Below are 142,944 nucleotides of genomic sequence, written 5' to 3' on the forward strand. Positions count from 1 at the left end.
GAGTAAAATATTTGTTTACTTTTTCTTTTGTCATAAAATTTCCAAACAATAAAATGCACAAATCTTAAGTATATATTGAGTTTTGATAAATGCATATATCTGTAACTCAAACTGCTGTCAAGATACAGAATATTGCCATTGCCATCATGCCCCTCCCCATTTACTCCCTATCTCATTACCTAAGAGACAACCACTGTTAGGATTATTTTCCATAATAGATTAGATTTTACTGTTCTTGAACCTTATATAAATAGCCTTACTCTTTTGTGTGAGGCCTTTTTCCACTCAGCATAATGTTTTTGAGAGTCAGTCATCCACATTGTTGTGGAAATCAGCGATTCATTCCTTTTTTTCCTGCTGAATAATATTCCCTTGTGTGAATATACCACAGTTTGTTTATATAGTCTCTGATGGATATCTGAGCTGTTTCCAGTTTTGGGGTATTATGAATAAAGCTGCTATGAAAGTTCTTATACAAGTCTTTTTGTGGTCAGATGTATTGATTTTTCTTGAGTAAGCATTAATGTCATAGGGTAGGTGCATACTTATTTTACAGGAAATGGTTCAGATCTTTTTTCAAAGAGGTTGTAGCTTTTTACATTGACCAACAATGAAGGTTCTGATTTTCTCACATCCTCACCAACATTTGGTATTATCAGTCTTTTTAATTATCAGTCCTTTTACATTCTAATGAGTGTATAGTGCTATCTCATTTTGCTGTTAATTTGCTTATCTCTGATGACTAATGACATTGAGCACCTTTTTATGTGCTTCTTGGTCATTACCATTAGCTTGTATTCTTTTGTAAAGTGTCTGTTTAAACCTTCTGGATTTAGATCTATCAGTTATTATTTGTTTTTTGGATTCTCAGTTTTTTATTCTCTCCTTTCCCTTTTTCTGCCTTCTTCTGGTTTATTTAAATGTTTTTAGAATTTTACTTAATTTTTTTCTCTGCCTCTTTGCATTTTTATTTATGCCTCTTTGAATTATTAATTTAGTGTTTTCTCTAGGGATTACAGTATACAGTCAACTTTTCATATTCTACCTCGTATAACATGTGCTGTGGTCTCAATATTTGCATTCCCCCAAAATTCATATGGTGAAATCTCAATGCCCAATGTGATAATATTAGGATATGGGGCCTCTAGGAGGTGCTTATGTCATGAGGCTGAAGCCCTCATGAATGGGATTACTGTTGTTTTAAAAGAGACTGCACAGAGGGCCCTCACCCCTTCCACCATGTGAGGACACAGTAAGAAGTAGGAAGTCTGCAACCTGAAAGGGGGTCTTCACCAGAACCTTACCACCTGTTACCCTGATTTTGGACTTTCAGCCTATAGAACTGTGAGCAATAAATTACTGCTGTTGGGGCTTCCCTGGTGGCGCGGTGATTAAGAATCTGCCTGCCAATGCAGGGGACATGGGTTTGAGCCCTGGTCCAGGAAGATCCCACATGCCACGGAGCAACTAAGCCTATGCGGCACAACTACTGAGCCTGCGCTAGCTAGCCTGCACTCTAGAGCCTGCAAGCCACAACTACTGAGCCCACGTGCTGCAACTACTGAAGCCCGCACACCTAGAGCCCGTGCTCTGCAACATGAGAAGCCAACACAATGAGAAGCCCGCGCACTGCAATGAAGAGTAGCCCCCACTTGCCGCAACTAGAGAAAGCCCACATGCAGCAAAGAAGACCCAACACAGTCAAAAAATAAATAAATAAAAAGAAAATAAAAAAATTACTGCTGTTTATAAACCAACCAGTCTATGTTGTTTTTGTTAAAGCAGCCTAAACAGATTAAGACAACATGTGCAAATTCTGCAACCATGTGGGTTCGTTTAGAGCTCCTGCCTTTCTTTATGCAGTAGTTGTCATATGTATTACATCTACTTACATTATAAACCCCATAAAAAAGCCTATAATTTTTGTTTTAAGCAGTTACATGTGTTTTAAAGAAATCAATAGAAAAATAATCTTTACTTACTCAGTTATTTACCATTTCTTAAAGTTCTTCATTTCTTCATGAGTATTAAAGTTTCTAGCTGGAATCATCAGCCTGAAAAACTTTCTTTAGCATTTCTTGTAATACTAGTGTGCTAGCAGTTAATTCTTAGTTTTCTTTTATTTGAAAATGTCTTTATTTTGCTTTCATTCTGAAAGGATATTTTCACTAGACATAGAATTTGGGGTTAATAGTTTTATGTATTTGTTTGATGTTGTACCACTGTCTCCTGGTCTCCATAGTTTCTAATGAGAAGTTAGTATATTTGCAAATTGTTGTTCTCCTATTTGTAATGTGTCTTTTTTTTTCCCATGGCCACTAAGATTTTGCCTTTATCTTTGGATTTCAGCAATTTGACTATGATATGAAAGACATTCTTTGTATTTATCCTAATTTGGGTTTCTGAGCTTCTGGAAATAGAAACTTTTTCTTCTGGCAGATGCTATGTCTTTTCCCATATTTGAGAAAATTTTGGCCATTATTTCTTAAAATTATTTTTTCCTCTTTCTCTCTCTCCTCCTGGGATTCCAATTATATGTGATGTTTTCCCACAGGCTCCTAAAGCTCTCATTTTTTGTCCAAAAATTTTCTCTCTGGCCTTATGATTGGAAAATTTTTATTGGTCTATGTTCCAGCTGACTGACTCTTCATTCTTCTGTTAGGTCCATCCATCTGCCTCCTTAGCACAGTTGGCAGTGCGCCAGGCTCATAATCTACTATTAAGTCCATCCAGTTAATTTTTTGTTTTAGCTATTTTATTTTCCATCCTAGAATTCCCATTTTGTTCTTTTTTTAAAATTATGCTTATTAAGACATTATTCAATACAGTAAATTCATGACTTTTGGCAGAGATATACATTTGTTTAACCACTACCACAATCAAGACATGCATACTTGCATCATCCCCCAAAGTTCTCTTGTGCCATTTTGCAGTAAGCCTCCACTCCTACCCTTTAGCCTCCGTCAACCATTATCTGTTTTTTGTCCCTTTATCATTGTCTTTTACAGAATGCCACATCAGTGGAATCATACATGTATTTTGTTTCTGTTTTCTTTCACTTAACATGATGTTTATGAGAGTCATCCATTTTGTTACATGTAAACTGCTGAGTAGTTTCCCATGTTTTGGATGTACTTGTTTATGCATTCACTAATGATATACAGTTGGGTTCTTTCCAGTTTTTAGCAATTATGAATAGAATTTCCTCAATGATTCTCATATACAGGAAGGGGATTATTGGGTCATTTGGCAATTATGTTTAACTTTGTAAGAAACATCCACACCAGCAATGTATGAGAGGTCATGTTGCTCCACATTCTCACTAGAACTTGGTACTGACCATTTTTATTTTAAATTCTAGCCACTCTAATAGATGTGTAGTAGTACCTGAATGTGGTTTTAACCTGTATTTCCCTGATGAATAGTGATGCTGAGCATCTTATAATGTGCATATTTGCCATTAGTATCTCTTTGGTGGGGTATCTGTCAAATCTTTCTTTGCCCATTTAAAAAAAGTGGGTTGCTTGTTTTATTAAGTCATGAGAGTTCTTTAAATATTCTGAATATGAATGTTTAGTCATATAGGTATTTTGAAAGTAATTTTTTTCCAGTCTGTGTCTTGTCTTTTCACTTTCTTAACTGTTGACATTTATTAACAGTGACTTTTGGAGGGTAGAAGTTTTTAATTTTATGAAATATAATTTATAAAATTTTTCTTAATTTATATTATGATTCTTGCTTTTTGTGCTCCATTTGATTCTTTTTAATACTATTTCTCTGCTGAGAGTTTTCTGTGTTTTCACTAATTACAAGAATACTTTCCTTTATCTCGTTCAGCATAGTTATAATAACTGCTTTAAAGTCCTTGTATCCTAATCTTCAAATCTGGGCTACGTCAGAGTTAGCCTCTATTGGTTTATTTTTCTTAGAATGTGTCATGCCTTTTTTTTTTTTTTTGATATGGCACAGAACATAGATGTGATGGTTATATCTTGGAGATTCTGAATTCTGTTTTATTCTTCAAAAAAATGCTGATATTTTTGTATTGTCAGGCAATTACTTGTTTGAACTGAAACTGAAAACTCTGTCTCTTGAGCAGCAGCTCAAATCTCAATTCTGTTCTTTTTTCCTTGACAGGATTACTTGCAGTCCTCCTTGTATTTGCATGGTTAAGGATTCAGCTAGAGATCATTTCATTTTATATGCAGAATTTAGCATGCTTCTCTTAGGCTCTCTAGAGGACCCTCTGTACCCCCTTACTTTCCAGCAGCTGTGGTTGCCCCAAACTCTGTCCTCTGCTCCTAGACAGAAAGACTGACTTTTCTCTTAGTTTTGGCCTCTGCATAACAATAACTGCAGAGTTTTCTTATTCTAAAAGTCATAACATTTTTAAACACCCCATGTCAGTCCAAGTTTTTACTCCTCTGCAGAGTCTACCTGCTTTTGTTCACTGTTCAAATCCTTTGGGTAATTGTTTTTTGTACTTTTCCCCTATATCTATAGTTATTTGTGAAAGAGTTGGTTGTTTAGCAGTTTATTCAGCTATAGGAGAAGCAGAAATCCTGTTGTCATAATTTTTTTAAAAGTTTGAATCATGATCCAAATAAAATCTACATGTTGTATTTGGTTTTATGTCTTTTAGGTCTCATCTATTGATTATCCCTTTACTACTAATTTTCCCCTTTCAATTATTTGTTGAAGAAATCAGGGTTTCTTGTAGAGTTTCTACAAGGCTAGGTCGTACTGACTGTATCTCTGTGCTATAATTTATCATGTTTCTCTGTTCTCTGTATTTCCTAAAAAATCAGATCTAGAGATTAACTAGATTCAAATTCAAAAAGAACTTTTTGTTTTTTTGCTAGATAACTTCATAGTTGGGTGTGAATATCTATTAGGAGTTAATCTCATCTTCTTGTTTTGTAAATAAAGGGTTTGGCCCTTCAGATACTGTGGTCAATCATTTCCAAATTCTGTCAGTAGTCAGTGGTTTTCAAATTCTATGTTCTAGAAGAATTAAAATTCCTGCAGTCTCTATGAAGATAAATCATGACCTCTCTTCTTCTATGTCAATTCAGCTTGGCATTTACCTGTTTTATGTATTGGAGTTCACTGTGACATTTCATTTGAAGAAATATTCAAAAAGCTTGAAAACAGTGGATAAACTATTAACCAAATTTTCATTATATTATGTAATATTTAGAAATATTTATTTCCTTTCTTCCTTATTTTCATTCCTTCCTTTCTTCTTTCATTTATTCTTTTTTTCAAAAAAATTCTGAGTACCTATCATGTGGCAGGTACTGACTCAGTCACCGGAAATATACTAGGGAACAAACAGATAAAACCACCCTGCTGCCTTCATGGAGCTCACATTCTAGTATGGAGAGACAGACAATAAATAATAACATAACAAATAAATATATACTTGTAGCTGATAATGGCTATGAAATTAAAAAGGCAAGGCAAAGGGACCAGGAGAGCTTGAGGAGGAGCTGCAATTTTTGGAGGGGTAGCCACCTAGCTGATAAGGTGAATTTGAGCAAGAAATGAAGGAGAAGAGGGGGTAAGTCAGGCACATATGAAGGAAGAACATAAAAGCAGAGAAATCAGCCTGAGTTAGGAGTGTGCCTCGTGTCTTTGAGGAGCAGCAAAGAAGCCAGTGTGGCTAGAGGTAAGTAAAGGTATGAAAGGGAGAGGGTGAGGATGTCAATGAGGATTATGTAGGGCCATGAAGACTATTGTGGGAACTTTGGCTTTAGTATGAAAGAAATTGGAAGCCAATAAAGGTTTTGAGCAGAGTGACATGATCTGACTTATATTTTAACAGGAATATTCCAGTTGCTTCTTTGAGGATAGATGGTGAAGATTTATGGGTAAAATTGGGGCCATGAGTTAGGAGGCTATTGCAGTAATGCAGGTGAGAGATGATGGTAGTGTAGAAAAGGGTAATGGAGGGATAAGAACTAGTTTAATTACGGACATATTTTGAAGGTAAAGCCAATAAGATTTGGATTTGTAAAAGCAACACATCTGGGCATTCTTGGTCACAAGCAATAGAAACCAATTCTAACTATCTTGAAGGAAAAAAGGATTTAATTTATTCTGCAAATTCACAGAATCAGTATGAGGGTCAGCCTTGGGAATTGGGAGGAGCTAGAGAGCTCCAGAGGTGTAGTCAGTGGAAATACCATCAAAGATTACTGGACTCAAAGAAGCTGGTCTGCACACTGTTGATGCTATTAGAATGTATCAATATATGATCCTTAACCCTTCCCATATCTTTAGCACATGCTAAAAATTCAAAATCCTTTGAAAGAGCAGATGATGACTGAGCTTTAAGCATGGGAAGAGGATGTGGCTCCACTCAGATCTATGGTAATAGATGAACATTACCTTGCACTAAAACCATATTCAATGAGGGATTTCTCAAAAGGGAAATCAGACTATTATTAGGAAGGAATGGTTAAATGTCAACAGCCAGGAAAGCAACAACTGTCCACTAAAATGCTCACGATAGAAAATTTGAAAAGTACCAAAACAAAAAAGGAAAGGAGAAGGGGAAATAATGCAAATGCAATGGTCAAGATAGAGACACTAAGAACATTTTGTGTATTTCATTAATGTAAATTTTTTTCTAGGCATAGGATTTATATATAGTTGCATTATATACTTGAATATCACTTTCAACAGTATATCTCACCTTTAAAATACCTTCCCCAATGCATTTCTATTTACATGTAATTTTTCCTTCATTATTAAACCCACAGTTAATCTGCTTATGCTAAACCCTCATGCCAACTGAGGTCAAATATCCTCCATTTTTTGAGGACCTGGGCTCTATTTTTATTTCAATTGCATTAGCAATTCCATTTTTCCATTCATTTGAATAGCAGCAACAAAATATTGCTAAATACAATCAAAGTATTCAAATTGTTGTCATAGTAAATATCAGTACTACTCTACAAAGATGGAGTTACTGTCAAAACTAAACTGAAGACAAAATCACTTTGGGATAACTTTGATGTTTACAAGTCAGTTGACAGTGTGGAAGAGGCAATTTATAAGTATCAGTGTATAATGTATGAAAGTGTAGGTTGTAGGAAAACTGAATTTTTGATATGGATAATTGCCTATGTTCATAAACACTGGCAAGTTTTATCCAATCAGTTTAGTACTACTAGCATTAACACTCTTCCACTCATAACTGGAATAGGCGTGGTATAAAAAGCATTCAATTCTTGGGTAATTTACTCAACTGTCAATAAAAGATGTAAATTATTTTATCTTTTTGTAACTTTATTAATTTTAGAAATATACCACTTAATTTTTCCTGAAAAATTGTCATAAATAATGGGTTAGATAAAAGTAAAAATAATAGAAATCTTTTTTAGGGGAGTTCCCTGGTGGCCTAGTGGTTAGGACTATGGACTTTCACTGCTGTGGCCCGGATTCAGTCCCTGGTTGGGGAGCTGAGGTCCCAGAAGCTGCACAGAATAGCCAGAAAAAACAAAAACAGAAAAAAAAAAAGAAAACTTTTTAAATAACTTTAGAAAGGACATCACTGATATTATAATAAAAATAAGTTCATTTAATCATTAATTCATTTACTTGTTATTTCAACAAATATTTCATTGAGTGACTTCACTGTGGTCAGAATGGTAAACAAAAAGACATTTTCCCTTTCAAGTAGCTTAGATAGTGGAGAGAGACATTAATCCAATAATCACATCTTTGATAAGTACCACAAAAGAGATACTCATGGTGCTGGGGGCTGTATAATGGGGATTCTGATGGTATGGGTAGTTAGCAAAGATCTTCTGAGGAGTAGTAAGTGAGCAAATGTTAAAAGGATTAGGAGTTGTCTCTTAGGTTAAAAGAATGGGGATCAAAGGAATTGGTAGAGAGAAGAGCAGATGCAAAAATCCTTGAGAAGGAAGGCAGGTATAGAACTCAAGAGAAAGAAAGTGAACATGGTGTAAGATGAAGCTGGAAATGAGTAGAGGTCAGGCCATGGAGGCCTAGTAGTATTGAAGGGTTTTAAGGAGGTAGTGATATGATGAGTTTGGATTTGCATAATGTCACTCTAAATGCAAACTTGAGAATTAATAAGAAGAAGGCAATATGGATTCTGAAGATCAATTACAATGTTATTCATGCAACAACTTTTGAGAACATCTTACATGCCAGGAACTGTTGCTAGGTACTGGAGATAGATACATTGGTGAACAAGACCAACAAGGCTCTTATGGGACTGAAAGCATCTTTTTTTTAATTTAAATATTTTTTTATTTTTGGCCATGCCAGGTGGCATGCAGGATCTTAGTTCCCCAACCAGGGATGGAATCCACGCCCCCTGCATTGGACTGCCAGGGAAGTCCCTGAAAGCATCTTAATGTCCTCAAAAGTAAAATATATAAGCAGTATGAATAAAGATATTGGTACTTTTATAAGTTTAATGTAAAATATAAATATTAGTATCTTTAATTTAATAGACAAAATAGATTAATAGAAATAAAATTTTTGATCTTGGTTTTTCCATTAACCAGTTACCTGACCTTGGTAAAGGAATATAAGCTCTATGTTGCGGGCCTTGGTAAAATTCATTTGTAAAATAAAGAATGAGACTAGTGAACTGAGATTTTTTTTTCCACATCTAAAATTTTGCTAATCAAATTACATAATCTGAAAAATGGCCTCACCATATTTGGAAACCTCTTGCTCCATCAAGGAACGGTAATTCTATTTGTCCAAGTGAAACTTTAAGTGGTAAATTTGTATAGTATTGCAAATCTATGTCAAGTGATTTACAGCCTAATGATTCATATGAATAAAGCAATGTCATATCCTAATTACTGACTGTTGAGGTATGTAAAATAGCTTCTTCTGGCTCACAGTGATTATAATTTCTAAAGCTTGTTTCACAGGCAGAGATGACAGGTTAGAAGATGCTATATTATAACCAACTTGGAAATACAACATTTTAATTGGAAAATGTTAATAATTCCAAGAAAGTACAGAATTCCATGGCTACTCATTAAAGATTTTGAAACAAAAATCTTAAGTGATAAATTCTTAGAGGGACTGAATCTTTGTAACTGTACCTAGTGTGGCTTTATACATAGCTATGTATTTCACAAATGCTTTGAGGTGGTAAGGATAGTGACAGAGGAGAAAAACAATTACATGAGTTCTGTGTGCCATTACAATGTTAATATTTAGTTACAGTAAAACATTTAATTCTATGATGAAATAGTTAAATTTACTATAAAGTAGATGGTATTATTGGTCGATGACATTTCATACTTAAAAATAAAACCTAGGACTTCCCTCCTTGGTGGTGCAGTGGTTAAGAATCCACCTGCCCATGCAGGGGACATGGGTTCAAGCCCTGGTCCAGGAGGGTCCCACATGCCACGAAGCAACTAAGCCTGTGCACCACAACTACTGAGCCTCTGCTCTAGAGCCAGCGAGCCACAACTACTGAGCCCATATGCCACAACTACTGAAGCCCACGCACGTAGAGCCTGTGCTCTGCAACAAGAGAAGCCACCACAATGAGAAGCCCATGCACCGCAAAGAAAAGTAGCCCTCACTCGCCACAACCAGAGGAAACCTGTGTGCAGCAATGAAGACCCAATGCAGACAAAAATAAGTAAATAAATTTATTTAAAAAAAGAGAAAGAAATGTTCCTTTAAAAAATAAAAGTAAAAAGTAAAACCTAGAAATTATATTTCATCACAACTTTAGGTAATAAAAGCAAAATCCACCACAACAAATATTGCCCATTTATTGCAAAAATTTAATAGTCTTTTCAGATATACTAATTCTTATTAGCAGATTAGAACAAACTACAAAAGTGTAAGAAATCTTCTTCATTCTGATATGAAGAGTGATGGCATGGGCAGTGTGCATACTTGTGAATGCAGGTGGGTATAGGGTGGAAAAAGATATTCCATAACCCCAAACTAACTTTTTAACTCCCCATTCTCTGCTGCCCTGAAGGAGTACATATGGAAAACGAAGATGGAGATGGAAAGGGAGGGCGTAAGGAAAGAAAGGAACTATAAATAAAGAGGAGGGAATAAACTGGAAGAGGAACAAGTGTTAAGATGAGAGTCAGGAAAGATGGTCCAGCGTGTCACTCAATTCAGAGATGGAGGTGGGGAAGTTGATCCTCCAAAGGAAGAATCTCAGTAGTTCTATCTTCCACATTTCATTTCCCCACCTCAGAAATTATCGTATTGTTTGATGAAAATATGTCACGTACTTTAATATACTAAGTACTTTAGTTCAATTCCTTTAGTATTTTTTGTTGAAAACTGTTCATTCAGCATCTTAGGAGTTGAGAATGACACGTAAGAATTTTTTAAATGGTTTATTCTTTCAAGGAACTTCTCATTTTGATTTATCTATCTATCTATTTATCCTGTACTGTAAACAGTTTTGTCCCCTTGACATATGAATTCAATAACTACATTTCCAGTGAAGGCAACTGAAGGAAGAGGCTTGCATTTAGCATAAAGAATCTTGGCTGGACTTGCCTTGGAAGGGGACAGAAGCCTGGCCAAGGGCAGCAGCAAGAAGGCCGTATCTTGTAGACAAGAGGAGACATCTTGAGCATTGCAGGCTTTCCCTTAAAAGAGAAGAGAGATTAGGTTTGGTATAGAAGGACTGTCCTCTCTCTGGTAGGAAAAAGAATGCAGTGGAGGTCTTCACTGCACCAAGCTTGGTCTGGTGGGCGGTGGGATTTGTGGCTGGGGATGGGTGGGGCAAAGGGAACAGAAACACTGCTGCCATTAGCTCCTGTGGTCAGGGGTGAGAAGGCGGTGTAGAGGACCATCAGTCCCATCAGGCAAGTATAGGGCCTCAGCTGAGGTAACAGTAGAGGTAATAGTAGCAGCAGCCACAGCAGCAAAGTAGTAGTAATATTAACAGCTAACATCTACTGAATGTTTATTAGATGCTAGAGTACGTTTTAATTATATATATTAACTTTTAATCCTCACAACAGTACTCTGAGGTAAGTACTATCATGCCCTTTTATAAAGACTCAAACTGAGGCATAGAGAGGTTAAATTATTTGCTTGAGGTTACTTGCCTTGGAAATGGAAAAGGATGTCACATGGTTAGGAAATGTTAGAAGAGTGTATTGCCCGTTTATTTGTTAGTCAAACGGCCATATAACCCTTAAAAGGAATCAAGTATAGCTTTTGTTAGGCTAGCATACAATTTGTGTGGTGATACCGTGTAGGCAATCAATAGATTTGGGTGCAAAGCCTAACAGGGAGCAATGCACAGAAGAAACAGGTTGCTTTCTTCACTAGCTTAATATATTCTCAGTGAGGAGACCTTTTGGAATGCTGGGCACACCCTAGTTTAAGTATGCAAGCACATTCCAAAGTGAAATTTCAATTACTGTTTTTCTTTGCTTTCTCCCTAACGGTTATCATGGCATTAAATGAAGGGCAGACTGTAAATATTCTTCAATTATCAACAGGGAAACCAATAATTACCAGACTGGTTCACTCATTTTGTGGAATGCATTACAAACTTTTCAGGCATTCTAAGGTGGCCTGACAAAGTTAGGAAAAATTCCAAATCCTGACGACCTGTTTGAGACGTTCAGGAGTACAAGTTCTCCTCCTCTTGTTGAAATTTAAGGTTTCAGCAGCGGATTCTCCTTTCTCCCTTTGTTTAAACCAGCGATTAGGTGGGAACTATGCAAAACTCACCTTCTGGAGGCGTCTTTTTAAGAGGTTGTGTGACAGGATATTATATTTAGAAAACGAAGAAAATAAAAGATTTTCATGATAGCAATCGTAATTATAGGAAAACCGATAAATTCTTGGCTAGACTTCAGAGGAAAGCAGCAAAAGACCTCGGGGAAGGGGGGGAGGGGCGGGTGCAGCAGCTAACAATTTACTTTGGCTCCAGGAGAGTCTAGAATCTCTTGACATATTTTTTCATTTGTTCGAATGCAAGCTTATATTTTTTTTAAAAAGGCTTAGAAACACTAAGAATTTATTCTAGTCACCCGTGCGATTCCCTAGACCAGAGCACAGTGCTTTACATACGTCAGGATTTAAATAAGAGGCTGCTGATTTGAAGTCCATCTGGAGAGACTCCGAGTTCCCGTGTCCTGGGCCCCGCCGCGCCAACACAAACACCAAATCCCAAACCCCTTAACCCAACTTTAAATTCCTAAAGCTCAGGCAGAAAAATCTTACAGCTCACAGGAAGCACTGGGGAAAAATTCATCTGTCAAGGCACTGATTACGTTTAAAGGATTTGGTGGCGGGGGAAAAAAAAAAAGCCAAAGGGACGGAGAATCCTCTCAAACCTTCCTTAGGAAATGGGATGTTTACTGAGTAAACAAACGGTAATCACAGACACACCTGCTACTCCCACAGAAGCCCAGGAGCCATTACTACCACCTCCTGGTCACATCCGGGCACTTCTCTACAAATTCGGGACGTTCTGACGTCGGAGCCGTTGGGTTTATTTGAAACACACGCACAACCAATCGGTTGGCACCTGCGGGGAGGTGGGCGGAGAGCAGCGGCCAATCACCGCCCCTCTGCGGGTAACTTTTTGAATTGGCTGCGGCCGCCGGCGGCGAGGAATGGCGGTAAAAGTGAGAAGGGTCGGTTCTTGAAAAGGTGGAACTTCCAGGGCGTCTTTTGAGAGTGGTGAGGCTCTGTGGGTGCGGGTGGCGGAGGTGGGAGTGGGCCGGCGTCCCTGGAGCAGTGGGCCGCTCTGCTTGTGTCCCACGGCCCCGCCCCGGTGACCGCGAATTCCGGAGCTCTCAGCCTTGGCTTCCCGGCTCTGGGAACCACACCGCCGCGTTCCCAGCAGCGGGGCCGGGATGCGGAGTGGGAGCCCGAGGTCCGCCTGGCTGCTGTGCGTCGTCACCGCTCACCTGGTTGAGTATTTCTTCCGACAGAGTTTCTGGGCAAAGTGGGGAGTTGTCGGGAAGGGGGTCTTGGCAAACCGCAGTGGGCTCTGCGGCTCTGGGGGCCGGCAGCTGCGCCCTTTGGGGGCTTATCTCAGATTACTTAGTGGTTTCACCCTTGGATTCTTCTTGGCGTCTTCTCTTTAGTTTTTAGTATTTAAGGTAAAACGCCAGCTCGTTCCGGCGCCCCACCACGCGTACAGTGCAGCCTCTGGAATCAGACCGGATTTGAACCCTTGTTTTGCCACTAACACTCTGATCTGGGGGGAATTAATCTCTCCGCTCTAGGTTTCTTTACCTGTAAGAGGAATATGATAATAGTACCTGCCTCTTAGGATTGTTGCAAAGATTAAGTGAATACAAGTAAAAGGTTTAGAACAATGTCTAAACGTTTAGAATAATGCCGCATATTAAGCGTTAAATAAATATTGTTAGTCACAGTGTTATGTAATGTTAACAATGTTATTGTAACACCACCAACATATCCAGGAAGGCATTCAGCTCCTCCACCCTGAAAGATGATTGCCTACAAAAATAAGTAAGAGGAAACATGTTTAAATGACAAATTTTATCTTTGTGATGAAAAAAAGGCATGAGTTGTATTTAGTTAGAAGCTCCTTGAGTATGTTCTCAGATGAGAAGTAATCTGTATGGGTTTATGAACACTGATCCTTTTGTGTTTGTTATAAAAGCTTACAGAATACATAAATGTGAAAAAGTGATTAGTGTATTTCAGTTTGTAATCAGACTGTTGATATGTGATGGGTTTAGCATGCAGCTTTTTTCTGAATTTTAAAACTGTTTTGGCAGTAAATTGATCACATACAGTGTCATCAGTCAATTTTAATTTTTAATCACCTACCTTTTTTTTTTTTTGGCTGCGTGAGATCTTAGTTGTGGCATGCAGGATATTCGTTGCCCTGTGCAGGATCTTCGCTGGGGCCACATGGGATCTTTAGTTGCGGCATGCGAACTTTTAGCTGCAACATGGGATCTAGGTCCCTGACCAGGGATCGAACCTGGGCCCTCTGCATTGGGAGCGCAGAGTCTTAGCCCCTGGACCACCAGGGAAGTCCCAATCACCTACCTGTTTTGATGGTCTTTAAGCAGAGAGGCATAGGTGAAAAATGTAAACTCATGGTGTTTTTGATTTATTAAAGTCTTCCTCCTCCTACATTCCTTAAGGCAGGTTAATTATCTCTTGGTTTTTCTTTTTAACATTCTTTTAAGGGGACTTTAAATGAAAGCCTGTTTAGATAGAGCCTTTCTTTTTCACTGGAAACATTTAAGTGTGAGACTTAACAAAAAAATAAGGGCTGGATAGAATTTATCATTGATTCTAAGTAAAGGCTCTTATTAACAACTATTGGAGCACTCCCTTGGAGAGCCTTAGAATAATGATTGCCGTGGATGTTTGGTAAGACAATGAGAAATGTCCACATTGTGAGTATATATGAGAATGAATAATCGTCACTCATTTAGAGACATCATCTATTCAGTTTTTATCACAATTGGATTTGAGCTATACTATTATTTCTTTTCCTGATGTAGAAGCTGAGGCTTAACCTACTAAGTGCAGAGCTGAGACAGGAAGCTGAGTTGCTTGTCTTTGAAGTGTGCACCTAATAATTGGGCTTAGGTCTGTTGTTATTAGTATGTACATATTCACACTATTTGACATCACCATGCCGAAATGATGCTAATGATACCTGAAACTATTACTTTGCTAAAAATCTGATGGAAGTTATTTGTATATTTTATTATTCTGAAAAAGTAGGCAAGAGATCAAGCATAGACCTCCAGATAAGATTGGGCTTCCTCTATATATTTGCCCAATATTCTGGAAATTTACTTCAAGATAATAAACTTACGTAAAAACCCCAATTTAAATTGATGAAGATCTATTCAACATTTTCTTTATTCCCTGCTTGCTTAACTTTTCAACTCTTTAAGTCCTGGAAATTTAAAAACAGATTTTCTTTCATAGTCCAGAGTCTTATTGACACGTGTTAATTGTCTCTTGAAACTTTTGGACATTTGTAAAGTAATATAAAAGTACAGGTAAGGGAGCAGTCCAGTTACACATGAGAGGTTTGGAGAAATCTACAGAGGATAAGTCAAGAGTGGTGGGTCAGGGGTTGAAAGACATGATAGGAGGAGAATTGAGCACTATTAAATACAAGTAGGTGTGGAGTAAATTGTGATCTATATTTGAAAAATGCTGGGAAATGCTTTGTGGCTGCAGCATACAGTCGATGTGGACTGGGGGAAATACAGGAGATGAGGCTAAATAGGTAGGCTAGGACTAAAGTGTAAAGTGGATGGTGAATTTGAACTTGATCGTATAGGGAGCAGTGCTCATGGAAGTTCTAAGTAGCGAAATAATATGGTCACATTTGTTGTTAGGAGAATACCCTGGAAACCATGTGGAAAGTGACCTCTGAAGAAACTGGTGATAAAGTTGTTTGGAACTGCATTTGACCAAGTGGCCACTGTGGCATTGGCCACAAAAAGGGGGGCTGGGTCCCAGAGATACAGAGATGCTTTGGGGCAGGGCAAATGAGGCAGATGAAAGAGTATGGCTGGATCGTGTTTTTGACTGGAATTATTTGGGGGGTGGTGGTATTATAAATGAATACAGGAAGAGAAATAGTTTGGTTGAGGGCAAAGGTATGGAGTGGGGAGGTAGCATAGTATTTATGAGTACCTTTGTGAGTACTTTTTGACTGTCAGGTAATATCTTAGTACTTTTGGTACATTGTTATTTTTACTGTATCCCTGTGAGTCAGTTATTAGTATATTTTACAGAAGAGCAAACTGAGGCTCAGAGAAGTTGAGTGACTTTGTTTGGTTCAGTATTTAAAAAAAAAAGGTAGTGATACTTTTTATAAGTTCTAGGTATAATGCTTGATTTTGCCCAGTAATTGTTAGTTTCATGTAATTTTATTCATATTTTGTTTTTTTCAGACATTGCAGAAGAGTACAAATAATGGCTGAAAATAGTGCATTAACATCCACTACTGGGAGTACAAGCTTGGCAGACTCTTCCATTTTTGATTCTAAAGTTACCGAAACTTCTAAGGAAAACTTATTTATTGGATCTACTTCATATGTCGAAGGTAAACATGTTATCTGCTTTAAAATATCAAATCACTATTTTAATCCTAAACTTACTGACTAGTGACTTTCTTATGATTTAACTGTAATACTGTTAAGCTAGGCTACAGGTATTCAGTAAAAATTTGTTAACAGAAACTCTTTACACTAGATTTTTTATTATTTTTTGGATAATGCTTCCCAACTTTGAAGGTGAAAGCATCTTGTTGGATATCGCTTTTTCCGTACGTGAGGGCAGTCTACCTGCAACATTGTTAGCTAGAATATGGTCAGTTATGACTGGTCAGGAGAAGAGCCACTTCTTGCTTTTTCACTATATAAATGGATCTTTCCTAAAGTTGCATGTGCTGTTGAAGAGGATGACTGTGCAAGTAGGCGAATGCTTTCTTTGGTTAGGAGGAGTGCTGATGTTTGAATACTTTGCTACAATACAATATATTTCTCTTCTTCTAAAATGATACATGATCAAAGTTTTAAAATAAGCTGGGAATTAAGTCATTTTAATTTCAGGGAATGTTATGATCTCAAACATGGAAAACATTCCAGATATAGCCAAAAAAGGGGTTAGGAACTACTGATTTTGATGTTAGTGAATAAAAATGTTTTACTTAAACATTTTTAATTTTAATAGAAGAAATGCCTCAGATTGAAACAAGAATAATACTGGTTCAAGAAGCTGGAAAACAAGAAGAACTTATAAAAGCCTTAAAGGTATGGGAATTTAATTTTTAGGGTTTTTTTTTATATTTTTCTTCCATCCGTGTATAAATAAATGTATAGTTTTCTTAACCTCATACTTAAGTCTCTTTTCCACAGACTATTAAAATAATGGAAGTCCCTGTTATAAAGATAAAAGAAAGTTGTCCTGGAAAAACGGATGAAAAATTAATAAAAAGTATTGTTAATATGGTAGGTCAAGCATTTCATTGCATGTGGCATGCTGCACTTCCTTTGATTGTATTTGTAGAGTCCACTTATGGTGATTGGACCTAAATTAGGCACAAGTTATACCCTGAGCACTCTGAAGCTAGATTAATAGAAACTGTTACATTTATTTTAAAATTTGGGTGTTTCTGAAACCCCAAAATATAATGTTTCATAAATAATGAAATCCTTATAAAGTAATTTGGCATTGTTAGATTTAAATGACATTACATTTATGTATTTATGAAGATGACACTTTAAACTCTTCAGCTTCTTTTTTCTCAATAATTTTGTATTTATTCTAAATTCTTGCTTTATTTCCAGAATTACAAATCACAATAATTGACAGTCATCAGGGAATTTACCTCAGCATGTGAAATATATCTAACTCTCTATACCAGTTATACTAGATTGTGAGGGCCTCCATGTCAAAATACCACAGACTGGGCAACTTAAACAACAGAAATTTATTTTCTCACTTTCCTGGAGGTTAAAAGTCCAAGATCAAGGTGTCAGCAGGTTTGATTTCTCTTGAGGCCTCCTTGGCTTGTAGATGGCTGCCACCTTCTTGATATATCTTCACACAGCCTTCTGTGCATGCACATCTCTGCTATCTCTTTCATGTGTCCAAATTTCCCCCTCTTATAAGGACACCAAGCCACCACTAATCCAATCTGACTAGGATCCACCCTTATGACTTCATTTAACCTTAATTACATGTTGAAAGGCCATATCTCCATATAGTCACATTCTGAGGTATAGGGGGTTAGGACTTCAGCATGAGTTTTGGATATACACAATTCAGCCCTTCACGTCAGCCTAGCAAATAAATCCCAAATAATTTACTGACCCATTTGAATTTTCTTTTAAATGGTTCTGTTCTTTAAAAACAGGAGTCATATAGATACCGAAATATCTTCATTCTTTTTCATAGATCTACAGTATAAAGTGTTAAACACTAACTTGCCTTTTTATATCCTGTGTTTGCCATGCTGCAACTGCCTACATATTTCATATCTTTCTCTTACTTCCCTTGTAGATAATGAAGTGATTAACTGCATCCTTTTTGTAGATGTTGCATGTCATAGTATTTTTTCTATTTTTCTGAAAACAATTTGTGCAGGAAGACCTATATGCGTGGCATCATTTTCTTGATCAGAATAAAGAGCAGTAGTGGATATCTTTCTAATGCATCTTACTATCAAAATAACGTGTACTTAAAAAATTCATCGTCTTTATTTTATATGCATACTAGATGCTTTATAATGACTACCAAGTCATGTCAGAAACTTATGCCTTTATAATCTTCAAAATTTAAGATCTTCATATGGATGGAGATATGTTTATATAAAAACATAAGTAAAGAAATATGATTGTTCACTATTAAGTATAATGCTTATTGTATGATGTAAAACTTCTACAAATATGAAGATTAAAATATTGAGTTGATTTTTAGGTCTTATATTTAGAGAGACACATGAATTAATTTTATAATATTTTATTTCTAATAACTCTGTGAAAAAAATCAAGGAAATTAAAGTGCCATTTGTAAAGATGGAATCAGTTGAAGAATTTAAAAGTTTGGATTCTCCAGAATTTGAAAATGTATTCATAGTCATGGATTTCCAGGATTCTGTCTTTAATGAGTTATACAAGACTGACTGTAGAGTTATTGGACCACCAGTTGTATTAAACTGTGCACAAAAAGGAGAGGTAAGAAAGAATATATGCTTATTATAACTTCTCAAGGTTAAATTTTTATTAAAGAATTTTTATGCAGAAAAATTTCATTAATTGTTGAGATTATGAATATTTAGGATAGGAATAGTAGTGGCTACTCTAATATAGTCCTTTAATTCTAAACAATATTATTTACATATATTTAGTCTCAATACCTGCAGTATCTTGGGAAGTAGTAGTTTGCTTAAACTTGAGTTCTAAAGATGTGTACATATACATAAACTTTAATTTTCCTCCACATAGAACTGGTACCACAGTTCCATTTTTATCAGTTTCTGCATGATTTAAAATTAGGGAAATTACTTTAGCTATTTATTTATTCATTCATTCATTTATTTATGGCTGTGTTGGGTCTTTGTTGCCACGTGCAGGCTTCCTCTATTTGCGGCAAGAGGGGGCTACTCTTTGTTGCGGCGCGCAGGCTTCTCATTGTAGTGGCTCCTCTTGTTGCGGAGCACAGGCTCTAGGTGCACGGGCTTCAGTAGTTGTGGCACGTGGGCTCAGTAGTTGTGGCTCGCCAGCTCTAGAGCACAGGCTCAGTAGTTGTGGTGCACGGGCTTAGTTGCTCTGCAGCATGTGGGATCTTCCCGGACCAGGGCTTGAACCCATGTCCCCTGCATTGGCAGGCGGATTCTTAACCACTGCGCCACTAGGGAAGTCCTACTTTAGCTTTTTGTTTTTATTTTATTTTATTTATTTATTATTTTTTTTTGCGGTATATGGGCCTCTCACTGTTGTGGCCTCTCCCGTTGCGGAGCACAGGCTCCAGACGCACAGGCCCAACGGCCATGGCTCACGGGCCCAGCCGCTCCGCGGCATGTGGGATTTTCCCAGACCGGGGCACGAACCCGTGTCCCCTGCATCGGCAGGCGGACTCTCAACCACTGCGCCACCAGGGAAGCCCAGCTTTTTGTTTTTAAACAGCATTTTAGTGTAAGAGTTGTAGTAGAGTTAATACCTATTCTTTGGTTTTTATTGCTCTGTTTTGGCATTCTTAAGCTTGCCTTAACTTTAAATTGCTTGGGTCTTTGTGCTTCTTTTGTTATAGATACTAGTAATGAGCACATGATAATCTTTAATTCTCTGTTTTGATTCAGAAGTGTTGCTTTCAGAAACCACAAACTTTTTAAAGGCCAAAATTATGGAAAATAACATTCCTGCATAATAGTGGGAATTAAATTTTTAACCATTCTCTTTCATGTATAGATAGATAGATAAAACCATTTGTTAAATTATTTACTATCTCCATTTTTTAGCTCAAAAATTGGAATCATATTTGGTTCAAGTGTGTGTATTATTAGTATTTATTAGAAAATATTTTTGACCTCCTTTAATTTGAAGCATTTACAGTAGCGTATGGAAATCTTTCCTTATAATACTTCATCTGTGTCAAAGTACATTTTGGAAATAAAGGTTTGGGTATGAATATTTATGTTTTATTTGCCAGTAGTAAAGTGTGTTTAGGTGATATGTATCAAACACGATATGGGAATCATGGGAAATTTTTATTGTGAAACTGGGTTTTTGCTATTTGTTGCATATTGAAAGATGGAAGTATATCTTTGGATTGGGAAAGTTAATTGGCAAGAGAGGGAAATACGTTTAGCTTGAGAAAGATGTGTTCTATTTTTACTGTAAAGAAGCTCACAGATTTAAAATTGTTGTATCCTTCAGCCTTTGCCATTTTCATGTCGCCCACTCTATTGTACAAGCATGATGAATCTAGTACTATGTTTTACTGGATTCAGGAAGAAAGAAGAACTAGTAAGTATTTTAAAACATTCTATTCAAAGAATATTTTTTCTAGCAAAATAAATTTAAATTAGCTTTTCTTTTTTTGATTGTTATATCATGGTTTTATTTTTAAAATATTGAAGGAGAAAGTACTATGAATATACTAGGTCTTAAACTTTGTGAAGAAATACTCTGAAGAGCCTTGTAAAGAAACAAATATTTCATCTAGGATAGCTGGTATGTGAATTAGAAAAATTTCATGGCTATCTAATCTGTTTAAACTGTCTTTTTGTTAAGTATCACATCAGCCACATTTGAAGTTTTTGTTTACGCATTGAGATTTTTTGTTCTGCAGGTCCAGCCTTAAAGCATTCTCATTGCTCTAGAGAATTCATAGAAACTTCTTTCTTTGATCCATAAAATTTTTTATGTTGGAGCTAATGGGGTATTACTCTAATTTTGTGGGAAGGATCTTGGTGTGATGGCAACCTGGTTTTAAAAAAATAATGTACCGGGACACACAGTTTTTCCAGGCATGAGCCCGATGTGTCCCCCTTTGCTTGGCAAAGCAATAATGCTATTTTCTACTTCACCCCCCTCCAAAAAGTAATATATTTACTTTTTTACTTGTGTGAAAGCCAGTTGTTAATTAACTTAGTTTTGTGTGATCATCTTTACTAGCTTATCTCTGTATAATTTTGCCTGTGCCAATAAGGCAAATGAACCTTTAATTTTTTTGACATAAAATTTATCTTTATAAAAATTCTCATATGTACCTTATAAATAGAAAGTATTCAGTAAATGCTAAATGCATTATAAACATAGTTTACATTTTGTTCAAATTAATCATAAAGTCAATGTTTACATTTTCTTTTGAGGTCAGATTGGTGACATTGGTTCATCACATGGGTGGAGTTATTCGAAAAGACTTTAATTCAAAAGTTACACATTTGGTGGCAAATTGTACACAAGGAGAAAAATTCAGGGTATGTAAACTTTGGTATTTTTGTATATTTCAATATAGCACTGTTTGAGGATGGATTTAATAATAGTGTTCTTATCCTGTCTATTTCCCCCATAATTTATTGAGGATCAGAAATTCAATTTTTGCTATATGTACATTTAGTAAAAATTTTAAATCATAGGAGTGTGGCCCCTGAGGTTTGAAGGAGGCAGTGGAACTTGAGTTAGGTCTTGAAAGATGATTGGGATTGTGGAGGTTGGTAGGTGGATAACAGTTTAGGCAGATGAATAATATTAGCAAAGATTACTATGAGCAGTGGTGAATAAGGAGGTCAGAAGGTGATGAGGGCAGATATCTCTCTCTTATCTAAGAGCAGAATTTTGTTCTTATAAAATGGTTCCAAGATTTAACTTGTGAAAATTATAAAAGAACAGGAGAAAATACTTTTATTGGGATTAAAGTTTTAGTTTAAGATTGCACTTGAATACGTTAGGAAGAGTTTATCACTTTGTTCCCACCCTCCATCAGTGTATTTATGGTAGCAAATGGTAATTTTAGGGTATTGTTGAATTCCTGGGAGGTATACTTACAATTCATATCTAAGGTTTTAGTGACTTAATGAGAAATTTTCTCTTACTGCTGTCTTGGGGGTTAGTACTTCCAAGGAGGTAAACACAAAGAGAAATAGAAATGTAATAAAGATGAACTTAATTAACTTCACAGATGTATTTTTTTAAAATACAGTGAAACAGTTTGGACATCATGGAACTTCTTTCAAAGTTATTTTAACCTAAATTGTATGATGGAAAGATAGTTTTTTCTGTTAATTTTTCTTTATATTTTGTTACAAAGCAGATGAACAATGATCTAAGACTGTGCAAAATGTATGTATATAATTGCTTATAACTTGCATGAATGCAGTTATTTAAGGTAAAAATTCACCATATAATTAATGATAAACATGTTTATGTTTTTAGATAGCTGTGAGCCTGGGTACTCCAATTATGAAACCAGAATGGATATATAAAGCTTGGGAAAGGCGGAATGAACAGTAAGTGTTTAGAAATTCAGTAGTTAATTATGTGAATCAGTCACGTTGTGTCATGAAGATAAACCCACGTGCCCAAAATTCATAGATTAGTATATAAAAAATTAATTCAGTCTTTGTGAAGCTTAGGGAATAAAGTCTAGGAGGAGCAAAGTTTTGTTTATAAAAAATTGAAAATGGCAAGACATCTATGATATCTTTGAACTTCACTTTGTGAAATAATTTAATAACCATTAAGAACATTCTAAAATTATCAGGTAATAGCTTAATGCATCTGGATGTTTGGGTTGTGCCGTATTTTTTCTTATTTTCTGTTTGTCTGGTTACATTTTAAGTGGTGATTGCATTTCGTAACCTTGTTAAGCTTTACAATCTCGTAATTCCTTGCTATTGTACTTCATTATTACTTAAGATTTTATGAAACTATAGAACTCCTGGAATGCATATAAAATTTCATGTACAGAGCAGAGATTTGCATCTTGTAAAGATTACCCGTGATTAAACTTTGTGAGATGTTACTTCTGGGATGACTGAGGACACGTCAATTTTTTTTTTAACTGACATTTTTATGAACATTTCAGGACCAAATGTAAAATATTTTCAGTAAATAGGTTATGCTAAAACCTTGAAAATTACCGTAGATTTATAAATTAATCTGCCTGACTTATTGAATTTCAGCTAAGCTGGCTTTAGAAGAGTGTGTTTTGTTTTTAGGGATTTCTGTGCATCATTTGATGAATTTAGAAATGAATTTAAAGTTCCTCCATTTCAAGATTGCATTTTAAGTTTCCTGGGATTTTCAGATGAAGAGAAAACCAATATGGAAGAAATGACTGAAATGCAAGGTAGAATTTAGCATAATTTAGAAGTTATATGTATTTTATTCCTTACTCCTGTTGATCACTTCCTGGTGAATATGCCTCTTTAAAAATTTGGGCCTGGGGCTAAATAGTTGGGCTTATGTATGCTTGTATGCTTTTCTCTTTAGGAGGAAACTATTTACCTGTTGGAGATGAAAGATGCACTCACCTTATAGTTGAAGAGAATATAGTAAAAGAACTTCCATTTGAACCTTCAAAGAAACTTTATGTTGTCAAGCAAGAGGCAAGTAATTCTAGAATGAGATTGATTTTTAAAAAACATTGGTAATATTGATAGCTTATCTGATGAGATAAATTCTTAATTAAAATGTTCTTTCCCCTAGTGGTTCTGGGGAAGCATTCAGATGGATGCCCGAGCTGGAGAAACTATGTATTTATATGAAAAGGTATGCTTTTTGTCCCTTTTGTCATTTGTTCTGTGAACTTGATTGTATAAAGATGACACTTTTTTTATCCCAAAAGAGCATAGTATAATTAGCACACAGGTCATCTTTTTTTGGTCATATTTAGGGGTTTCAGGATAATTATAAACAGTTGGATATTGAGTAATAGTCTATGTAGACTTAATGTATTGGATCTTATTTTAATCTAATACATTTCATTCTGTGCAAATTCTTGATAATACCATTATGAACAGTAACATCCCTATCTTCAAAAACTTAGAACCTTAAAGGAAAGAGAGATGTGCAGACAGTTATAGTGCTGAGTGAAATGTGCTATAATGGAGTAATGTATGTATTTTAACTAGCTTCACTCTGAGAGACTCAGGCACGATTGAAAGAGCAAATAAATATTGAGCCAGCTTCCTAGGCTAGCCTGGTAAGGACATTCGTGTGAAATAGCAGGTGGGAGAGGGTATGAAAACTTGAAAATACATTAAAATAGCAAGTAGTTTAGTATGACTTTGGAAAAGAGTGTGGGAAAGAAGGCCAACAGATAAAGCTGACTAGATAGGCAGAATCAAGTTTTTAATATGTTAAAGGGTTTGGATTTGTCCTGTAAGTATTGGAATCACTGAAGAATATTAAGGGGAGAGATGGCATTTTAAAAATTACTGTAGTAGAAGGAATATAGGCAAGGAAAAATCCAGCCTTCTTGCTGGATCTTGGTGAAAAGTAGTGTCATTCACCAAAATGTGACATAAAGGTATAGAAGCAGGCTTTAAGGAAAATTTACTTCAGTTCGAGATTTAATAATTTTGAATGGAATATTTGAAAGTGAAGATGTGGATTTATTGTGTTTCTATAGAATCTGAATATGTACTCTGTTGTGTTCTCTTTGGACTCTTTTATTCTCAATGTAAGGTTCCTGACATAAAGTTTAAAAAATATGCCTTAGATTTCAGAAGAGAACTCCTAAAATCAAGTGGTATTCGACAAATATTGGAGAGCACTATGTACAAGCACCGTGCTAAATGCCAGAGATATGGTGAATGAAATATGAATGGTCTCTGTCTTCCTGGAGTTTATGGCCTAATAGGGAGTAGACAATAAAGAAGCTTACAGACGAATATGTAATAGTAATAGTGCTATGGAGAAAAAGCATTAGGTGTTAAGGGTTAGATAATTACAATTGTCCTTTGATTATTATGTTTCATGAAGCTTCTGAATTACATGGAAGAGTATATAGATGTACAGTTGTTGTGCAAAATCCCGATTTTGTCAGACTCGTAAATATATTTTTCTTTTGTTCCTGTCTCAGTAAAGAACCACGGAAGTAAAATTGAGCTTTTGTGCTTTTGATTGCAGGCTAATACACCTGAGCTCAAGAAATCAGTATCACTACTTTCTCTAAGTACCCCAAACAGCAATCGCAAAAGACGTCGTTTAAAAGAGACACTTGCTCAGCTTTCAAGAGAGACAGACATGTCACCTTTCCCTCCCCGTAAGCGCCCGTCAGCTGAACATTCCCTTTCTATAGGGTCACTCCTAGATATCTCCAACACACCAGAATCTAGCATTAACTACGGAGGTAATTCACATTTTAAAAAATTGATCTTTAAATTTAGTGGAATAGAATAATTATTAGAATATAGATAAATCCCTACTACAGTGAATATGAAAGGCTCTTTGTTTTACATTAATTAATTAATTTATTTTTGGCAGCGTTGGGTCTTCGTTGCTGCACGTGGGCTTTCTCTAGTTGCAAGTAGAGGCTACTCTTCGTTTCGGTGTGCGGGCTTCTCCTTGCAGTGGCTTCTCTTGTTGCGGAGCAGGGGCTCTAGGCACGCGGGCTTCAGTAGTTGTGGCACGTGGGCTCAATAGTTGTGGCTCTCGGGCTCTAGAGCGCAGACTCAGTAGTTGTGGCGCACAGGCTTAGTTGCTCCACGGCATGTGGGATCTTCCCGGACCAGGGCTCGAACCTGTCTCCCCTGCATTGGCAGGCGGATTCTTAACCACTGAGCCACCAGGGAAGTCCCAGAAAGGCTCTGTTTTTAATGACCTTTGTTCTATCTGAGGAGAAGAGGCACATGAAAATGCTTACATTTAATAGTTGCTTGCTATATACTAACTGTTTATGTGTTTTGTGTATTTATAAGATAGGTTTTATTGTCCCTGTTTTACAGATGACTAGATTGAGGTTAGAGAAGTAAAACTTGTCTGGGGTCACACAGCTAGAAAGTGATAGAACTGTTCAAAGAGCAGGTTCTTAACACACAGGAACCATAGAAGATGTCACATAGATTATGGAGAAAATAGGTATAGTGAAGTCAGAGGAAGGTGAATTTACTTTGTTCTCAGCTGATACAGGAAGCCACCTATAATTAGCTCTTCTCCCTTCATCTTCAGTTTTTCCCCTGTTTTTTTTAGTCTGCACACAAATTTGTTGTGTTTTCTAATATATGAAACAATCAAAACCTTCCCTGGTCTCTGTAATACTTTCCACTTACTATCCCATTTCCCTCTTCCCTTTCATATAGGTACTCTTGAAGGAATCACCTTGATCCATTGTCTCATTTCCTTGCTTTTTATTTTCCTCTCAATTCATTCCAATTGAATTTCATTCATTCCAGTTGCTCTTGCTGGGGGTGCTGACAGTTTTTGTGTAATCAGCAGCATTCAACACATTAGCAGCTACTCCTTCCTGGACACATTTTTTAAGTTTGGCTTCTGCATATCACTCGTTTCACATTCTCCTTGACCTAACTTCTCTAACTCTAAATGTGGAATATTATTCCTGAGTCGTTTCTTCTCCATTGAATTCTTCCTAAATGATATCATTTAATTCCATGGCTTTTCTATATGCTGTTGACTCCCAAATTTGAGGTTTTCCCTGTCCAACTATATATTTGACACCTCCTTGTTCATGTCTAATACACATCCTAAACTTAACATAATCAAATTAGAGCTCTTGATTCTCTCTGCCACTCCAACTCTGTTCCTTTGTTACCCTTCCTTTATCAACGTTTTCTGTAAAAATGGTCTCTCTTAGACAATTGCAGTGGTCCCCAAGGTGGTCTCCCTGTACTCATTTTTGCCTTTCTACATGCAGACTAAGCAGTCTCTAAAAACGTATAAATTAGTTCATGCCATTCCTCTGCATGAAATCATTCAATGACTTTGTATTACCGTAGCTTTCAGGTTCCTGTGTAATCTTCACCTACTTCTAACCTCATGTGCTCTTGTCCTCCACTAAGCCTCTCTGGGTGTCAGTCATAATATCTTTATTATTCTTCAGATTTTTCTACTACAACCATACCTCAGGAACTTTATATTTGCTCTCCCTGTCTTAAAGAAATCTTATCGGGGTTCTCTTTAAAGTTAAGTCTCTGTCCCACCACTCCTTCCTACCAACCCGTTACCTGGTTGTTGTCTTCAGTAGTAGTTATCACTGTTAGAAATTGTTTGTTTACTGCTTTATTTTACTTGCTTTACCAGAATGTAAGCTGGAAGAGAACAAGAACCTTGTCTAGCTTCTCTGCTTTATTCCCAGTGCCTAGTAGAGAGTAGGTACTCACTAAATATTCATGGAAGGAATTGAAAGTCAATTTAAGGTAGGCCCAGAAAACTGAGGTGGATTTGAGATTATAGGAGGAGCAAGAATACAGGTAACAGCGTACAAAATGAGTTTTTAGGGAATAGTGAATAGGTCAGTTTGCTTGGAGGATGGAGGAGTAAGAGTCAAATTAGAAAGGTTAATTGGGGCCTAATATTAGAGAACTTTGAAATGAGACTGACATGTCTGATCTGTATATTGTCATCAGCAAGGAACTTTAGAAACTTGAGCAGCAGAGTGATTCATTGAGTAAGTAATTTGTAGTGGATTATTCTGAAGCATGATTAGAAGTAGGGCAGTTTAGAGATAGCCTGACCATGAAGTAATCTCTAGAGACTTGGGCCACAAGGTAATAAGGCCCTAAACCAGGGTTGATGATGTTTGGAAAGAAAAGTGAAAAGCACTGGGGAAATATTGATAGAATGGAGTGATAGGGAGGAAGAGGAGAAGATGGCAAAGTATTAAATGGAAGAAATTCCACCTTAGCAAAAATAGAAAGTTTATATTTTGGAGGAAGGATTGTAGTTTGAGAGAAAATCCAGGTTAAATTGAGGTGGAAATGTCCAGTAGGCATTTGGAAAAGCTGAACCAGGTGCTTGGGTGGGGGATTATGATTAGATATGTAGATCTAAGAATTTACTGGTTCTATGATCATGGTGGACATAATGGGCATGAGATGGTAAGATATGAACATAAAGGACTGAAGTTTGAATATGAAGTTGAGGGGACAGAAGAAAATGAACCACTAAAGAAAACAGACATGACAACTGTTATATATTAGGTATTCTGAATAATAGAATACCCAGTTTGTAGATCGCTGCTTAGACACAATAATTAAATTAGATCAGTGTATGTCATTTTTTTCCCCCTAAAGTATACCGTAATGGCAAAGGCTCCTGGGTCTGGTGAGTGTAGTCCAAAATAATAAATGGCAAGTGGGAAATTCTTTGAAGCCTGTGCTTTTGTTTTTTGTTTTTTTTAAACATTCAGAACTCCACAGTATGCATGATTGTTTAAATTAATGCTTATGATTATTTATCATTGAGTAAATTTGATATGCTGGGACTATATATTGTCTTCTTTCATGTCATTCTATTATGTGTTACACATTCCTTTTCCTATTGAGAAACTTGCTTTTAGGAGATTCTGTATATAATGTTTAAGTATTCTAACCATATTGATAGTAAGAAAATATATTTTAAGCTTTTATGAAATTTCATTAAAATTTTTTTCTTGAGGTACATATAAAATATACTAATGCATCCTCCCTCCAATTTGGGTTAGACTGAATGTCTTATGTTAAGATACTTTAACAGAGAATTTAGTTAATGTTGTTGGGGGGGTTTTTTTTTTTTTTTTTTTAAAGGGAGTCTTTCTCCATATATATATGAAAAGTTTTCCATCATTGTGACTGTGTAATCGTAACAACCTTTTCCTCCTTTTTTAACTTAAATATCTTTATATATTGCTGTAAAGATTCCTGTACTCAGATTTCCTAAATGGAAATATTCTGCCATATTTGCTTTAGTATTCATTCATTCATTCTCTCTCTCTCTCTTTTTTTTACATGCACGTGTATTTTTTATATCTGTGCTGTTTTGAGAGTAAGTTGGAGATATGATGTGCCTCTACCTCTAAATACTTAATTGTGTATTTCCCAAAATACAGGAATATTTCTTACATAAGTACAGTATAAGTATTGTAATTAGGAAATTAACATTTAATACTATGATCTACTCTATAGACTTTCAGATTTTACCAGTTATTCCACTAATGTCCTAATGTGCTTGTAAGCAAAAGAAAAAAGTTTTTTCTGGCTTAGGATCCAATCCACGATCACAGGTTGTTGAGTTATCTTTCTCTAGTCTCTTCTTATCTGGAACAGTTCTTTTTTTTAATCAATCTTTGTTTTTAATGACCTCGATATTTTTGAAGAGTATATGACCATTATTTTTTTCTGGCCTTATTGTAGGAGGAAATTCTACTTTAATGAAAATGTGTATGGTGGTATATTTGTAAGAGTAGATATCGTTCCCTTTTTTCCTGTTAAATTTGTACAGTGTTTGGTACTTACATCTGACTTCCATTTTAAATCTTTCCTCCTTTTTACCTTTTAGAAACACCAAAGTCTTGTACTAAGTCATCTAAAAATTCTACTCCAGTTCCTTCAAAGCAGTCAGCCAGGTGGCAAGTTGCAAGAGAGCTCTATCAGACTGAAAGTAATTACGTAAATATATTGGCCACAATTATTCAGGTAAGAGTTTGGAAAAATGATCTCTGTTCCAGTGTTTATAAGTAAAAAAATCTAAGTGGTATTATTTTTTATAAGAAAATTATATAGCATAGAATTTGAACATAGATATTAAAAATGAAAATGTATGACAAAAACTGCTCTTAGGGAAATGGCATAACTGTAAGAGTAGCGTTTTATTCATGCAGAAATAGCATTTTTTTAAAAATAGTGACTTTAAAGAGAGAAGGATCCTCAGTAGACAATCTTAGAGGGGACTGAGTTTAACTCAGAATTTAGCAGCTTCCATGTCAAGATACTGCATTTATATTTGGAAGTGGTAGCTTTTTCTGATAATGTGTATTCTAGAGTCACTGCTTTATTTAGTACTGTATATATATGGAAAAGCAATTAGCAATGAAGCATAACAATATGGTTGTCAGTAATTTTTTTTAGTAATCCTTTACTGTGTCGAGTTTTCTTAAATTACGCAGTGGTCAAATGTTCACTCATTACTTACTAATATTAAAATGTACTATGGGGGCTTCCCTGGTGGCGCAGTGGTTGAGAGTCCGCCTGCCGATGCAGGGGACACTGGTTCGTGCCCCGGTCCGGGAAGATCCCACATGCCGCCGAGCGGCTGGGCCCGTGAGCCATGGCCACTGGGCCTGAGCGTCCGGAGCCTGTGCTCCGCAACAGGAGAGGCCACAACAGTGAGAGGCCCGCGTAACGCAAAAAAAAAAAAAAAATGTACTATGAAGTTATTTCTGAAGAAAAACAATTCTAATGAATCCTTGTAGGTTGAGATTGAAGAAGATATTAGGGAATAAATCAAAATTCAAGGTTCTGAAAGACACAATAACAGGACATTATTTTGGAATCTGTAGAAAGAAGGAATAACTTTGTTTGTGGTAATGAAGGAAATAGTTTGCCAGGAAAATAAGGTTGATACCACCAAGCTTGACTTTGAATAGAAAAATGATAGGGAGTTTCTGATTTGGGTTTAATTTTTAACTGATCTCTATTTGAAATCTTAATATGTCTCGTTAAGGTCGAATATAATGGCCTTTAGTTGCTTGTACCATTGATAAAATGCATGAATAAGAAATGAAAAGGCTTCTTTCTTGGTATTCACAGAGAGATTATTCTTCACAGTTAATTTTTTTAGCAGTAGTCAGGGTTTTATGAGGCCCTCTGCCATATTAAACTTCACTTGTTGTAAGTCAGCTCTGCTCTTATGCCTCAAGGGAAGTCATCCTAGATGAGTTTCTTGTTGAAGTTTTTATAGTCAGCCAAAATGTGGTTGAGTAGCAGAAAGTCCCTTTGGCATAAACTGTTCATGTACTTTGGTAGCATTTATTACCTAGAAATATAAATCCTTTCAGCCCGTGGTAAAGGCACTGGAGTTTCGGAATTTTAATTTGCATATCAGTTAAATCCACTACAACTTCTTTTTTAAAAGCACTTGTAATTATTACACTGTAGACAGACTTTCATACCACTGTGCTTAGTATAAACTCACCTAAGTTTACTTAAAAGATTGTGGTCTAAATTCATGATAGTGTTCTTTTTAAGCTTTTTTTTTTTTTTAGTTTGGATTTGGAATAGCTTAATTTTAACTTAGCCCCCAAATTAAATGACTATCCAGAAGCATGTTGATGTATGCCAAATAATACTTAGGTACCTATTAATATAAAGTTTTGTGACAAGTGTTAAAGAGGGTTCCTGTTTTAAAGTAACTTAGACTGGAAGAGGAGTTAAAACATACACATCTATTACAATACCAAGTGGAAGGTTATGAACTTCATGAGGGAGGTTTAGTTAAGGTATTTGGAGATTTGTATGTTGAGAATTTTGCTCCTCTTCCAGCTTAGGGAAGGTTTGGTCTGGAATTTTCAATGGTTGAACATTGGGAAAAGTATCATAAAGAAGATACAAATTGAAGTGAGTTTTAAAGCATAATTATGATTGGTGCACGCAAAGAGTATGGTAGGAAGTGTATTTGAGATTATTCCAACAGTACAAACGACTGAAGATATGTATCATTCAAGGTGTTACAGAGTAGTCTAGGGGGATTAGAGTTGAGGGTGGGTTAAGGGGACTGGGATAGTGGTTGGAGTATGGATACAGTGAGAGTTAAGACTGCTTATGCCAGACTGGAGAAGGCCTTTGTACAGTGTGTCACGTGTAATTATAGAAGAATTTTTGATGGGAGGGGGGATGATATCACTTGACTTGTATTTTAGAAGGGAACTTGGTTCACTTTGAAGGAGGTATTGAAGAAGGGGAAATTGTGGAGGCAAGGAGATCAACTTGGAGGTTATTTTGGCAGTCTTGGTTAGAGATTTTGAGAACCTGAACTTCTTAGGATAGTATCAGTGAGAATGAAAAGAAGATAGATTTGAGAAATATTGGAAAGGTAGAATCAATAGTTTTTTGGCTAACTAATTTTATATGAGGGATTAAAACAAGCACAGTAGAACTGTTTTAAGGTATTGTGTCTTAAGAATACTGAGAGGGCCTCCCTGGTGGCGCAAGTGGTTGAGAGTCCGCCTGCCGATGCAGGGGATACGGGTTCGTGCCCCGGTCTGGGAGGATCCCATATGCCGCGGAGCGGCTGGGCCCGTGAGCCATGGCCGCTGAGCCTGCGCGTCCGGAGCCTGTGCTCCGCAACGGGGGAGGCCACAACAGTGAGAGGCCTGCATACCGCAAAAAAAAAAAAAAAAAAGAATACTGAGAAGTTTTAATGAATCTTGATGTATTTTGGTGTCTGAATATTTTTGTTTAGGAATTTTAATTAAATGTTGACTAGATGTTTCTTTCCCCTCTCTCAGCGATAACTGTAATCTGGAATTTTGTGCTTATCATTTTCCTTATAGATCTATCACATGTGTAGAAAATCAAATGTATATATTTTTTAGTGAATTGCTTTTTGCACTTGATAGAAATGTTCTTGAAACACATCTGTGTCACTGCATGTAGCAGTAATTCATTTTCCTGTATGAATATTTCAGCTTTTTTAACTTTTATTTTTAATAGACATTGAAATTTGTTTTAGTGTTTCATTGCTGACATTGAAATTTGTTTTAGTGTTTCGTTGCTGTTTGTTTTTACTATTACTAGTAGTGCTGCTGTGAATATTCTTATTCATGGCTCCTTGAGAACATATTCTGGGCAAAAACCTGGAATTTCTGGATCATTGGTTAAACACACTTTTAATTTTACTGCAAGTTGTTAGTATGTTGGAAACTAGGTTTTGTCTCCTGTTCCCACTGAGGCTTTTATAGGTGAAGCTTAACTTTCATCAGTTTAGGCAAATGTCTTTGGGGCAAAAGGTGATTTAGTATTCAACTTTCTACTTTCACTTAGATTTTGGCCTCCGAAGGTACCTCACTTTCTTGTCAGCTTATCGCTGTATTTAGAAAGAGGTTTTTCTTCAGTATTTTGTTTTCAGCAGGTAGCTTTCACCATACTTACAGAAGTGGAAAGCCTGAATATATATATAGATTTTTTTTAAGGGGGGGATAAACCGTTGTAGAATTGTAGTCATTCTTAAAAATAGGAACAGTTCATAATCTTAATGAAGTTTCTTAATATTTAGAATGTACTTTCTTCCCCCCTTCCTTCCTTCAATCCCCTCCTGCCCTTTGTGCTGTTGTCATTCATTTTACTTCCACATATGCTAAGAACACAATAATACATTATTATTTTTACTTTGAATAGTCAATGAACATTTTAAAATTCAAGTCAAATTTTATTAATTATATAGTAAAATTAACTCTTTCTTTGATGTACATTTCCATGAATTTTAACACATGTGAAAATTTGTTTAACCACCACTACAATCAGGATACAGAATATTTCCATCCCCCAAAAAACTCCTGGTACTGTTCCTTTATGTCACACCCTTTTCTCCTTCCACCTCCTGGTAGCCACTGATCTCTTCTCCATTTTTATAATTTTGTGGTTTTTGAAAATGTCATAAAATGGAATCATAATACAGTAGTCCCCAACCTTTTTGGCACCAGGGGCTGGTTTTGTGGAAGACAGTTATTCCACGTATGGTGGGAGTGCGGGGGATGGTTTCGGGATGATTCAAGGACATTACCTTATTGTGCACTTTATTTCTATTATTATTACATTATAATATATAGTGAAAAAATTAAACAACTCACCATAATGCAGAATCAGTGGGAGCCCTTAGCTTGTTTTTTTTTTTTTTCCTGAGCTTGTTTTCACTTGCCACTCCTGATAGGGGTTTTTTTTGTTTTTGTTTTTGTTTTTTTGCGGTACGCGGGCCTCTCACTGTTGTGGCCTCTCCCATTGCGGAGCACAGGCTCCGAACGCGCAGGCTCAGCGGCCATGGCTCACGGGCCCAGCCGCTCTGCGGCATGTGGGATCTTCCCGGACCGGGGCACGAACCCGTGTCCCCTGCATCGGCAGGCAGACTCTCAACCACTGCGCCACCAGGGAAGCCACCTGATAGGGTTTTGATGAGTCTGCAAGCAATTGACTTGTTATGGTCTCTGTGCAGTCACATCTCTCTGCTAATGATGATGTCTATTTGCAGCTGCTCCCCAGTGCTAGCATCACTGCCTCAGCTCCACCTTAGATCAACATGGTTATAAACAGGTCTTCTAGCTTCACATCCAGTCTTTTCCCCCTAAACCAAGTTTTTTTTGCTAACATTTAAAAACACTTAGTACTTACATTAAGTGTATGACTGCTTATTGCTTTGTTCCTTACTTACTTGAATAAAAAAGTAGAAATTACTGTGAATCCTACTAACAATTTTAATGATTTATAGAACTGTGATAAACTTTTATTAGATTCTAATGTAACGTTTTATTTTATGTTATTTTATTTTATTTTATTTATCTTTTAAAAATTTATTTATTCATTTTTGGCTGTGTTGGGTCTTCGTTTCTGTGCGAGGGCTTTCTCTAGTTGCGGCAAGCAGGGGCCACTCTTCATCGTGGTGCGTGGGCCTCACTATCGTGGCCTCTCTTGTTGCGGAGCACAGGCTCCAGACACGCAGGCTCAGTAGTTGTGGCTTACGGGCCTAGTTGCTCCGCGGCATGTGGGATCTTCCCAGAGCAGGGCTCGACCCGTGTCCCCTGCATTGGCAGGCAGATTCTCAACCACTGCGCCACCAGGGAAGCCCTAATGTAACATTTTATTATAAGACTGTATATATACATAGAGATGAATAAATAAACAGGATAAAACAGACTAGAAAGTGTTATGAGAAAAGGTCTCAAATTTAGGGAGAAGTTTTTTTTTTCCAACTTTTTTTTCTTTTCCATTAACATCATAGCTCTCCTTTATCACTGTCTATATGTAGATTTTTAATTTTTTTTTTCTTTTTCCACAATCTACCTAAACTAATCTTTTTTACCTTTTAGTTATTTCAAGTGCCATTGGAAGAGGAAGGACAACGAGGTGGGCCTATCCTTGCACCAGAAGAGATTAAGACTATTTTTGGTAGTATTCCAGATATCTTTGATGTACACACTAAGATAAAGGTAAATTTGTATGTGTTAGTGTGGTAATAATTCTTTTTACATTGTGTATATTTACTACGATTTTTCAGGTAATTCTGACTAGCTAAATAAGTTTTGTATTTAAAATTTCTTAATCCATCATTTATTCCTTTGAATCATTTGTCCCTTTGCTCCAGTGCCTTATTAATATTTGCTGTTTGCCTGTTTTTTGATTTTGATTAATTTGAAAATAAGGAATTTAGACCTTATGAAGTCTTTTCTATAGAGACATGTGTTTGCTAGTACTATTTTTCTTATTTTCCTGCTGTTGTTCATCTTAAGTTGTGTGTTTTTGTTTTGCTTTGGTTTGTTTGGAAAACTGTGAAGTTGGAAGGAACTCGAGATCATTTCTTTCATTTCTCTATCTGTATGGTCAGATAAATGCGAAAACCGTGTAAGACAATGCTATCCTCTTTTTAATGATTTTCCCTTGATGAAGGGTCCATGAATTCCAGGTATCAATCTCTCATAGTAATGTAATTTGGGGGCAGGTTTAGCTGAACTCTTAAAAGTAGTTTAGCATTATTTCCTCTCAGTTTTCCTATGTGATGCCTGAGCAAAATTTATCAGTTTTCCTCTCAAAACAACCCATATTAATGTTTATTCCAGCTTTGTGCAGTGGCAATATCATAGCCAATGAGGTTTATCTGAGGTGTGCTGTTATTGCTAATTGAAAACTTTTCCCTAAATGTTTATTCTATATTACAATAAAAAGATCAATCTGAATTACAGAATGTTTTCAAACAAATACATTAACTTACTTTTGATTTTACTGCATGTTGTGGACAAAAATATAAAAGATCTATAAGTTAATAAAAATGCAATTTATCAAGTGCTTTTATTTTGTATTTTATCAAAACCCTTGACCACATTTTACTTATTTCTAGATTTACAAGTAATTTTGAAGGAGTCTTTCTTTTCTTAAAAAGCTAGAGAATCTCAGGCTAGTTTCTCCTTATTTCCAGTTAGGATTCTGAATATTTGAAGAGTAAAATTTTCTTGGAATGGTTTTTTTTCTTTCTTTTTTTTTTTTCATAAGAAACACTGAGAGGCATAAAGGTAGAGTGGAAAGGCAAGCAGGTTTTCATCTTGGTGTTTTACTCCTGATTTGTGGATCACTTTGTGTTAGTCATTTAGCCAGTCTGGGTGTGCAAGTTCCCATACAGTATAAAATGTTACATACTTTTTATGTGTGTAGGATCATAATCTCAATTCAGCAAATCATGTTCTCTGATTGACTGGATCTTTTTTTTAAAAAAAAAAATTTCTTTTTTACTAGATGAAAGAGTCTTTAAATTCTGTAGTGCTTTACAGTTTTCAAAAGTTTCATATACATAATTTCATATAATCCCATAATAACCCTCTTTTTCCACACTACCCTTATATTGCCCTCCTCGCTTCCATCTTCCCACCAGTAACCACTAGTTTGTTCTCTATATCTGTGAGTCTGCTTTTTTGTTTGATTCAGTAGTGAGTCACTGGAGCTTTGAAAACGAGGGTCACCCTTTAGTTTTCTAATGTGTAACAATTTTTTAAGCTTTTATAAACTTGGATTACCAGTATTTCAACTAGTAGTTGTTTTTTAGCTTATTTCAGGTTTGTCATATGTTTAAAATTTTAAAGCCTATGTTTTTTTCTACAGTGATGGCAATGTATGCTGTCAAACATTTATTTGTAAAATAAAGGAGAAAAGGAAAAAGGAGTAGAAAAAACCTATAATCCCATAACCCAAATACTCCTAAAATTTTGTTGTATTTTCTTTCTGTTTTTTTATGCATAACATTTTTTTCTTCCTTTGAATGTAGCCCACCATTTATCAAGTATTGTCACATCTATTGAACATTACCAAGAAGTTGATATTATAATTGTCCACATTTTACAGATGTGAAACTGCTACATACAGAGATTAAATAATTTTTCTAAAGTCAGTCATATAATAAATGCTGGACACTGAATTTGAACCCTTTTTTGTCCAACTGTTCTCCTAAACCTTAATGTTGTCTTGCCCCCCCTTCTAATGAGATAAAATTGACATATAACATTGTATTAGTTTTAGGTGTACAACATAATGGATTGATATATGTATGTATTCCAAAATGGTCACCACAATAAGTTTAGTTAACATCTGCCACCACACATAGTTTTTTTTTTTCTTCCTTTGTGATAAGAACTTTTAAGATCTACTCTCTTAGCAACTTTCAGATATACAAAACAGTATTGTTAACTACAGTCACCATGCTCTACATTACAGCCTAAGGACTTATTTTTGTTATAACTGGAAGTTTGCACCTTTTGACCACCTTTACGCATTTCACCCACCCTCCTCCCCCTGCCTCTGGCAGCTACCAATCTGTTCTCTGTATCTATGAGGTTTTTTTTTTTAAAGATTCCACATGTAAGTGAGATCATATAGTATTTGTTTTCTCTGACTTATCTCACGTAGCATAATGCCCTCAAGGTCCATCCATGTTGTCACAGATGGCAGGATAACCTTCTTTTCATGGCTGAATAATATTTCATTGTATATACCACATTTTCTTTATCCATTAATTCATTTATGGACACTTAGTTTCTTTCCATGTCCTGACTATTACTAATGCAGTATTGCTTCTTGATTATCATGCTGTAGATTTATTCTTTTAATATGTAAATGAATAAACCGTGTAAATGTGGCTTAAGTTTATACAGTTTTTCATATCATCTTACTGGTATGGTATTCCTGAGAAGCACTGGTATCTGTATCTTATAGCATTGCATAGTGGTTTCAGATATGGACTGTGGAATAAAGTAGATTTTGGTTTGAAGTAAGGTAACTTTAATTGCTTCAGTTTTCTTATCTGTAAAATGGGGATAGTATATCTGAATCATGGGTGGTTGTGAAATTTTTATTCTCAGTTTTTACATTTTTATAAGTCACTATAAGCATAGTGCCTAACACTGAGCATTCAATAAATAACAATAGCAAATCATATTACCAATAAACTAAATTCAGAAGGCAAGTAAACTAATGTTTAGATGTTTTGTGAAGGACTAAAATCATTTTTTACCCACTGTGTTTACAACCACTGTCTGGTACTTGGATTTCTATCAGTAAATATTTGCTGAACATTGGTCATGCTACTTTTAAATGTCCAAATCAGGACTGGAACTTAGTGTATCTTGTCATCCTAGATATCATGTGGATACCTTTAGCCTTATTCTTAATTTGCCTCCAACTTTTAGCATGCTAATATTTAGATTAATATGAGATTTTTTTTTTTTTCTCTCAACCACTGCCCCACCAGGGAAGCCCTAAGTTGAGAATTCTTGAGATTGTTATGAACACCTCTTTTCCTCTTTGTGAATTTTTCCTTTTCAGGGCTAGTCACCATTGGTCCTTGATGTGCAAATGACTGCTTTTGTATGGAACTATGATGAAACAAAAGAGAAAGGAAAGGGTTGGAGGGAAAATGTTTTCTTTCTGTGTTTATGCTTTGTTATTTGTTAATTTAGTGTAAGTCCTAAGGTACCTTGTACTTGTTTCAGGAACAGGTGTGTACTGGGAAATCTGCTAATTTGGTGTATTGTGAGCTAAGCAACAGAGAAACCCATCTTGTATAAAAATAGATGGTAACAGGACAGAAGAAATATTAGCGAGGAAGAAGAGAAGGAAGGAGCTTAGCTTTCTTAATCCCATCTGCTTAAAAAACTTCCTCTACTTTTGCAATACGCTTTGGGAACTATGCTCTATGTCTTAGAACTATAGAGTTCTTCTTTCTTATGGCCAGGAGGTAACTTTGGGAGCATCCGATGGAGAATTGTGTAATGGACAAGGAGGAGACATGTCCCAGGGTCTGTCCGAAACTGAGTCAAGCATATTCCTACAGAAACATTGTAAGAAATGGTGGCATTCTCTTTGGAGCTCGCCTGCCCACCTGACTCCCCGTTTCTGATGGGGAGAACTGTGGTATAGATCAAGTAGAATGACATAGAATCAGGAGTCAGACAAACCTAAGTATGAATACTGGTTCACAACTGTGTGATTTGGGACAAATTAATGTCTCTAAGCCTTAGTTTCTTTACTTAGTCCCTGAGCTAACAGTTGATTAGGGCAGAGATCTTTATTTAATCAACAAGCACGAGGATTTAAAGGTTAACCAGAAACAGTAGACTATTTTTTGAATCCCCTAGGGATTATTTTGCTTTCTGGTAACAATATTCTTATATAAGTATATGCAGCCATCCTGTAATTTTTACACTTTAAAAATGTACCACTAGATTATATTGGCAGAGCTATAAGTTTTTTTTTTTTTTTTTGCATCACAGTTTTCCAAATATCTCCCTTATTTATATTAAATACATAGGAAAATATAGTTAATAATAGCTTATTGATCACTACTATAGGGTTAGGGTTAGGGTTTCTTCTAAGTGCTATACAAGTATTAACTAATTTAATCCTTCATGAGATAGGAGTCATTACTGTCCTCATTTTTCATAATAGAAAATTGAGGCACTTTAAGGTTAAGTAATTTGCCTAACAGCACAAAACTAACAGGCTCTAGAACCAGTATTTAAAACTAACTAGTCAGTGCCAGAATTCACTACATTATATTGTTCCAAGATTAGTCTTATTTATAATCTTTTTCTTTTGTTTCTTTCAAGTGCAGTTTTAAACAGTTAAATCTTAGTTCTTGACTCTGTGAGCTGTTAAATTATTCTTGCTTGAGTTCATCTTTTTGCTATTGGAAGTAAATTTTTTCCCTTTTGGCTTTTCTGAATCTGCAGAATATAGGGTAGTGGTTCTTAAATTATTTGGTCTCAGGGTCCCTTTTCATTCCTAAAAATGACTGAGGAACTTATGTTTATATGTTTTTTTTTTTTTTTTTTTTTTTGCGGTACGCGGGCCTCTCACTGTTGTGGCCTCTCCTGTTGTGGAGCACAGGCTCCGGACACGCAGGCTCAGCGGCCATGGCTCATAGGCCCAGCCGCTCCGCGGCATGTGGGATCTTCCTGGACCGGGGCACAAACCTGTGTCCCCTGCATCGGCAGGTGGACTCTCAACCACTGCGCCACCAGGGAAGCCCTATATGGGTTTTATCTATTGGTATTAACTGTTTTTGAAATTAAAACAAAAATTTAATAGTATTTTTAAAGATGCCTCAGTTTTTTTTTAACAGCTTTATTGAGGTACATTTTACATCTTTAAATTCAACCTTTTTAAAATATATGATTCGGGCCTCCCTGGTGGCGCAAGTGGTTGAGAGTCCGCCTGCCGATGCAGGGGATACGGGTTCGTGCCCCGGTCTGGGAGGATCCCATATGCCGCGGAGCGGCTGGGCCCGTGAGCCATGGCCGCTGAGCCTGCGCGGCCGGAGCCTGCGCGGCCGGAGCCTGTGCTCCGCAACGGGGGAGGCCACAACAGTGAGAGGCCCGCATACCGCAAAAAAAATAAATAAATAAATAAATAAATAATAATAAAAATAAAATATATGATTCATTGATTTTAATAACTTCACCAAGTCATGCAACCACCACCATAAATCCATTTTAGAGCATTTCACCTTCCCCATTAAGATCCTTCATACCCATTTGTAGTTAAACTCCATTCCTAGCCCCTGGTCCAGGCAACCACTAATCTACTTTATTATGAATTTGCCTTTTCTAGACACTTCATATAAATGTGAATATATCATATGTGGTGTCTTATGTCTGGCTTCTTTCACTTAGCATATTTTTGAATTTCATCTATGATTTAGTATGTTAGTAGTTTGTTCCTTTGTGTGGCCGGATAATAGTCTATTAATACGGCCATCCTACATTTCTTTATCCGTTCACCAACTGATGGAAATTTAGCTTGTTTTCAGTTTTTGGCTGTTATGAATAATGTTGATATGAACATTATGTGCAAATCTTCGTTTGGGCATGCTTTCATTCTCTTCCATAGATACTTAGGAGTAGTAGAATTGTTAGGTCATATTGGTAGTCTTATATTTAAAATTTTTGAGAAACTGCCAGGTTTTTACATAATTTTATATTCTCACCAGTAATCTGTAAGAGTTCAGATTTCTACACATTCTTTCCAATACTTATCCTTTTTCTTTTATAGCCATTCTGGGATGTGAAGTGATTTTGATTTACATTTCCCTAATGATTAATGATGTTGAGCATCTTTTCATGTGCTTGTTAGCCATTCATACATTACCTTTGTGAAATGTGTGCTTAGATCTGGTGCCTATTTTTTGGTTGGGTTGTTTGTTGCCTTACTGAGTTGTAAGAGTTCTCTGTAAACTATAGATACAAGTCCTTTATCAGCCATGTGTTTTGCAGATATTTCCTCCCAGCCTGTCGTTGCTTGTCATTTCATTTATTTAGTGGTGTCTTTTGAAATACCAAAATTTTTAATTTTGATGAAGTCCTATTTATCCATTTTTTAAAATGTAATGTGCTTTTGGTGTCATATCTGAGAAATTTTTTCCTAACCCAAGGTTTTGAACATTTTCTCCTATATTTTCTTCTAGAGGTTGTATTGTTTTAGCTCTTACAATTAGGTCTAGAACCAATCTTGAGTTCATTTTTGGCTGAGATGAGGGTTTAAGTTCATCTTTTTTGTGTGTGGATATCCAATTTTAAAAACGTACATTAATTTAAAGTAATAATGACTCATTATATGATAGCATAAATAACATGTTCTTTTTGAAAAATAACTAATTTCCAAAACAGAAATAGTGAGGAGTGATGTTTATGTTTTTTTTTTCTGTCTGGCTTAATAGAAGACTATTTCTCCTGCCTACTTCTTAATTCATTCTGTTGCAGTATCACACATCATATGTATATAGCCTCTAGAAAACTCTGTTGTATCCTTATGAGAGAATTAGAATAAAAAAGTCAAATAATGCCTTAGTATTGTAATAAAAATAGTTTAATCTCATGGATCCCACTAAAAAAGTGTGTTTGGGGGGGTCTGCATATAACACTTTGAAAAGCTCTTGTATAAGTTTATTGATTAATTTCTACTTTAAAGTCACTTGTAGGATTTCAGTTAGGGCGTGTCATTTCTTGGTATCTCATTTTATCATCTGATTTGTGCTTTATTTTATTATCCTAGAAAGCTTTTAAGTATCTTCTAAATTTTTGCAAATATGTAGTATTTTAGGATGATGATTGAGAAATTTTATAGGCCAGGGATTAGCAAACTATAGTCAGTGGACCAAATCCAGCCAATTTAGGATTTTGGTAAAGTTTTGCTTGTTTTGGTAAGGAAAGTTTTATTGATACACAGCAACACACAATCATTTATGTATTATCTATGGCTCCTTCCACTCTACAAGGACAGAGTTGAGGATGTGTGACAAAAACCATGTGGCCTGCAAGCCTTAAAATACTTACCTTCTGGCCCTTTAAGTAAAATTTGCTGACCCCGTTATAGATTACAGTTTCTAATGGCTGATGTTTCAGCAGCAAGATCAAAAGTAGTTTTCTATAATTAATTAATTCTATAATTAATCACACCATCAGCTTTATAGTTAATAATTAGAAAAGATACTGAACTACCACATCATACTGGGAAGTTAGACTTAGTCTTTTTTTTTTTAAATAAATTTATTTATTTTTATTTATTTGTTTTTGCCTGCGTTGGGTCTTTGCTGCCGTGCATGGGCTTTTTCCTAGTTGCAGCAAGTGGGGGCTACTCTTCGTTGCGGTGCACGGGCTTCTCATTGAGGTGGCTTCTCTTGTTGCAGAGCATGGGCCCTAGGTGCGTGGGCTTCAGTAGTTGTGGTGCGCGGGCTCAGTAGTTGTGGCCCACGGGCTTAGTTGCTCCACGGTATGTGGGATCTTCCCGGACTAGGGCTTGAACCCTTGTCCCCTGTATTGGCAGGTGGATTCTTAACCACTGTGCCGCCCAGGGAAGTCCCTAGACTTAAGTCTTATTGACTTGACATTCTTTATATTTTCTTAATTATTTTTCAAAGGATATTTTCCCCGTAGTCAAAAAGTTAATTTCTTGTTGAGGAGAAAGAATGTTATTAATTGTTATACACATCAAATTAAGGTACATTGTAAAGTGCATCTTTCAAATGAATATCTTAAATATAAAAAGATGTTAAAGGGATTGTCAAAATCAATCTCCTTGTCCCGTTTTGTGTTTTTTCAGGATGATCTTGAAGACCTTATTGTTAATTGGGATGAGAGCAAAAGTATTGGTGATATCTTTCTTAAATATGTAAGTATTTTATTTCCTTTTTAAGTTTTCAGATTAAAGTATCATCTCAACAAGGACTGGCAGGGAATGAAAGTTACCTGTTTAAATGTGAGAGCTTTTTAAACACTTTGACATAGTTGTGTTTGTAAAATATATTGGAAGTGTTCTTGTCTTCTGAAACATGCCTTCTATATATACAGTCTAACACTTTCTTGATAGCTCAAGGTCATCATTAGGAATACTAATTGTTGTATTGTGCTACAAACATTTTACTGTATATCATGTTATTTGCCTCTTATAAATAGCCACAGATTAATGATTTTTTTGAAATTTTCAGTAATCGAGTTTTAGTCATTTCTTTCCTTAGTTGATAGCAGTTTTTATTGTCTTTGTGTCTGCATAAAAGTTTCTAATGAACTGTTTCTTCTCCAAGATAAGAACAACATAGTTTATCAAATAAAGTATATTAATTTTGGATGAGATGCTGTGAATAGGATTTATAAATTTCTTTCAGTCTCTTTGGATATGATTTATAAGTTTCACTGCCTTGGATTCTTGCCCATTTACTTTTGTTTTCCGAGGTCTCCTAACTAATCTTTACCCTATATCCCTTAGATTTTTTTTTCTCGTTGGTTGAGAATTCCAACTATGCAAATTATTGTCCCATATCTTTTTGATACCTGTTAGTCTCAATTAGTCAAGACATTTTCCTTTTTTTAATTTTCATTTTACCTAAAAATTACCCAGTACAGTTGGTCTTTTAATGGTGGTTTGGATCCTTCAGTAGATAATAGCATGTTCTTGGATTCTGCATAGATCAACTATAATTACTATATTCTGAACTTATAGAAGTTTTAAAACTTTGTCATGTTTATATCAATACTATAAGCTTTAATATACTTATTTTTCTTTTTGAGTCTTTATTTGCTTTTCAGGCTTTAGGCTCTGGGTACCTATTGATGTATTTTGTTTAGCAGTTAACTCAGTAGTTAGTGAAAAGTTTATAAAATAAATTCCTGTATTTAACTTGAGAAGAAACTTATTTTAAACTTTTATTTTGGGTCCAGTATGTCAGATTTTGACTATTGATTATTCAACTTTAAGTTTCATTGACTAAGGGTAACATCCATTACCAATTAATGTGTTTTTTTTTTTTAATTGTTGCTAGTCAAAAGATTTGGTAAAAACGTACCCTCCCTTTGTGAACTTCTTTGAAATGAGCAAGGAAACAATTATTAAATGTGAAAAACAGAAACCAAGATTTCATGCTTTTCTGAAGGTAATGTGCATTTCTTTCAAATAAAAATCTAAGGAGTTCATTAAAATTATATTTTTAGTAAAAATGTATCCATGTAAGAACACCTGAATGTTATCTGTTAACTTTAGCTTTACCTGAGAGTGGCAGTGATGTTTGGCTTCACAAGTTTTGACATGCTACAAGCAGGATCCAAGAGGCAACTGAATGAATATGAATGTTGTCTGTGTTCTTTTTTTTTTTTTAATTTATGCATGTTTTAGTTCTCAAACACCTAAAAATTTTCCAGTGAGTTTTGTTTTGCTTTTAATGATTTTTTTTCTTACCAGTGCCTTACTTTGTTTATCCAAATGGTATCAGCATAATTAATATTTTAAATTTGTTTTTTTTCTTTTGAATGGTGTAGATGTAAGAGAAACTCAAATGAAATGTATAAGAGTGCTTAGAGAACTCACTCTCTGTTTAAGGTGTTAGTCCTTGGCTTGCCAGGAGGCCATTTCAGGCCTTGGGGGATTATTTAGCCACAGTAATCTGCCAGAGAACAACTGCCACCCTACTTCTCCTGTTAGTTCTTATCAGGGCACAAATGATAAAAGTGTAATCTAATAAATGTAATGTCTAATCTTTGCAGAAAACCTTTTAAATAATTATTGAATAAATTAATTCCTTTCAGATAAACCAAGCTAAACCAGAATGTGGGCGGCAAAGCCTTGTTGAACTTCTCATCCGACCAGTACAGAGGTTACCCAGTGTTGCATTACTTTTAAATGGTACTTGTCTGATCTGTTTCCAGACAACTTTGGATGCTTCTATGGAATTGTTTTGTTCTAAAAAATTTGAAAATTTTCTCATTTTCAAAATGCTCTTAGGTTTCAGCTTTAAAGCTTATATCTTTTACATAGGAAATATCTTTATGGATAATCTGAATAATCACTGGTGCTACAAAAATTCACTCTGGCCTAAAATGCTTTATTTGTTGTGATGTCAATTATATTGACTGATATTGTACTTTTTGTCTCTCTACTAAAAGTCTTCTTATATTTCACGGTGCATGACTAATTTCACAATTAGTTTACATCCACATGAAATTCACCCACAAAATCACAAGATCAGAGATGATTAATACATCTCAAGTTATTTAGTCTTTTTCTGAATCTTAGTATAAGTTCTTTATGCTTCATCTTATGCTTTTTTTCCTTACATTATGCAGAACACTCTTGAAACATACATCCGTTTATTCTAAAACTTAAACTATAGATATCAATGAAAGGGATTTTTATAGCAGAGTTAATTTTTATGAATAAATATGAATAAATTATGCCTGCAAGAAAAGAAAGGCATATTTATATGCTTTTATATTACCTGACTAAAGTAGTGAATAGTTATAGGACAGTCAATTTTTATATTTTTTAAATTTAAGTATGAAAATTAAATTACAAATAGGAATAAGTATAATAAAGCATTTTGGTCCCCAAACCTTAACTACAATAGTGTGTGTAACAAATAAGGAGGCTAAGTTTGTGACTGTTTAATCTATTTTCTTTAAAGTATATTGGTTAAACTATGAGTTTTGGTTGTAACTACAAAAATTGATCATTTTTATTCTCTTTGAGGTTATCTAATGTAGTTTAGAATTACTAACATATAAGATGATTTCCCCAGTCTTTAAAAGCTATCCTGTTTTACAGATTATAAGAAGAATATATGAACACATGAACTTTTAACTTTACAAAGCAGGGTATTTTTTTAATTTATCTTCATTATTGTTTCATTAAGTACTTATAGGAATCCCATCAAATGTTGTCATGACTAAAATGAACTTGATTTCTAAGCCTTTCTTCTATCATTCCACTTAAAAGATTAGGTGGGCCTGGTATTAGGGAACAAACAGTTAGATGGAACATTATAAGCAACTTGGATAAGAAGAGTCAAAGTGTAAGCATCTCATGAACCTACAAACTAAACAAAACCATCTCTTGAGGACACCAACTGCTCTCTGTGATGGAGCCATGGACCCCGCTATGAAATATAGCATATATAACGATTTCTTAGCTAATTGAGAATCATGTGTTTTCCTTCAGCACTATGGAGAGAGTTTGAAGAATCTAGGAGTCCTCAAGCTTTACTAGAAGGGAATTGAAATAGTGTAAGAAAATCTGTTACATATTCTGGAAATTTAGTCAGTGAAAAAACATGGAAACTTTATTACATTTAAGAAGAGAGCTCTTAAAAGGGAACATTACATAAAACATTTTTTAAAGTAAAAGATATTATTTTTAAAAAATTAATCAACCTGTATCTATCAAAGTGGACAGCGTTTTTAAGTCATAGTTGGAAAACCACTGAATTTTTTTTAATCACAGAGAAAACATTTTATCATTACAGATCTTAAGAAGCATACAGCTGAAGAAAATCCTGACAAAAGCACTCTAGAAAAAGCTATTGGATCACTAAAGGAAGTAATGACGTAAGTACATTATTTCAATTTTTTATTGCTCCTTAGATTTAGAATGGAATTGGTAGAACAATTAGAATCATAAATGGTGAGGAAAATATCAATAGCAAAATTCTGTAATAGTATCTAAATTATTTTATAGTAGCGTAGTCACACATTAAAATGTTAGAAGTATTATTAAGCATACAATAATTAATTAAAAACATATTTCTGAAGGTATTGAACTATTATGCAGAGAGTAACAATGGTTTAGAAATTTGAAAATGTTATAAATACACTAGTAGACATTTTCTTCATATACCTCCAGTCTTAGCTTGTTTTTGTCTTCATATTCTTATAAACTACCCAAATGGAAATTGGGAATTTGACCATGATGAAAAGAAGTTTATAATACTTTTTTCACATTAGCTTTGACTTTTTGTTTCTTACTTTGAATTCTATGGAATTAAATTGATATAGTTTGTTGGAGATGTATTAGAAGTATAAACTCAAAGAAATTTACTAGGGAACTTGATTGTTAAACTTAAGCTGTTTACTGTAGGTTTAGCTTGGAGACATAGCACTGATCAGAAATGATATTTTCCTGACTAATACTATCAGAATTGAAAACTCTGTTGCTGTTAATTGTTTTGCTTCATGAAGGGCGAGGGCATTTCACTTCTTTGAGCTTTACATATAAGCATATTCAATAGATTTAAATGATTTCTGAGATTCCATGAGGTGCTTCTATGGGAAATAGCATTTCTTAAAAATACTTGCAAAGGAGCTCCTAGAGAGAAACATTACTATCTCTAGTGAAAGGATCCAGCAGTAGTATAATGCTCAAATTAATGAATACCAGCTTCTGTTGCTGCTGAAAGCATTATGCATATTTTGGCTTTTGCTTATGTTTATATATTATATGTTAATCAGCCAGCCTTCATGCTTTTGCTTTGTTATTTTGGGATCAGGGTAATAGTGTTTTTCAACACTTTGTGGTTTAACGTACTCACACATTATTTACCTTGATCCTTTCTACAAACTACGAATTAAGCAGTGAGTGTTAACGTATTTTCATAAAAGAAAAAAGCTTTTAGTTTTGTTGATTTTTTTCTATTATTTTTATATTCTCTATTGCATTCATTTTCACTCTGATCTTTATGATTTCCTTTTTTCCTGCTTGCTTTAGATTTAGCTTGCTCTTTTTTCCTCCCCAGTGTCTTACAGTAGAAGGTTAGGATACTGATTTGAGATCATTTTTTTAATTGTACACTTTTTTTTTCACTTCTTTAAATTTATTTATTTATTTATTATTGGCTGCACTGGGTCTTCGTTGTTGTCTTCATTGCTGTGCGGTGCACGGGCTTTCTCTAGTTGCAGTGAGCGTGGGCTACTCTTCATTGCGGTGCGCAGGCTTCTCATTGTGGTGGCTTCTCCTGTTGTGGAGCACAGGCTCTAGACATGCAGGCTTCAGCAGTCGCGGCACGTGGGCTCTAGAGCACAGGCTCAGAAGTTGTGGCGCACAGGCTTAGTTGCTCCGCGGCATGTGGGATCTTCCTGGACCAGGGCTCAAACCCGTGTCCCCTGCATTGGCAGGCAGATTCTCAACCACTGCGCCACCAGGGAAGCCCCTAATTGTACACTTTTATAGCTATAAATTTCCCTTTAAGCATTGCTTTAGTCATATTCCATAAATTTTGTGTTTTTGTTTTTGTTTATCTGAAAGTATTTTCTAATTTCCCTTGTGATTACTTCTTGACCCATTGGTTGTGTAGGAGTGTTTTGTCTAAATCCCACATGTTTGTGAATTTTCAAAGTTTCCTTTGTTATCAATTTCTGATTTTACTTCATTGTTTATGGAAAATATACTTTGTATTATTTCAGTCCTTTCAAACTTTTTGAGGCCTATTTTATGGCTTAACCTGGAGGACGTTCCATGTACACTTGAGGAGAATGTATTGTGCTCTTTTTCATCATTTTACTTTCGGTCTATTTATGTCTTGGTATGTAAAGTGTATCTTTTGTATACAGGATATAATTGGCCTTGCATTGTTTCCTGAATCGCAGGAATTGACTTCCAGTGACTTGAGAACCCTATTTCTTTATACTTTAATGGTTTTTACTTTTTTAGTTGTTTCAGGCAGAGTATATGTTTTTCCTCCTTATTCCATCTTGTCCACTAGTCTTAATTTTTATTTCAGTGAAATGATTAGCATATGACTTAGGAATGATTTGCATAAAACCTTACCTGAACTTACAGTTAGATTATGATAACCTGAAGTTTATACCAGTGTAACGTATTTTAGGAAGTGTGTAGTGAGTATAGTTTAAAAAAAAGACAATATAGTAAGGACTAAAGCAAAATATACTTCTCTGAAGGGTTGTATGAAAATTTTTTTAATGTAGTGGGATACTTTTAGGGAATATTTTAACTGATACAGGTATCAAAATTAAGATAGACTCACAAGGAAGGATTTTTGTTTGTGACACGAGATGTATGTATATACAGTTTTTATAGTCTGTTCTAAAAGTAACCTTATTAATTTTTCAGCCATATTAATGAGGATAAGAGAAAGACAGAAGCTCAAAAGCAAATTTTCGATGTTGTTTATGAAGTAGATGGATGTCCAGTAGGTATTCATTTTCAATGATTGTCAACTTATTTTCTCTTTCTTGTTAATAGTTGACCCTTGAACAACTGGGAGTTAAGGGCACCAGCCCCACCAGTGCAGTAGGAAATCTGCATATAACTTTATAGTTGGCCCTTTGTTTCTGTGGTTCTGTATTCATGGATTCAACCAACCATGGATCGTGTAGTACTGTAGTACTTATTTATTGAAAAAAAAAAACTGTGTATAAGTGGACCAACACAGTTCAAACCTGTGTTGTTAAAGGCTCACCTGTATTTAGATTCTGCAGTTATAATATAAACAGAATCTCAACACAACTTTCTTTTAAATTATAACTTTTAAAAATTATTTGATATAAAGTAATCTCTTTTATTAATGTTTTCAATCTATTCAGGCTAATCTTTTATCTTCTCACCGAAGCTTAGTTCAGCGAGTTGAAACAATTTCTCTAGGTGAGCACCCCTGTGACAGAGGAGAACAAGTAACCCTCTTCCTCTTCAATGACTGCCTAGAGGTAAAGTCATCCTTAATACAGTATAATAACACTGCTGTTTTGTGTGACTTCACTGAATGTTTAAAACCAAACTTTGATTTAATTACAGTAACTTTAGTTAAGTGATTAAAGTAAATAAGCTTAAAGTAAAGTGAACTTAATCACATTTTTTTGATGAGACTGGTTGTTGACTTAATACTATTAATTGAATGCTTTTAGGAGAAGGCCTAATATTAAGAAATGTGATGATTTTTCATGACTTCAGATCCAAGTCACAATGAAAATTTAGTTTATTTCCATGCAAATAAATGCTTAGGTGAAGAATTTTAGGAACTTCTTATATCTATGTATAGTTCTTCAAGATTTACAAAATAATTATGAGTTCTTTTTGAAATTTAAGTAGATTTTTCCAGCAAAGAAATCAGTATTTTGTTGAAGAAGGAGATAACTTGATTATTTAATACAATGAATTTATAATCCCCTGATTTCTTCCTTAAGTCTACAGGTTTTAGAGTGAGTTAATGGTCAGTTTGTCAGATGTGGTGCAATGATTCTAATTCTAAAATTCTTATCTATCCAAGTTAAAATTTTTCCCCATATTACTCCTACAGGCAGATTGAATTATATTTATGTGCTTTTTCAACCCCTTTCTTTCATTCTTTTATTCGTGTATTTTTAATCAACTCAACAGTCTAATTGGGGGATATAAAGGAATGTATTTTCCTTCATCTCAGAAGATAGAACACATTCTATCTTCTAATGATAAAGTCATTAACCAGGAGACTCATTTGACATTTGTGTTATTGGGTAACTTTTTGTTCCATTCATTGAAGTGATTTGATGAGTTGCCTTTTTCTTTAAAATTTATACTTCTTCCTTTTATTCCTTTCTACTTCACTTCTTATCTAGTGCTACCCTCTTGTATCATGCACATTAGTTTTTTTTTTAACATTTTTATTGGAGTATAATTGATTTACAATGGTGTGTTAGTTTCTGCTTTATAACAAAATGAATCAGCTATACGTATACATATATCCCGATATCTTCTCCCGCTTGCGTCTCCCTCCCACCATCCCTATCCCACCCCACTAGGTGGTCACAAAGCACCAAACTGATCTCCCTATGCTATGTGGCTTCTTCCCACTAGCTATCTGTTCTACATTTGGTAGTGTATATATGTCCATGTCAGTCTCTCACTTCGTCCCAGCTTACCCTTCCCCCTCCCCGTGTCCTCAGGTCCATTCTCTACGTCTGCCTCTTTATTCCTGTCCTGCCCCTAGGTTCTTCAGAACCTTTTTTTTTTTTTTTTTTTTTTGGTATTCCATATATATGTGTTACCATATGGTATTTGTTTTTCTCTTTCTGACTTAACTTCACTCTGTATGACAGACTCTAGGTCCATCCACCTCACTACAAATTACTCAGTTTTGTTTCTTCTTATGGCTGAGTGATATTCCATTGTATATATGTGCCACATCTTCTTTATCCATTCATCTGTTGTTGGACAGACACTTAGGTTGCTTCCACGTCCTGGCTATTATAAATAGAGCTGAAATGAACATTGTGATACATGACTCTTTGTTTTTTGGGTTTTTTTTTAATTTTTCAATTTTATTTTATTTATTTTTTTATACAGCAGGTTCTTATTAGTTATCCATTTTATACATATTAGTGTGTATATGTCAATCCCAATCTCCCAATTCATCACACCACCACTCTCCCCCTTGGTGTCCATAATGTTTGTTCTCTACATTTGTGTCTTTATTTCTGTCCTGCAAACTGGTTCATCTGTACCATTTTTCTAGGCTCCACATATATGCATTAATATACAATATTTTTCTCTTTCTGACTTACTTCATTCTGTATGACAGTCTCTAGATCCATCCACGTCTCTACAAATGACCCAATTTTGTTCCTTTTTATGACTGAGTAATATTCCATTGTATATATGTACCACATCTTCTTCATCCATTCACCTGTCAATGCACATTTGTGTGTATTGAAGAATCCTTGCATTCCTGGTATAAACCCCACTTGATCATGGTGTATGATCCTTTTAATGTGCTGTTGGATTCTGTTTGCTAGTGTTTTGTTGAGGACTTTTGCATCTGTGTTCATCAGTGATATTGGCCTGTAGTTTTCTTTCTTTGTGACATCCTTGTCTGGTTTTGGTATCAAGGTGATGGTGGCCTCGTAGAATGAGTTTAGGAGTGTTCCTCCCTCTGCTATATTTTGGAAGAGTTTGAGAAGGATAGGTGTTCGCTCTTCTCTAAATGTTTGATAGAATTCACCTGTGAAGCCATCTGATCCTGGGCTTTTGTTTGTTGGAATATTTTTTTTTTTTGCTGTATGCGGGCCTCTCACTGTTGTGGCCTCTCCCGTTGCGGAGCACAGGCTCCGGACGCGCAGGCCCAACGGCCATGGCTCACGGGCCCAACCGCTCCACGGCACATGGGATCTTCCCAGACCGGGGCACGAACCCATGTCCCCTGCATCGGCAGGCGGACTCTCAACCACTGCGCCACCAGGGAAGCCCTGTTGGAATATTTTTAATCATAGTTTCAAATGCAGTGCTCGTGATTGGTCTGTTCATATTTTCTGTTTCTTCCTGATTCAGTCTCGGAAGTGCACAACCTTCCATTTCTAAGAATTTGTCCATTTCTTCCAGGTTGTCCATTTTATTGGAATATGGTTGCTTGCAGTAATCTCTCATAATCCTTTGTGTTTTCTGCATTGTCAGTTGTTTTTCCTATTTCATTTCTAATTCTATTGATTTGAGTCTTCTCCCTTTTTTTTCTTGATGAGTCTGGCTAATGGTTTATCAATTTGGTTTATTTTCTCAAAGAACCAGCTTTTAGTTTTATTGATCTTTGCTTTGTTTCCTTCATTTATTTTTCATTTATTTCTGATCTGATCTTTATGATTTCTTTCCTTCTGCTAACTTTGGGGTTTTTTTGTTCTTCTTTCTCTAATTGCTTTAAGTGTAAGGTTAGGTTGTTTATTTGAGATGTTTCTTGAGATAGGATTGTATTGCTATAAAGTTCCCTCTTAGAACTGCTTCTGCTGCATCCCATGGGTTTTGGGTCGTCGTGTCTCCATTGTCATTTGTTTCTAGGTATTTTTTCATTTCCTCTTTGATTTCTTCAATGATCTCTTGGTTCTTTACTAGTGTACTGTTTAGCCTCCATGTGTTTGTATTTTTTACAGAATTTTTTCCTGTAATTGATATCTAGTCTGATAGAGTTGTGGTTGGAAAAGATATTTGATACAATTTCCATTTTCTTAAATTTACCAAGGCTTGATTTGTGACCCAAGATATGATCTCTCCTGGGGAATGTTCTATAAGCACTTGAGAAGAAAGTGTATTCTGTTGTTTTGGATGGAATGTCCTATAAATATCAATTAAGTCCATCTTATTTAATGTGTCATTTAAAGCTTGTGTTTCCTTATTTATTTTCATTTTGGATGATCTGTCCATTGGTGAAAGTGGTGTGTTAAAGTCCCCTACTATGAATTTGTTACTGTCGACTTCTCCTTTTATGGCTGTTAGCACTTGCCTTATGTGCTCCTATGTTGGATGCATAAGTATTTACAATTGTTATATCTTCTTGGATTGATCCCTTGATCATTATGTAGTGTCCATCTTTGTCTCTTGTAATAGTCTTTGTTTTAAAGTCTATTTTGACTGATAGGAGAATTGCTACTCCCGCTTTCTTTTGATTTCCTTTTGCATGGAATATCTTTTTCCATCCCCTCACTTTCAGTCTGTATGTGTCCCTAGGTCTGGAGTGGGTCTCTTGTAGATAGCATATGTACGGGTCTTGTTTTTGTATCCATTCACCCAGTTTGTGTCTTTTGGTTGGAACACTTAATCCATTTACATTTAAGGTCGTTATCGATATGTATGCTCCTATTCCCATTTTCTTAATTGTTTTGGGTTTGTTATTGTAGGTCTTTTCCTTCTTTTGTTTTTCCTGCCTAGAGAAGTTCCTTTAGCATTTGTTGTAAAGCTGGTTTGGTAGTGCTGAACTCTCTCAGCTTTTGCTTGTCTGTAAAGGTTTTAATTTCTCCATCAATCTGAATGAGATCCTTGCTGGGTAGAGTAATCTTGGTTGCAGGTTTTTCTCCTTCATCACTATTAAATATGTCCTGCCAGTCCCTTCTGGCTTGCAGAGTTTCTGCTGAAAGATCAGCTGTTAACCTGATGGGGATTCCTTTGTGTGTTATTTGTTGTTTTTCCCTTGCTGCTTTTAATATTTTTTCTTTGTATTTTATTTTTAGTAGTTTGATTAATTTGTGTCTTGGCGTGTTTCTTCTTGGATTTATCCTGTATGGGACTCTCTTTGCTTCCTGGATTTGATTGACTATTTCCTTTCCCATATTAAGGAAGTTTTCAACTATAATCTCTTCAAATATTTTCTCAGTCACTTTCTTTTTCTCTTCTTCTTCTGAGACCCCTATAATTCGAATGTTGGTGTGTTTAATGTTGTCCCAGAGGTCTCTGAGACTATCCTCAGTTCTTTTCATTCTTTTTTTCTTTATTCTGCTCTGTGGTAGTTATTTCCACTATTTTATCTTCCAGGTCACTTATCCGTTCTTCTTTCTCAGTTATTCTGCTATTGATTCCTCCTAGAGAATTTTTAATTTCATTTATCGTGCTGTTCATCATTGTTTGTTTGCTCTTTAGTTCTTCTAGTTCCGTGTTAAACACTTCTTGTATTTCCTCCATTCTATTTCCAAGATTTTGGATCATCTTTACTATCATTACTCTGAATTCTTTTTCAGGTACACTGCCTATTTCCTCTTTATTTGTTTGGTCTCTTGGGTTTTTACCTTGCTCCTTCATCTGCTGTGTGTTTCTCTGTCTTCTCATTTTTCTTAACTTACTGTGTTTGGGGTTTCCTTTTTGCAGGCTGCAGGTTCGTAGTTCCCATTGTTTTTGGTGTCTGCACCCAGTGGCTAAGGTTGGTTCAGTGGGTTGTGTAGGCTTCCTGGTGGAGGGGACTGGTGCCTGTGTTCTGGTGGATGAGGCTGGATCTTGTCTTTCTGGTGGACATGACCGCATCCGGTGGTGTGTTTTGTGGTGTCTGTGACCTTATGATTTTCGGCAGCCTCTCTGCTCATGGGTAAGGTTGTGTTCCTGTCTTGCTGGTTGTTTGGCATAGGGTGTCCAGCCCTGTAGCTTGCTGGTCGTTGAGTGGAGCTGGGTCTTAGTGTTGAGATGGAGATCTCTGGGAGAGCTTTCGCTGTTTGATGTTACGTGGAGTCGGCAGTTCTCTGGTAGACCAGCGTCCTGAACTTGGCTCTCCCACTTCAGAGGCACAAGCCTGACACCAAGCTGGAGCACCAAGACCCTGTTAGCCACATGGCTCAGAAGAAAAGGGAGAAAAAAAGACATAAAGAAAGAAGGAAAAATAAATAAAATTAAGTTATTAAAATAAAAAATAAAACCTTATTAAAAATTAAAAGAATAAGAAGTAATTTAAAAAAGAAAAGAAAGAAAGAAGAGAGCAACCAAAGCAAAAAACAAATCCACCAATGATAACAAGCGCCAAAAACTATACTAAAAAAAAAAAGCAGACAGACAGAGCCTTAGGACAAATGGTAAAAGCAACGCTGTACAGACAGAATCACACAAAGAAGCACACACATACACATTCACAAAAAGAGGAAAAGGGGGGAAATATCTATATATTAAAAAAAAAAAAATAGGAAGAGAGCAACCAAAGCAATAAACAAATCTACCAATGATAATAAACTCTAAATACTAAACTAAGATAAACATAAGACCAGACAGAAATGAGATGCAGAAAGCAAACCCCAAGTCTACAGTTGCTCCCGAAGTCCACCTCCTCAATTTGGGATGATTCGTTGTCTATTCAGGTATTCCACAGATGCAGGGTACATCAAGTTGACTGTGGAGATTTCATCTGCTGCTCCTGAAGCTGCTGGGAGAGATTTCCTTTCTCTTCTTTGTTCCCACAGCTCCTGGGGTTCAGCTTTGGATTTGGCCCCAACTCTGCGTGTAGGTCGCCTGAGCGCATCTGTTCCCACCCAGACAGGATGGGGTTAAAGGAGAAGCTGATTAGGGGGCTCTGGCTCACTCAGGCAGGGGGGAGGGAGGGGTACGGAATGTGGGGCGAGCCTGTGGCGGCAGAGGCCCACGTGACGTTGCAACAGCCTGAGGTGCGCCATGTGTTCTGGGGAAGTTGTCCCTGGATCATGGGACCCTGACAGTGGCAGGCTGCACAGGCTCCCGGGAGGGGAGGTGTGAGTCGTGTCCTGTACTTGCACACAGGCTTCTTGGTGGCTGCAGCAGCAGCCTTAGCATCTCATGCCCGTCTCTGGTGTCCACGCTGATAGCCGCGGCTTGCACCCGTCTCTGGAGCTCATTTAGGCGGTGCTCTGAATCCCCTCTCCTCGTGCACCCCAAAACAATGATCTCTTGCCTCTTCGGCAGCCCCAGACTTTTTCCCGCACTCCCTCCCGGCTAGCTGTGGCGCACTAGCCCCTTCAGGCTGTGTTCACGCCGCCAACCCCAGACCTCTCCCCTGACCGAAGCCCGAGCCTCAGCTCCCAGCCCCCGCCCACTCCGGCACGTGAGCGGGCAAGCCTCTTGGGCTGGTGAGGGCTTGTCGGCACCGATCCTCTGTGTGGGAATCTCTCCACTTTGCCCTCTGCACCCCTGTTGCTGCGCTCTCCTCCGTGCCTCCGAAGCTCCCCCCGCTCCGCCACCCGCAGTCTCCGCCCGCGAAGGGGCTTCCTAGTGTGTGGAAACTTTTCCTCCTTCACAGCTCCTTCCCATTGGTGCAGGTCCCGTCCCTATTCTTTTGTCTCTGTTTTTTCTTTTTTCTTTTACCCTACCCAGGTACGTGGGGAGTTTCTTGCCTTTTGGGAAGTCTGAGGTCTTCTGCCAGCATTCAGTGGGTGTTCTGTAGGAGTTGTTCCACATGCGGATGTATTTCTGGTGTATTTGTGGGGCGGAAGATGATCTCCGTGTGTTGCTCCTCCGCCATCTTGAAGGTCTATTGCACATTAGTTTTTAAAGTATAAATACAAGGGAATCTTAGAGAACAAGCCAAGTACAGTTACAGGTGCAGTAAAATCTCACCAAAAATTTACTTGTGTTAAAGAGTTTTGTTGTTGTGAGGTTAGTGAAATATGGTATTTTCATTTGGTCAGTACTGTCACAAAACACAAAATTAAAGGCAGTGAAAATACTGTACACAATTGACCTTACCCTGAACTGAGAAAGTTGTAAAAAACCATGAGGCAGATAATTCTGAACTACTTGTCTCCCCCGTAATGAGAGCTTTAGCCTGCTCTGCTTTTGAGAACAGGGACTAGGTAGAGTCAATATTTGATCATATTTTATTTGAATCTGAAGTATCATGCTCACTGAGTACCATGTAGCTGCTTAGTAGTTCTGTTTGTTTGCTTGTATTAAAGCTTTTGTAAGTTTTCCTGTTCGTAGGTCAGCTGGCTCCATTCATCTAATAGGTTAGGTTATCTGTACTTCCTTTGCTAATCCATTCTGGTCTTTATCCTCTTAATCCTTAGATAGTTGAGGCTTACTTTAAATTTTTTTGTATTACATCCCCTTCAATTTTTGTGAAGTCTTCTACAACTGGCTCATTGACTTACCTTCCATTTTAATTCCTGCCATTGGTCATTCCTTGTAGCCTCCAAGTCTGTTATCTGATACCCTGGCTTCTCACTTCCTTCATCTTCCTGAATTCAGTGACTTTTTGTTCTACTCTCTCTTAGTCTCCATGTCAGAATCACATTAACTGTAACATTTCTATTTCTAACATTAAATTTGAACTCCAAATTTATAATTTGGACTTTTAGATTTATAAACTCTTATTCTTTAGCTTGTTTGTTTAAAAGAAAAACAGAACTTGGAGCAAATTTGGAATGAAGAGAGTGGTAAAAGTTAGAAGCATTTAAAATAGATAAGATCTAAACTGACTTCACTTAAACATGACAGGTGATGTATCTGTATTTTCAGTTTTTACCTTGATGGACTAACATTTGTATCATCAATATTAGAACTTGTCATTGTTTTTCCTTTTTAAAAATGAACCTTAAAATTATTTATTTTGCTCAGCTAAATTAAAAGTATATTCAAATATTACAGTGGAAATAATTATTTAAAGAATCTGCTTTTTTCATATATTAATGTAAATGGGCTTTTAATATTTGATATGGATCATAAATCTGTGTCATATTTCTGCATCAATGTGAGTATGATACTGACTGCGTTTTGATCTTTTCTCATTAGCCAACACAAGCTATCAACAGTACATTTTTCAGCCTTACCTTGTCGTATTCATGATGATGACCAGTCAATCTCAATTCATTAAGTAGCTTAATCTAAATCATTTTGTGTTAATATCTTTCAGTTGATGATTATAACCCCCAAAGAAATGTTCTTTTAAAAAGGCAAAATAATATACTAGGATTTCATGGAAATGAAAACAATAAATTTAAAGACCTTATAAAATTCACAGAACTCAAATACATCATGAGTCACAGGGTCCTTTCTGATTTTGCTCCTGTCTTCTCCAGCATTACTTTACCTATGTCTTCCTTTGCATGAGTTCCCAGTTTAGGTAAAGTTATATCTTAACATAGCACCTTGACTTTATAATTTGTATCAATTTTTAATGTATTATTTAGTTACTTTAATTTTCCTATTTTTCAATAGTATGTAGGTATCATGAGAGCCAGAACCATTTCTGTATTATTCACTCCTTTATCCTCAGTGCCTTGCAAAGCATCTGAGATAATTGTGTATTTTGCACTTACACTGAAATCAATTATCTTTTGAACCCAAGGCAGCAATCCCAGAGCAACTATTCCCCTTTCCGAATTCAAGGCCTTTTACTGAAGGTTCCTTCATCCTTTGATCCTGTTACTTCTCACAGTGCTTCTAAGTTCTTTCACACCTTTGGGATCTTTTCCATATATCCTGTTTTCCTGACTTTTGAGCTCTTCACATATAAACATGAGCATTTCTGCTACATAGTTACATGTATGAATTTGTCACATAGTAACTATGCTTCTTATCAGATAGTAATTTTGGAATGACTGGTAGTTAAATAAGCTGCATATAGATTTATGTGATTAGTACCATTTTACTTCGAAGCATTTGGTGTTTGTTTTTATGTTACTGACGATGACTTTTTTTTTTTCTATAATCAGATAGCAAGAAAACGACATAAGGTTATTGGCACTTTTAGGAGTCCTCATGGCCAGACCCGACCCCCAGCTTCTCTTAAGCATATTCATCTAATGCCTCTTTCTCAGATTAAGAAGGTGCTAGACATACGAGAGACAGAAGGTATGGTCATTGGATAAACTATTGGCTAGATAAAAATAGTTTATATTCATTGAAAGTTTGATTCCCTTATATATATTTTTTAAACTGGTAAATTATCTTTAAATATTGTTGGTTAGTTCTGGCAAAGTAATTGTTCTTATACTTCAACTACATCTCTAGGAACTGGGAGATTTTTAATTTTTTTTCAAATGAAAATACTATCTCAATCTGAAGGATATATTCATCTCTTAAGGGACAGAGAGCTTTTAAGTGGTTACATATCAAAATAGTGCCCATTCCCACACCAAAACTTATTTTTATTCCTTCAGAATCCAAAGGCAATTGTAGTCTGTTACTTGTGCCCCACAGCTTATAACCTTCCCTGTTGCCAATGGCTGTATTGTTAGGGATACACTTAGGATATGACCAGGAATAGATGTGCATGAGTAAGTACACACAAAGTAACTATGGTAGACTCAACATGGGCTCAAATGTGTATTAAGGAAAGCTTTTACTCTATACTTTGGGAGTGTTAGAGAGGATTCTTTGAAGGCCTGAAATTGGGAAAAATTTATACCTACTGACGCAGTATTAATTTTTAAAATAGTACCTAGTGATGTGCATGCCTGGCAATATTTTGCTTGTTTAGGTATATAGTTTTACAGTGTAAAACTGGTTCCATTATTGATCCCATCCTCAAATGATGGAAAGCTTTTAATTTATGAGAAACAGTTAAAAAAAACTTGAATGGCAACTTATATTGCTATCTTTACTCAGTTGTCAAATTCTGGATTTATTAAAGGTTACATAGAACATTTACTTAAATGATCTCTATATTTTTGGATTATAATTATGGAAGACTTCATTGTTTAAAATAGGTTCTGTTTTAGCATCTTGGTCATAAAACATTTTTTAACAATTTTAATATTTGAGTATTTTATTTATTTGAACTTGATTTAAATAGGTTGAATTATTGAATTCTTACAATGTCACTTTATTTTAAAACTTAAATTCTAGAATTCTAAGAAATGATATAATCTAATTTTTAAAAACTCCATCAAAGAAAATATTGTGTCATGGAAAATACTGCTTACTTAACAATATCATTGTTGGTTCCTCACATGGTACATACTATTATAATTCTTTCCAGTGTTTCAACTTAATATGATGCTATTCTTTGTCCAGTTAAAAACAGAGGGGAGGGCTTCCCTGGTGGCGCAGTGGTTGAGAGTCCGCCTGCCGATGCAGGGGACACAGGTTCGTGCCCCAGTCCGGGAAGATCCCTCATGCTGTGGAGCGGCTAGGCCCGTGAGCCATGGCCGCTGAGCCTGCGCATCCGGAGCCTGTGCTCTGCACCGGGAGAGGCCGCAACAGTGAGAGGCCCGTGTAACGCAAAGAAAAAAAAAAAAAAAAAAAAAAGAGGGGACAGAAAAGGTAGAGAAGAGATAATTTTTTGGAATTTCATTGCTCTGAGGGAGCTTAACTTGTGTTAAGTCTGTCATTTTCCAAGGAGTAACATTTAATGTTTGTGATTATTCTGGAACCCTAGATTGCCATAATGCTTTTGCCTTGCTTGTAAGGCCACCTACAGAGCAGGCAAATGTGCTGCTCAGTTTCCAGATGACATCAGAGGAACTTCCAAAAGAAAACTGGCTAAAGATGCTATGTCGACATGTAGCCAACACCATTTGTAAAGCAGATGCTGTAAGTTCTTAAACCACTATTATAATGAAAGTTTAAACTCCATGGTAATGTACAGACTAAACGAGTACGTTTCTAATGACTTGTTAATTATGAATGAAGGAGAGTTTGTGTTGTGTTTATTGAGGAAAACTGATTTAAAAGTTGTTTTGGAGGAAATTTTTAAAAATATAGACGCATGAAACATTTCTTTGAGTCCCTAGCTTACAGACAGGGCCTTATATATAAGGCCTCATAGCCTTACAGCTCCTGTGACTCTGCTTTAGTGAAGGTTTTGGGACTTATAATGTATTTTCATTAGTGCTCTTTGACTTGGCTATCTGTGAGAGAGTGTTTTGTTCTGTTGTTCTTTTATCTTATTGAGAGCAATAGGTGAGTTGAAGCAAGTGGCTTTCCCTGTCAGGCAAGTTGCCAATGCAGTTTTCTTAGTCCACTCTCTTAAAATCAAATGCCATTATGAATATATAATCATTTTTATCCTGTACAGATTAAAGTGAAGATATATGAGAAAATCAAATTATTGAAGTTAAATGACTCACCAGAAATCAGGTAGCTTGTAGTAGATCTTGGATGAAATCTAGGTCCATTAAAAGATAGATTTCTTCATTATATATGGGAGAGACATGTGATAGATATAGATCCTTTCATCTTTGCACAAATGACATAGATGGAGGAGAATGTATAGACAGATAACCTTTTTCAGTATAGTACTTGGACATTTCCTGTGGGAATAAAACATTCAGTTTATTATAGTTAAATCTGATCTTCAAAGACATTGAGGTATAATTATTATTGCTTATAAAGTAAATACTTTATTAAAAGTATTTACCTAACTGTTTAGAAAAATTAACAGACTTTTAAATTTTATGTTTTTTAATTGAAGTATAGTTGATTTACAGCGTTGTGTTAGTTTCTGGTGTACAGCAAAGTGATTCAGTTATACATATATATATATACACATACTCTTTTTCATTATGGTTTATTATAGAATACTGAATATAGTTCCCTGTGCTATACAGTAGGACCTTGTTGTTTATCCATTGTATATATAGTAGTTTGTATCTGCTAATCCCAAACTCCTAATTTATCCCCCTCCCACCCCTGTTCCCCTTTGGTAACCATAAGTTTTTACATTTTCTATGTCTGTGAGTCTGTTTCTTTTTCATAAATAAGTTCATTTATGTCATATTTTAGATTCCACATATAAGTGATATATGGTATTTGTCTTTCTCTTTGTGATTTACTTCATTTAGTATGATAATCTCTAGGTCCATCCATATTGCTGCATGGCATACTTTCATTCTTTTTCATGGCTGAGGGGTAGTCAGTCCATTTTTTTAAACTTTTTCTTCTTTTTAAATTAATTAATTATTTATTTTTGGCTGCATTGGGTCTTTGCTGCTGCGCACGGGCTTTTTTCCTAGTTGTGGCGAGTGGGGGCTACTCTTTGTTGCTGTGCACAGGCTTCTCATTGTGGTGGCTTCTCGTTGCAGAGCACGGGCTCTAGGCACGTGGGCTTCAATAGTTGTGGCTTGCCACCAGAGAAGTCCCTATTCCATTTTGTATATATACCACATCTTCTTTATCCATTCATCTGTCAGTGGACATTTAGGTTGCTTCCATGTCTCAGCAGTTGTAAATTGTGCTGCTGTGGACATTGGGGTGCATGTATCTTTTTGAATTATAGTTTTCTCTGGATATATGCCCTGGAGTGGGATTCCTAGGTCATACGACAACTCTATTTTTAGTTTTTTTAAGGAACCTCCATGCTGTTTTCATAGTGGCTGCACCAGTTTACATTCCAACCAGCAGTGTAGGAGGGTTCCCTTTTTCTCCACACTCTCTCTGGGATTTGTTATTTTTAGACTTTTTAATGATGGCCATTTTGACTGGTGTGAGGGGTACCTCATTATAGGTTTGATTTTCATTTCTCTAATAATTAGTGATGTTGACCATCTTTCCATGTGCCTCTTGGCCATCTGTGTGTCTTCTTTGGAGAAATGTTTATTTAGGTCTTCTGCCCAGTTATTGATTGGGTTTTTTTCTTGTTATAGAGTTGTATGAACTATTTGTATATTTTGCAAGTTAATCCCTTGTTGATTGAATCGTTTGCAGATATTTTCTCCCCTTCTGTAGCTTGTCTTTTCTTTATATGGTTTCCTTCCTGTGCAAAAGCTTATAAATTTGATTAGGTCCAATTTGTTTATTTTTGCCTTTATTTCTATTGCCTTGGGAGACTGACCTAAGAAAACATTGGTACAATTTATGTCAGAATGTTCTGCCTATGTTCTCTCCTAGGAGTTGTATGGTGTCGCATCTTATATTTAAGTCTTTACCATTTTGAGGTTATTTTTATGTATGGCGTGAGGGTGTGTTCTTACTTCATTGATTTACATGCAGTTGTCCAGCTTTCCCAGCACCAGTTGCTGAAGACAATGTCTTTTCTCCATTGTATATTCTTGCCTCCTTTGTCAAAGATTAATTGACTGTAGGTATGTTGGTTTATTTCTGGGCTCTCTATTCTGTTCCATTGATCCATATGTCTGTTTGGGGGCCAGTACAACACTGTTTTGATTACTGTAGCTTTGTAGTATTCTCTGAAGTCTGAGAGGGTTATGCCTCCAGCCTTGTTATTTTTCCTCAGGATTGCTTTGGTAATTCTGTTTTTTTTATGGTTCCATATAAATATGAGGACTGTTTGTTTTAGTTCTGTGAAAAATGTCATGAGTAACTTGATAGGGATTGCATTAAATCTGTAGATTGCTTTGTATAGTATGGCCGTTTTAACAATATTAATTCTTCCAATCAAGAGCATGATTTCATTTCTTTGAATCATCTTCAGTTTCCTTTAACAATTTTCTAGCATTCTCAGCATATAAATCTTTCACCTTCTTGGTCAGGTTTATTCCTAAATATTTTGTGTGTGTGATGTGGTTTTAAAAGGGATTTTTTTTTTTAACTTTCTGATATTTCATTGTTAGTGTAAAGAAATACAACAGATTTCTGTTTGTTAATCTTGTATCATTACCTTGCTGAATTGATCAGTTCTGATAGTTTTTGTGTGGAGTCTATAGGGTTTTCTGTATTTAGTGTCATGTCATCTGCATGAAATGACAATTTTGCCTCTTTTCCAATTTTGATATCTTTTATTCCTTTTTCTTGTCCATTGCTGTGGCTCGGACTTCTAATCCTATATTGAATAGAAGTGGTGAGAGTGGGCACCCTTGTCTTGTTCCAGATTTTAGTGGGGAGGCTTTCAGCTTTTCACCATTGAGTATTATCTTGGCTGGGGGTTTGTCAAAACAGCTTTTATTATGTTGCGATATGTTCCCTCTATACCCGCTTTGGTAAGAGTTTTTATCATGAATGGACATTGAATTTTATCAGATGCTTTTCCTGCATCTATTGAGATGATCATGTGTTTTTTGTCTTTTCTTTTGTTGATATGGTGTTATCACACTGATTGATATTTATATGTTGAACCATCTTTTTGACTCTGGGATGAATCCAACTTGATTGTGGTATATGATCTTGTTTTTATGTGTTGTTGGATTTGGTTTGCTAATATTTTGTTGAGAATTTTTGCATTTATATTCATCAAAGATATTGGCCTTTAATTTTCTTTTTTGGTACTGTTTTGGTATCAGGGTGATGGTGCTTTCTAGAATGCCTTTGGGAGTGTTCCCTTTTTAATCTTTTGGTGGAAGAGTTTGGGGAGGGTTTTTATAAGTTCTTTGTATGCTTGGTAGAATTCCCCAGTGAAGCCATCTGGTCCTGACTTCAGTTTGCAGGGAGTTTTTTCATTACATATTGTATTTCATTTCTAGGTGAATGGTTTGTTCAAGTTTTCTTTCTTCTTCATTCAGTTTTGGTGGGTTGTATGTTTCTAGAAAATTGTACATTTTTTCTAGGTTGTTGAATTTGTTGGCATATAATTGTTCATAGTATTGTCTTACGGTTTTTTTAATTTCTGTGGTACTGGTTGTTATTTCTCCTGTTTCATTTCTTATTTTGTTTATTTGGGTCCTCTGTTCTTGATGAGCCTGAAGAGAGGTTTGTTGATTTTGTTTACCATTTCAAAGAACCAGCTCTTTTCTTTATAAGAACTTCTTTTGCTGCATGCCATAGATTTTGTATGGTTGTTTTTATGTCATGTTTCAAGGTATCTTCTGATTTCCTCTTTGATTGCATCATCAACCCATTGGTTTTTGTAGCATGTTTTTTAGTCTCCATGTAATCATTTTTTTCTCATTTCTCTTTTTTTTTTTTTTTTTTTTTTTTTTTTTTGCGGTATGCGGGCCTCTCACTGTTGTGGCCTCCCCCGTTGCGGAGCACAGGCTCCGGACGCGCAGGCTCCGGACGCGCAGGCTCAGCGGCCATGGCTCACGGGCCCAGCCGCTCCGCGGCATATGGGATCCTCCCAGACCGGGGCACGAACCCGTATCCCCTGCATCGGCAGGCGGACTCTCAACCACTTGCGCCACCAGGGAGGCCCTCTCATTTCTCTTTTTGTGGTTGATTTCTAGTTTTTCACGCCTTTGTGGTCAGAAAAGATGCTTGAAATAATTTCTATCCTCTTAAATTTGTTCAGGCTTGTTTTTTGTCCTAGTATATGGTTCGTCCTAGAAATTATTCCATGTGCACTTAAAAAGAATGTGTATTCTGTTTTTTTTGGATGTAATGTCCTGAAAATATCAATTAAGTCTAACTGTTCTATTGTATCATTTAGTATCTCTGTTGCCTTACTGATTTTTGTATCTGGAAGATCTGTCCATTGGTGTGAGTGAGGTGTTAAAGTCTCTTACTATTGTATCCCTGTCAGTTTCTCCCTTTATGTCTGTCACCATTTGCTTTTTGTATTTAGGTGCTCCTATATTGCATATGTTAACAAGTGTTATGTTAATGAGTGTAATATCCTCTTCTTGTATTGACCCTTTTATCATTATAGAGTATCCTTTTTTATCTTTATTACGTTAGTTTTAGAGTCTGTTTTGTCTGATAGGAGTATTGCTAGACCCACTTTCTTGTCATTTCTGTTTGCATGAAATATCTTTTTCCATCTTATCACTTTCAATCTATGTGTGTCCTTCGCCCTAAAGTGGGTCCCTTGTAGGCAGCATATTGTAAGCTCCTGTTTTTTTATTCAGTCTTCCACTCTATGTCTTTTTATTAGAGAATTCAGTCCATTGACATTTTAGGTAATTATTGATAGATGTATATTTATTGCCATTTTAAATCTTGTTTTCCAGTTGATTTTGTATTTCTTCTTCATTCCTTTCTTTTTGTTTTTCATTTTGTAGTTTGATGGTTTTCTTTTGTATTACACTTTTGTGCTGTTCTTTTTGGTTTTTGTGAATCTGTTGTATATTTTTCATACTCTCTTCCCCCACATTTTATGATTTTGATGTCCTCTTTTACATCTTCATGTTTATTCTTTTGGTGTTCATTGTAGTTATCATCGCTTTCACAAAAATTTATTTTTTTAATCTGTATACTGGCTTGTTTAAGTGATTTACTCTCCAATTGAGATATTTCTCTTTTCTCTAGATTCTTGCTTCTTTTCTATTTAGAGAAGACCTTTCAATACTCCTATTAGGGTAGGTTTAATATTGCTGTATTCTTAGTTTTTGCTTGTCTGAGAAATTCTTTATCTCTCCTTCTATCCTAAGTGATAATCTTGCTGGGTAGAGTATCCTGGGTTGCAGCTTCTTCCCTTTCAAGACTTTGAATATATCTTGCCACTCCCTTCTGGTCTTCAATGTTTCTGTAGATAAATCAGCTGATAGCCTTATGCGGTTTCCCTTGTAATTAACGCTTTGTTTTTCTCTTGCTGCCTTTAGAATCCTCTTTATATCTTTTAACTTTTGCCATTTTAATTATAATATGTCTTGATGTAGGTCTGTTTGGGTTCATCTTGTTTGGGGCCCTCTGTGCTTTCCTGTACCTGGGTATCTGTTTCCTTCTTTATATTTGGGAAGTTATCAGCCATAATTTCTTCAATTTTTTTTTTTTTTTTTTTTGTGGTACACGGACCTCTCACTGTTGTGGCCTCTCCCGTTGCGGAGTACAGGCTCTGGACACACAGGCTCAGCGGCCATGGCTCACGAGCCTAGCTGCTCCGCGGCATGTGGGATCTTCCCAGACCAGGGCACAAACCCGTGTCCCCTGCATTGGCAGGCGGACTCTCAACCACTGTGCCACCAGGGAAGCCCCAAATAAATTTTTGATCCCCTTTTCTCTTTGTTTTCCTTCTGGGATCCCTATTATGCATAGATCTGGATACTTTATATTATCCCATAGGTCTCGTTTATTGCTTTCCTTTTTTTTTTTCATTTGTGTTTCTGTCTACTGTTCTGATTGGGTGATTTCCATTATTCTATCTTCCAGATCACTTATTAGTTCTTTTGCATTATCCAGTTTGCTGTTGATTGCCTCGAGCTCAGCTTCTGTTTTGGCAAATGAGTTTTCTAATTTAATTAACTCCTTTTTATAGTTTTTAGTTCTTTTTTACAGTAATGTGCATTTCTATTGATAGACTTGCTTAATTACTTCAGTATTTTCATTACCTCCTTTTTGGACTCGGGATCTGCTAGACTGCAGATGTCTGTTTCATTGTTCTTTCAGGGGAATTCTCTTGGTCTTTTAATTGGGAGTGTTTCCTCTGCTTCATTTTACTTCTATTTCTCTGACTCTGTGAATTAAGGAGAAATAGTTATCTGCTCTGGTCTTGAAGGGCTGTTTTTTGTGTTTCCCTGTGTAGCGCTTGTGAGTGTAATATTTTTGTGCAAGGGCTGTTTTTATTATGGATGTCTGCCACATTTTTCTTTAGTGTGTGTTAGCCGTTATCCCCTTGATAAGGGGTATGATCGTTACTGTGATGACCAGAGCCTGCACTGATGTTGAGAGTGGCCTCCTCTTTGCTCTTTGGTTGTCCCAGCTCTGTCAGGGGCAGGGTCTGTTCCCCAGTTGTTGGAGTAGATGCCACCAGCTCTGTTTCTGGACTGGTGTGAGGTAGGTGGGGCTTGAATGCCCCTGCTGGGAGAGGAGCCCCTGATTATTCCTCTGCAGAAGCTGTCTACTGGGAAGTCGCTCTGTGGTTTTGCCTGTTACCTGTCTTGTTGGCCCACCAACGTATACTGTCTTTGGCACTGCCCTCAGTCCCACCTCAACCATGGGAATTCAGGCAGTAAGCTTGGGTCTCCCTCAGGTGCTGTGCTCACAAAGCCACTAGCATAGATCTTTTGACGTGGAACCACTGACTTCAAGCACTGGTATGCCATGGTCGCGCACCTGGACTGGGTCGAGCACCTGGACCCACCGTAGGAGCTACTGAGTCAGCCCAGACCCCGGCCCCGCCTCTGTGTGTGAGTGCCAGCAGAGCCTGCTATCGCCAGACCTGCCCCAGCCATAGGAGCGCCAATAATCTACTCTGATGTCCTGCAGGCACTGGGTTTACAAAGCTGTCTCAGGTGCACAAATCCGCATACCTCAGCTGCTAGAACACTCAGATTTCAACCCTGCTTCTGAAGTTGTGCAGCCGCTGGCCATAGGCTAGGGTTTCAGCCCTGCCTCCATGTGTGGGCAGCTCACCCAAGCTTGTTCGCTCCCAAAACATAGAGGCAGAGCCTCACCCTCTGTGAGTACACTGAGAATGAGGCTGCTGTTCCAGGCCCCGCCCCTCCCTTCGAGCTTGCAGGTTAACAATGGGGCATCAGTGACAGATCTGGGATCCTTCTTGCGCATGCCCCCGTTTGCAGCTGTGGACCACACTCCAGCCCCTTCAGGCTGTCTCCATGCAGCCAATCCCAGTCTTCTCAGGTCTGTCCTCTGAAGCCCAAGTTTTAGCACTCAGCCCCTGTGTGTACCAGCAGATGTGGGTCCTAGGCTGGGGATTGCAGTGAGATGGCCAGGGCCTTCTGTGCAGGTCTCTCTGTGTTCTTCTTGTTGCACACTGGCTGCAGCACTCTCCTCCAAGCTTCTGAAGCTCCCTTTCTTTCCCCACTGATCTCCCCTGCTGGTAAAGCGGCTTCCCAGGGTGAGGGAACCTTTCCTCTTTCATAGCACCCTCCCAGGGGCACAGATCCCATCCCAATTCCTGTTTTCTTTCTTTTACCCTGCCCTGTTAAGTGGTGATCTTTCTTGCATTTTGGTTTTATGAGATCTTCTGCTGGCATTCAGCAGGTATACTGTAAGAATTATTCCACATGTAGATGTATTTGTGGTATATTTGTGGGAGGAGGTGAGTTCCACTTCATTCTATTCCACCACCTCCTCTGGTCCTTGATTTGTTTGTTTTTAAAAAATTTCTGTGGGCCAAGAATATGTTGTTATAAATAAAGGATTGTTGCACAAAAAAGTTCATGGAAGGAAATACAGTGCTACTGCGTACAACAGAGTGCTGACGAGAAAAGAGATGCAGACAGCTTTTTGTAAAGCCAAAAAACTGCTCATTATAAGGAAGAATTTTTTCTCATAGTTCTAGATATCCATATATAAAATGGATTTCTGCAGTATAGTGATTTCCTATTATAGAGGTTACTCCTGCATTTATCACAATGTCTGACTACATGGCTTATGCAGTCCTTTCTAAATTCATAACTATGATTCTGAAATGTATACGGTTAATGGAAAATTTTCCTTAAAATAAAATCTATTGAATTACTAGCCACAGGATGGCTAATAATTCTAGAACTGAAATATAAACAGTTAATGAAGGTATTTCATAAAGTAAAATTAACCACAAGATGGCAGCAAACATTTAACTATATCCTGATTTATACTGTGTTAAACCACAAAATTCTTCCCAGTTGTGAAATTTTGTTAATAAGAAATGTTTGTAAATTCAGATATTAGGCAACTTCAGTTGAGCTCTTTCCTACATTTCAAATATTATGCATAGTAAATTTTTTAAAAGCCCTGAGTCAGTGTCTTATCATTTGAGAACTTTTGCCATGTTGAAGAGAAAATATTTCTATACTCACACACAGACACACACACACACTGTAAAAAATATAAAAATCTGATTCCTTGAATCAGTTTTTGTTCTTGTTATATACTTTTTGAGGCCTTAAATAAATTTCAGAGTAGAAATTATGTCAAACACATCAGAAATCTTGAGTAACTTCATTTAAATATGCTCCCTATGTGTGCATATAAGTTCTTAAAGGTTTGATTTTAGGAACAGTTGTGTATTTTTATTTTGTTTATTTTAAAATAAAAATATTAATTTTTGACCAGGAGAATCTTATTTACACTGCTGATCCAGAATCCTTTGAAGTAAGTACGAAAGATATGGACAGTACATTGAGTAGAGCATCTAGAGCAATAAAAAAGACTTCAAAAAAGGTGAGTCTTAGTGAAATTATTATTCAGCATATCTCCAAAATGTATTTTTCAGAGTATATTAAAATAGTATTGCCATAGATATCAGGTAGTGTATAAAATAAAGCTGTTATTGGTTCTAGGAAATGGCCTACAGAGATAATAGTTTAGCTCAGTGAATTCTTTGGCACAGTAATTATAACAACTTGTTATCCTTCCCATTATAGTTACTATGATACTTCTGATGGTGTTTTAGGTATAGATATGTGTGCATTCATGTTAGAAATTGCCTCACATACTTTTCAGCAAAGGGCACACAGTAGAGTCAGGAAACCTGGGATCTATTCCTTACCATAAGTGTGTTTCAGACTTCTAATGATGAAGATAGCTTTGCTACTTACCTTACAGTATTGAAGTTGTTGAGGACTACACAAGAATGTTGGTAACAGGGTTTTTTAAAAGTAGAACTAGACTTTTAATTTTACAGGTAAAATTTTGCAACTGTAGTCTACTTGCTAGGTTAATAAGTTTTTTGGTTGTTGTTTTCCTTGCCTTTGAGGGGAGGCTTTATACTTTAATCATCATTGTATCTCTGCATTTAACATATATGATGTATAGTAGATAAACATGTTAACAATGATTTCAAATAAACTCCTACACTTTTTCAATTAAAGAAATTGAGGTTTAAGTGACTTTGGATCAAAGATCTCACAACTAAATTGTAGCAGAATCAGATAACACCCAGGTTTCTTATCTCATGCCAAATTTTCCCTCCCACTTTCTCCTGCTGGACTAGTGCCCTATGAAACCAAGATGGAGTAATCTACAATGTATTACATTTTCTCACTGCTTTGTCCAAAGAGATTCTAATTTTGCTATATACTTTTTATAGAAAAACTTCTGGTGTGAATTTGGCTTTGTTTACATATTATTATTCTAATCAGTTAGATTTGTCTAGGTTTTTTAATTAATTGTAATTTAACTCTAGGTTACAAGAGCATTCTCTTTCTCCAAAACTCCAAAAAGAGCTCTACGAAGGGCTCTTATGACATCCCAAAGTTCAGTGGAGGGAAGAAGTCCTTCTAGCAATGATAAGCATGTAATGAGTCGTCTGTCTAGCACATCATCATTAGCAGTAAGTGATTTTGGTTTAATGGGCTAAATGACTCCAAATTTATGAAGTTGGTGTGGAATTTGTTAACTTTTTAAGGATGGAAATATTAATATCTCCATCAATTTTTTGGATATATCTAAGCATCTGACCTCTTTACTGGGTTAGGTAACAGAAAACCTCACTTAATGAACTAGAGACTTACTTAATGTGTAGTTTGATATGAAATTTTATTGGGATTGAGATGTAGATCTCTAAGAAAGAAACATGTTTCAATCTGGCCTATCACTTACTGATGTAAATAGTGATAGTTCTATTTATAGATTGGCTCCAGTAATATAGCAGAGACTGAGTTTTATTTCTTTCATTATTTCTGTGATGAATATATAATCTCTGAAGCTATGAATATCAAAGGATGATATGGGTTCTAAATTCATGTATATATTTTTAAATGTTTCCTGAGCAATCCAAATTCCCAACAGTGTCAGAATTTCAGTCATTTAAGTAATATTAAGGGCATTTCTAACATTTATTACTGTCACTAAATAGTGATGTATCTGTCCTTTGTAAAAATTATTAACCTTACCTACTAAGGTTTAAGAAAAACAAGTGACTGTCACTTCTTAGCTGTATGTCCTTCAGCAAGTTTCCTATTCTCTCTTATCTCCATTTTTGCAGATGAGAGAAAAGAGGTTAATAGTACTTACCTATGGTGTTATTGTAGAGAGTAAATACACACACACACACACTCACGTATAATGTGATTTTGTACTCAAAAGCAGTTTGAGTAGTGGTTAAGAGCGTGAACTCTGGAACTCTCATGTTCAAATCCAGGTTCTGCTATTTGCTAGCTGTGTGACTTTTGTCAGCTTATTAGAGATCTTCCTGTTTCAATTTCACTGTCTGTAGAATGAATCTAAAGTAGTAGTTGTAAGGATTAAATAAGTTAATATACACAAAGTGCACAAAGGGAGTGCTTTGGTGTTTTATAAATGGTTACCTTTAATTGTTAAAGTTTATACAGAAAAGGCACATAATGCTTAATAACTTATTTTTTTATAAAGCTAGTTAAGTCATTAGTTAATATACATCAAAGGTTACAGCTAATATGAGTATGTTTATACAGAACTTTTAATCAAGATTAACCTTCCAGTGAGAGAGAAGGTGTACTTAGTTGATGATATAAATTTTTACAAAGAAATTTGATTAATGAAAAATATATTGAAATTGACAAAATTTAGCATTCATTTACTAAAATCGGATTGTAAGCTTTCTGAAGGCCAAAGTACTATCCCTTGTTTATTTCCTGCATTTATAGTAACTATTATAAACATTATTGCTTTTCAAATGAAGATAATTGGATTTTATAGAAGAATTTTGGAAAATTAATATATATTATTTATGGTTTTGTCAATTTTATGTAGACAACATAAATAAGAAGTACCTAAAATATCTTTAAGACATTCATGTCCTCTTCTCAATTGCCTATTTCTGTTCTAACAGATTACCCATTCTGTTTCCACAAGCACTATAATTGGATTTACTAAGCATGGTTATGTTCAGTGCTCAAACTCTACTGGTGGGCGCTCTCAAAACTCCTGGTTTCGATCTATACGTCATTCTGCCTCACGAGCTAGTTTTTCAGAGATGCTAGAAGGAAATACTGAGTTTTCAAATTTCAAAAAAAGTTCTATCCAAGTCATCTTTGACATTTGTGAAGAATTAGGAGATATGCCAACCAGTAATGGAAACAAGCCTCGTGAAGTTTAATGTGAGCTTATTAGCTATTTGAAGTTTGCATTTGTGAAAAAAGAAAGTATTTTTCTCCACTGAATTACTTATTAGGTGGGTGGGGACTTTTGAATTCACAACTTTGTAACTGCTTTGAATTCACAACATAGGTTTAATAGAGTTTCTTTGCTTATTGGCACATAAAGATATGTTTGCAAGATAATTTACTCATAAGTCCAGAAAAAATCAGTCCCATTAGAGATTTTCTTTTTTATGAAAATGATTATTTAAAAAATAGTAGTAATTGTCCTGTGAAGTGGATTTATATTACAGATCTGATTCTTAATCTTAGATTTATGACATTTATGTAAAGTTTATGCTTTTAATATGGCAAATCGTAAAGGTTTTACCTGAGGGAAATGTAAACTATTATACTATGTACTTAAATCATTGCTTTGCTATCACTTGAATGGTAATACTTTACCAACCTAGCTATTTAAACACTTCATTTTATTTACTACCTAGTTGATGAGAACTTATAGCTAGCTACCTTGCTGGCTCTAAGTTTAGTTACAGTTAGCCATTAATATCTGCTAAAATAAAACAGTACATTTATAATTTGTTTTGATTTACACCCCCTCTTGAGTGTTTGGTATTCATGTCTATGTTTCTTTGTTTTTAAAAATCTGATGATATTTAACTTTGACATTCAAACAATAAGTTTAGACAGCTTAGTATATTAATAATCTCTATTATCAGAAGCACTGCTGTTTTGCTCAATTTTTATATGGAGCAAAATCATACAAACACATACAGACATATAAATATGGGTTGCATACATAATATAAAAACTCTTTCGGAGTTTTTGACTTTTAATTTAGAAAATTATTTCCCATGAAGTAATTTTACTCCTCTTAATTCTGCTTTATGATTAAGTTAAGAAGAAACCACTAGGGTTTGTCTTTTTAACCTCAAAACTTATCTTCTAATTTATAATTTAAAAAAACCTGAAACACTAAGCATATATCTGTTTCAACTGAGTTCATATGTAGTAAACTAGTCCATCCATTTGTTTCTTGTTTTCAGAATACTAAAATAGTTTTGATTATGTGTTCTCCCCACCCTTCCCCTAATTTTAAGTTTCTGTTTATTTAAAGAGTTTAGATTTTTCAGATGTCTTAATTGTTATGATAATTTGTAAAATGTAAAAATGACATGTCTGATACTAAACTGTATATTACAATTTTTAAAAGAAAAAACTTTAAGTACAAAATATTTTGTCTTTACAGGGCATCCCATCTCCTTCCCTTGTCAGCCTTCCTTCCTTCTTTGAAAGGAGAAGTCATACTTTAAGTAGATCTACAACTCATTTGATATGAAGCTTAAAAAAGTCTTAATTTGTAGAAACTTTTAAACAACCTCATATTCAGATAAGAAACTGACTTAAATGGTACTTGTCGTTAGCACTTGTTGAATGCTGGAAAGAAGGTAACACTAAACTATGCCATCTTATTTTCTTCTTGAAAGAGTAAGGTAACCTCTTACAGTTTTTGAGTTAATTCATGTAAAAAATTATATTGATTTTGATGTAATTTTTCTCTTTGTTGAATCCAATTGAAGACCAATCATTTAAGTTATTCATGATATTAGTAACTTTGCCACGTGATACAGTAAATAATTTTATTGGCTGACGCCAGATACTGCTGTGAATCTCTTTGTATAGTGTCCATGAATGAATTTTTGGAAATAAATATCTGTGTATCTCAATTTGTTCAGAAATTAATTGATACCACAGTACTTACTAGATAAAAACCTGCATAGATCTCTGAATAGTGGGTTCTTGGTCCACATGTGCTATTTAAAGTAGTTATTTAACTGCTCCTTTTGCAGTTTATTTTATAAAGATACAGTATGTGGATTTTAAAAGATTTGCCACTATTAACAAGAATAACAGTTAAAGGAGATGGTTTTCAAAATATGCTTGCAAATTGAGATAAGGGCAGAAAGATTAGAAAATAATGTATATTTTGCACAAACATGATACTGGTGTATACTTGTAGCTGTTTAAGGGACAATATACTTATGATGATTTTAGCCACTAGCAAATCTTGATTTAGTTTGATAGTGTGTGGAATTTTATTTTGAAGGATAAGACCATGGGAGAATTGTGGTAAAGATTGTTTATATTCTTTATGAAATAATTCTAAAGTTGGCTAACCTGCTGTAAAATACATAGATATGTGTATGGTCAAATTTTTATCATGGCCTCATAATTAAGTGTAAAACTGAAATACATTTATTTGCTTTTGTAAAATATTTTTCAAACCCTGATGTTATCTTTCACAGTAGTCTTTTTTTTTTAAGTCAGTAATACAAATTAATCAAGTTCCTATGAATAAATGCATTTTTATTTCCTACCTGTTTAGGGAGTACTGCAAATGTTTAATTGTCACTTAACAATTTTCAGTTATCAGTTATAATAGTTTAACTGACTATATAGATTTTTTTTCTGTGCCACATATGTACCACTTTTAAATAGTAAATGATCCTTTATTGCTATATTTTAAAAGCAGTTGTATTAGGAAGAACTTTGTAAATAAATACTTAAAACTCAAGTATATTTTATGTTTCATGTTTTAAACAGTTCTTTCAGACAAATTTTCATAGGCCAGTATGAATGCTTATATCAACCTTTGCTCTGTTGTGTATTTGCTTGCATATTTATAACTTATTCCTCCCTCTATTAGTATTTGTAAGCATTATGTATACTGGGCAGTGTGTAAGTTAGGAGTCTTTAATCTGGAATCTACTTTGCAGAATGGAGGTAGTGAATCCTATGATAGTGTATATAAAAGTTTGTGTTTATGTGCATGTATGCATTTTTTCTGGCAGAAAATACACAACTTATCATTGTATTGGGATGGAGGGAGCTATGGTTACCTCCAAAGATGTGGGTTTTCCAGGGAGAGGAAGTGATGTGAGAAAAGGCATGAAGTTGGAAATGTATTGGATGTTCACTGGCAAAGTGTAGCAGGTAGTTAATTTTAACTTCAAAGGGAGCTTTAAAGTCAATGTTGGGAGGTACTATTACCCAGGAGTGTGGATGCAGGAAGGTGTGAGCAAATTGGAACTCATTACTGCAACAGAATACCACAATTCTCAGAGACATATTTCTAGAAAAATGTAACTTATTAATACTATAGGAAGAAATAGAACACGTATAAATGTTCCTATAAACACTATAGAAATGGAATCCACATTTAAAATTATTCCTAGAAAAAAATCACCAGACCCAGATGGCTTCACTGGATAATGCTATTCAATATTTAATGAAGAATTAATACCAATCTTATACAAATACTTAAAGAGAATAGAGAAACTTCCCATCTCATTTTATGAGTTCTGGATAACTTTGGGCATTTTAAGAAATGTTAATCCTATTTGTGAAAATACATGCAATATTTCAAAATGTTAACAAATGAAATATTGTAATACATAAGAAGAATAGTATATCATAACCAAGTTGGGTTTATGCCAGGCACACAAGGTTATTCTAATTTTAGATAATTTATCAGTATATTTTCCTAATAGGTTAAGGGAGAAAAATTATATTACCTCTATAGTTGCAGGGAAAACATCCGATAAATTTGTCTCTTGTGATCAGACTTTTTGCAGATTAAGAGTAGAATGGAACATCCTTAAACTGATAAAAGATTATCTGCCAAACAAACTGTAATAAACATCATACTTAATGATGAAACCTTGGCAACATATTCTTTGTGATTAGAAAGGAGAGGGGTGCCTACTTCACCTTTAATCAACATTTTGATGTAGTCCCTCCCAGTGCAGTATTGTAAGAAAAAGAAATGGTATAAAAATTAGAAAGGAAAAACCAATACTGCTGTTATTCACAGATGATATGATTGTGTAGATAGGAAATCCTAAAGAATCTACAGATAAGTTACTAAATTAAATTCTGATACAAAATCAGTATACAAATATGAATTATATTAACACCAGCCACAAACAGGTTGAAAATGCTTTTTCTTAAAAGATACCTGTTAAAATAGCATAAAAACCACTGAAGTACTTAAGAATAAATCTAATAAAAGATGTACAAGATCTTACAGAGAAGACCATGGGACTTTATTTACGTTAATTAAAGACCTTAATAGAGATATTATACCATAGTCATGGATTGGTTACTTTACTTTTGAAAAATGTTTCCCCCAAATTGAATTATAGATTCAAACAAAGCCAGTCAAAATACAAAGTGTGTGTGTTTGTGTGTGTGTAAAATGACAAATTGTTTTAAAAATTTATACGGAAATAGAAGAGTTATGAATAACCACTCAGTTGAGGAAGCTTTATTAGAAACAAGGTTTATTATAAAGTCGTAGCAATCAAGACGTTGAGGTGTTGGAAGTTTTGGTGTACTGAACACAGATTAATGGATTATAATTGAAAATACATAAACAGACAAAAGTAGCACTTTAAAACATTGGGGAAAAGACAGTCTGTTCAATAAATGGTGCAGGGCTTCCCTGGTGGCGCAGTGGTTGAGAGTCCGCCTGCCGATGCAGGGGACACAGGTTCGTGCCCCAGTCTGGGAGGATCCCACATGCCGCGGAGCGGCTGGGCCCGTGAGCTATGGCTGCTGAGCCTGTGCGTCCGGAGCCTGTGCTCCGCAACGGGAGAGGCCACAACAGTGAGAGGCCCACGTACAGCAAAAAATAAAAAAAAAATAAAAAAAAATAAATGGTGCAGAGAAAAATGGGTATCTTTATTAAAAAAAGAAGAGAAGGAAATTAATTTCTTCACATGCTATACAAAAATGAATTTTAAGGGAATTGTAGACCTAAATATGAAAGGTAAAACTATAAAGATTTTACTAGGTAATATAGGAGAGTATCTTTAATCTGTTGGGTTGGAAAAGAGTATTTAAACATGTTACTTTGTTTAAGCTAATTATAGTGGGAAAGACTGATAAATCTACATTAAAATTAAGAACTTCTAGTCTTGAAAAGACATCATTAAGAGAGTAAAAGTCACAGAGTAGATGTTTGCAATTTATGCAACTGACAAATGACTCATATCCAGAATATGTAAATAACTTAAATCTGAAAAATCAGACATCTCTATAGAAAAAAAGACATTTTACAGGTGAGAAACCCAAATGGCTAATAAGTTTATTAAGAAATGTTCCTCATTCATAATGCAGAAAATGCAAGTAAGATACCATTGCACATGTGCCATATTTGCTTAGTTAGTACAAATGGGAAGCAGAGAAGTCTCTTCCACTGCTTGTAGGAGTGTAAATTGTATAATCATTTTACAAAACGCTTGGGCATTAAGCAGTAGGTTTAAGATATGCACACCTTAAAACCAAACAGTTGTAATCCCAGATATTTATTTCAGGAAAAATAGGCACATGAATACCAGAATCCATGTACAAAAGAATGTTCATAGCTACATTATACATAATAGCCTGAAAATGAAAAATCAGAAATTTATATCAACATTATAATGGATGAATATACTGTATTATAGTCATGCATTGAATGAACTCCTGAACATGCAATTACCTGGATAAATCTTGAGAGTATTGAGTGAAAGAAAGCAGATATAAAAACTTTTTTAGGGCCTCCCTGGTGGCGCAGTGGTTGAGAGTCCGCCTGCCGATGCAGGGGATACGGGTTCGTGCCCCGGTCTGGGAGGATCCCATATGCCGCGGAGCGGCTGGGCCCGTGAGCCATGGCCGCTGGGCCTGCGCATCCGGAGCCTGTGCTCTGCAACGGGAGAGGCCACAACAGTGAGAGGCCCACATACCGCAAAAAGAAAAAAAAAAAAAAACTTTTTTAAATTCTATTTATATAAAGTTTAAAAATTGACAAAGTGATACTTTATTGTGTAAGGTTGTAGAGTTATCTGGTAAAAGTTTAAAGGCAAACAAGAAAATTGTTACTCTAAAAGCCAACATAATATAACCTCCATGGGGGAAAATGAGGAAGGGGCACATGGGAACTTAGGTACTCTGGCAGCATTCTATTTCTTAACCTTTATGTTATACACTTGTTCACTTCATAGTAATTTATTGTTTTATTTAGCTTTTTAAGAAGACCAATAACGTTGACAAACATCTTTCAAGGTTGAGAGAGCAAATATAAAATGTTAGATATGATACAGTACACTGACACATGCATATTATATTATGAACAACTTTCTGCCAGTCAAATTGCAGACTTAGTTGAAATTGATAAATTCTGAAGAAAATACAAAAATAAATGACTCAGTAAGAAAAAAAAGTCCTGGTTGGTTCTATAATTATTAAAGAATAGATTCCAAAGTTAAAATTCTTTCTTACAAAGAAAATGCTTGGCCTAGATAGTTTCAGGGTAAGTACACCCCAAATTCAAGAAACAGATTGAAGAGAGAACATTTTCCATTTATTTATTTTTTAATATTTATTTACCTATTTGTTTTTGTCTGCGTCGGGTCTTAGTTGTGGCACGCGGGGTTTTTCATTCTGGCACACAGACTCTTCGTTGCAGCGTGTGGGCTTCTCTCCAGTTGTGATGAGCGTACGGGCTCAGTAGATGCGGTACACGGGCTCTCTAGTTGTAGTGCGGGCTTAGTTGCTGCGTGGCATGTGTAATCACAGTTCCCTGACCAGGGATCGAACCCACGTCCCCAGCATTGTAAGGTGGATTCTTAACCACTTGGACCACCAGGGAAATCCCAATATTTTCCATTTTCTAATGAGTTTTTAACATAACCTTGATATCAGAACAAAGAGAAAAGGAAAGGAAAATTATAGTCTAACCTCATTTAAGACTATCAATGGAAAAATTCTAAAATTGCTAATACTCTATTAACAATGTGAATTCAGCATTGCATAAAAAAGATTATGTGTCATTACTAACTTGAGTTTATCTCTGGAATGCAAGGTTGCTTTAACAATGCAAAATCAATTTTTAAATACAAAATGTAATTCATCACATTAACAGATAAAGGGGAAAATCATAGGATCATCTCAATAATAAATAAAAAACATCTGAAAAACTTAATGCATAAAAAAGCACTTCCTTAAGGTACTAAAGGACTTTCACCAAGAAAAACTACAGCACACATCTTACTTAATGATGAAACTTTAAAAGCATTTCCTTCAAGATCAGAATACAAGGATGTCATTATATTGGAGGTCCTAGCTAGTGCACTGACAATAAAAAAAAAAAAGAAGAAAGGTCTAAGAATTCAAGAGGAGGGACTTCTCTGGTGGTGCAGTGGATAAGACTCCACGCTCCCAATGCATGGGGCCCAGGTTTGATCCCTTGTCAGGGAACTAGATCCCACATGCATGCCGCAACCAGGAGTTCGCATGCCACAACTAAGTAGCCCTGGAGCCGCAACTAAGGAACCCATCTGCTGCAACAAAAGGAGCCCATATGGGGCAACTAAGACCTGGTGCAACCAAATAAGTAAATAAATATTAAAAATAATAATAAAGAGAATTCAAGAGGAAAAAATATATTCTTATTCACAGGGGAGTTATTGTCTGCATAGGCCCATCTTCCCTCCCCACCTCCACAAAGAATATGCAGATGCATTGGTAGAATTAATAAGAGTTTAGTAAGGTTCTGGAAACAAGTAAAAATTTTATTTCTATGTACCATCAAAAATCAAAAGCTATAGTAAAAAAATAAAAAGGTAATTTGCAAGAGTTTTATGCAGAAAATTAAAACTTTATTAGAAGTCATTAATCTAACAGTACAGAGTATATTCTTAGATAGAAATTCCCCAAATTGATTGTCCATCCTCCATAAGAATTTTTAATTTATTAAACTGGCTAATTCTAAAATAGACTGGTAGAGCAAATAGCCAATAAAGTTAAGATACTTGTGAGGAGGCACAAGGTGAGAGCATTTGATTTACTAAATACCAAGACTTATAAACGAAATGGTATTTGGTGCAAGGATAGGTAAATTGACGTGTTGATGAATTGATTTATTGCACAGAAGTCAGTTTGTCATTACGTAGTAAAGTTGTACATGACCAAACCTATATCCATTCTTAGGGAAGCCATTGCACACGTGTGTCTCCTGGTGTACAGGTGTGAGAATGCCTACAGCAGCATTGCTTATAGTATTCCCAAATTGGAAACAACCCAATGTCAACAGTAGAATGGATATGTAAATTATAGGATAGTCATACAATTTAATGACATACAGTGATGACATGAATGCATTTTATCTACGTCCAATAACAATTTCAGGAACATACTGAGTGAAAAAGCAAGTCAGAAAAATAGATACAGCATTATTCTGTCTATATAAAGTTCAAAAACAATATAAACTTCAAAAACAAGGACAGTTATTTAGGGATAGATAGCTGGTAACATTTTAAAGAAAAGCAAGGGCATAATAACTAGCACAAAATTCTGGATAACAGTTACCTCTTGGGAGGGTGGGTTTAGGGAGAGAGATGTGATCAGAGAGGAGCACAAAGGGAGACTCTAAGGTACTGGTAACTTAATACGGCATGGTGTATACATGGGCGTTTATTTTGTTATTCTCATAATATTCATTTTAAATTTTAAGTTGTATTATATATTTCACAATAGAAGTTTTTAAAGAGGAAAAAAAATCCTCAAAATAGCAATAGAGGGAAATCATCTAAATGTAATACTTTGTAAGAGCTGACAGCAAATATCATGTTACATGAAATACACATACCATTGCATTAAATTAGAAAAGATAGATTTACCCTCCCCCACAACTGTTTGTTCGGTTTTTAAAGCTTTAGCTAATTCAAAATGCAAAAAATTTAAGTGATTGGTATACATCATAAAAAAGAATAGGGAAATTATTAATGATGTGGCTGTATACTCCAAAGACTTCCCTAAAAATCTTAGAATTAATATTTGGCTGGTTACATGATAGGTAATACAGAAATCAAAAGCTTTTCCTCAAGTTGGCAATATCCAGTTAGCATCTGAAGCAACAGATAAATTCTCCTTACAATAGTGACAGACTTTATAAAATCCCTTGGAATAAATTTAATAAGAAAGGAACAGACCCTGTGTAAATACAGACCCTTATTAAATAAAGGGCATAAAGCAATCTTGAATGATCATAGAGACTTCTTTTTCCTAGATGTGAATACCTAATATTTAAAATAAGTCTAAATTAATATCTAAATTCACTGCATTTCCATTTAGAATCTTGTTTATAAATTTTTTATTGAGATATTGGCATATAATGTTATATTAGTTTCAGTTATAAATATGATTCAATATTTGTATATACTGCAAGATGATCACTACAATATGTCTAGTTAACATTCATCACCACACATTGTTACCCATTTGTTTTGTGATAAGAACTTTTAAGATCTAGTCTGTTAGCAACTTTCAAATATACAATACAGTATTACTAATTACAGTCACCAAGCCGTACATTACATCCCCATGACTTATTTAATACTGGAAGTTTGTACCTTTTGACCCATTTTGCCCACCCTCCACCCCACACTCCCCACCTCTGGCAACCACCAGTCTGTTCTCTATGTCCATGAACTCATGTTTTGGGGGTGTTTGTGTGTTGTGGTTTTTGTGTTTTTTTTAAGATTCCACATGTAAGTGAGATCATAAAGTATTTGTCTTTGTGTGACTTATTAAGTTAGCATAATGCCCTTAAGTAGTTCCCTCCATGTTGTCAGAAATGGCAAGATTTCCTTTTTTAAATAAAATGGCTGAATAATATTCCATTTTGTGTGTGTGTGTTTGTGTCACTTTTTTTTTTTTTTGTGGTACGCGGGCCTCTCACCGCTGCGGCCTCTCCCGTAGCAGAGCACGGGCTCCGGACATGCAGGCTCAGCGCCCACGGCATGCGGGATCCTCCCAGACCGGGGCACGAACCCGTGTCCCCTGCATCGGCAGGCGGACTCCCAACCACTGCGCCACCAGGGAAGCCCTGTGTCACATTTTTTAATCCATTCATCTAATCACTGGACACTTGTTTCCATGTCTTGGCTTTTGTAAATAATGCTGCAATGAACATGGGGGTCACACATCTTTTCAAGTTAGTGTTTTCTCTGTCTTTGGGTAAATACCCAGAATGGATCATATGTAGTTCTATATGTTTAATTTTTTGAGGAATCTTCATGCTGTTTTCCACAACAGCAGCCCCAATTTACATTTCCAACAACAGTGTACAAGCATTCCCTTTTCCACAACCTCACCAGCTCTTCTTTTATCTTTCTGATAATAGCCATACTAACAGGTATGAGGTGGTATTTCATTGTGGTTTAGATTTGCAATTCCCTGATGATTAGTGATATTGAGCACCTTTTCATGTTGCCTGTTGGCCATCTGTATGTCTAAAAATGTCTAGTCAGATCTTCTGCCCATTTTTAAATTGGATTTTTTTTTTTTGGCTCTTGAGTTGAATGAGTTCTTTATATATTTGGATATTAGCCCCTTATCATATATATGATTGCAAATATTTTCTCCCATTCAGTAGTTTGCCTTTTCATTTTGTTGTTAGTTTCTTTTGCCGTGCAGAAGCCTTTGAATTTAATGTAGTCCCACTTGTTTTTTTTATTTTTGTTTTTATTTTTGTTTGCTTTTTTTTTTTTTTTGGAATAGTAAAAAATGATTCTAATACTAATGTCTGTAGAGGAGAGTAGACATCTGAGACTAGCCAAAATTCTTTTGCAAGTTCGGGAGGACTTGCCTCCAAAGTTTCTATAATTAAACCCACTTAGTACTGGAATGGTATAGACAACTAGATTAGATAAATAATATAGAAGATCCAGAAAAAAAAAGATCAGAATATATATGACAAACTAATAAATGATAAGAGTGTCATTTCAGTTTGGATGTAAAGGATGGTTTATGAATATACTGGCATAATGGGGTGTTTGGAAGAAAACAAAGTTACATTTATAGCTTATATCATTTTGAAAATAAGTTCCATTTTTTAATATAAAAGCAATAAAATATAGGAAAATATCATAACCTCCGTGTGGGGAAAAGAAACAAGACAAAAACGTCAAGATAGACATGTTTTACTTCATAAAGATAAGTTGTTTGTATGTGGTGAAACATTACATATACAAGTCTACCTTGGAGATATTGCAAATTTGGTTCCAGACCACTGCAATAAACTGAGTATTGAAATAAGGCAAGTCACATAAATTTTTTGGTTTCCCAGTGTGTGTAAAAGTTGGTTTACACTATACTGTAGTCTGTTAAGTGTGCAATAGCATTATGTCTGAAACAAAAAGACAATGTATATACCTTAGTTAAATAATACTTTATTGCTAAAAAATGCTAACCATCATCTGAGCCTTCAGCGAATCTTTGTGCTGGAGGAGAGTCTTGCCTCGAGTTGATGGCTGCTGACTGATACAGGGTGTTGTTTGCTGAGGGCTGGGGTAGCTGGCAGTTTCTTAAAATAAGACAACAATGAAGTTTGCCCCTTCGATCGACTCTTTAAGGAACGATTTCTCTGCAGCATGCAATGTTTTTTGATGGCATTTTACTTCAGAAGTTTCAAAATTGGAGTCAGTCTTCTCAAACCCTGTGCTGCTTTATCAACTAAGTTAGTGTAAATCCTCTGTTGTCATTTCAACAGTCTTCACAGCATCTTTACCAGGAGTAGAGTCCATCACAAAAAAACACTTCTCTTTGCTCATCCATGAGAAGCAACTCTTCATCCGTTAAAGTTTTATCATGAGATTGCAGCAATTCAGTCACATCTTATGGTTCCCCTTCTAATTCTACTTCTCTTGCTTTTTCTACTACATCTGCAGTTATTTCCTCCACTGAAGTCTTAAACCCCTTAAAGTCATCCATGAGGGTTGGAGTCAGCTTTTTCCAAACTCCTGTTAACTTTGCTATTTTGTCCTCTTCCCATGACTAATGAATGTTCTTAATGGCATCTAGAATGGTGAATCCTTTCCAGAGGTTTTCAACTGACTTTGCCCAGATCCATCAGAGGAATCACTATGGCAACTATAGCCTTACAAAATGTATTTCTTAAATAATAAGACTTGAAAGTCAAAATTACTCCTTGATCCATGGGCTGCAGAATGGATGTTGTGTTAGCAGGCATGAAAACATCATTCATCTCATTGTACATCTCCATCAGAGCTCTTGGGTGATGAGGTGCATTGTCAATGAGCAGTCATATTTTGAAAGAAATCTTTTTTTTCTGAGGAGCAGGTCTCAGTAAACCATGTTGTAAACAGATATGCTGTCATCAAGGCTTTGTTGTTCCATTTATAGAGCACAGGCAGAGTTGATTCAGCATAATTCTTAAGGGCTCTAGGATTCTTGGAATGGTAAATGAGCACTGCCTTCAACTTAAAGTCATCAGGTGTATTAGCCCCTAACAAGAGAGTCAGCCTGTCCTTTGATGCTTGGAAGCCAGACATTGACTTCTCTAGCTATGAAAGTCCTAGATGGCATCTTCCAATATAAGGTTGTTTTATCTACATTGAAAATCTGTTGTTTAGTGGAGCCACCTTCATTAATTATCTAGATCTTCTGAACAACTTGCTGCAGCTTCTACATCAGTACTTGCTGCTTCACCTTGCACTTCTATGTTGTGGAGATGACTTCTTTCCTTAAACCTCATTAACCAACCTCTGCTAGTTTCAGACTGTTCTTCAGCTTCCTTACTTATCTCAGCCGTCACAGAATTGAAGAGAGTTAGGGCCCAGCTCTGGATTAGGCTTTGGCTTAGGGTAATGTTGCAGCTGGTTTGATGTAATATCCAGACCATTAAAGCTTTCTCCATATCAGCAATGAGGCTGTTTCGCTTTCTTATCATTTTTCACTGGAGTAGCCCTTTTAATTTCTGTCAAGAACTTTTGCTTTGCCTTAGGGTAATGTTGCAGCTGGTTTGATGTAATATCCAGACCATTAAAGCTTTCTCCATATCAGCAATGAGGCTGTTTCGCTTTCTTATCATTTTTCACTGGAGTAGCCCTTTTAATTTCTGTCAAGAACTTTTCCTTTGCATTCACAGCTTTACTGTTTGGCTCAAGAGGCCTAGCTTTTGGCCTATTGGAGTTTTTGACATGCCTTCCTCACTTACCTTACTCATGTCTAGCTTTTGATTTAAGTGAGAGACATGCAACTCTTCCTTTCACTTGAATACTTAGAGGCTTAGGGTTATTAACTGGCCTAATGTCAATATTCTTGTGTTTCAGGGAATAATGGCCTGAGGAGAGGGAGAGAGGTGGGAGAACAGCTGTTCAGTGCAGCAGTCTGAACTCATACAACATTTATAGACTAGTTCACTATGAACATGGACTGTGGTGCCCCAAAACAATTACAGTAGTAACATCGAAGATCACTGATCACAGATCAGCATAACAAATATAATAATAATAATGAGAATGTTTGAAATGTTGCAAGAATTACCAAAATGTGACACAGAGACACAAACTGAGCAAATGCTGCTGGAAAAATGGCAACAATAGACTTGCTGGATGCAAGGTTGTCACAACCATTCAATTTGTAAAAACTGCAGTGTCTGCGAAGCGCAGTAAAGCCAAGTGTAATATAACAAGGTAGGTCTGTATTAAAACTAATGAGGGGAATAGAGTCAAGATGGTGTACTAGGAGGACGTGGAATTCGCATCTCCTCACAACTAGGGCACCTACCAGGCACTGGTGGGGGACCACGGACTCCTAAGGGGACAGGAGGAACCCTCAGCGACCAGGTAGGACATGGGGCATGGGGGGAGTGAAGGGAGAGGAGAACTGGAGGCAGGACGGGACTGGTGCCCCTGAGGGGTGGCTGGGGGAGGGGAAGGGATCCCACGCCCAAAGGGGGAAATTGGGGAACCACTGGGAGGGCAGAGGGTCAAAAGGGAGCGTGGCCAAGATTCCCCTGCCCACTTGGGCCCCCAGGAACCTGCTGAGATGCTGTGCCTGATCCTCTGCCCACCTAGGCCCCCTCCAGCTGAGCGGGTCCTGAGGGAGTGGGAGGGAGGGAAGGGGGAGCAAAAGTAAAGGCTGGACTAGGGGACCGGCACCCCTGAGGGGTGGCTGGGGGAGGGGAGGAGTTCCTACACCCAGCGGGACCCACCCACGGTTAGGGGTCCAGCGGCAATGGGGAGACTCTAGGAGAGATGGGAAGGGGCACGAGGGAATGGAAGAGAACAGGGCCAGTGCCTTCCCTGTCCACTTAGGCACCGGGGAGTCTGTTGGGCTCCCGGGCCTAAACCTCTGCCCTCGGAGCCTCCTTCCTGCTGTGCAGAACCCAAGCCCCACCCCTACACCCCCACCCAGGGCCCCACCTCTACCCTCGGAGACCCCCTCCAATGCTCTGGGCCTAAATCCCACCCACACGCCCTCACTCAGGGCTCTACCTCCAAACTCCACAACTCCACACTCCAGAGGCCCTCCTTCCACATGCTACCTCTCCTTTCCAGGCACGTCCTAAGCAGAGGCCCCACCCCACGCTCAAGCGCCACCAGCCCCCCAACCTAGGTCCCGCCCCACCCTAAACCCTGCCCTGCCTAAGTTCCACCTCTGCCTAAACTCCGCCCCCATAGCCAAGGCTTTTTTTTTTTTCCTCTTTTAGATGGGGTTCTGTTTTACCTTGTTGATTCATTGTTGTTGAGTCTTTTATATTTTTATTTTTCCTAATCTTTTATATTTCTAATTTTATTCTTTATACTTTGTTAGTGATCACTCCTTTTGGCTTGTTCCACTCCCCTTTTTCTCTTTTCTTTTTTCTGTTGTGGTTTTAATTTGCCTTGTTGCAGTTGTTTCAATTATACTTTTATTTTTCCTAATACATATATTTTTTCTTTTTTCTTTTTTTTAACATCTTTATTAGAGTATAATTGCTTTACAATGGTGTGTTAGTTTCTGCTTTATAACAAAGTGAATCAGTTATACATATACATATGTCCCCACATCTCCTCCTTTCCTAATATATTTTTTATATTTCTAATTTTACTTTGTTTTTTATTCTTTGATATTGTACTTCTCCTTTTTTTTTCTTTCTTTCTTCCTTTTTTTTTTAACTGCCCCACAAACCTTGCAGGATCTTAGTTCCCAGGCCAGAGGTCGGGCCCGAGTTCCTGTGGTGCGAGCTCCGAATCTAAACCGCTGGACCAACAGAGAACCTCAGACCACAGGGAATATCAATTAGAGTGAGGCCTCCCAGAGGTCCTCAGCACCAAGACCCAGCTCTATCCAACTGCCTGCAAACTCCAGTGCTGCACGCCTCAGGCCAAACAACCAGTAAGACTGGAATACAGCACCACCCATCAAAAAAAAAAAAAAAAAAAATGAAACGACAAAAAAAATGTTACAGACAAAGGAGCAAGGTAAAAACCTACAAGACCAAATAAATGAAGATGCAATAGGCAACCTACCTAAAAAAGAACTCATAGTAATGATAGTAAAGATGATCCAAAATCTCAGAAACAGAATGGGGAAAATACAAGAAACATTTAACAAGGACTAGAAGAACTAAAGAGCAAACAAACAACAATGAACAACACAACTACTGAAATTAAAAATACTCTAGAAGGAATCAATAACAGAACAACTAAGGTAGAAGAATGGATAAGTGAGCTGGAAGATAAAATGGTGGAAATAACTGCCAAGGAGCAGAATACAGAAAAAGAATGAAAAGAATTGAGGATAGTCTCAGAGACCTCTGGGACAACATTAAACGCACCAACAGTCAAATTGTAGGGGTCCCAGAAGAAGAAGAGCAAAAGAAAGGGTCTGAGAAAATAAGAGATTATAGTCAAAAACTTCCCTAACAGGGGAAAGGAAATAATCAAGTCCAGAAAGCACAGAGAGTCCCATACAGGATAAACCCAAAGAGAAACACGCTGAGACACATATTAATCAAACTATCAAATATTAAATACGAAGAAAAAATATTAAAAGCAAGGGAAAAGCAACAAATAGCATACAAGGGGATCCCCATAAGGTTAACAGCTGATCTTTCAGCAGAAACTCTGCAAGCCAGAAGGGAGTGGTAGGACATATTTAAAGTGATGAAAGGGAAAAACCTACAACCAAGATTACTCTACCCAGCAAGGATCTCATTCAGATTCGATGGAGAAATTAAAACCTTTACAGAGAGGCAAAAGTTAAGAGAATTCATCACCACCAAACCAGCTTTACAACAAATGCTAAAGGAACTTCTCTAGGCTGGAAAAACAAGAGAAGGAAAAGACCTACAAAAATAAACCCAAAACAATTAAGAAAATGGTAATAGGAACATACATATCAATAATTACTTTAAATGGATTAAATGATCCAACCAAAAAACATAGACTGGCTGAATGGATACAAAAACAAGACCCGTACATATGCTGTCTACAAGAGACCCACTCCGACCTAGGGACACATACAGACAAACTGAGGGGATGGAAAAAGATATTCCATGCAAGAGGAAATCAAAAGAAAGCTGGAGGGGCTTCCCTGGTGGCACAGTGGTTAAGAATCTGCCTGCCAATGCAGGGGGTACGGGTCCAAGCCCTGGTCTGGGAAGATCCCACATGCACAGAGCAACTAAGCCACAACTACTGACCCTGCATTCTAGAGCCTGCGAGCCACAACAACTGAAGCCCGCGCACATAGAGCCCCGTGCTCCGCAACAAGAGAAGCCACCGCAATGAGAAGCCCACGCACCACAACAAAGAGTAGCCCCCACTCGCTGCAACTAGAGAAAGCCTGCACAGAGCAACGTAGACCCAATGCAGCCCAAACTAAATAAACTTATTTAAAAAAAAAAAAGCTGGAGTAGCAATTCTCATAGCAGACAAAATAGACTTTAAAATAAAGCCTGTTAAAAGAGACAAAGAAGGACACTACATAATGATCCAAGGGATCAATCCAAGAAGAAGATACAACAGTTGTAAGTGTTTATGCTCTGACATAGGAGCACCCCAATACATAAGACAAATGCTAACAGCCATAAAAAGGGAAATTGACATTAACACAATAATAGTTGGGGACTTTAACACCCCACAATCACCAATGAACAGATCATCCAAAATGAAAATAAATAAGGAAACACAGCTTTTTGTTTTTTTTAATTTTTTTCTTTTTTTGTTTATTTTATTTATTTATTTTTGGCTACATTGGGTCTTCGTTGCTGTGCACAGGCTTTCTCTAGTTGCAATGTATGGGGGCTACTTTTCATTGCATTGCGCAGGCTTCTCACTGCAGTGGCTTCTCTTGTTGCAGAGCGTGGGATCTAGGTGTGTGGGCCTCAGTAGTTGTGGCACGTGGGCTCTAGAACGCAGGCTCAGTAGTTGTGGTGCATGGGCTTAGTTACTCTATGGCATGTGGGATCTTCCCAGACCAGGGATCAAACATGTGTCCCCTGCATTGGCAGGTGGATTCTTAACCACTGCACCACTAGGGAAGCATGGAAAACAAGCTTTAAATGACACATTAAACAAGATGGACTTAATTGATATTTATAGGACATTCCATCCAAAAACGGGAGAATACACTTTCTTTTCAAGTGCTCATGGAACATTCTCCCGGATAGATCACACCTTGGGTCACAAATCAAGCCTTGGTAAATTTAAGAAAATTGAAATCATATCAAGTATCTTTTCCAAGCACAACACCTTAACACTAGATATCAATTACAGGAAAAAAACTGTAAAACATACAAACACATGGAGGCTAAACAATATGCTACTAAATAACCAAGAGACCACTAAAGAAATAAAAAAATACCTAGAAACAAATGACAGTGAAAACACAACGACCCAAAACCTATGGGATGCAGCAAAAGCAGTTCTAAGATGGAACTTTATATCAATACAATCCTACCTCAAGAAACAAGAAGCATCTCAAATAAACAACCTAAACTTACACCTAAAGCAATTAGAGAAAGAAGAACAAAAAATACTCAAAGTGAGCAGAAGGAAAGAAATCATAAAGATCAGATCAGAAATAAATGAAAAAGAAATGGAAACAATAGCAAAGATCAATAAAACTAAAAGCTGGTTCTTTGAGAAGATAAACAAAATTGATAAACCATTAGCCAGACTCATCAAGAAAAAAAGGGAGAAGACTGAAATCAACAGAATTAGAAATGAAAAGGAAGTAACAACTGACACTGCAGAAATACAAAGGATTGTGAGAGATTACTACAAGCAACTATATGCCAATAAAATGGACAACCTGGAAGAAATGGACAAATTCTTAGAAAAGCGCAACCTCCCGAGACTGAACCAGGAAGAAATAGAAAATATAAACAGACCAATCACAAGCACTGAAATTGAAACGGTGATTAAAAATCCTCCAACAAACAAAAGCCCAGGACCAGATGGCTTCACAGGCAAATTCTATCAAACATTTAGAGAAGACCTAACACCTATCCTTCTCAAACTCTTCCAAAATATATCAGAGGGAGGAGCACTCCCAAACTCATTCTACAAGGTCACCATCACCCAGATACAAAACCAGACAAATACGTCACACAAAAAAACTACAGGCCAATATCGCTGATGAATATAGATGTGAAAATCCTCAACAAAGTACTAGCAAACAGAATAAAACAGCACATTAAAAGGATCATATACCATGATCAAGTGGTGTTTATCCAGGAACGCAAGGATCCTTCAATATATGCAAATCAATCAATGTGGTACACCATATTAAGAAATTGAAGGATAAAAACCATATGATAATAGATGCAGAAAAAGCTTTTTTTTTTTTTTGCGGTATGCAGGCCTCTCAGTGTTGTGGCCTCTCCCATTGCAGAGCACAGGCTCCGGATACGCAGGCTCAGCGGCCATGGCTCACGGGCCCATCCGCTCCACGGCATGTGGGATCTTCCCGGACCGGGGCACGAACCCGTGTCCCTGCATTGGCAGGCAGACTCTCAACTACTGCGCCACCAGGGAAGCCCCCAGAAAAAGCTTTTGACAAAATTCAACACCCATTTATGATAAAAACCCTCCAGAAAGAAGACATAGAGGGAACCTACCACAACATAATAAAGGCCATATATGACAAACCCACAGCCAACATCATTCTCAATGGTGAAAAACTGAAACCATTTCCTGTAAGATCAGGAACATGACAAGGCTGCTCACTCTCACTGCTATTATTCAACATAGTTTTGGAAGTTTTAGCCACAGCAATCAGAGAAGAAAAAGAAGTAAAAGGAATCCAAAACAGAAAAGAAGAAGTAAAATTGTCACTGTTTGCAGATGACATGATACTATACATAGAGAATCCTAAAGATGCTACCAGAAAACTACTAGAGCTAATCAGTGAATTTGGTAGAGTAGCAGGATACAAAAGTAATGCACAGAAATCTCTTGCATTCCTATACACTAATGATGAAAAGTCTGAAAGAGAAATTAAGGAAACACTCCCATTTACCATTACAACAAAAAGAATAAAATACCTAGGAATAAAGCTACCTAAGGAGACAAAAGACCTGTATGCAGAAAACTGTAAGAAACTGATTAAAGAAATTAAAGTTGATACCAACAGATGGAGAGATATACCATGTTCTTGGATTGGAAGAATCAACATTGTGAAAATGACTCTACTACCCAAAGCAATCTACAGATCCAGTGCAATTCCTATCAAACTACCAATGGCATTTTTCACAGAACTAGAAGAAAAAATTTCACAATTTGTATGGAAACACAAAAGACCCCGAACAGTCAAAGCAACCTTGAGAAAGATAAACGGAGCTGGAGGAATCAGGCTCCTGACTTCAGACAATACTACAAAGCTACAGTAGTCAAGACAGTATGGTACTGGCACAGAAACAGAAATATAGATGAATGGAACAGGATAGAAAACCCAGAGATAAACCCAAACATATATGGTCACCTTATCTTTCATAAAGGAAGCAAAAATATACAATGAAGTAAAGACAGCCTCTTCAATAAATGGTGCTGGGAAAACTGTACAGCTACATGGAAAAGAATGAAATTAGAACACTCCATAGCACCGTACACAAAAATAAACTCAAAATGGATTAAAGACCAAATATAAGGGCAGAGACTATAAAACTATTAGAGGAAAACATAGGCAGAACACTCTATGACATAAATCACAGCAAGAACCTTTTTGACCCACCTCCTAGAGAAATGGAAATAAAAACAAAAATAAACAAATGGGAGCTAATGAGGCTTAAATCCTTTTGCACAGCAACGGAAACCATAAACAAGATGAAAAGACAACCCTCAGAATGGGAGATGATATTTGCAAATGAAGCAACTGACAAAGGATTAATTTCCAAAATATACAAGCAGCTCATGCAGCTCCATATCAAAAAAGCAAACAACCCAATCCTAAAACGGGCAGAAGACCTAAATAGAAGACCTAAATATCTTCCAAAGGAGATATGCAGATTGCCAACAAACACATGAAAAGATTCTCACCATCACTAATCATTAGAGAAATGCAAGTCAAAACTACAATGAGGTATCACCTCACACCAGTCAGAATGGCCATCATCAAAAAATCTACAAACGATAAATGCTGGAGAGGGTGTGGAGAAAAGGGAACCCTCTTGCATTGTTAGTGGGAATGTAAATTGGTACAGCCACTATGGAGAACAGTATGGAAGTTCCTTAAAAAGCTAAAAATATTAGTACTATATGACCCAGCAATCCCACTACTAGGCATATACCCCAAGAAAACCATAATTCAAAAAGAGTCATGTACCACAATGTTCATTGCAGCTCTATTTACAATAGCCAGGACACGGAAGCAACCTAAGTGTCCATCGACAGATGAATGGATAAAGAAGATATGGCACATATATACAATGGAATATTACTCAGCCATAAAAAGAAATGAAGTTGAGTTATTTGTAGTGAGGTGGATGGACCTAGAGTCTGTCATACAGAGTGAAGTAAGTCAGAAAGAGAAAAACAAATGCTGTATGCTAACACATATATATGGAACCTAAAAAAAAACAAAAAGGTTCTGATGAATGTAGGGGCAATACAGGAATAAAGACACAGACATAGAGAATGGACTTGAGGACACACGGAGGGGGAAGTGTAAGCTGGGATGAAGTCAGAGTAGCATTGACATATATACACTACCAAATGTAAAATAGATAGCTAGTGGGAAGCAGCTGCATGGCACAGCGCGATCAGCTCGGTGCTTTGGGACCATCTAGAGGGGTGGGATCAGTAGCAGGGGAGGGAAACGCTAGAGGAATGGGATATGGGGATATACATATGCATACAGCTGATTCACTTTGTTATACAGCAGAAACTAAGACAACACTGTAAAACAATTATACTCCAATAAAGATGTTTTTTTAAAAAAAAGCTAATGATGCACTATTTTCAAAGGTATGTGGAAACAGTGTTTTTATGGAGCACTTGTGGTATAAACTTTTGGTGCATAGTTCTATCAGAATCTTTAAACAAACCAAACGTATCTTTTGATAGAGTCAGACTCCTTCCGGAAATTGATCATAAATAAATAGGCATGCATAGCTGTATTACAGGATTGTCAGTACAACGTTTTATGTCCTTTAATTGGGCATTGGTTATGTAAATTGTGATACATTCATTCAGTGGAATACTACAAAGTCATTAAAAATGATGTTTTAGATATAGATTTATGGACATGGAAAGATGTTTATTATCTATTATATGAAAAAAGGTTATAAAATGGTATATAGAATATGATCACATTTTTGCTAGAAGTATTACATATGATTAGGAAAATGTCTAGAAAGAGACATACCAAAAGAATAGTAGTTAGTATCTATGAATGAAACAAAGTGATTTTTAAAAGTTATTTCTTCTCTATTACCTAAATTTTAAAATAATCAACAGATGATATCTATCACATAGGTAGAACAGATCATCCATCTATGCAACTATCTGTCATCTTTCTATATATCTCTGGTGGGGGAAGGAGGAAATTCTATGTTGTTATTTTTTTCTGACTCTTATTGCTCTTCCAGTCACCCTGTAACCCACTGCTATTTGGCTTTTGCACTTACTGTGCTGCTGAAACTTGTTTGCCAAGGTCACCTGTGACTTTCCACTTGTCAAATCTAATGTATACATTTCAGTTCTTATCAGTTGGACCTCTGGTTCTGTTCTTGTAAACCATCCCCTCCTTTTAAAAACTTCTTCCTCCTTTGGATTCTGTGTCATCTTTTTTTTTTTTCTTCTTACTTATTGAACTAGATCTCAGTATATTTCGTTGAATATATAGAGAATCATTGTCCACCCCTTATATGTAGATGTTCCCCAAATGTTCATCTTTGTTCCTCATTTCTTTGTATTTTATGACTCATACTATACTATTTTATGTATATCTCTATATCTATATCATATATATATATATATACCTATTTATGAAACTGCTCACAAGATGTCATCCCCTGGATGATTTAAAACCATCTCACATTTCGTATATTCACATCTGAAGTCTCTTCTTCCTTTACCCCTCCAGTACTGTTTCTCTTTTACTCTACAGCTTTCTGTGAAAGGCCACCCTACCACCTGAATCAGACACCTGGAATCATCCTAGGCCTCATCTTGGTTCTTCTCCTCATTCCTCATAGCCATGCTGCTGACCCCACATTCTTAAAATCTTATGAATGAGTCCATTTCCTCGTCTCCTTTCCCACGGCCAGGCTGTATTTCAGGCACACATGACTTTCTCCAGAATTTATGTAGTAGTCTTTAGTCTAAGCTTGGGTTCCACAAAAGCAGAATGAAAAAAAGACTTGTGTTCAGGTTTACTTGGGTAGTTCATCCTGGGGAGTAGGAATGAAGAAACAGAGGAGGGAAAGCCAACACAGTCTGCTTTACCAAGCTGGCCACCACCACAAACCACTCTTGCTCAGTCGTGTAGAAATTTTCCATCTGTTATGTGAAAGGAGGAAGCTGATCATTGATTTCTCAGCTTCCATTCCAGTTTTCAAGGGTGGTGCCATGGACATAGGGTGGTCTCATGGTCATCCAGTCCCCAGCAATTCCAGACTGCACTTGGCATGAATGCCCAGCAGTGATTTGGACACCCCAAAGCCTCAGGAATCCCTGGTGCAGCAAGTGAGAGGTAAGTAGCACATACTCCATACTCCAGCAGTGGCTTCCGGAAAAAGCGGTGGGTCCGAGAGGGTTTGAAGTGGCCCAGAGGAAGTGTCTGATTCACCTTCTAACTGATATTCATGTCCTCCTTTTGAAATCCATCGTTTAGAGCAGAGTAACCTTCCTAAAACAAAATGATTATGTTATTGTCCTGCTTAAAATGTTTCAATGTCTCTCCTAGAGAATTCCAGAAAAATATATGTTCCTTAGCATATCGTAAAGGCCCTCTCTTTATGACCTGGCTCCTTCTTACCTCCCACTTCCCCAAATAAACCCTTCCCAGAACATGTCTGACTCTTATTCCAGCTCCTTATCTATAATATCCTGTACCTTCTCCCAAGAATGCCCTTCCTCTCCTTTTTTGCTTAACAATTCTCTCCTTCAAGAAACCCTACTTGTCACTCTACTATACTTCCCAGGCTGAATTAGTCCCCTTCCTAACTGTTCCAGCAGCACCCTGTGTTTACCTTCATCATAGAACTTATATTCTGTTACGTTTTGGGGGGTCTAATTTATCTGTTAAAACTACATTGTCAATTCCTAACACATAATAAGTGCTAAATAACTGTTAAAATTGTTCCAAAATCTATGGGAAAGCTGCATATCAGGGAAAGTGAACCAACTGCATTACTGAAATGAAGAATAACCACATTCATGTATGTCTAAATACTTTTGATGTTTTAGTTCCTCTCAGAAGGTGTTAATCTAACGTGTCTGTTAGATGTGCCTTAGCGAGAATGCAGATTTTAAGCATTGCATGAAGGAGTAGTAGGTGAAGAGATGAGAGAGGTGGCAGCTCTGATATGCTGGAATGGTCCAAAGAGCAGTCTTGTTATTACTGATGGAAACACCACTTCGTGGCTCACCTGCCTGCAAGAAGTGTGAAAACTGATAATCGGTGTAACAATTTGCTAGAGGAAGTAGTTCAGCCCTGCAGATACGTTGCACCCACACGCTGGATCTGGCAAAGCTGTCACTTGAGTCTGGATGAAATTGGGCTGTGGGCCAGGATGATTTTTGTAGAGTTCAAAAATGTGACAAAAGGCACTAATACTGTACTTCCCCAAGAACTGAGTCTTGCCATCGAGAGGTGTGGCATTGCTATAACCCTGGAAAGTGTGGCAAAGACTCAGGAAAATATCATAGGCTGAGAGATTATTTTTCACTTCCCAATAAATCTGCCAGGCTGAATTCATTTGCAAAAGAATAGATTCGGCTTGATTTGTTTGGCTTTTGTAGTTCAGCTTTCGTAGAATTAATTTGGGCCAAATATAACTCTATTTTTTAAATGAATAATTCTTTACTTGATTAGAAAAATAATAAAATGCTTATAACTATTTCTGGTTTTAGTGTTTCTAATGGTTGCCTTTCTAACTTCAAATAATACAAAACGGTGCTGTTTCTTCAACTGTAAACTTCAGGCATTATTTATTAGCTGAACTTCTGAGAAGCTGAAAGGTATTGTGTCTACTTAAACTATACTTTCTCTCCTCCCCTTCCACCTCCAACTTAAAACAGCTGTTATTTTTGTTTTATTTTTAATTTTACCAAGACAGCATCTCATAACACCCAATGATGTTAGATAGCATCAAACATTTATTTAGTGCTTACTGTATGCCAGGATCTGTTCTAAACACTTTATATAAAGTCATTTATCCTAAATTGGACCTATGAAATAGAGATTATTGTCCCCATTTTTCAGACATGGAAACTGGGGCACAGAGCAGTTTCTTGCATAACTTGTGAAAGGTTACCACTTAATAAGTGGTAAAGCTGGGATGGCTCTATTAACTGTGCTATTACTTATTATGCTCTACAGTTTCCCTTGGAGGAAACTATTAGAACCATGTGTCTACTGACCCCCCCTGCATCTAACAGCTCTGTTTCCCTTTTCACTCTCCACAGACATCCTGTTCACCTTCTAGGGTGGGAGTATCATTCTTCCTTCTTTTTGCTCTCGGTCTCTTCTCCCTCAGAGCACACCCTCTTTTCTGTCTGCCTGTAGGTCCCTGAAGCGAAAGGCAGCCCCTTTGAGTCCTGGGCACTGAGGGTGGGAGAGGTCGTGCTGATGGTGGGCGTGCTCTCATGTGCACTGTACAGGCTCCAGTGCGAGGGGTGTCCTGGGGCAGGGGGCGTCATGGAGGCCAGTGCGGGATGGCCATGTGGGTGGAGAGCATTAAGCTGTCTGCTCTGAAAAAAGTTTTAAATTTTATGTTGTCAAAATTGATAACATTTTCTTCTGTTATGTAACATTCTAAAGTTTTCCAGGTTCAGTTTATAGATGAATTCAAAGGTTAAACATTGATAAGCAGCATTCACATTATTATGACCAAGTGAATACCGTCCAGTGTAGAGACAAGTAAGTCATGTGTTAGGATTCAAAACTTGATATTTTGGGCTTCCCTGGTGGCACAGTGGTTGAGAGTCCGCCTGCCGATGCAGGGCACACAGCTTCGTGCCCCGGTCCGGGAAGATCCCACATGCCGCGGAGTGGCTGGGCCCGTGAGCCATGGCCGCTGAGCCTGCGTGTCCGGAGCCTGTGCTCCGCAATGGGAGAGGCCACAACAGTGAGAGGCCCGTGTAGTGCAAAAAAAACCCCAAAACACCAAAACCTCGATATTTCAACTTTGGTACCAATCAAAGCCAAATGATCCTTGTATCCAGTTCAAATGGATTTCCATTTCTTATCAGCAAGCCCTCTTCCAGATGCTCAAAGTCAGGTCACATTTTAGTTTACATGGTTCTGAGGACCTTCTTTCCTTCCTTCCTCTCCCCCTCCCTCCCTTCCTTCCTCTCTTTCTTTCTTACAAAAAACAAAACAAAAACACTTTTAATGTTCCTTTAAAAAGGCACCATATAGTGACAGAGTCGTTTCTTGCCCCACTTCTCCCCCCATCCCCTACCCTATCCCAGGAAAAGGGAAGAGGGTGACCCACAGCTGACTGAGTCAAGACACTGCCCCCTGGCTGAATAGGGATTGCAAATGGAAGTTATCTTCTGATACAAATAGTTACAAAATGCACATGCCTTCTAGACAGGGATTTTGCAGTTCTCCTTCTCATCTGTATAACATAAACAAATTTAGAAGTTACAGGATTATAAAACCACAAATCAATACATCACAACTTAATCATCCATATCCAAACAACTCACCACTTGTCTGGATCCCCCCCACTTCCTTCACTACTCTGGGTCTCCACCTCTCATTCTGTATACCTATTTCTCTCTCTCTCTTTCCATCGTTTTTGTTCCCCTCTACTCTCTGGCTCTTCCTGCCCTTTTCTCTCTTTCTGCCTTATGCCGCCGGTCCTGCCTCACTCTGCAGACTTGTTCCCCTCTTGTTGCTCTTTCTCCCCGACCTTTCTGATGGAATGTGACTTTCTTGTAAGGTTCCTTCCCCTCACCTGCTGCCACCTCCCAGAGTGTTGTTTATAGAGGAATTTGAATCTCTCTTCAGCTGCCTATCTTCTGGTCCTCATCCTTACCTCTGACCTTGAATTTGTTGTCTCTCTGGGGTTCTGCATCAAGATTAACAGTCTTTTTTTCGCTGCTTTTCTTCCTTCTATGAATTCTAAGTCTCTGCTTCCTCCGTTGATTTTATCCTTCAACAGGCTTTTATTCTCTTTCCGTCTTTTAGAAATGTGTTCAAACCTCTCCTCTATTGATGTTTTCCCTTCTGTCTGTCCACTTTTATTACATTATTTCTTCACTCTTTCTTGTTGAAGTCTTTATTGGGTAATCATTTGTGATTAAGCTGCATTTTTAACTAGAAATCCTACTTGGCCCACATTATAAATGTAATAGTCAAAGTGACGTATATATCTATATCTGTATGTAAAATCTTGCACGGGTACAAATAGCACTGTTAGACAAAAACAGCATTGTTTCTTTAAAACTAAATGCCTTTGATATAGATGAACATTTACTTAGAAATACCTAAGAATTAAAGATGATTTCAGAATATTATTCTTCACCTCCCACCTACCCCAGGCTAGTAATACAGAGAAAACTTTGTTATTGGATCAACCATTAATTAGACTCCTTATCAGCTTAATCACATGTATAGCACAATAATAATTGATGTTCATATTGATGGCCTTCAGGCAATGCAAGATGCCAAAGCACCTTCATAATTACCAGAACAAAGTTAAATTATGTTCAAGATTAATTTTAGTGCAAATTACTTTTATTATTTGTGATAAATATATTTATTGCTCTACCAGATTACAGAAAGAGCTTGAGGTGGTTTGCATAAAAGCATGCTACACAAAAAGATAAAAGAAAACCATGGGGAAAAGAGTAGGAATGGTAAGTGGAAGCTAGGGTTGAGGTTAGTACTCAAAGTGCCTGCAGAGTGTCTGGCGTATTGTTAGAAAAGCACCACACGTTTTATTCAGGATTCTTGAACAGCTGAACAAAAACCAGTTCCACTGCCAGCAGGACTAGTTCCTTGATTTCCAGTGAGCATAATACAAAAACAAACACTTCGCTGTGGAGGACAGCTACTGCTGGAACAGGGCTGGGGCAAATTACTTCCTGTGGGCAGTGGTTAAGAAGTTATGCTTGGTGTAGAGTGTGATGTTCCCCATAACTTCTTCACAGTAACGGTAGCAGTATGACACATATGGGAGCTTTAGTAAATACGACAAATGGAATTCAATAGGGTTCAATTATAAGCAACTTTATTCTCCCACTCCCATGCTACCATCATTTAATACCTGTTGAGTTCCCCCACTCCTTGTGTGAAATTTAGGACAGGTCCCTCAGGTTTTCTTATCATTCTCAAAAGATGAAATGTTTCTGCTCGCTTCTGGTCACCAGAATAGTCTTTTAGTTTTTATTATGTTCAGGCCATGAAAATAATAAAAACTCTGAACTTCATTTGAAGTTGAACTTTTCTTCTCCTTCCAGGCTGGGCTGGAAGTCTGTGGTGATAACGGAGGGCAAGGTCTTACTTCTTACTTCTTTCTAGGTTTTGAAATGTTCTTTCTCTCTTTCCTTACTACGCCCTCCCTTCCTACCACTGTGACTAAGTTGTCCCGGATTCCTCTGCTTTGGGGAAGAGTGGGGAAGTCAGCATCAGGAAGCATCTTATCAATACTTAGCAGGTTGTGCTGTACCCTCACTAGTAGGACAAGGGTAGCTAGAGCCCCTTGCCGCCTGGGCTCTTTCCAGGCTCTTCTCCCTCGGGTGGTGGATCCTTTAGGGGGTGCCAGACACCAGTCTCCTGTGCCCTCCACATTCCAGAAAACACATATCAAGTTCTTGAAGTGTTCTCCTTAATGCCCCTTTCTGTAAGCTGAGGTAAAGCTGAAGGAAATATCCTTCTTCCTCCCAAAGGAGGGGTGAGTGAAAAATGTCACAGCACTGCAAGTTTTCTTTCCCACCTCTTCTACAAAACCTTTTTATACCCATGACATATGGGGTTCAGCTAAAGGTTGAAACAACTGCTTTCTGACACCTCCTTTGTGAGTCTCCTTTGTCATCTGTTGTTTGGCTCTCAGCTTCTTGGTGGCCTCTGCTGAAACTGATTCAAAACAGAGTCCCATTTTAATATCTTGCTACATTTTTGATAAAGCTTTGCAGGAAAAGTGGGTGGGAAATATTGTTAAAGTGCTATTCTGCTTAGAGAACGAAAACTGTGTTTCAGGTGTGAGGTACTCTGCTAGTCCAGGTAGATGGCATTTTATTCTATTATCTACTTTCCCCATTTAACTATAAAATTGGTAGATATTCATTTTCAATAGATTAGAAGCATTGATAAACAAAACTTGTTAAAATTACTCTGTCCTGTCTTTCAGGGATAGTTACTATTAACCTTGGTTACTATCCTTTTATATTCTTCTTATAATGGATAATTCTTGCCATCTGAATCTCACTACCCAAATCATTGTTTAAATGACTTAAAACACTTTTTTCCCAAAATTCACCATCTGAAAGGAAGACTTGTTATAACAAATCCACATTATTACAGCAGCAAAACTGTCTGATTTGTGCACAAATTCAGGAGAGAAAATAGAATGTTGCAGTAGATTCTCAGCTCTTCTTTTGGCAATACTGAATCTTGTCTTACACAGTTTAAACACGTTGTGCATTATCTCATCAGACTCCCCCACATTATTACATGAAAATGTCTTCTAAGAATGCTGGAAAGCCTATGAAGAAAGTAGATGAGCCCATGAATTGGAGAAAACTATTGACAAAGGTGATTGAACTGCAAAGCAAATTTTTAACGTTGATGAAATTGGGCTATTTTGAAAACAAATGCTATCTTGTACGTTCATTTCAGAAAAAGGAGACAAAAGTCCTAGAACATAAACCATCCCAAATAGGCTAACACTGCTTTAAAGTGAATTTGTTTCTAAGCTAAAACCTCCATTGGCGTATCACTTTAAAAAACCCAGTACCTTTTAGGGATTATTGAGTTAATTGTCTGCTTATGTGATAATCAACTCATAAAGATTGGGTGACCAAGGCAGTATTCAGTCATTACATGAGGATCTAACTGTCTCTATTCATCAAAGGGTACACAAAGATGGAAAACTTGCAAACAATGTTTTTTTGTTTTTTTTTTTGGTTTTTTTTTTGCAGTATGCGGGCCCCTCACTGCTGTGGCCTCTCCCGTTGCGGAGCACAGGCTCCGGACGCGCAGGCTCAGCGGCCATGGCTCACGGGTCCAGCCTCTCCGCAGCATATGGGATCCTCCCAGACCGGGGCACGAACCCATATCCCCTGCATCGGCAGGCAGACTCTCAACCACTGCGCCACCAGGGAGGCCCAAACAATGCTTTTTTGATAATAGACAGTGCTCCCAGATGTCCTTCTAGTGTTGACAATTACAGAGATAATATCACAGTGGTCTTTATGTTTCCCAGCGTTATGTCTTAATGTAGCCTCTGAGAGTCCTGCAGCCTTCAAGGCATATTGTTTACAGATGGTGATGCACTATGTGGCGCTTATGTGCTGATATATAGTCTGGTGATGCAGGCAAAACTGCTTCGATTAAGGATTTATGGAAGAGTTTTGACATTCAGAAGGTCTTCAAATTTATCAACTGGGTTTGTCATGTATCATAACAAACAATGAATGGAGTATGGAAAAAACTGGTCCCGCAATTGTTGCTGACTTCCAAGGTTTCAAGGAAGTGATTAACGCAAAGCAAAATCCTAAATCTTGTGCAGGAGGCTAGATTTAGTGAAGTGGATGGTACAGAGAACTTACAACCAAGAAACTTGTTCACCCTGATGTTCATTCTAGGTCAAAGGAAGAGAAAGAAGGGGAGCCATCAATACCTGTTGCTGGATCTTTAGAAAACTTGGAATTATGCAGATAAAATATTTGTTTTTGCAAGTTTTTGTTTGTTTGCTAGTTTTGGTTCTTGGCTATCTGCTATTTCAGATAATGGTTTATAGCCACCCACTTCTGGAGACTCAAGTGCCAAAAAGAGATGGCTGTCCACAAGATCCTTGGATTTGAACATATGTGCACCGCAGGTGTGTGCTGTTTCACCTGCTCTCTGCTAGCTCATTCCCTCACCACACCCACCCCTGAGTAGCATCACTGTCTACCTAACTGAGGCTCCATCTTCCTCTCCATAAATCCCTCCTTATTTTGTAAGTAATCATTTTTAAAATGTTTCATGTTTGTTTATTTAAGTTCTATCTATATTCATTTCATAACTTTAAATATATAGTAGTTTTTAGTTTACATTATAGTATATGCTTGTTGTACAGAAGAAAAACTAATTTCTACTGTATTGTTGCCTATTACATGAAAATATACCCACTAAAAAGCCCATTAAATAATTATGTGGTTGACATTTTACCTAACAGATTTATGCAGAAATCCTTGGGGTTATTATTATATAGGTGTTTATATCATGAGTGTGCCCCTCCTACCGTCTCGTTGGATTTCTTCTTTATGTCTTTGGATGTAGAATATCTTCTTTGGTAGATGCCAGTCTTTTCTTGTCGATGGTTGTTCAACAGTTAGTTGTGATTTTGGTGTTCTCACGAGAGGAATTGAACTCAAGGTCTTTCTACTCCACCATCTTGTCTCCCTATATAGGTGTTTAAGAATATCTAGTTAAATTTTGAATAATTGGTTGGGGTTTTGGGATGGGCCTGAAACAGATATAAGGCCCATTCTCCACTCCATCCAAATTCGATATCCAACATATCAAACCAAGAAAAGGATTAGATTCAAATCACAAGCAATGCCTGTATATAAATTTATTATGAAAAATGGGTTACTATCTTACTGATTTAAACCTGCTTTTTCACAATATATTGTGACCATATCTCTATGTAATTTAATGGTATATGTTGAAATTTATAAAAATAGATGATTTTCCCTGTTTATGTAATGGATAAGCCAAGCCTCAGAATGTATGTCACACCCATACCTCCCTTCTGAAGGTTTTCTATATCCATGGCCCCTCCTGAGGGAGCAGGACCATATCGTTTCTTACAAACAGGGAGCTGTTTCTTGTCACCTGTCTCCACCTCTCTGGTCACAAATGATTGGAGCAGAGGAGAGTACTTCCTCAGGGATTGCAAACTCAAAAGCCAACAGAGGCCAGGCAAGTGAGCAGGCAGATGCGTGAGACAATAGGGAGAGTTCACTGGAGACAACAAAGAACTGGAGACGGCATGTCCTATCTTCAGGGAGAGGTTGATACTCAGCTTTTGCCAACCGTTGTCATCTAGGAATAAAGACTAAGGATAGTCCAGATCTTTAGATTTTCAAGAAGAGCTAAAAATTCCTATTTTAGATGAAATTCCCTGAATCGAAAAATGACTTTAATTTGTGTGTCTTTAATTTCTGGTTAGGCTAAACTTCTTTTGGTATGTATGTTTTTCTTTTTTTAGTAAATAAACTGAGCTGTTGATAATTATTGAAGGGCAAAGAGATTAAGATTTTAATCTTCTAACAGTTACTTAGAGCCATTCTGTGTTTCTAGTGAAATGTGGAGACCTGTGCTTTCATAGTCCCTGAGAAGGGTCACTGCCAATGGTTGTGGAGATTATGTTCCAATTGGCCATGAGATGTGAGTCAAGACTGAAGAACAGCCTTAAACTTATCAAGGCACATGCCCTGGCATGGAGCTCCATCAGGCTGGAGGAAGGGGAACTTGCTTGTAACTTTTTAGACTGTACTTCTAATAATTTGCTTAAAAGCGTGGTCTGTTCTAATGACTTAATTTATTTAGGGATGGGAATACTGTTCTCCCTACTTCTCCCACCTCCCATAGCTGAGTCATCTGAGAAAGGGGACTTTTCCAGATTTCTGCAGGGACCTCACCACCCTACCCTAAGGTACTCAGACAGGGTGTGAATTGGTGGAGAAGAGAACCAAACCACTATTACTGATATCAGTGTATTGCATCCCATAGAGATGTTGGGACAAAATACAAGATGAAAACTAATGCCATAGTGTATGGCAGTAATAATCTTAGCCTTGAACATTGTTCTTTTGTCAGATATTTTATAAATATCCATAAAACCTCCTTCCCTAGACATACCAGGTCACAGAGCAATCATGGAGCATCCTTTAGAGAGTCCCTACATGTTGTGAACTCCCCAGGGATGCCTCTTCCAGAGAGAGATGCCATTTATCCATCTTCTACTTATAACAGTTGAGTTTGTTCCCGTTTTGTGCAGAAGCCCAATATTTCCAAAATAACGTATTCAGATACATGTCCATTTTGTGAATTACATAATTTAACATATTGGAATAATTCATATTAATATGAAACATATCATTGATGGCAAACGTTCCATGTATTGGAATGAACATGTTTTTAAAAATCAAAAGACCAGAATTCAAATCTCAGCTCTACCACCTACTGCCTATGATATCCTGAGTAAGTTTCTTTTGTAATTTTATCTGTATCCCCATTTAATTTACAAAATGAAGATAATAATGTTTTCTTCTTTTGGCTGTTGTCAGGAATAATTAAAATTATGCATGCAAAGACAATAGCCCCAAAACGTTAATTAATTCCATTCCCTCATATGTGTAATAAACATATCAATACCTTCAAATGGTGACCAACTTATGAAAGCTTCATTGGTTAAGATCATAACCATGATCCACCAGAAATAAATATTGGGAGTCACAAAACAGTAACAGGTACTTGTATAATATATTTTCATTTTTATTAATATTCTCACTCAGATCATCGTGTGTCATAAAGTCCTTGTTTCTCTTAAAGTCATGAGGCATTCGTCCTGTAATAATTTGCCTGACTAGACATATGTGATTTTTTTTTTTCTAAGGGGTAAGGAACTTTTCAAATCTTTCATTCTCACCAAGTACCTAGGGCACAAGGCATGGGTTAGGCCAGAGGCCTCATTTTATAGATGAGGAGATTCAGTGATTTATTCCTGAGACCGATCTCATAAATCCTCATAATGTGGGCAAGAGAATAGGACTTTCAGCAGCTTGACCAGAAGAGAGTCTGATAGGCTTGTGTATTATGTGAAAACTTTGACTAACATTTTTGCTACAGTGCTCTAAAGCTTTTATCACATTAAACTATGAATTAACGCTAATGATGCTCATTAGGCAGAGTTCACCTCTTATTCTCAGTATACATTTAAGGGATTAAAAAAAATAAAATTTACATGATTACTCCACAAATTTCCTAGGACAGCTTTTTTTTTTTTTAACTTCACAGATTTGAATTACTAAATTTTTTGTTCTCTCTGAACCTCAATAGTCTCTCCTGGGAGTAAAAGAGCTAATATGACCCATGTTTCCCCACTTTGCTTTCTCTAAGGGAATAGGTGAATGATTAAAGAGATAATGAATGTGAGAAGAACTTCCTGGAGGAAAGACATTTCATAAACATGAAGTGAAGACTTGGCTGACTCATGAATTCTAACAGCTCAGAGATATGGATAAATCTTTTGGTATGAACCCTCGCTACTTAGTCTACCCACCTCACGAACACCTTAAAAGTGGATTCTGGAGAGCTTCCAAAATGTCAAACTGATCCTACTTACAGCAAAATTCATCATACAGTTCGTAATTAACACCAAGTATTTATGAAATTTAGTGATTCATCTCTCAATGTTTTTGCTGATTGGGAAGCAGATTAGTACTCAGGTCTAGCACGGAGTTGGAAGGCCTATGTAATGTAGCCAAACCTGCTTACTTGGCTTTTTATGGTCTTTTAGAATAAAAAGTGCTGTCCCAGAACCACTCCCTTTAAAACAAATTGATGTTTTTATTTTCTGAAGCTTTTTTAGGAGAATGGAAGTGAATTGGTAAAATTTTAAAAAGCCAAAAGCAAAATATAAAAACTCACAGCTGGAAAAATTGAATGACTACTATATCCAGCTGTTTTCCAAGGACCTAGAGTATGTTGGGGATGTCAAGATGTTATTGTAGATGTGGCTGGAAGCTCCTCATTATGCCTCTGGCTCTGTGGGGTGAAATGGAAAACAATTTCAGAAGAACAAATAAAAAAATGATTTTCCAACCCAATTTTTGTGTTAAATGAGAGCCATAGCATTTTGTTAGATTAGAAAATCAGTCAAGAAACACAGTACAGTTACGCACATTTAAGATTGTTATGTATTCTTGATGAATTGGCTTTTAAAAAATCATTATAAAATGTCCTTCCCCTGTATGAACTTCCTTAGCTTGGCTTCCTCTGTCAGTGCTCTTCTATCTGCTTTTTGTAACAAATAATTTTTTGAAATGTCTTGTCTGTTGCTGGTTTTCATAACCTCTTCATTGTTGCAGAGTTAGAAATTATCAGATGGCCTCTCCAATCACTGGGATAAAGCTGGACTTTTTAATGGTGCTGGACAACTGGGTAATCATTTGGAAGAAGTTAAAATTAGATCCACATCTCACATTATACCCAAGAAGACACTCCAAAAGAGTGAGGGATCTAAATGTAAAAAATACAAACGTACAAGTATGTGAAGAAAACATGGATAAATTCCTCTTTAACATTATTAAAGACACAGGGGCTCTAACTGTGACTCAAAATCCAGGGTCAATAAAAGCAAAGATTAAGAAATCTGACTACATAAAAGTTTAATAAAAAAAGGTTTTGTGACCAAAAAAAAAAAAAAAAACCACATATCATAAACAAAACCAAAGGAAAAACTAGGAGAAAATATCTGTAATATATACCACAGACAAAGATTATATATATATATATATATATATATAAACACATATATATATAATCTTTGTCTGTGGTATATGTATATATGAGAGAGAGAGAGAGAGAACTTGTAGAAATTGAGAAACAAAGGACCAAAACCTATTAGAAAAATGGGAAAAAATCATGAGCAGACACAAAAATATATAAGGAACATTCGAACATATGGAAAGATGTTCAGATTCACTTATAATTAGAGAAATGTACATTAAAACAATGCTGAAGTATAATTTCTCACTATCAAACTGGCAAAAATAAAAAACTATGTCAACATGTTTTGTCGGTGAGGCTGTGAGGACACAGACACTCCCTAGTAAGTACCTGGTGAGAATGTGCACCAGTACAGCTCTTCTAGAGGGAAAGTTGGTAATACTTAACAGAACTACATATGCACTTGGTCTTTGACCCAGAAAATCCCACTACTAGGGCTCTACCCTGAAGATGTACTTCCAATATGTACAAAATACATATGCTAAGGTTATTTAAGACAGCGTTGTTTGTAGTTAGAAAATATTGACAAGAAGTAAGTTCCAACACATTGGGGAGTGATTGGATAAGTTATAGTACACCTAGACAATGGAGTACTCTACTACTGTAAAAAAAGAATGAGAAAGGTCTCTGTGAACTGACATGCAGTGATTTACAGGACATATTTACTAGTAAGTGAACAGGAAAAGTACACAAGAATATATATAACATGATACCCTTTATGTGAGAAGGAAGGGAAATTAAAAAATACACATGTATCTGCACATGTATACAAAAGAGATACAGGAAAGATAAATGAGAAACTAAAGAGATTGGTTATCTACAGAGGTTGGTAGGAAAGGTGCAGGAAGAAGGAATGAATGGGGACAGGTTAGTAGGTATGAAAAGGTAGAGATACTTTTCTGAGTATTTTTTTATAGGTTTGACTTTTAGAACCATAGTGATGTTTCACATACATACCTTCTCCCCATTTAATAATTAAAATCAACCAGGAACTGGGAGAAAATCCAAAATGGAATGTAATCAGTAACAAATGAACCTAACTGTATTACAAATGGATGACATTATTGCACTGAGGTTGAACGGACAGAAAAGCACAAACCTAAATAGCTTTGGAAAATAATATTTTGGCTGGATGCTGTGAGGCTAAAGATAAAAAGAACTGTATGCAAATACTGTTATCTAGTTAGTAAATCTGTTTCTCATAGGGGTATAGATGAGCAATTGTGTAACTACTTTATTTATATACTAGTATTGAACAAACAAATGAATATATTGTAGAAAATGAGAGCTGGGTCTCTCACTGTTGGAGAAAGAAGTTAGAGATAGGTCAAGGGAAAAAGGTGGAATGAGCCTCATGGTGTTGGATTGGAATCATAGGTATGATTCATGAATATGAATTTACAGATTTTATATATGTATAGACACAGATCGATATATGTAGAAATAAATGTAGATGTATGTATGTGTGGGTTAGTAGTCATATGTATATTTCCCATCTTTGTCCACTGAGAGCACCCAGGAGTAATGATACTCTAGTAGCCATGAGTATTCCTGGTGGCAAAATCTCGGTTTATAAATTCGCTTGTCCTATGAAAGAAACCAGAACTCTTTGGAAAACTTGGGGAGGAAAAATATAAAAGATGAGACTGGAACATCTTGTGATGTCAGAAAAAAGAAGTATTCAAAAAAAGGATGACAGTGTGTCATAAGGAAACAGGAGCTAAGGTGGAACTCCCAATGGCCAAGAATGGAATGATTCAAGCAATAAAAATATATAACAATAACATTGGATTATGACCAGTAGAGTAAAATAAGTATTCTTGAGTCAATACAGATATAAATACATAATGAAATAAATAAATTTCATTTATTTATGAAAGGAAAACTCTTTATGTATGGAGAAGGGACAACTCTTCCCTATAGAAAAATTTCAATTAAAAAATGTTGAAGGAATGAAGGAAATATAAAATCATTACTGGGCAAACCCAATAGAAAGAGCCACTAAGTAAGATAGATGCTAAAATCACTGGGCAAAAGTTTGAGGAGAAACAGGGTTTAGGCACAGTCTCAAACCATCTCCATTAATTACAAAGGGAATAATAGTAACTTCAGAGAGGAAAAACTTCACAGACACCACCTTGATCAAGGTTAATATCACCAGTAATAAGCCATGACCCTCTGATACGCGCTGAGAAGGACAAAACATTACTTCATGTAGTATTCTTGCCCCAAAGGCTTAAGGTCAATCTAATTATGAGAAAATATGAGAAAACAACCAAATTGAGCACCTGTGAAAGGTATCATGTATTCAAAGAGTACATTATATATATATACATAGACACGCATATGAAACACAGATTAAAGGATAATAAAACAAATATTCACTTCTTACCATTAAGCTTAAATAGTACCAATACCTCAGAAGTTCCTATGATCCCTTCCTCAATTTTATCCTCCATATTCTTCTACCAATGGTAACCGCTTCTCTCAATAGTGTGTTAATAATTTCCCTCTTCTTTTTTTATGGTTTTACCACATGTATATATTTTTTCCCTAAATAATGTACTGTTTAATCTAGTAAACAATGAATTCATATGGTATATGGTATATTAGCTGGATCCAGCTCTGCAAAGTTACAATCAAGGTATTTGGAGCTGAGCCATCTCAAGGCTCAACTTGGGGAGAATCTGCTAACAAGCTCAGTCACATGGCTGTTGGCAGGACTCGTACTCCTTGGTTGGTGACATCAGTTCTTTATCATGTGAGCTTCTCTGTTGGCCAGCACAAAACATGGTGGCTGGCTTCCCTCTGAGTGAATAAGGGAGAGAGGAAGCAAGAAGGAAGTCACTATCTATTTTTGCCACCTAATCTTGCAAGTACTTTGTGCCATATTCCATTTGTTAGAAGCAAGTCACTAGCCCACACTCAAGGCAAGGGGATGACACTAGGGCCTGAACAGGAAGTGGAAGTCATTGGGGCCCATGGTTGGGGCTGCCTCTCGCACAAACAACGAATAGCAACACGGAAGGCAAGAGGAAGAGCAGGATTGGAAGCTGGAAAGATAAGCAGTTCCATTTTGGATCTTGAATATAAAGTGTTGGTGAATATTTAGGTGAAGAGGTCCATCTGGAAATGAGATGTTGTGCCTGAGGCTCAGGTATAGAATCAGAACAAGAGGTAAAGATTTAGGTATCTTCAGCCTGCCAGTGGCAATTAAAACCAGAGGCTAGAAGCAAGTAACACTCAGGGAAAACGTGCAGGCTGAAGTGGGGAGTACCAATATTTAAGACACATGCAGGTAAAGAGAAGCTCACAAAAGAGATAGAAACAGGATGATCAGAGAGGCAGAAGGAGAATCAAGAGCTAGGCACCACAGAAACCAAGGATGAGAGCTTTTGAAGAAGAGGGGAGAAGTCATCAGTGGCAACAGCCACAGGGCTGTCTGTTAAGATGAGTACCAGAAAGTGTTCACTGAATTGGAAATTAAGAGGTCACTGGAGGCCTTGGTAAGGCTAGTTTTGATGGAATGGTGGTAATGGAAGACAGATTCTTTGGTTGAGAACTGAATATGAGCTGAGGAAGTAGGGAAACTGAATGAGTTTAGACTACTCTCTTTAAAAGGCTAGAAGGAAGTTATATACTACCTCTGTTACTGAACCAAACTTGGGTCCCCTCGCCCACTGTGCAGCAAAGCCAATCTACTGACACTGGGCTGTGGTGAAGGAAAGTATAGCATTTATTGCAGGGTGCCAAGCAAGGAGATTGGGCAGCTGGTGCTCAAAAGACCTGAACTCCCTGATGGCTTTCTGGAAAGGGTTTTTAAAAGGCAAGATTTGGGGTGAGGGTTGCAGCTCGTGGACTTTCTTCTGATTGGTTGGTGGTGACGTAACAGAGTGATGTTTTAGAAATCTTGATCATCAACATTCTGGTTCCAACCAGTCTGGGGTCTACCTGCTTGTGGTCAGCAAGTAGTCACCTGGGTATGGGTGGGGGGCAGGTCTCAGTTTCTGCAGAATAACTCAAAGCTATGCATCAGATTGTTGTGTATATCCCTTGAGGATGAACTAGGACTCTGTTTTATACCTGAACTCTTATTTAAGCTATCATTACTTTTCTTGCTTGACTGCTTTACCTTTGTTTCTGTGTTCCCTCACTTCCCTAATTAGTAACCTCTTCAGTCCACTCTTTGGAAATCGGGGAAGGCCTAGGAGACTAAAGCCTTTTTCTACAAAAAGAAAATGGGGGACGTAGAGGGGTTTTTATAGCTGGGAGGTCCCTGCAGCATCCTGCTCAGTATCGATTCCCCCTTTTCTTTGATACTCTTCAATGCTGAGGGGGACAGGAGTGGGACAAGAAAGGGAATAAAGTTTTGGATAAAGAGGCTACCATAAACTGAGCAGGGGAACTCAGTTTTAGAGGGCCTTGGTTTTGGGGGGGATTCAGTTTCACTCTTGTGTGAGTGTGTTACACTCAAGCAGTTATTTGAGATAGATGAGAAATTCTCATTCTGCCAATTACCATCCAATAAAAAGTCTAGATTTTAAAACATTTTCTGTTAACTCCTTATATGTAAAAGATGACTCTATATTTCTTGAACACGTACTTGTTCCTATGCTCTTTAAGAATGATAGAATATTTCCACAATTGCTGACTATATGAAATGCATTTCCCATCATCAATCTCATAAATATTCAACTATTGTACTTCTCCCCTAACAGCCAGAGTTTTATTCATTATATTGAATTGCAATCTCACCCTTCCTTTCTGCTCCTTTGTAAAGAGAAAGATAATATTTTGGCAGTTTTTGCAACGCCTCAGCCTTGAGTGAATATAAATATAAGCATGATTGATTTTCTGAACTTGCTTTTTTTCCATGTTCCAGTGCTTTATGTATTATAGGTGGGATGACTGACAAATCAGGTCTGATTGCTAACTGGAAAGCAAAACATATTAAAAGCATAGCACATATATCCAGTTTGCTCTCAGTGCAAACCCTGAAGATGTGATGCTTCTAGTGCTCTAGTGCATGCTATCTAATTACCTGCTCTTTTGCTTTGACTCAGCCATTCAGGAATTACACTAGCAGCGTCTGGCAGGTCAGGGGTGATTGCTAATTAAATGGTGGAATTAACTTTGCCTCACCTTGACTCGTCTTTCTTCCCCCTCTCCACTCTGCAGTGACACTCTTCCTCAAAAAGCATTACGTCTCTTCACGTGTAGGCCAGAAAATGAAGGCTGGTGCTCTTATCCCTGTTTGAAGCCCAAATTCTCAAGGTAATTTTACTTCAAGGATTGGTGAAATAGGAATTCTGTCCTCTCCTCTTTCTAAGTCCTGGTGTAAAGAGGTCTTTTTGTGTCAGTGCCCTTGATGGCAAGGCAAGACCCCTGTGGTTTCTATTCTTCCAGCATCATCTCAGCAATCAACTAGTGGCCCTGAAAGGAGAGGCCATCTTTGCCTTTGTGTTTGAGTTCACGATTCACACCAGGAAATCAGTGGGCACGTGCAGGCTGAAAAGGAAGAATTGATTTCCTTTTATCCTCCCACTAATCTGAATGTCACCTCAGAAATGCCCAGGATTTAACTGATCTGTGACAACTTCGTGGCAACCACAGCCCCTTATTGAATGATTAAGAATATTAAGGAGTAGCACAGGGAGATCAGCTTTGTGACTGCCTGGAGGGGTGGGATAGGGAGGGAGGGAGGGAGATGCAAGAGGGAAGGGATATGGGAACATATGTATATGTATAACTGATTCACTTTGTTATAAAGCAGAAACTAATACACCATTGTGAAACAATTATACTCCAATAAAGATGTAAAAAAAATGAATATTAAGGAGTTTGGAGGCACTAGCAACACTGAGAGGTAAGGATCTGCTTCTCCTCCTGGGACCTTATCACTAAGCATTTGAATAGAATTTGATTCTTATAAGTGCTTTAAAATAGTTTCTCTCTGTTTATCTGAAGGTGGCTTAGAAGCATCATGGGAGACTGAACCATATAAAGTAGCCAAAATCTGCGTGTTTTTCCACTTTGAAGATGGCATTTTCATATGGTTCAGCTTAATATTAGCTTCTGTCGGAGAAATGCAAGATTGAAGCCTGGATAGATGAAATGAATTCTGAGTTCCCATCCAGAACTTTTGCCCTTATACCTAATGGATTAGTAAAGTCACTGGTCTATTCATTAACAGACATCTGTTGCCTATCTTTTCTTGTCTTGAGCATTGAGACAAGAATGCCAAGGGTTGGGTATGTACTAGCTCTGCTTAATTACCCAGGATGCAAATTAGGCACACCTGTAAAGCCCTGCAAAATGTTATATAGTTTGTAATTTAGTTTAAAATTATTCAACATAGAAAGTGTAATACATATGTGTGTGTTTAGTTAGTTTAACCTACCTCTATGGGCAGATTGCTGATGTTTGAAGTACCTTAATCAGAAATACACACTCCAAGGGAGGTTAGTTAGCATCTGAAAGACTCTACTCAGGTAATTACTGTAAATGTTTAACTCTCTGCCATTTCAATTAGCACTAGAGGGTTTATTAGGTAGCCTGAGTGAAATAAGTACTTTTCAAGATAAATATATTGGCTAGGAATGTGGCACAGGCACCACTGTCCTTGCATGAACGAAGTATAGGAACCTAGGGTGCTCTTGACCTAGGGCTCGGATTCCTATTAGAGAAGGTTGGCTGAATCCTGTTATGGGGTATGGTTGCATTTGCCTTGAGTGAATCTTTCATGAAAGGTGCCTGTTGCAGTGCTTTTAAGGACAGAGAAAAGGGAAATTCGTGGACTTTTGATACTGGATATATAACTGTACGTGATTGGGTTTGTTTTCAGGAAAAAAAACATTCTGACAGCAGTGTAGAGGCAACATTGGGGTGATCTGGGACTGGAGAGAGAGCGAGAGAGGGAGGCCATGGTAGTTGTAGAAGGATGAAGGCCTCAACTAAGGTTGCGGCCCTGTGAGTAAGTGGAATAGAGAAGATAGACTTGAATGATTTATAAGAGAAAAATAAATGGAGTTAATGAATAATTAGATATAGGGGAGGGCATGTAGGTGAAGAGGGGGTCATAAAGACAACCTCCAGTGTGTCTGATTTGCATGGTGCCATTTACTAAAACAGAGAATCAAAGGTAAGGAAGAGGTTGGGGGCCAGTAGAGAATAGCTATTTTTCAAAAAGATAAATGTGAGATGCTTGTAAGACATTCAGGTGGAGTAGTCCAATAGGTAGGTATATAATATGTATGCCCACATATACATATATACATATTTATTGTCTGGGGCTCAGGAGGAAGACCTGGGCTAGAGATGGGTATTTAATGCATTCAACAAACATCTATTAATTATTTTCTGTACTTCAGGCCAAGATTAGTGGGATCCTTGCTTTCATTATGATTAGAGTATTTGGTAGACACAGTATAATGGACCTATTTGAAGTCTTGGGGATGAGGTTACCTAGGAAGAGTGTGGTTAAAAGTGCAGAAACAGAATCCCAGGAATGATTAATATTTAAGATGCAGGAGAAAGAAGGAGGAATGATATGAAAGATTTTATATGAATAAAAATGAGGAGGATTGGCCAAAAAGGAGGAAAATGAGAAGAGAAGAAAATTATACCAAGGAAGTCAAGGGATATAAAAGTTTCAAGGAGGGAAAGGTAAAGAGAATCCCATAATGCAGAAATCTAACAAATAAGGAATGGAAATATCCATGCTACGTGACTCTTTGGAGGTGCAAGTGTGAGATCATTTTCCTGTAGTAAGGGGAATAGTGGATTGAAGGCTGAGTACTGAAGAAAGAATGAGAAGTGATAGAGTAGAAAAGAATCTTTAAAAAGCTTGGCCAGAAAGGGGTACTAGAAATTTTGGGGCAGGGGGTTTTTCAGAGAGAAAGTGTCCAGAGCTCTGCTTCCTGCTCTGTCTGATATAGGACAGAACTCTATAAAAATGACTTACACAAATGGGAATTCCCTGGTGGTACAGTGGTTAAGACTCCTCGCTTTCACTGCTGAGGGCCAGGGTTCGACCCCTGGTGGAGGAACTAAGATCCCACAAGTGGCGTGGTAAAACAAAACAAAACAAAACAGAAACTTGCACATAAATGAAGTAGGGTAAAATAACCCCAAAAATGAAATGCTAAAAATAGTAAAGGAGACAAAATAAATTATTAAAAATGAGCAGACTTTGTTCATTTTGAAGAAAACAAATGCCCTGGTAGCTACATAGTTTAGGATACAACCCGAGAAGTGCTGGGTTCTCTAACACAAACCTATCGCGTGAGTATCAAGCAGACAGAAGGTGTCCCATGAACACCTTGGCTGGAGTGAAGGGGAAGAGGTGCTATGATCACAGAGGCCCTCTTGGGTCTGCTAGAGCTCTGACAGGCCACTTTATACAGGACATGGTTCCAGGAATGATGTTCCATTACAAGTGAGTCAGCATTTCTGGGACTGTCCCAGTTTTACTGGAAGTAAGTACCACCTTATCTTTCTGAGCAATTACTTTCAAGAAATATGATGGGAAAAAATTTCAAAGCTCTGACCTCTTCAAATTTCCTCTTCACTTTTTCAAATTCTCTGTAGAGTTGCTCATAGTTGAGAATTGTTTTCATTAGAAAGTGCATGTAGAGTCTACTGGCAATTAAAAGCAGCCATATCTAGCCCCGGGACCAAAGATGAGATGCTACCTACTAGTCTGGAGCCAAAAACAGGGCTTTGAGGTCAGATAGACTTGGGCATAAGTTCCAACTCTAAAATTCATTAGCTGTGTGACCTAGGGCAAGTTACTTAGCCTCTCTGAGACTAGTTTCCTCAGCTGAATAATCAGGGATAAAAAAAACAAGTTTTACAGGAATGTTGTAAAATAATATGTGTTAAGTGTTGTGGAAGAAGTAGTTTGCTCAGTAGCCTATATATATGTGTGTGTGTGTGTGTGTGTGTGTGTGTGTGTGTGTGTGTGTGCGCATGTATAAATCCCCTTGACTTGATTGGTTAAATTTGAACATTTGTTCAGCATCTATGATAAGCGAAGTACTCTGTCCACATACAGTGCAAAAAGGTAAGGTAGGGCCAGTATAGAAGATGGTAAATGACTCTGTTTCTATTTACACCAATAGGTCAAGAAAGAATGGAGTGAAATTGATGCAGGAGGGATTTAGATTAAAGTGCAGCAGAATACAATTTCAAACCACAGTGAAATGCCATTATAAAGAGAGTCAATAAGAAACCTTTAGTGAAGATTTAAAAGGAAAGAGTAGTTACTTTGAGATGATTTAAGGGCTAGAAAACAATGATGTCATTTTGGTTTCATGCTATCTTTATTATTTTATACTCTGAGACGCCTGAGCTACTTCCACATTTTGAGGTAGCCAGTATGTTTACAAATGGAGAAATGCTAAAATAGGGCTAAAAACTGTAGAGTATTAAAAATATGTGTATACTTATTTATCTATGATCAATTAATTCTGTTAAGACAAAAATACAGTGCAATATAAATAGGATTTTCACAAGATAGTCACAAGATTTATAAAAACTTGTTTCAAAGTCCATTCCAGGTACTATGAAGAACATCTTTCAATCTTGCCAATGTATCCTTGGGTACCACAAGTGTACCAGAGCCCACATTTGTCTGGACTACACTGGCCTTAGTGCATGTGAGTTTTGGGCCTGTGGCGTTTTGCCATAAACTCTTAGTAATGGGCTCTGTCCAGCACCTCTGAAAGCTCAATCCCTGACATAACATAGATGCTCAAGAAAAGTCTGTTGAGCTAATCAGTGAATTCTTTTGCACTGATTACCACCAAGGAAGCTTGCTGAAGATCTTTAAAACTGGTTGCTGCTAGATTGGTTAAAAGCTTGAGATTTCATTCATTGTGCAAAGGGAAAGAACACATTACCTGTGTTGGGTTTCTACATTCTTTTTATAGGTGACTGCTTTTTTTTTTTTTTTTTTTCTTTTTTTGCGGTACGCAGGCCTCTCACTGTTGTGGCCTCTCCCATTGCAGAGCACAGGCTCCGGATGTGCAGGCTCAGAGGCCATGGCTCACGGGCCCAGCCGCTCCACGGCATGTGGGATCTTCCCGAACCGGGGCACGAACCCATGTCCCCTGCATCGGCAGGCAGACTCTCAACCACTGCGCCACCAGGGAAGCCCTAGTGACTGCCTTTTAATCAGAGAGCGCTCGGTGCAGAGCAGAAGAGGGGAAGTGGAAGATGGTGAGATATGTGGACAAAGGAGTTCCTTCAGCTCCAGTTTACTAAGGCTGTTACTGATCGGAGCATTTAAGGATTTTGGATTTTTATAAAGCACAAATGACACAGCATCAACCTGCAGTACGCGAATAGAAGTCAATTCTATCAGCAGCAGCATCTGGGCACTCCTAACTTTCCCAGAAATTAAGAGAAACCCACCTGTTTTAAAATGCAAGGCTTCTTTCTAATCCCTGTTCCTAATAACTCAAAGGTGCACTGACTGCAGAGACCCAGTTGCCATCCTCACATTTCAAGTATCTAGGATAGACTATGCCAACAGACCTCAAGCCAGGGCTTGCTGTCATTGCTAGGCTTCCTTCTCATGGCAATGTGATTCATTTCTGACAGAGAGAAAGCTGGGTAGAGCATTTAAATCTTCCTTAAACTGATGCAGCTTAGCAGGCTCAGCTTTGAAGCCCTCTGTAATCCTGAGGCCCCGGTTTTCCAATTCTAGATGGGACAATGCTTCTGTTAATTCCCCCCAGGTAGGTAATTAATTCTTGCTGGTGTTCTAGAGAGAAGGTGAAGGCTGGTGCTTTAGTTTTTTTTTTTTTTTTTTTTTTTTTTTTTGCGGTACGCGGGCCTCTCACTGTTGTGGCCTCTCCCCGTTGTGGAGCACAGGCTTCGGACGCGCAGGCTCAGCGGCCATGGCTCAAGGGCCCAGCCACTCCGCGGCATGTGGGATCCTCCCGGACTGGGGCACGAACCCGTGTCCCCTGCCTCGGCAGGCGGACTCTCAACCACTGCGCCACCAGGGAAGCCCTGGTGCTTTAGTTTTGAGTCTTTAAAAGACTCCAGTCTCCTTTACCCATGGGAATCTTGAAATACTCCTGGGCACAAGAGATAGGAATAGCAGCAGTAGTAACAGTAATAGTAGTAATAGTAATGCTGCTGCTGCACTTCCCCCTGCTGAACCCATTCTAATTTTGAATTTAGCAGTTACCCATCTATAAAAATCTGTGGATTTTAAAAATTATGGCTAGCCTACCCATCAGCCTCCCTAAAGTGAAAGAAAAGAGCAGACTCACTGCACTGAGGAAATTCAATTTAGTGAAGCTTTATTGTGTTTGATTCCATATTAGGCATTTTGGCTGGAAGAGTATATAGAGGATTCTAGATTATGATCTTTGTTCTTAAGCTCAAAATCTAGAGTGGAGGCAAACTTGCACCCAAGTAACAGAGCCTGGCAGGTCTTAGTGCCAAAGTTCTGTGCCCTGCCATCCTGCTGCCCTCTTCTCCCTCCCTTTTCTCCTTCCCTCCATCCCTGCCTTCAGCCACCATTCGTTGAGCACCTGTTTGTGTCAGGCCCAAGGCCAGGTGATGGGGTGTTGCTTTGCGACCTTGGGAACTTCGCCGGGTGAAGTCTGAAACTGGCCCCAGTACAAGGAGGGCAAGGAAAGACTGAAGAAGGAAGCAGCCGCCCACTGCAGACTGGTAGGTGGCAGGTTTAATAAGCAGGCTTGGGCTGCCTCTGGACAAGCAGATCTCCACACCCACTCGCCAGAATCTTAAAAGTTTATACAGTGGCTTTACCTGGGTTCAGTCACGTACACTGTCCAGATGGTTTCAACACTACATTGCTCTTTCCAGGCTGCATCCCTGAAAATGGCTCTGGTTGTGAAAAAGGGGGACAGAACATAACATCCGAAGGACAGGGGAGGGGGTGAGGAGCCTTTGATTGCCTGGGTTCAGCTTGCAGGTCAACTGGTGGTCGTGTCCTCTCGAGGCACTCTTTCAACACTCCTCCCCTTGTGCCCGGCTCTTACAATCTCACATGCTGCCCTCTTCTGCAAGGCGCCCTGAGTGATCAGCAGGGGGTTTCACTAGCATGGAGGTGGCTCATTTGGCGGCTGTCTGGCTGCACTGGAGGCAGCTGCCACAGTGACAATACAGGCACATGCAAGAGAAAACACAGATTAAGATAATTAATTCCCCAGTAACAGTTCTCTCCACCTAGAGCCCCATGATGGGAGCCACTGATCTACTAAGTCCCCTAGGCTGGGGGTCGGATCACTCTGGGCCTTCACTTGTGTCCTCATATTTAATAAAGATGATCCCTGAGCAGACTCACCAGGCATGAACATGCAACATTCTGCTTGGACAATGGCACAGGTGCCTCCTTGCAACGAAGTAATAATGGTCAAGGCCCTTCTATTTTGGAGGACAGCTTTTCTCATTAGAGACGTTTCAGTGTTAGGTAAGGACAAGCTTTGCTGGCTATTAATGAAGTGTTACTGGGTGAATTAATAAGGGCTTCTATGTGTGCTATAATGTCCTCCAGGCCAATGGAAGGAATAAAGGTGGTGGCCAAATGATTGTACCAGTGGAAAACAGAACATGCCCATCTGGCCCTGAGGAGAGGTAGGTGGGCAGATTCTGTTACCATGGGGTGGATTCTCCCCTGTGCCCAGGGAAAACCCAGGGTGCAATGGTCCAACCAGCCAGGTGGAAGCCATGGCCAAAGATTTGTGCCACACACCCATTGGGCCCCATCTGGGGCTACCTAATAAATACCTGGGCAGCATGACCAGTCAGTGCCAAACCAGTCATCAGGTGCCCATTCCAGTACCCAACACCACAGGAGAAGCAGAAGTCTAAGGTCAAAAAGACAGATAGTTAGGGACTTCCCTGGTGGTGCAGTGGTTAACAATCTGCCTGTCAATGCAGGGGACACGGGTTTGAGCCCTGGTCCGGGAAGAGCCCACATGCCACGGAGCAACTAAGCCCATGCACCACAGCTACTGAAGCCTGTGTGCCTAGAGCCCATGCTCTGCAACAAGAAAAGCCACTGCAATGTCTGTGCACTGCAACGAAGAGTAGACCCCACTCACCGCAACTAGAGAAAGCCTGCACGGGGCAATGAAGACTGAACGCAGCCAAAAGCAAACAAAGAAATAAATAAATAATGCAATTAATTAATTAATTATAAATAAAAACTCTTCCCTGAAAACCAAAAAAAAAAAAAGATAGATAGTTAGTAGGAACTTGGATGGGAGCCTCTTTCCTTTCTATAAGAATTACACTATGGCCTGATCCTTGGATGTAAATGTGGCTGCAGCTTTAGGAATTTGACCTGGTTGTGCACACCATACATATTGGCCAGGGGAAGCAACACTGTCAGGCTTGAGGAGATGAATGGGGATGCGATATGCCAGACCAGGACTCCCAATAGTATGTGTTCAATTCTAGGTATAGTGCATTTCAACAGGTCTGGCCTGCACCAGGACAAGGGGATCCCAGCGGAGTCTGAGTAGGTCTCTTACCCAGTGGTGCCTGATAACTCACCCATCCCATTGCAAATTCCAGTAGATAGCGCCTTTCCCAGTCATGATGGGGCTTGGTATTCTCAGCAGCATAGCACATCCAAGGTGAGAATCAGGGCAATGGCTGTTTCCAGCAACTTCCATACCTTTACAGTGTTGAGTGCCTCGGAAGGGGTCCCCAGTCTGGTGTATGAGGCGACAGGTCCTCCTGGTTGATCATTCAAATGTATTAAAGCGTGAGATAGTGCTTTAGTCCAGCTGGCCAATGTGGTTTTACCTGTAATTTAATCTGCTGTTTTAATATTCTGTTCTTCCTTTCTACTAACCCTGCTGCTTGTGGGTTATAGAGGGGATGAAAGCTCCACCTAATGTCATGTTCTTTGCCCTTTGCATATCATGACCTTTGAAACGTGACCCCCAGTCGTTGTTGATTCGATAATGGTATCCATACATGGTACTCAGTTTCTCTAAACCCCTTATAGTGGCAGCCTGGTTTGTGCAGCGGCGGGGGAAAGCTTGGGTTAGGCTAGACACAGTGTCCACACAGATCCAGGCATATTTAGAACCCTCACCCAGAGGAAGGGGGCCAATATAATCAACTGGCCAATCCCTCACCAGTTGGGAACTCCAGTGGACTGCCCTAGACTCCTTTGGCAGTGGCCTTGGGCCTTGTTTAGAACACATAGGACATGCCATTACTGCATTAATCAAGTCAATGTATTTCAAGGGCAACACAGCATCCTTGGCAGTATGCCATCCCACCCAATCTGCTGTATCTACCAAAGGGTCAGTTGCTAGGGCCTGTACCCAAGCTAGGACATCAGCTTGCTGATTGCCAGTGGGTGTCGGTACCTTATGAACGGGGATGTGGAAGACAGTGAGGACAGTTTAGGCCCTTGGAGGCGAACCCAAATGTCTTCCCACATATCCCAACCCCCAAGGGCTTCTTCATGGTTATCCACCCCTCATTTTCCCATTGTGCAAACCATAGGGTTAATCCCTTTAGAAGAGCCCAGACATCCGGGCAAAGAGTTAACAGTCAGGGCTCACGAGTGATCACCAGTTTATTCCTGTTTCAGCCAGATGGCGTCAGTGTTGGGCTGAATAGTGACTGCAGTCCATGTGCAGAAGCTGTTTGCCCTACTAGACCCATCTGTATACCAGGCATCAGTGGGAATTTCCCCCAGTCGCTCCCTGACAGGCCGCAGGGGCTGCCACTGGAATAGGGGTGGAGGCATTTGGAGGATCTACATACTCTACAGGGCCAAGTAGCCCCCGTATTTCTAGAGAGAGTGGGCTGGCAGACAGGATGTTCTTCTGTTGCAAATAGGCATGCCTCTTAGAATGGGAGTTTGAGCCATGGCAGAGGTGGGTCACTGGAAGATATTCTCAACTTTCCCCTTGCTAGGAAGGGACATCCTTATACATGATACGTGTTCCTTTGGGAGAGGCTCTGCTTGAAGGAGCACTGTGTACCCTGTCAGGAGCTGTGCCCTATGGTGGTTTATCAGGTTCCTGTCCCCTTCCAGAGCTGGGACCCTCTCTTTTGTGGTCTCTGCCATAGTGCCCAACCCGTACCTTCCAGATTCACAGACACATCTACCTCAAATGGTGGCCCTGCTTGGGAGATGATGCCCAGGTCTGTTCCACAAGTCTTTTTCTCTTCTCAAAGGCAGCTTGCTGCTCTGATCCTCAGTCTCAGCCATGCCCTTTCTTTACCAGGCAGTAGAAGGGATAGAGGCACTGTGCCAGGTGGGAAATAAAAGTCCTCCCAAACCCCTAAACTCCTACAAAAGCTTGTACTTCTTGTGTTCTTAGGGGCCATTTAGGCTTGCACCTTATCAATCACAGCTTCTGGGACAAGTCACATCTTACCTGACACAAATGACTCCCCAAAACTTTGCAGTGGTGTCTGTGCCTTGAATTTTCTGTGGGTTCACTGCCCATCGTCTCCCTCACAGATGTTCCAGTGAAGTCTGCAGAGTGTTCTGCAGTACAGGCAAGTCTTCATGTTAACAGTTCAGCATCAATGTAATGGGCTCATTTTACTGATGTGGGGAAAGAGAACAGGGACAGATCTCAAGCTACCGTCCCATGCCATTTGGTGGGGCTGTGTTGGTAATCTTGGGGAAGTTCCTTAAAGACCCTTGCTGCCCCTCCCGTGTGAAGGCAGATTGATCTGGTGACTCAGCGGCCAGGGGAACACCAAGAAAAGCATTTGCTAAGTCTAGTGCAGCATGGTCCACTCTAAAGGTGGCGGACAGGTATCTAAGATGGTGCAGTGTTGGCTACAGCCACATGGATGACTTCTTCAATTCTTGGGGGGCTTGCTGAATTCTTGGTAGTCCATGGTCATCCTCCATGAGCCATCTGGCTTTTTTACTGGCCATACTGGGCTGTCGAAAGCACTAGGGGCAGGGCGCACAATACCCACTCAGTGCAGTTCTTGGATAGTTTCTCCTGTTTCCTTATGCTGTGTCCTCAGCAATTTATATTGTTTGACAGTTACTACTCTTCAAGGGGGCAGTAGACTAACTGGTTCTCAGCTGGCATTTCCCCTCAACACTGGTTTGATTACTTTAACCTGGATGTGGAATTCACTGATAGAGGTTTGCAAAATTCGACCTTGTAGGATATCAATGCCCAATACGTTCTCTGGTACTGAAGAGAAAAAAACCTCGTATTCTAGTGCAAGAGAACACCTGATTTGCAGTGCCAAAGGGGCCTTTCTGACCATAACCATTTGCCCTCCATAACCATCAATGGCTGCTTCTGAGGGTTACCATGATATTAGAGTACATTTGGTTCCAATGTCAACCAGAGCCATCACCTTTTGTTTATTTCTGGGGAACAGTGAATGCGAGCTCAACATGAGGCCTCCAAGCGTCCTCACCTGGAGGCAATCTTGGCTTGTATCATGTATCCAGAGCGTGAATCCCCGAAGCCTCTGCGGGAGCAGGCAGGGCGTCAGGGATAGCAGGGGCAGGTGAGGCAGATCTGAATTGTTGTTCAGGTTTTAAAGCTTTCCATAGGCTGACCAAACAATGTTGTGTTGCCTCTCTATCTTTCCAGGTGGGGCCCCTGCAGCAGTGAGGTCAAACCACTTTTGCTTCTGGGTTACTTTTACCCAACCCTCTACAGGTGATTGGGATAGCCTTTTGGCCTTTTGAGTTCCCTCCATCTTGGGTCTTGCCCACAGCCCGGCCCTGTTCCGGGGATTTGTCAGTTCCCCACCCCAGACCAGCGATGAACTGCCCAACACCATAAATGTCTTCTCCCACGACTGGGTTTGGCATGGATATCAGCATCCCAAAGCAGGTACTGGGGTTGGATTGGAGTACCTTGACTTAAATTCCTGTAGTGAATGTGGCCAATTCAGAACCTTCAAAGACAGGGGTGCAGATAGCCTGTCTCATTTCCAAATCCCTAAGAATTTGTTGTACCTCCTCTATAGATTTCCAGGGTTGCACAGGCCCAGGGAGGTTTCCCCCCGCAATCATTGGGCCAAGCCTCCCTGTAGGCTAGAATAATCCAATCTATGAGGGACTGAGTTCCTAGGACACCCTCCTCCCCCAACCTTAACACCAAGCAGGCACTGCCGGAAGGCAGGGTGTGTGGTGATGTTGCTCATTTTTTCTGCCTGCTGCCCAATGACATTAGAGAAATGTCACTGTCCTGTATAGCACAGCCCCACGAACCATGCCTGGATAGTTTCCCTGGCCTTTTGCTGGAACTTGGTAGCTAGATCAATAAGCTCAGTGGGAGAACATTCTCTCATCATGAACGTTTCCTGAACTGGGGGATGCTGGCTGGCGTTGTTGTTGCTGTGCTTTCGGTTTCCTTTGTTTTAGGGGCTATACAGCTGGAGGCGTTTTGTGCATTTCACTGTCAATCACCGCAACATCCTTCTTTTGCTTTCCTCACTTTTCCAGGGGTTCTACCTCTTACCGTCCCAATCCGCTTTGTTACAAACACTCAGACCTTAATTCCTGGCAGCTTGCGCCCTCCTCACTTCACAGGACCCTCGCGCTAAGGCCTCCAAATTACCACCTGGCTCTCCCACCTCGCCTGCCAGCACTGAAGCTAGCCGAGCCGTGGACACTGCACGTCCTTCTCCATCCTCAGCTCTTCTTCCAATTTTCTAACCTGAGCTTCAGCCTTCAGTTGGGCGTCGGGGTCCAGCCCGTCTGCCCACAGTTAGAGGCCTGCCCACTGGGGCAGCCGTTTCTTTCCCTTCTCTGTGGCGGTTCGCCCTGCGCAGTTCCTCAAACAAACGCATTACAGCAGCCAGCGTTTTGGGGTTTCTCCCCTGACTCACTCGATGGCCCACAAGCATCTAACATACGGGCCACCCTTCCCCACAGAGAAGTCAATGGCCAAGTCGGCTTCCCTGCCCCCAGGATGTCTCCTTCCCAAGGCCCATTTCTTCGGTCCCCTGGCTGCCTCACCAATTGTTGGTTCACAACCTTGAAATTTCCCCGGTGAAATTTGAAACTGGCCCCGTACACGTAGGGCAGGGAGAGACTAAAGAAAGAGGAGACCACTCCAGTTGGTACGTGGCAGGTTTAACGAGCAAGGAAACTTACGTAGGAGACTTGTCTCCCGCAGCTGCGGGTAGTTCACCCCACCTGCCTGCCAGATTTTAAAAGTTTCTGTAGAGGCCTTAACTGGGTTCAGTCACACCGTCAAGATGGTCTCAACACCACAGCGCTCTCGCAAGCCTGTGCCTCTGAAACCGGCTCCAGCTGTGGGAACCGTGGGCGGAACGTACAATCCAAGGACAGGGAGGGGCTGCGGAGCCTCCGAGCGCTCAGGTTCAGCTCCAGGTCAGCCGACAGTCGCGTCCTTCCCGTGACCTCCACCCACAGCGGGGCACAGGCCTGTATAAGGAGCTGGGCGTGCTCTGCAGAGATTCGCAGCCTCCGAGGGGAGCAAGAGGCAGAGGTGCAAGTGCTGGTGAAGGTCACGGGAGGTGTGTACGTGTCTGTGCTCTGGAACCTCACAAACTTCGGCTTCCACACTCTTCCTCTGATTCCTCTTCCCGAATACCTTCTAAAGGTTCTTGGTAAGTCACCTCCATGTTTTTAGCTTCTCTTTCTTTCTTTCTTTCGCTCAATAACTGTTACGGACTGTATATGGAGTACTGTCATAGACCACACTGCATATAGGAGTACGAGCAGAATTGAGAAGAGCAGATGTTTCTGCTTAATCTTTCTGAGGAAATTCTGAGATTGAAAGCTAAGGTAGTTAAAGGCGGGAGATGGTTTAGTTTTCCAGATATCAGGAAGAGTTCTGGGATCTTGGACGACCTGGTTGCTGAAGGAATTGCAAAATGCCAGGAATTAGGCACCTTAAAAATCAGCACAGTTGGGCTTCCCTGGTGGCGCAGTGGTTGAGAGTCCGCCTGCCGATGCAGGGGATACGGGTTCGTGCCCCGGTCTGGGAGGATCCCACATGCCGCGGAGCGGCTAGGCCCGTGAGCCACGGCCGCTGGGCCTGCGCGTCCGGAACCTGTGCTCCGCAACGGGAGAGGCCGCAACAGTGAGAGGCCCGCGTACCGCAAAAAAAAAAAAAAAAAAAAAAAAAAAAAGTCAGCACAGCTGACAAAAGTTTATCTAGAGACTTGGAGAATGAAGGGGTCTGAGTAAATCAATTGTGGCTGGGGTGAAAGATGCTTATCGGTGTGGTAGTGATTCACCACTTACTACTATCAATAAATCAAGTTCAAGTTCTTTTGGGGGGACAGTTTTTACGTAAAAATTTTTTCCAGCTTTATTGAGGTATAATTGCCAATTTAAAAATGTGTGTGTATATATATATATATATATATATATATATATATATATTTTTTTTTGCGGTACGCGGGCCTCTCACTGCTGTGGCCTCTCCCGTTGCGGAGCACAGGCTCCGGACGCGCAGGCCCAGCGGCCATGGCTCATGGGCCCAGCCGCTCCGCGGCATGTGGGATCCTCCCAGACCGGGGCACGAATCCGTATCCCCTGCATCGGCAGGTGGACTCTCAACCACTGCGCCACCAGGGAAGCCCAAAATGTGTATATTTAAGGTGTATAACTTGATGATGTGATATACATATACATTGTGAAAGAATCACCACAATCAATTAACATATCCATCATCTTGAATAGTTACTAGTTTCTTTTTCTGGTGAGAGCATTTAAGATCTACCCTCTTATCAAATTTCAGGTATTCAATACAGAATTATTAACTATAGTCACGTTGTTGTACATGAGATCGCCAGAAGAAATTCGTCATGCATAACTGATACTTTGTACCCTCTGACCAACCTTTCCCCATCCCCCCTCCCCTCAGCCCCTAGTAACCACCATTTACACTCTCTGCTTCTGTGAGTTTGATGAGTATTTTATATTCCACATATAAGCAAGATCATACTGTATTTGTCTTTCTGTGTCTGGCTTATTTCACTTAACATCGTATCCCCCAGGTTCATCCATGTTGCTGCAAGTGGCAGGATTTCCTTCTTTTATCTGGCTGAATAATATTCCATTGTATGGAATGTAGGCCACTTTTTTTATCCACTCATCTGTTCATGGACACTTAGGTTGTTTCCACATTTTGGCTATTGTGAATAATGTAATGAACATGAAGGTGCAGATATTTTTTCAAGATACTGATTTCATTTATTTGGGTATATACCCAGTAGTGGGCTTGCTGGATCATGTGGTAGTTCTATTTTTAATTTTTTATTATTTTTTTTTTAAGATGTTGGGGGTAGGAGTTTATTAATTAATTTATTTATTTTTGCTGTGTTGGGTCTTCGTTTCTGTGCGAGGGCTTTCTCTAGTTGTGGCAAGCGGGGGTCACTCTTCATCGCGGTAAGTGGGCCTCTCACTATTGCGGCCTCTCTTGTTGCGGAGCACAGGCTACAGACGTGCAGGCTCAGCAGTTGTGGCTCATGGGCCTAGTTGCTCCATGGCATGTGGGATCCTCCCAGACCAAGGCTCGAACCCATGTCCCCTGCATTAGCAGGCAGATTCTCAACCACTGCGCCACCAGGAGAGCCCTATTTTTAATTTTTTGAGGAACCTCCATACCGTTTTCTATAATGGATGTATCAATTTATATTCTCACCAACAGTGCAAGTGTTCTTTTTTTCCCTATGCTCGCCAACTCCTGTTATATTTTATCTTTCTGATAATAACCATTCTAGCAGGTTTGAGGTGATATCTCATTGTGGTTTTGATTTGCATTTCTCTGGTTATTAGTGAAGTTGAGCACCTTTTCATATATCTTTTGGTCATATGTATGTCTTCTTTTGAGAAATGTCTATTCTGGTCCTTCATCCATTTAAAAAAAAATTGAAGTGTAGTTGCTGTACAATATTATATAAGTTACGGTATACAATATAGTGATTCACAATTTTTAAAGGTTATACTCCATGTATAGTTATTATAAAATATTGACAATATCCCCCATGTTGTACAATATATCCTTGTAGCTTATTTTATATCTAATAGTTTGTTCATATTTTAAATTGGGTTGTTTGGGGTTTTTTTTGCTATTGAGTTCTATGAGTTCCTGATATATTATGGATATTAACCCCTTATCAGATATGTGGTTTATAAATATTTCCTTCTGTTCTGTAAGTTCGCTTTTCATTCTGCTGATGCTTTCCTTTGCTGTGCGAAGCCTTTTAGCTTGATGAAATTCCATTCATCTATTTTTGTTTTTGTTGCTTGTGTCTTTGGTGTCATATCCAAAAAACTGTTGCCCTGACCAGTGTCAAACTTTTTTTCCCTGTTTTCTTCTATGAGTTTTATGGTTTCATGTCTTACTTTTAAGTCTTTAATCCATTTTAAGTTGATTTGTTTATGTTGTGTAAGATAAAGGTCTAATTTCATTCTTTTGCATGTGGATATCCAGTTTTTCCAGCACTGTTTATTGAAGAGACTATCCTTTCCCCACTGTGTGTTCTTGCCACGCTTGTCAACAATCAGTTGACTATAGGTTTACTTCTGAGCTCTCTATTCTATTGCTCTTCACGTGTGTTTTTCTGCCAGAACCATAATCTTTCAATTACTGTAGCTTGGCAATATATTTTGAAATGGCTCCAGCTTTGTTTTCTTGCTCAAGATGCTTTGGCTATTTGGGGTCTTTTATGGTTCCATGTGAAATTTAGGATTGTTATTTTCAATTTCTGTAGAGAATGAGATTGGGGTTTTAATAGGGATTGCATGGACTCTGTGGACCATTTTGGGTAATGGACAATTTTAACGATGTTACTTCTTCCAATCCAGTAACGGAGGATGTCTTTCCACTTATCTGTGTCTTTTTAAATTTCCTTCATCAATGTTGTATCAAGTTCAAATTCTTTAACCTAGATTTTTTTTTTTTTTTTTTTTTGCGGTATGCGGGCCTCTCACTGCTGCGGCCTCCCCCGTTGCGGAGCACAGGCTCCGGACGCGCAGGCTCCGGACGCGCAGGCTCAGCGGCCATGGCCCACGGGCCCAGCCGCTCCGCGGCATATGGGATCCTCCCAGACCGGGGCACGAACCCGTATCCCCTGCATCGGCAGGCGGACTCTCAGCCACTTGCGCCACCAGGGAGGCCCTAACCTAGATTTTAAGATCCTCTGTGGTTTGGTCTTTGATGACCTCTCTAACTTGATTTCCTACTATTCTCTAATTGGCTGTCCATGCTTTGGCTGAACTGAACTGCCCCCTGAATACATTTTCTCAATTCAGTGCTTTTTCTTATGCTAGAGGAACGCCTCTATGAGGAAGCCTTTCTCTACCCTCTTCCACATCTTACTGTTTATCTAAGTCCACACCTTCCTATCTATCCTTCATGCTCCATCCCTCTGCCTCCATGAAATGCTAATTTATCCTCAGCAAGAAGCCATCTCCCTTTTTTTTGAAAATTTATAGCACCTAATTTGAATCTCTTTCAAGCTTGAGTGACAATTTCCTTTTTATGTCCTCTTCCATAATGGACCATAGGCACATAAAGACAGGGACCATATCCTAACCATTTTTGTATCCCTTATAGTCCGTGTCTTGCATAAAAACTCAAGAAATATTTGGTCAATGAATACATACTCTCAGGATTTTAAATTGGGGAGTTTGGATATTTTTGGCCATTATCTTAAAGTCTCAATTGTTTCATTTCATTTCCTAAAACTCCTAAAACCGATTCTCATCTTCTGGTGTCTTTTTCCCATCAGTTCCTTCCCACCTAGGCTCCTTGGAGCTAACTCTGACCATTTCTTCTTATCACCTCCATATCTAGTCAGTTTCTATATCTTGTTAATTTTTCATTTATTGGGATCTGTCTTTGTCTGATGTTTTCCAACGGTCTGCTTAATGATCCTCTTGACTGTAGTGTTTCACTTTCTAGTCTCCCTTCCTACCACCCCACAAAGCCAGGCTTACTCCTCTAATGAGTAATGGTAATAATAGCTAATATATATTGAGCACTTGAGAAGCACTAGGCGTTGCATTTACATACTGTGTCTCATTCTATTTTCCTATGAGATAGTGTTATGGATTGAATGTTTATGTCCCCTCAAGATTCATATGTCCTATCCCCAATGTGACTTTATTTGGAGATAGAGCCTTTAAAGAGGTAATTAAGGTTAAATGAAGTCTTAAGGGTGGGACTTTGATCTGGTAGCATTAGTGTCTTTATAAGAAGAGGCATTAGAGAGCTTGCTTGCTCTCTATGCCCACACACCGAGGAAAGGTGATGTGGAGATGCAGTGAGAACGTGGCCATCTGCAAGCCAGATAAATAGCCCTCCCCGGAAACTGACTATACTAACAACTTGATCTTGGACTTCTAGCCTCCAGAACTGTGAGAAAACTGTTGTTTAAGCCACCTAGTCTACGTTTATAATGGCAACCTGAGCAGACGAACATACGTAGATTACAGTATTAATCCATTTTCCTCATTTATGAATGAGGATAATGAGGCTTAGAGTAGCTAAATGACTTACAGCTTGTAGGTTGTACAGTTAGGATTTTAATCCATCTCTCCCCAATTCCAGATCCCTGTTCTTAACCACTACACTGTATTTTTCATGCTTTCATATTTTTCAGCGGTGTGCTACAAAATGGGCTTTCTGGGGGGGGGAAAAGAAAGGCTGATTTATAGTGTTTGGCCATTTCTGAGGTGCAAATACTCCCATATTTCAACTACCAATGGTTTAGCAACTAGTTCTGAATATTTTATTAATTGGCTCTTGCAAGCCAACACACACTGCCTCTGGCACACCATTGGCTGCTCCCTTGCTCAAAAACCTCTTGAGGGAAAAAAAAAAACCCTATAAAAAGTAAAACTCCATGAAGACAGGAACAATGCTTCTCTTTTTAATTAGTGCAGTAGGTTTTCCATAAGCGTTTGTTGAATTTTAGCTTCTTAAAATATTTCATGTTTATTATTTCAACCAGCTAATGGTCCGTGGGGTAGGTATTATTATTATTATCATTTTAAAGATTAGAAAAATGAGGTTTAGTAGAGTAAGTACCTTGACATCTTTCCAGTCTCATCCTGGGGCAAGGATTTTGTCTCCCCTGTGGTTTCAACAAAAGCAGAGTTTTAGGTAAGGGCACTTAAATACTTGATGGATGATTGCTTGCATCATCCTGAGAATTCTGGCTCCCAAATCTGTGAAATGACAACCATTCCTGTTAAAATGGTTAAATCTTGTTTTACCTTGATGATCTAAATGTGTGTGTGTGTGCACACGTACACATACCGAGAGCAAAATAATAGTGGTTTTCTTAAATCCACCTGGAAATATTAAATCTAGAAACAGAGCAAGAGATGTTTTTCTTGGCTCTACTCTGAGGGTTAAAAACATACTCTTCAGTACCCCAAAGGAGCCACATCCAGGGGGCCATCTCCTTTTGAGGAGAAAATAAAAGATACTGTTAATTGGAACAACATTTAATGCTACTCCAGGGATTTGCCCGCATCCTCTCACCCAACCTGAGACAGATTTCTGTGCCAGACGCGGGGAATCTGGAGTGAAGACATTCAAGCCTGATTAATTTATAGACCTGCATTAAAGTATGTATCTTAGGGATGCAGAACCAGGTCTAGAAGAGGAAGTGCTGGGTCTCAAAAACCAGCTCCAAGAGGAACAGCTCAGCTCAAAGGGCTGTATGCAGTGAGTGGGAAGTCTGATGCAGGAGGTAACTACTACATGTGTATTATATTTGAAAATACCATTGAGCTCTCTTGAATCTACCTAATAAATGGAAGTTTATTAAAAGGCTCAAGGATAAAGTTGGGAAAGACATAGTAGTGATGTCTCAAATCCAGTCATAATGTCTTCTTTTTTTTTTTAACATGGATGTTTTTTTCTTTAATTAATTAATTTTTGGCTGTGTTGGGTCTTTGTTGCTGCGCATGGGCTTTCTCTAGCTGCAGTGAGCAGGGGCTACTCTTCGTTGTGGTGCGCGGGCTTCTCATTGCAGTGGCTTCTCTTGTTGTGGAGCTTGGGCTCTAGGCGCACAGGCTTCAGTAGTTGTGGCACGTGGGCTCAGTAGTTGTGGCTCGCAGGCCCTAGAGTGCAGGCACAGTAGCTGTGACACACGGGCTTGGTTGCTCCGCGGCATGTGGGATCTTCCCGGACTAGGGCTCGAACCCGTCCCCTGCATTGGCAGGCGGATTCTTAACCACTGCGCCTACCAGGGAAGTCCCCATAATGTCTTCTTAATATCTTTGTGTGAAGTAGAAAAAGGTACCCTTTCCCCAAGACAGTTTACTGACATTTTGTCTGGAAATTTTCACAGTGAATGGACATATGTATGATAAACAGGATATGAATGTCACCCCCTAGAGTAGTACAGTGCATAATCTATACACCCACACATTGTGGTAATACAGGGATTATCCAAAGTGTATAAAAATATGATGGTGTGGAGGACAAGGAATCAATCAGTGAGGGATACAAATTTAGTCAAATGAAGAAAGGATTCTTATCTAGAATCTATAGTAAGATGTAATATTTATATAATCTCCTTCATATTCTGAGTGGCATGAAGTTAAAATCTAATTAACCTTTAATGTACTAATCTGAAGGTTATTCTATCAATTTTAAATGGATCAGGGTGAAGCAGGGAGGGCAAATGCCTGGCCCAGGCTGTTGAGTGGGGGGCGCAGGTACAACTTAAATGGAACTTTCTCCAGTTCTCTGTTGGAAGGATGAGTATTTTTCTCTTTTTTTCCCTAGCCATCTAGGTTAAATGTTAAATTTTTTTTTTTTTTTTTTTTTTTTTTTTTTTGCGGTACGCGGGCCTCTCACTGCTGTGGCCTCTCCCGTTGCGGAGCACAGGCTCCGGACGCGCAGGCTCAGCGGCCATGGCTCACAGGCCCAGCCGCTCCGCGGCACGTGGGATCCTCCCGGACCGGGGCACGATCCCACGTCCCCTGCATCGGCAGGTGGACTCTCCACCACTGCGCCACCAGGGAAGCCCAAATGTTAAATTTTAAACAAAGCTTTAATACAAGTGGAAAGTGGCAAAGACTAAAGATACAAATAGATTTGAAGAGGATTTAGATAAATTCATAGATGACAGACCCATAATGGTAACCAAGGGAGATAAGGATGCCTGAGGAGCATCCCTAACTATTGCACAGGGTATCACCAAGAATGGGTCCTAAGGGGGCCACTGTCAGTTGGTAAACTAGGTCGGGGTGGGGCGGATACCTGTTTCCTATCCCATGGGTCACCCTAAATTTCTTATTAATGTTTGCCCACTGCCTTCCTTCTTTCCTTCCTTCCTTCTTTTCATTATCCATTTTAAAGTCTCCTACAGACAGAGGCTATTACAGCAAAAGAACAGAACTGGGGCTGTATTTCCAACTGCCTCAGAACCATAGAGTGTTCAATGGAAAGCTCTTTTCCTATCTGTTTCTTGGAACATCTATGATAATCCTTGCTCCTACAGTTGGGGTCTCCTTATTGGATGGTAAAAGTAGAAAGGGAAGGGCTTCCCTGGTGGTGCAGTGGTTGGGAGTCCGTCTGCCGATGCAGGGGACGCAGGTTCGTGCCCCAGTCTGGGGAGATCCCACATGCTGTGGAGCGGCTGGGCCCGTGAGCCGTGGCCGCTGAGCCTGCGCATCCGGAGCCTGTGCTCTGCGACGGGAGAGGTCACAACAGTGAGAGGCCTGCGTACCGCAAAAAAAAAAAAAAAAAAAAAAAGTAGAAAGGGAAGGCCTACTGAAATCCCAGTTTCAATTTCAGCTTCCAGATTTTTCTTCCTTCATTAATTGATTACTTTATTGAGTCATTCATTAACCAGAAGTAGCAAATAGTTTTGTATGCAAAATATTTGACTAGGGTCCATAAAGACGAACAAATCATGGTTCCCAGTCTAAAAGTGTTAATACTGATAATGATGATGATGATGACAAGCTAATAAAAATAACAACCACAGCATGTCAGACACTAAACTAATTTCATTACATATGGATATTAATCCTACTCACAATGATTATGTGAAATGGTTATTATTATCTCCTTTTTGGAGATCCAGAAACTGGAGCATAGAGAGGGGATGTGACTTTTCTCATTACAAAGCTAGTGAGGAACGGGATACAACATAAAAACTATGAAAGAAGGAAGAAAGTAAGGAGGACTGAAAGAGAGGAGCACATTCTGAACTGGAAGCTCACAACGAAAGAGATGGGCTCTGGCTTCAAAATGATATCTCAGCTGGGTCGTGAAGAATGGGCAAAGAATGGTAGGTAGAAAATGAATATTCCAGGTGGAGATAATGTGTCATAGGTATTTGTTGCTTTTGGTTGCTGGGCCTCTATTATTTGTTCTTCTGGCACTAATGCTCTGACTTACTTTTGAAGACTTCTCTTCTCCCATTGAATAGTGTTTGTAAAATGATCCATCAAGGTGCTCTGATTGCCTGCAGCCAAAGCCAGTTCCATTCGATGCTGTCTGGAGTTGGAATATGAGCAGAGCGGCAAAAAACAAAACAAAACAAAAAACTCAGAAATCTGGGGCTCACTTATTCACTTTGGCTGTGCCCCGAAGAGATTGTCCAACAGTTCCCGCTACTGAGCAACCCCCTGAACAGCTCTGGTTCCTGTCCTTTCTGTGCTTTGCTCTTCAGAGTCTGTGAACTTCCACACATCCTTCCAGCCCATCCCCTTGCTCCCAAGGTAGCCAAAGTCAGTTTCTGTGGCTTGCAACAAAGAACTCAAAGTGGCAAGAATAGAAGCATGTGTGGGGTACACTGCAGAGTGCCGGACCACCCAGATTGTCAGCAGCGCAGAATGCATGAAAAAGCTACATCTGGAAAGGGAATTCGGAGCCTGGTTGTATGAGGTTGAATGCCAGGTTGAGAAGACTGAACTTCACCTGGTGAAAAATGGAGAACTATTGGAGCATCTAAGCTGGGGCAATACGATTGTATCTCTCCTTCAAGAGTAATGTGATGCCAGTGTGCTTATTCAAATTGTCAGATGTGGATAATGGAGGCAGGGTGATTAGGTAGGAAACTCTTGCAGTGGTCCAGGTGGGGGGTCGCGAAGGCCTGGGGTCATGATGTAGAGGTGGCAATGCAAAGGTGTGCATGTAAGAAAGAGCTTCTTGTTCTTCTAGACAAGAACCAAGATGAGAGAATGAGGATTTGTAACCGAGTCAGTGGAGAGCACATCCCATAGGCATATAGAGCTGATGAAGGCTGTTGCGTTGTAGCTTAAGCATCCCAGAGAAGGAGGTTGGGCTCGTAAAGAGGGATGCAGAAACTCAGTCTGGAGAGTAAGTCAGTTGGATTTGGACCAAATGAATATCTTGAGTTGTTATGTTGAAGCTTTGACCAGTCCCTTGACAAATAATTTTTGATTGAGGCAACAGACAAGAAAAGTTCCCATTTGGAAGATTTGGTATTTCTGTGGTTTCTTCTGTAAAAAAATTAAAATATAATCCCCATTTTTTTTAGTGTTTCGTGAAAAGTTGCAAAAGGGAAAGCATTATTGAGCAATAAAAGGTACGTTTGTGTGTATTCATAAGAAGTGGGCTAGAGGCCAACTCCCATAAACGTGTTCGACTTGAACCTCAGTACTGAACAATTACAAGAACACTGGAGGTTCCTCTTTCACTCAGAGGGTATAATAGAGGCAGCCTTTGCAGCCCTATCAGGCTAATCAACTTTTAAAGACCGAAATGGGGAGCCTGCCCCTTTAAGTGTTGAAAGTAAGCAAAATTGTGATATTAGCAAAGATCGCCTTGGAGCCCAATTCTCTCTCTTTTCCTCCCTGGCTTGGAAAATACTTGTGTCTCCATGCATCCCCTTGTGTTTCCAGCCAGTACCATTGGCTCTGAGCCTATCTCAGTTGGCAACATCCGATGCTTATCAGGTTTGGAGACACCATTTTCAAGTGACATTTTGTTGTGCAGGCACTACAGCAAGTGGTTTTCCATTGTGAAAACTAGACCCTTGATATCCATAGATATAAGATTTCCTTACAGAAAGCAAGGAATGGTACCCTGTTCAACTGGCTGCGATACTACTTTCCCTGTTCTCAGGGTCCAGTGGGGAAGGAGGAGGGACATTTTTGTGGAAGTAGGTTGGGAAACCTTATCCTTCCCCATGAAATAACACTACAGAGGCAACTGCTCATTTCATTTGAGAGCAGGGCTAGCTCTGCCTTCCACAATAGGTATTACCTGAAACATGCAAGGGCTTTGGAGGCCAAAGAACTTGCCGTATAGTCACTTGAGTCCTTCTTAGTCCCTATCACTTAGAAACTTTATGGTCAAACAGGACTGAAGGCCCTCTTCAAGGCAGAAACTCAGGAAGAAAATGCCTCAATATTAAACTTTCCTCCCTTTCGTGTAAGTCAGGGATAGTTGAATCTGTTTGTTTATGGCTTCTGCAACAATTTTTCATAAATTTGGTGGCTTAAAAACAACACAAACTTACTATTGTTCAGAACTAAGCCAAAAGCAAGGAGTCAGCAGGGCTGCATGTCTTTCTGGAGGCCCTGGAGCATTTTTCTTGTCTTTTCTAGCTTCTGCAGGCGTCCCACATTGCTTGGTTTGTGTCTCCTTCCATCTCCTAAGCTGGCAATGGCTAGCAGAGTCTTTCTCACATAGCATCACTCTGACACTAAGTCTTCTGCTTCCTGCTTCCACTTTCAAGGACCTTTGTGATTATGTTGGGTCCACCTAGATAATCCAGGAAAAATCTCCCTCTTTTAAGGCCAGCTGATCAGCAACCTTAATTCCATCGGCAACTTTAATTCCCCCTTGCCATGTAGCATAACATATTTGCTTGGTTATCTTTGGGAGTAATATCATTCTGCCGATCCCAGTAAGGAAGGATTTTAAAATCTGCCCCATTCTCCTCTGTGTTCTGGTTACTCTTAAAAGTTTTTAAAGTTCTTAAAATGCATTCGAACTAGTTCACAGGCTTCAGAAGTAGCACAGCAAAAAATTTTTTTCAAATGACTTCAGGGTGGAAGGCCCTGTGCTAGGAGCTATTGGAGGTCCAAAGGAGAGTATGTGGGATTAGACTGCCTTTAAGGAATTTTTACACCCTCGTTGAGTGGATGAGGTAGACACACACAGAGAACAGAGCAGAACAGGATTTGATAACTGCCAATGACTGGTTCAGCCAATTGGCTGAACCGTGGCGCCACCGGAGTTCAGAAGAGGGAGCGTCACTCTGAATCCCATTGACCGAATGTTTCCCCTCCTGACCTACAGTCGCTCCTCCCAATGGAAAATTTCAATAAGACTTCATGGGAGCAAGTTTTCTCTACTATTTTTTATTACAGCAAGTATCCTCCAGCACGGGTGGGGGGGAGAGATGGGGAGAAGAAGGATAGAACAAATGCTAAGTATCTGCACAAGTTGACCCCAGACAGCTATAACTTACATGATCCTCTCCTTATACTACATAATGCTGGAGAGATTTCTTCCCTTTCCTCCTAAAGCAGCCAATTCCTTCAGACTGATAACAAGAGTCAGCAGAAATCTGAAAGAGTGCAGCTCACTTGCACAGCTGCTGTGGTAAATGAGGAGAGAGAATCATTTCATGAAGAAATAGGAGGGAAAGTTGGAGGATTTACTAGAAACCTGTAAATGTGACCACTAGAAAGTAAACAGCTATAAATAATTTCCACCAGAAATATTTGGGGTCTTTTCAGCTGCCTTCATCTTTGAGTCTTGATATAGTTGGTGAGGAGATTATTGAAGAGGGGATGGTTAGTGTCTTTGGGGATAGCCCATGTAACCACTTTAAAATTGGGGGTTTTTAGGACTTGCTCCTGTCCCTCCTTTGTTTGTAGAACAGTATACCTGGTAATGCAGGACATGTGCTGAGATGACTGCTGAACTTGACTGATGTGGTGATGGGAGCACCTTGCCCCCAGACCTGCCTTCCTTGGCCAGTTTCCTGCAGCAGCACCTTCTCCAGAATAACACGATGCAGGAATGCCTTTTCTCCTCCTGACGCAGCAGTTCCTTCCTTAATCTACCCAAAGGTACATCCTCTAGAACTGAAAGTATGGAAGCATGCAGACATTTCAGCCCTCCTAATGAACACCAAATGAATGTACACACATGGCTTTACTTCAACATTAAAAACATTTCATGGTGTGGCATTGTAATATGTGAAAATGGAATGATTTCTGAAAAGGAATTCTTCTTCATCCAGAGTGCTTCAGTTTGAGAATTTTTCATTCCAAGTAAATAACCCTGCTAAAGGATGAAAAAGCAGCTTTGGAGACTTGACCTCCAATGATGCTGAGGAGAGTCAATAGAATAAAGCAAGCAGAAGAGGTAATCTCGTAGGTGGCTCCCTTTCCTTTCCACTGTGACCACATAGCCTCATAAAGAACAGTAAAGGCTGAAGGGCTGCCCGCTGATTAATACCTGTGGTCCAGAGGGAGAGCCTAATTTTAAGTCTGTTTATAAGTCCTTGGCTTCCTTTGAATCTTTCCTGACTTCTTCCTATGATAGCCTCCTGGTGATGCTTGAAGCCAAAAACATATTTCCTTCATTATTCAGAGTGTAAACTGTATTTAGGAAGTTGGGTGCATTACCTAAACCATGGCTGTATATGTGATGATTTCCTCTTCTATAACTAGTATTACTGAGCTAAGGTTTGGCTGTTTGCTGCTTGAAAGCCAATACTCAAGAGACAAGTGTTAGCTGGAAAGGAAAGGTTACTTAATTCAGGAGGCTGGCAACCTGGGGAGAAGGCAGGAACCAACTCCAAAGATTCTGCTTGCCCATGAAAGTTTTTAAAGGCAGATCATTTGGGGAGGGGGTCAGAGTCTTCATTATCTTCCACTGTGTGCAGACTTTCTTCTGATTGGTTGGTGGTGAGGTAACAGGGTGGCGTTCCAGGAATCTTGTGCTCAGCCTGAAGTTGCCATCCTCTACTTGGGTGGGACACTGAAAGGATTTGAACCCCGGGGTGGTGGGGTGGAGGGGTGGAGGGTACAGGTCCTGCTCCATTTCACTAGCAATACTGCCCATTATAGAACTGTCAGTGAAAGACAAATTAAAGTATGATGTGCTTTTGTCATAGAAAAGTAGGCCTATAATCACAGACCTGCCCAGAGGGGAGGACATTTAAAGGTAACCATTCTCTCTTTTAAAGACTATATTCCGTCCACTTCCTGGACAGACCCAGCCTTTACTTGAGTATTTCCTGCAATGGAAATCTCACAACCTCATTACTGGACCAGGGGCCAGCAACCTTCTTCTGTAAAGAGCCAGATAGTAAATATTTTAGGCTTTGCAGGCCCTAGGGTTTTTTCTTTTTTTCTTTTTTGGCTGCACCATGAGGCTTGTGGGATCTTAGTTCCTTGACCAGGGATGGAACCTGTGCCCTTGGAAGTGAAAGCATGGAGTCCTAAGCACCGGACCACCAGGGAATTCCTCGTCCTTGGGTTTTGTTGCAACTATTCAACTCTGCCTTAGCCTGTAAAAGCAGCTATGGACAATATGTAAACAAATGGGTGTGGATGTGTTACCATAAAACTTTATTTATGAAAACAGATGGTGGCCTAAATTTGGCCCAAAGACATAATTTGCCTAACCCCACAGGGAGCATTCTTTTGTGGGACAGACCTAGGTGTTAGAAAGTTCTACCTTGAGGCAAAATCTGTCTCCCTTTAAATTAGTCACAACTCTTTATCTCCTTTACCATGCATTTATGTTTAAAAAAAATTTGATTGATTTGCTATAACTCTACCTTCTATATTTAAGTTGTTTATAACATATAACTTTTCCAACCTGAATCCTTTTGTTCTAAAGACAGTATGGTTTATTGATTGTTTCATTCGTCTATTTATTAATCACTTATTGAATAGGGGTGGGGGATATAGAAATTAAACAAACAAACAAAAAACTTTGTCCACTAGGAGTTAACAGTCTTGTGGCAGAAGATAACAAGCAAATGGCCAAAAAAACAATGGTAGAGATATTCACTGGGGTCTATGGGAGCACATCAGAGTAGCACCCACCCAGATGGAGAGTCGGGACGATGGGGAGGCTTCCTCAAGGAAGTTGTGCTTTGAGCTGAGTTTTAAGCAGTCGGTCAGGTAGAAATTAGTGCATTCTGGGAGTCATATGTGCAAAGGTCTGCAACTGAGAGTGACTGCAGCTCTGTGTTTCAGAAACCACAGGTCGTTTCCTATGACTGGAGTGCAGTGGATTGAGTGAGTGTCAGGTTGGGGATGAAGGTGGCAATGTAGGCAAGGGAGGGACCTTGTCTGTCGTCTTAAAGGGACTCAACCCAGGGAAATGTAATCCTGCTACTGTTGCTGAAAATATTTTAGCAAAGAGTTCTCTGAATTGGTAAAAAACTTTTTTATAAGCAGGACATCCTGACCTTAAGTACCTAGCCTATGCTCTGAAAATATTGTAAGTTTGAATAACCATGACAGAACCTTACATTCATATCTAGCATATACATTTGCAGCATAATTTGTTGGATTTTTAGTTTGGTTCTGGAATGTTGAAAACAGACATCTACTGGCCCTGTCTAAAAACAAGTTGCAGGGAGTTGCCTGGAACTTATCAGAAGATTCCAAACTAAGTGTCGGATGCTTGCAGGTTCTCTGGTTTCATGCCATGCCAAACTATGTTGGGGTGTATGTAATACAGACACACAAGCTTTCCTGACACATTCTCTGACATCCCTGGAACCTCCTTATTACAGATTATACTTTTGACTTCTGTGGAATGGTGCCTTAGGTTTTTGCACCTGTTCCCTTTCTCTTCCAAGGAATCTTTTTCCTTTCACTTTACAACTGTCCAGTAAACTTGCACTAGTCCTGCAGTGCTCTGAATGGTTCCTCAGCTCTCCTCTCTTCCTTGTTCATTCCCTGACTTGCCCCTGGGTTCCCAAGGCTCCCTGTGCACACACTGGAAAAGAATTCAAGGCATTGCACCATTATTGTTTTACTTGTTTCTTCTCAACTAGACTCTCAAAAGCAGAGACCTCTTATTTCATTTTGTGTTTCCACAAGAAGCACTTAACTTGGCACACAATAACAGTTGCTGAACCAATGTTTATTAAGTGAATAAATGAATGAATGAATAAAAGAACCAAGGATAGTTACTATATGTCCTCAGCCAGAGTCTTGATTAACTCTAGCTAATGCTTTGGTTATTTGGGTATTACTATCAATACAGAGTGTGCAGGGAAGGGAGGACCACAGACAGCTAGCTCCTTTGGTGTAGAGCTATGCTGTCCAGCACCATAGCTGCTAAAACACTCATGGCTATTGGGCACTTGCAGTGTGGCTAGTCTGAAGTGAGATGGGCTGTCAGTGGAAAATACATACTGGATGTCAAAGACTTAGTATGAACA

At 38.2% G+C, this 142,944-nt stretch overlaps 1 protein-coding gene and 1 non-coding gene across 2 annotated transcripts; both read left to right on the plus strand.

Annotated features, from left to right (window-relative positions):
- Positions 1–12,571: 12,571 nt before the first annotated feature.
- On the plus strand, positions 12,572–74,685 carry ECT2 (epithelial cell transforming 2). Its single transcript, XM_060099142.1, is given in 27 exon segments — positions 12,572–12,690; positions 15,921–16,072; positions 16,702–16,781; positions 16,887–16,979; positions 18,525–18,707; positions 20,409–20,498; positions 21,347–21,454; positions 22,410–22,483; positions 23,195–23,325; positions 23,469–23,584; positions 23,685–23,747; positions 25,110–25,332; positions 29,475–29,611; positions 34,993–35,112; positions 43,262–43,330; positions 44,478–44,588; positions 45,238–45,334; positions 46,950–47,031; positions 49,550–49,628; positions 50,023–50,142; positions 59,329–59,467; positions 60,996–61,150; positions 70,385–70,492; positions 71,457–71,603; positions 73,083–73,259; positions 73,261–73,350; positions 74,600–74,685. Coding segments are annotated over 25 exon segments (2,877 nt in total). The 5' UTR covers positions 12,572–12,690; positions 15,921–15,942; the 3' UTR covers positions 73,306–73,350; positions 74,600–74,685.
- Positions 35,738–35,878, plus strand: LOC132491498 (U4 spliceosomal RNA). Its single transcript, XR_009532710.1, has one exon. It is a non-coding gene; the product is annotated as a U4 spliceosomal RNA (small nuclear RNA).
- Positions 74,686–142,944: the final 68,259 nt, after the last annotated feature.

This window comes from Mesoplodon densirostris, chromosome 5 (genome assembly GCF_025265405.1).
Source record: "Mesoplodon densirostris isolate mMesDen1 chromosome 5, mMesDen1 primary haplotype, whole genome shotgun sequence".
NCBI lineage: Eukaryota > Metazoa > Chordata > Mammalia > Artiodactyla > Ziphiidae > Mesoplodon > Mesoplodon densirostris.